Source organism: Tympanuchus pallidicinctus, unplaced genomic scaffold (genome assembly GCF_026119805.1).
Source record: "Tympanuchus pallidicinctus isolate F22 unplaced genomic scaffold, pur_lepc_1.0 scaffold6, whole genome shotgun sequence".
Lineage (NCBI taxonomy): Eukaryota > Metazoa > Chordata > Aves > Galliformes > Phasianidae > Tympanuchus > Tympanuchus pallidicinctus.
Genome location: NW_026294780.1, coordinates 17,642,585 through 17,786,763, shown reverse-complemented (window position 1 = coordinate 17,786,763; position 144,179 = coordinate 17,642,585).

Sequence of the window (144,179 nt, the reverse complement as noted above, 5' to 3'; positions counted from 1 at the left end):
TTGTAGATTTGTTTCTATTAGAATACAACAGAGGTATGACTTACATTTAGAGATCTTGTCAGACTGGTAAGAAAATCACACATTTTCCTTGTAAAGGATAATTCACAGTTTTAAAATGTTACTGAAGACAGCTGTCTGAAATGCTAACACTGATAACAGTATTACTGGTGCCCTTTCCAGGGCATAAAGCCAAATAATATTTAATAAACAATGAAATCCACTACAAAAAATAAAACACTCAATACATTGGATTCACTTAGGTTGTGTGTTTGTTATATAAATATAGTAAGACTAAAAACTGAATAACTGGGAATAAAAACGTAAATTGAAGAAATGGGACTGGATAGACAAAATTGTGAAAAAAATAATAAAAGAACAGAATGTTTAATGGCAAGTTATCTGTGTGTTCACCATCTAATCAGTCAGCTCTGGATAAAAGCTGTACAAATATTTCTTTTTTCTGATTAAATGAATAAAACCCTCTTTTTTAACTGGCAATGATTTGGCCTAAAAAAAAAGAAATTCAACAATCAGTTATACCCAAAATACTTAAATGAAGCAAAATAAGAAATATTCATTTTCAAATTTAACTATTTATTCATTTATTTTAATTAAGGTTAATATCAGAATAAAATTATAAATTTGCAAGAATTTTGATCAGTAAGAAGTAATAAGAATAATTCTTGCCTCTTTTATTCCTTTGCATCTCTTATTTCTTCCCTCCCTTAAAAAAAAAAAAAAAAATCTTTCTCAGGCTTGAATCTGTAAACATTTACTTTCACTGCAATACTAAATTTTCAAAAAATTGTATATATTTAGGAAGAGGTCAGAGGTAGAACCACCAAGCAATGAACATGGCCTGCCTAACTGCCATCAAATTATCACAACTTTCTAAAGTCAGACTAAAACACTAAAAAGTGATGACTTCATTGTTACGTTTTTCCTCAGATTAAATTTTGAACAAGATATGGAAGCATTTTTGATACTAAAAGGAATATAAGGGCAATAAACATGACGTAATTTGTAAAGAAAATCACAGTTGAAAGTGTAGAAGATTATGACTGCTACTTCCTGTTTGTTACAACAAAAATGATGGAACTGGACAGATATTTACATGAGTATGATTCAAGAACATTTAAATATGAGTAACATAGTAAAATGAATTAATCTCTATTTTTTAAGAGAAGAAAATACCCCTCTTTTGATATAATCAGATGACCTGAACGATACTGAGAGAACAAATCTGTAAGTCAAAGTGAGGGAAAAGTAGTATTGTTCATCTCTGAGGAGATTTCCTCTGTGTTAATTTTACATTTGCAATGAGATCATTTTTCTCTAATTTGCTTGCGCTGTAAGTGGAAATAATTTTGCTCCAAGAAACATTGAAACAGAAAATCGTTCTCTTTCTTTGTTTTCAGAGAGACAGTAATGAAAACCATGAATCTTTAGATAATATCTTTAGAAAGGTAGCTCAAGAAGAAGTATGTATGCTCAGAATTTTTTATTTTAAGCATTAGTTGATCAAAACATGACTAGACTGGTGACTTAGTTATAATTACATGATATTTAATACATGGTGTTTCATATTTTAATTTGTTATACAAATTTATTTTTCCTTATGAGCAGTAATTACCAATGAAGGAGTCCAATAAAAGAAATTTAGTTAAATGTTACAGAGCAGCATGTCTCTTAATGTCATTTGGTACTCTGTACAGCAGTAGTGCAAAAAGAAACCTCATTAAAAGTCACATAGGAGTACAAAGAAGAAAAAATCTTTTCTTAGTATTTTCACTGATTTAGAAAAGAAAAAGGTGGGAGATGTGCTGCTCTTGTTCAGTTTTATATCAGTGCCTAATAGGGATTGAAATGGAACTTGAGATAGTCATAGCTGATCAAAGCTAAATGTTGTAGCAGCACATGCTGTAGAAATTAGATGATGAATATAGAATCCATGAAAGGAGAGCCTTGTACAGCTATAACATAAGATGTAATAAGTTTAAATTATTTTACATTAGATAAATGTTTAAGAATCCTTCAGACTGTAAGATAGCAGCAAAAAAAATCAGAGTTGACAGTAAATTGGAGTTCTGTGTATCAGTCTTGGAGAGAGGCAGCTGGAAGATATTTTACCTCATCAGACACTACTCATGGGGAAGAATCAAAATACAGGTACAGAGAAATGTACTAGTCTTTTCTTAAATGACATTACAGATGCATACTGATTTCTTCACACTGCTTTTTCATCTGGTTTTCTTTGTTCTTCTCATGTGTGTCATTTTACATTTTACACACATTTTACACACATTTTACAAATGTGATATGGAGAAATAACAGACTTATTCGCCATTGGTTGAGAAATTAAAGTAGTTTGTGGATAGATTGTTTAAAAAAGTAACAGAACTATTGTTTTGCCCTTAATGGACAATAAAGCATGAACTGAAATAGAAATATAATCCACTTCACAATGTTCATTACATGGGAAAGATGCATATCCCAGTTTCTTTAATTATCCATTAAAAATCTCTCTTGTGAATCAAATAGAATGTTTGAAAATTGTTCCATGAGATAAAGGGTCCAAAGATGAACTGATGTAGAAATTGAAATGATCCTTCCTAAGACACAAATTGTATTAAAATTATTGGTCAACAATAAACTTCAGGTTGTTCTCAAATAATTATTGCTGAGATTAGAATTTATTGGCCTCCTTTTTAACCAGGGAATCAGTGAACAAATTAAGATGATGACGATAATAAATCAACCATGCCAGTTAAACCTATGCAATGAAAATTTATATTGGCTAAAGAACTAGAACTAGTAGTTCATACACAAACCAGTAATATTACTGTAGAGGAGAAACATGTGTGAAGAAAAGCAAAATGATACAAAAAAAATGAGATACAACCAATCAGCAGGAAATAAAGAAATAGTATTTCAAGCAAACAGAAGCTTTTTATGTTTTAGCATTTGAGAGAGGGCAAAAAGAAAAGAGCAGTCTGAGTAATGCAGCAAAGAATAACCTGGGGACTTCTTAAGAGCAGTAATTTCTCAAAGCGTGAGTAAGTTACATTTCAGATAAATCAAATGAAAATAAATATAATTGCATTTACCTTCTTGAACAGTAAAAAGAAATATAATTAAACTTGTCTGGTTATGATAAGCTAACTAAGTAAAGAACAACGGAGAATATGGAGAATACGCATAAGAGATGATGTGAAATGGGGAAATCTCTTAACAATTTAGATTGAATGAAAGTACTAAAATAGTACAACAAAGTACTTACCAGCCTGGTACCTTTTCAGATATATATATTATTCTAGAATTTCAAAATTTGATCATGTTTATCTAATTATTATGTGTTTAGATTTAAAAATATATTAATAATATTAATCTCAACTTCTGCACTTCACTATGGCTGTGATAAAATACAGTAAAAAGCAGAAAAATTATTTGGGTTTATTTCCCAGCATCGAAGAATCGTCTCCGTTGGAAGGGACCTTTAAGATTATCTGGTTTCAGCCCCCTTGCTATAGGCAGAGACACTACCAGACCAGATTGCTCAAAGCCCCATATACCCTTGTTTTGAATGCCTCCAAGATGGGGGCATCCACAACCTCAGTGAGCAACCTGTTCAGTGTCTCATCACCTTTATAGTAAACTTCTTCCTAATATTTAGTTCAGATCTACTATCTTCCAGTTTAAAGCCATTTCCTCTCATCCTGTCATTACTTGCCTTTATAAAAAATCCCTCCTCATCTTTTCTGTAGGCCCCCTTCAGGTACTGGGAGGCTGCAATGAAGTCTCCTCAGAGCCTTCTCTCCTTCAGGATTGCTCAGGACCTCTGATCATCTTCATGTCTCTCTCTCTGGACCCACTCCAACAGCTCCGTGTCCTTCTTGTGTTAAGGATTCCAGAACTTGGACTCTAGGCAGGGGTCATGCAAGAGCAGAGTAGATGGGTACAATCACCTCCCTCAACCTGCTGGCCATGCTTGTTTTGATGCAACTCAGTATAAGGTTGGCATTCTTGGCTGCAAGTGCACATTACCAGCTCATACTTAATCTTTCATCAACCAGCTTCCCCAAATACTTCTTCTTAGGACTCCTTTCAAGACATTCTCCACTCAACTTAAAGCTGTGCTTGAGATTGCCCTAACCCAGATGCAGGACTTTGCACTTGGCCTTGTTTAACTTCATGAGATTTGCATGGGCCCACATCTCAAGCCGTCCCTCTGGATGGCATCCCTTTTCCCTAATGTGTCAGTTGCAGCACTTGGCTTGGTGTCATCTGCAAACTTCTCAGATTCTCTAAAGAAAAAAATATATATGTAAAAGAAAAAACAAGAATTTTGTCTTCTTTTAATTGTAACTCCATAATCTATGTGCACTAGTCTTTAATTATTTAACAGTTTTTATTATTTAAGACTTTATATTAGTATATTAGTCTTTAAATTTCTACTACAGTAACAGAGAGTCATGAGGTAAATTCTCTAAACTTGCAATATAAAAATGTGACTTAGAATAAAGCTTTCGGTGGCCGACTGTGAAAATGGACTTAGAGATTGTTTCTGGAAAGTAAAAAAAAAAAAGAATATTTAAACTTGAAAAACAACAGTAAGTAAGATGTGAATGGATGCAAAATCCCTTTTGGTTACATGATTCTGTAGTTTTTTTAACAATATGAGTCTCTGCTATGAATGACATGTTAGAAACAGGAAAAAAAATGCAGTTAGGGACACAAAGAAAAGCTGATTTACCTGTTCTGTCTCTTGCTTTGTGCATCTGAGAAGTATCTGATTATTTCATTCTTAAACAGGGTGATTAAATTGCAAACAAAGACTGTTTTAAAAGGGAGGAGTAGGGCGTAGATACAGTTTACTGTAGCTGTTCATTTGAGCACCTTCTAAAAATATGTCTGAGTTAAAGCTGGTAAGAAGATATCATTTAATGTAATGATAATGTAATAATCTTAACAAGAGATTATGTTCTGTTTTTAGAATAGAGGAAGACAAAAAAAAAAAGCCTAGAATAGGAATTAGAAACAATCAGAAATTCCAACAGGTTTTTGTGAAAAAAACTACCTCTTTATTATTTTAGGTAACAAACACAAACTGTAAAAGACAGAAAGTGGAAAGAATAATAGAAGACTCATATTTTGAAGTGAAATTAATTAAAAATATTGATTCTGTTTCCATAACAAAATACTGAACCATTATATGATATTAACCCTACTACTATGAAAAAAATAGAAAGACTTCATACAATATAAATTGTCAGTAGTAGTTTAAATTTAATAATATAAAAGGTGTAATATAATATGAAAATATTGTATAAAAATAAAAACAAAAGATTCAAAATCAGCTTTAATCTTATTGAAATAAAACATTTTTATATTGTCAATGATAGAAGTCATATTTTATTAACTTTGGATGGATCAAGTTTTCACCCAACTTTTTTCATAATCTCAGCCAAAGTATTTAATTATACTAGATAATATAGTACCGGTACACCTGAGAATAAAACATAGTGTTGGTATTAAAGCACAGTATGTTGTGGACTCCCCTAACAGTTTATGAAGTGTGCATGGAATCTCATTGCCTTTCCTTTTGTTTAATTTTTACACCATCTTTAAAGGTAAGTTTAAGAGAGAAAGTTCAATATAATGACTAGGGGAAAGCATAGTATTGCAGTTTCCACTGCTGCTGACATTCAGTGATGAAGGTCAGTCTTTTTTTTTTTCCTAGCCTTCTACTTCGCATGTTTTAAGACAATCACTTCTTTCCACTGAACAATAACTGAGAGGGTAAGTAGCTCTTACAGTCAAACACTTCTAAAGTGCATGTTTAAAAGGTGACCAGCTCCAGCTTTGCTAGCTCTGAACACACTTTCATTAACAGATTCTCATCAGAAATCCTCTTGAAACAGAAAAAAATGTGAAGTTAGCTGGATAAATCCTTCCAAGAAGTTATGGCATTTTAAATCCATAAACATAATCTAAAGATCGTGAATGAAAGAACATTTGGAATTCTTCTTGTTCTGAATTTGGTTTTGTCTCTTTAGGAGGCATGAAACAGAGCACCTACCCATCTGTAGTCATTAAAATATAATGGCACATTCTGCAAGCATAGTACCATGAACGTGCAATTATATTCTACCTACATATAAAGTGTTTAGAAATGTTTGTTCATTTAATTACTTTTTATTCTTTAACTGCTAAGTAATGATAATGTGTAAGGCTTGAAGTATTTGTTTATCCTTGTTTTGATAAAGCCTAATGTTTTGTATAAAATTGCTTCTCTTTCGTTAAAGTTAGAAGGATTTTTATTTTTTTTTAACATAATCAATACTTTATAAGCTAATCATTTTCCAAAGTACTTAAGTGAATTTTTAAGGAAAAACTATAATACTTAGAACCTCCCAATAACCTTTCACTTTTGAGGGTAAAAGTTTGGCCTAAATTATAATAGTAAAAATGATTAATGGTGAGAAAAACATCTAAATCTTGAATGACACTTCCACATCTAACCACCAAGCCTCAAATTGTCACAACCACATCTCAGAGGTAACCTATGAGAGGAATAATACAGAAACTGCTGCCAAAACTGAAGAACTGGCCTAAAAACACCTGTCTAAAGCATGTTTCTAAGTGCACATAAATTGCTCTGAATACTAGTCTAAGTATTCAAAATGAACATGTGAAGTAATAAACCATTTCTAGAATCTGCCACTCTGAAAATACACATCTTTGGCTTTAAAATGCCATTCCTTACAAACCTCAAAAGCAACTCCACCTCAGCCTACAAATGGGTGCAATTTATCTCTCCTCTTTACTTTCCTTTGCAGGTTGAAACATGAATTGTGAGTACTCACTGCATTGTATTTGGGAAGGAAAAGTTGCTGCTTTATTGACAGAATAATTATGCAAATAGCTGGCAGCTTTAAAGCAAGAGTAATAGATGGAAATAGTTCATGGGACTATAATGTTACAGCCTTTAATGTTAAATTTCCCAGATTTCTGTAATATCATAAATGCAACAGGATATTAAAAATCAACAAAAACAAAAACAAAAACAATATTTCTAATACTGGGGAAAAAAATCTCTGCTAGCTTTCTAAAATCAAAATGCTGTCAACTTTATGTATGGTTTCAATTTAAAGAATACAAATATACTCCATTCCATTGATTTCAAATGAACAATAAGAATTTGCTCCAGCATTTCTGATTTCAACTTATTCTGTTCATGACACACAATCTAAATTCTGGAGCGAAATTATATTGAATATATTCTTGGAGAAAATGATTTCTGATATTTTGAAACTGCCTAGATTCACTGTTCTAATGTGACAAACAATCTTTTTTGTTAGAAATTGATTTCCCAGGCCTTTTTTCTTCTTTTCTCATATGAACAAGCAAATTCTATTCCTATATTTAAGAGAAAATTGCTGTATATATTACTAAGTAGTGGCCTAGAGCAAGTCATGCCAAGGAAAGAATGTATAGCAGCTTCACATGACCTGCTGGAGAGGAGCTCTGTGGAGAAGAACCTAGGCGTTCTGGTGGATGACCAGAACCTAGGCTGATGATGAGCCAGTGGTGTGCTCTGGTGGCCAAGAAGGCCAATGGAATCCTGGGATGCATTAAAAGGAGCATGGCCAGCAGATCAAGGCAGATTATTCTCCCTTTCTACTCTGCCTTGGTGAGGCCTCACCTGGAGTACTGTATCCAGTTCTGGACTCTCCAGTACAAAAAAAGACTGAAATCTCCTGGAGAAAGTCCAGAGGAGGTCACGAAGATGATAAAGGGCCTGGAGCATCTCCCCTATGAGGAAAGGCTAAGCCACCGAGTTTGTTCAGCTTTGAGAAAAGAAGACTGAAAGGTGATCATACTAATGCTCATAAATATCTTAAGTGTGAGAGTCAAAGGGACATGGCCGATCTCATTTCAGTGGTCTGTGGGGACAGGACAGGGAGACGCCCATAAAATGGAGCATAGGAAGTTCTGCACCAATATGCAAAGGAAATTCTTAGTTGTGAGGGTGATGGAGCACTGGAACAGGCTGCCCAGGGAGGTTGTGAATTCCCTTTCTCTGTTGATATCCAAGACCCATTTGGACACCTGCCTGTGCAGCCTGCTGTAGGGAGCCTGCCTTACAGGGGGTTTGGACTCGATGATGTCTAAAGGTCCCTTTCAGTCCCTACAATTCTGTGATTCTGTGATTCCAGGATGCCTTCTCCTGTTTTCTATCCTGAAAAGAGGCAGGATAAAATAATGAATATAATGAAGAATATCATACCCATTCCAAAGTTTGGATCATTTGGTTTGGAAGATGGTTAATAATATGATTTTAATGAATTATTATGATTATTTTATTAAGATATAATCTTATTTTTCATTAGCTGGGTAAAATAAAGCAAAAGACAGGAAAGTATCTGTTCATATTCAGGAATGTAAACTCTAATTGCTTTGCCTATCATTAGGATGTCCCCAAATTAAAAGGTAAGACATACCAAAACAATGAATTGAAGAAATGTTAAATATAATGATTTACAATGACTGGAGCAGATATAGAGATTATATTTGTTACATATTCTGTTTTGCCAATTTAGGATTTTCACCAAGGTTCCAACTGCAACATTTTAAATACTTAGTATTTACTGTGTGCTGGCCCAAAGGACTGACAATCCCTCACTGCTTGAAGTAGATGCACTCTTGGAAAGCATCTTCCGTATCTATTTCATAAAAATAAACCACATATACTCAAAGATTGCTTCTCTATGTAAGCCAAAGTCGGGGTATTCAGGATCCTTTGAAAAGGAATCCTTGATCTGAAGCAAAACACTGATAAACATACACTTAAAATCAACTGACTTTAGCAGTACCAAAAGAGAATTTCTGAGCAGCTATTTTACATGTGTACAGGTTTGTGTGTTTTGTTCTTAAATATTCTTACCCAGTGTTATGTACTGAAGTGCGGCATCCACATTGTAGATCTAATACTAAGTGGAAGAAAACACTTCCAAAGGCTGATTCAATCTTATACTGAATAGTCTTTCTGAGGTGCAACTCTGACTATAAATAATCATCAGAAGCAAAAACTACTGTAACCATCTTTTGAGCACATTTTTTTATTTTACATCTGGAGTTTAATGCTATTGCCAGTGCCAGCAGTGTGCAAGGCACTTGACAGGTAGATACTGCATAAGCTCCTTGGAGATATTCCCAGTGTATACACAGGCTTTGCTAGAAACAAACAAAATGGAAAAAGAAACAACAAATATTTTTCACTCCCTAGTTATTAATACTTTTGATCTACCTTTTTTATTTTATCTTAATGTTTCACTCAATGTTTTTGCTTTCTCAGTCTGCTGAGACATAACTTGTATTCTGTTCAAAGTGATTCAGAAATTAACATTTTCAGTACCGCACTTTCTGTAAACATCATTCTATTTTTTTCACCAATACATTTATTCACAATAAAAATTTGAGATTTTCACAAAAAGAACACACTCAGACTTAAGCTAGAACAAAGAATTCCCTTGCATTATCATAATCCAACAATGAAGATATAAGTAAGTACTTTGAGAAAAGCCCAAGGCTACTAAAATGATTGCCTGCAAAATTGAATGCTAATGCAGTAGCATAGCCTCCTGTCATAGCATATCAAATATAATCACATGACTATTAAGCATTCAAAGGATTATTGTAACTCCACTGGTTTGGTTTTTTTGTTTGTTTGTTTGGTTGGGTTTTCTTGTTTTTTTGTTTTTTGGGGTTTTTTTTTGGGGGGGGGGGAGGGGGAGAGAGGTTGGTTCTTTTTTTAATTCTAATTAAAAATCTCAAAGGTTTGGATCCATTCTTCAGGGTAACCAGCACTGACATTTTTCTTAAAAGGGTCAGCATAGCAAATTACCAGACATTATTTCTCCTATCCTGAAAATAACGAATTAACCATTCTTCTCCTGCATGCATTTTGTGCAAACAAATACTTGATAATTTTTTCTTCCTACTGTATCAAGCAAATACTGACTTTAGTTGGAGAACATTCTGCAGTTATGTCCTCAGAGATACTGCCTCTTATCCCTAACATGCATCATAAGGAAAAAGCAATAATTTCTTCTGTTAACCAAAGGCAAAGATAAAAAATAATCTTGAACTGATAAATGAAGATGCTTTTGAGGGGGAACATGAAGAGGCAGCAGTAGACTTCAGTGGTTGAAAGTTAGATTCTTATTCCTTCTGTTTCAGAAAAAGAATAAAAAACCATGGGCAGTAAGTCACGTTAATGCACTCAGTATAAAAGCATAATTTTGTCTTAAATATGCATACCTTCTCTGAAATATATAGCCACACTCGTTTACAGTGGGTGACTTCACCAATTAGACTCAGTGTTTAGTTGTCTTTTTCACCCATTGAGGAGTTTCAAACTGGAAGGGAAAACACTTCCTCATGCTTATTTACCTCCTTAGCAAACCTTCCTGAGAAGTTAAACAGTGTGAATCTGAAACTTTTTGTGTTCAAGAAGGGAAAACAAACAAGAAAGCTGAATCCTTGGGCAATTATCTGTCACCTTTCTCCTCTTCCAAAGAAACTGAACCCTCTGCTCTGCAGCTTCTGTAACTATCTTCACACAGATCTTTCAAACACATTCTACAGTAGGTCAAAATATGACCCAAAGGAGATTTCTGTCTAATTGCAGAGGTAGTACAAATAGCTACATAGATTAGACATTAATCCTCCATTTGCTAAAGCTAAGAAAGATGATTCTTAACCTAGAAATGCTGCTTCTAGGTGTATCTTAGTTTGGAATACTGGCAATTGCAGATGCCATTTTGAGCAGTTCTCTCTCTTTGGAATGAAGACGTCTAACAGAATTCAACTTCAATGGCAGATACTCCCATTGCAAAATATCTAAGTCATAGAATCATAGAATCATAGAATCACAAGGTTGGAAATGACCTATAAGATCATTTAGTCCAGCCGTCTCATCATCACCATTGCCACCACAAGCACTAAACCATATCTTGTAGCTCCTCATCCAGACGCCTCTTGAACACTGCCAGGAATGGTGACTCCACCACCTCCCTGGGCAGCCATTCCAGTGCCTGACCACTCTCTGAGAGAAAAAGTTCTTCCCTATGTCTAACCTAAACCTCCTCTGGTACAACTTGTGGCCATTTCCTCAGGTCCTGCTCATTGCCTGGGAGAAGAGGCCAAACCCCTCTTCACCACAACCTGCTTTCAGGAAGTTGTAGAGTGCAATAAGGTCTCCCCCGAGTGTCCTCTTCTCCAGACTGAACAATCCCAGCTCCCTCTGCTGCTCCTCATCAGACTTGTGCTCCAATCCCTCACCAGTTTTGTTGCTCTTCTCTCGACACACTCCAGGACCTCAACATCTTTCCTGTAGTGAGGGGCCCAAAACTGAGCACAGTACTTGAGGTGTGGCCTCACCAATGCTGAGTACAGGAGAATGATCACCTCCCTGCCCCTGCTGGCCACACTATTTCTAATGCAGGCCAGGATGCCGTTGGCCCTCTTGGCCACCTGGGCACACTGTCAGCTCATGTTCAACCATAACCCCAGGTCCCTTTCCTCTTCACACTCATCCAGCCACTCATCCCCAAGCCTATAACGCTGCATGGGGTTGTTGTGGCCAAAGTGCAGGACCCGACACTTGACCTTGTTGAACCTCATCCCATTCACTTCAGTCCAGTGATCCAGCTTCTCTAAATCCCTCTGAAGGGCCTCCCTACCCTCAGGCAGATCAACACCACCTCCCAGCTTGGTGTCATCTGCAAACTTACTGAGGGTACACTCAATCCCTTCATCTAGGTCATCAATAAAGATACTAAACAAGATGGGCCCCAGTACCAAGTCCTGGGGGACAGCACTTGAAACGGGTTGCCAGCTGCACTTAACTCCATTCACCACTACCTGCTAGACACGGCCCTGTAGCCAGTTCCTTACCCAAAGAAGTATATATCTGTTCAGAGTATGGGCAGCTAGTTTCCCCAGAAGAAGCCTGTGAGAGACCATTTCAAGGCTTTGCTGAAGTGTAGGTAGACTACATCAACAGCCCTTCCCTCATCTACCAGTCTGATCATCCAGTCATAGAAAAAGATGAGGCTGGTCAAGCACTACCTGCCTTTCATGAACCCATGCTGGCTGGGCCTGATACCCTGGATACCACACACATGCTGTGCATTCTCATCCAAGATGATTTGCTCCATAACTTTCCTTTGCACTGAGATCAGGGTAACAGGCCTAAAGTTCCCCGGATCTTCCTTATGACCCTTCTTGAAGTTGGGAATCACATCAGCAAGACTCCAATCCTCTGGGACCTCACCAGTTAACCAGGAGTGCTGGTAGATGGCTGAGAGGGGCTTGGCAATCATCCCCACCAGCTCCCTCAGCACCTGAGGGTGTAGCCCATCCGGTCTCATGGACTTGTGACAGTCCAGACAGAGGAGAAGCTCTCTGACTGTCTCCACCTGAATCGCAGCATCCCAGACTTCTGGAGCAGGGCATAAAAAGCCCAGAGGATAACTGATCTGGCTGTTAAAGGCAGATGTAAAGAAGACATTGAGGACCTCAGTCCTCTCCTTGTCCTCAGTGGCCACATTCCCTGCTGCATCAAGTATAGGATGAGAATTATCTTTGGTTCTTCTTTTACCATTGATATATTTATAAAAGGACTTTTTATTGCCTTTTACTGCAGTGGCCAACCTGAGTTCAAGTTGGGCGTTTGCCTTCCTAACTACCATCTATTTCCATCTTGAGCAGTGTCCAGGCTTCTTGGGCCCCTTTACCCTTGAGAAGCGACTCCCAAGGGACCCGTGATACAAGTGTCCTGAACAGGTCAAAGTCTGCCCTCTGGAAGTTCAAGCAGGTAGTTTTGCTGGCCACTCTTTTGACATCCCCAAGAATGGACAATTCTACAATTCTGTGGTCACTCCGCCCAAGACGGTCCCCAACCTTCACTTCTCCCACCAGTCCTTCCCTGTTAGCAAAGACCAGGTCCAGCAGGGCACTGCCCCTGGTAGGCTCTCCTACCAGATGTGTAAGGAAGCTATCTTCCACACAGTCTAGAAACCTTGTGGACTGCTTCCTCTAGGCTATATTATATTTCCCACATATATCAGGGAAGTTGAAGTCTCCCATGAGAACAAGTGATTGTGATCGCATGACTTCCGCGGGCTGCTCGTAGAATGCCTCATCCAACTCTTCGTCCTGATTTGGCGGTCTATAACAGACCCCCACCAAGATGGTGCCCTTACAGGCCTTCCTCCTGATCCTTACCCTCTATCATTCCCAACCCCAAGCTCTTCAATCTCGAAACAGTCTTTAGTATAAAGTGCCACATCACTGCCCTTCTTTCCCCGTCTATCCCTTCTGAAGAGCTTGTGGCCATCTATCACAGCACTCCAGTCATGGGAGTGGTCCCACCATGTTTCGGAAATAGCAACAAGGTCATAATTAGCTTGACTCACAATCACTTCCAACTCTTTCTGCTTGAAATCCTTTACCTTGGTCCTTTTTCCAACTTGTTACTACATGGTTGCTATTATTTTTTGGGGAAAAAAAAAATCCTTTAAGATAGATTGCAAGTATTTTACTACTTAATTGTCTTACCTATACCTTTTTCACATTAAAATGTTTTTATTGAAAACATTTTAATCAGAATCTAATATCTGCCTCACCATACCCATGTCAAGACTTTTTGATTCTTCTTCAGAATGTCCACATATATTCCTTGCATTATGAATAATTAATTGACAGAAACTGTATTGTTTTGTAAATATTTGAAGCTGATGTGCTGCTTTTTAAAGATCAGCAGCTTTGTGCTGATCTTTATATTCTAGCAAATTTGTTTTGTGAGGTTTACTCTTGCTGGAGGGCATGTTTAACTGAAACTGAGCAAATATTTCCTCAACTAATTTCCACAAAGATGGAAATTGGCTGGTATATATTTTTTGCTTCAGCTTTTTACCAAGTATCATGTTCTCACAATTTTCCTATTTTGTGCACTTTCACAGAATTCTGGGTAAACAGCTTGAGAGCCCTCTATTGTCAGATAGCATCTAAAACAGACATAATTTCCAAATACTGCTAAAATGCCTGGAGCCTGACCTTGAAGGAAATACTTCTTAGATAAGAGTTGATAGCTCAAAAGCTGTTTTCATGGTCCAGGCATGTTCAGAGAAGATATTTTTTAGGATTTATTTGTATTTGTGTATGAGCTTTAATCTTGCTGATGGCGACAAGAACCGTTTTAGCTGTCAGGTGAGATCAGGGCTACAACTATGCTTGTCAGTGCAGTAATTATGTTAAAAACAGTGAAAATAGTATGCTGTTACAAGAACAAAATATACCTGCTTGCACCATAGAGTACTACAGTGGCAGCCGCTTAGAAGAGATATCAAACCATCTTCTACACAAAATAACTATATTCATCATTTGTGTTAAATTAGTGGAGTTTTCTTTAGATCTTTGAAATGAAGTATACAAGTGACTATTAAGTAGCGCACATGCACATCTCTCTTGAGAATCACACTTTTTTCTAGTTTTCAAATCATGTAAATAATAATGAGAATTCGAGAGAAAAATAAAACAACAACAAAAAAAAGAGTCATGCAGAAGGAATTGTGATGTGGTGGAAGAGCAAAAAACTGCAGAAAAACAAGCAAACAAACAGCATTTTACCCTCTGAAAACCTGACCAGCAGTAATTTTTTTTTTAGTTTTTCATTATTTATCTCAAGTCTTCAACTCAATATTGATGACCATTAAATTAAAAGTATAGTTTAGCATTCAGAACAAAATTTCAGTGTACCCAAAATTCCTGTAACATTTTTCACATCTTTTTTAACTTTAAGTTCTTCTCTTCAAAGTAATCTTGTCTTCCACCTTGCCTTAGAAACCTCTAGTTATATACCGGTTGCTAAAAAGACAAATGAAAGAAATGCTAATATTAAATGAAATAATATTTTACATAAGAACTTAACTACATGGAAGGAAAAAAAAATGATGAAGATCACATAGCAATGTCAAAATTTTCATCACTGTGCTGAATTAATGCTAAAACAGAGGGAAAAATATCATAAGGCACAATCAAAACAGAAAGAGCCTATCATAACTTTCAGATCTGAACATGGAGCTGGTGAGACCCAAGTGGGGATTTCCCCAACAGATGTAGAGCACAGAAATAGTTGTAAATTCCTTTTCAAAATCTTTTTTTTTTCCAATGACCCTGACTGGAAAAGAGCTAGAACTGATATATACTTCTTTTTCTTATGATAAGAATGACAGATGTACATATTATTCTATTTATGTTTAACATCTGGTAAACTACTGGAGAATGTTTTAGTGCAATTTCATTTATAATTAATCACATGAAAAAAAAAAAAAAAAAAAAAAAAGAAAGAAAGAGACAGTAAATGAAACCTGATAAACCTTATTGAGCCAAAAATAATTTTGTCCTAGCACCATCTTTACATGAAAATAATGAAAATATTTTACATCAAAATAAAAACTAATGATATTCTAAGTGGTAGAATCAGGCCTTTCATTTATCTAATGAGAGATTAGGAAGCCTGACTGTTAGTGAAGACTGAGGCAAGGAACTCAGTGAATACCTCAACTTACGCCATGTCTGTTTAAGCCAGTTCTCCCTTCTGTTTTATCAAAGGGAGTAGACACTCCTTGGCCTGTCTCTTCTGACCAATGTACCAATCCCTTCTTGTTATTTTTCAAATCCCTCACCAAGTTCAGTTCCACATGCACCTTGACTTTCCTGATCCCATCTCTGCATGCCTGAGCAACATCTCTGCATTCTTGCCAGGCCACATATCCCTGCTTTTACTGCCTGTATATAGTCCTCTTTTCCCACAGTTTGATCAGCAAGTTTTTCCTCAGGTGTGCCAGTTTCCTTCCTCTTCCACTTTTTTTTTTTTTTTTTTTTCCCTGTACGGGGTGATAGAGAACTCTTGTTCACTTAGAAAGACATCCTTAAAGATTTAACAACTCTACTCTGCTCCTTTGTCCCTAAGCACATCTTCCCAGGCATCCTCATCTAATAATTACTTAAACAGAAAAAAAGTTTACTCTCCTAAAGTTCAGGGTCCTTACTTCGCTTTTTTGCTAGTCTCTTGTTCCTCGAGATCACAAACTCAATCAAGATGTGATCACTATAGTCTAGACTGACTCCAGTCTTAACCTCTTTAATGGTCTGCTCTGCACTGGTGAGCATCAGGTCCAGTAATGCTTCTGCTTTTGTTGGTTTGTCTAATACCTGGACCAGGAAGTTCTGATCCACACACTCCAAAAATCTTCTGTATTTCTTGCAGGCCCTCATGTTGTTTTCCCAGAAGACATCCAGGTGGTTGAAATTCCTCATCAGAATGAGAGCCTACAAGCGTGATGCTTCTTATAGCTGAAGCAAGAAGGCCTTATCAAAAGGCTCTCCTTGATCAGGCACATTAAACCCCAGACCACAAATGTTAGGGGAGTTTCAAGTTGGATATAAGGAAAAGGTTAGTCTTAAAAAGAATGGCAATGCATTGGAACAATCTTCCCAGGGAAGAGATGGGAGCACCATCCCTGGAGATGTTCAAGAAACATTTATATGTGGCAGTTGGGGACATGGTTTAGTGGAAATGGTGGTGATGGCAATGGGTTGACAGTTAGACCAGGTTGTCTTAGATCTTTTCCAATAGTAATGATTCTATTATTCAAAATACACCCAAGAAACAGTAAGGGATATAATACTGCATAGCAGCTTGTCAGAATTTCAAGGCCGATGTTTCAGTAATATCTGTTCAAGCTGCACTTAGATCAGTTTTGAAAATTACTGCCCTGGTTATGCCCTCTCGCAGGTCCTCTAGCCCTATCACTGGCAGAAAATTTTGAAATGTTGAAAAACTGCACATCCTTGGCTCTGTGCAGTGCTGCTCAGCAACAACTGGAACACTGGTCTGTTATCAGCATTGTTTTTCTCCTAAAGCCAAAACTTAGTATCATACCAGACACTATGAAGAAAATAAACTCTGTCTTAGCTTAAACAAGGACACCTGCACAGACTGGAAACACAATATTCAAGAAAGGAATTTCTCTACTTTCATTTCCTTAATTTTACATAAATTAAAAAATACTAAAATACTTTGCTGAAACATTGAAATGCACACATTTTACAAAACAGACAGTAGAGTTAAAATAAAAGTTAAAACAGTGAAGAAGGAAACAAAAGAAAAGGAGCAGTTCATGAATGAAAAGAGAAGTAGTAGGAATACGTGAGTTGAATTACCTTAGATTTAATCCTTTTTCTACTCATTTGAACACATTTGCTTTGTTGTTACCTCTTTAGCTTTCTATTTTGTACACTTTTTTTTTTCCTTGGTTGAAATACAGCATTGAGAAACAAATCTAAAATGAGCAAAGATATAATAGGCAGCATACTGTATGTATATGCAAAAGTTCCTCCAATTAAGAATATTATGAGTCTAAATGATTCATAATTTTAGCACTCAACTGTTATGTAGTAACGCTAAATCTGTGTGCAGCGGTCATAATCACTGTACATATGTTAAATGTCCTCTTTTTCTGCAGAATGCAGATATTGTTTTCTATCAGAGATTAACTGCCTTCTAAATGAGTACTTAGGCACGATTATGAATTCTATATAATATGATACAGCATGACATGCATTTTTGCTGTAATATAAGTCTGACGCCACTTTTTCTCATTTAAATTCATTGTTAGAAACTAGCTGTTTTTTATTTACACATAAATCTTAACACATTGTCACTATGTACTCGTTCCTTTTTAAGAATCTACCCAAAATAGTAATTACTAAAAACTAAAATGATCTAAAGTTTTCCTTGCTAACTTGGACACAGAATGTTTCCAAACTATCTTCTACCAAACACTTCATTTTTCCTCCAATATATTTGTCAATAGAGCATGAACTGTCTCACCACCATCATTGAACATGGGAATAAGAGCTAAATCATCAGTATAGTTACTGTAGATCCTCTCATAATCTTGAATTCTATACTTTTATATTAAATAAAATGATTTTGTGCTCTACTGAACTTGTCTATTGTTATCAGTTTAGATTTCCAACCAGTTCACACTACATAAAAAAATTCCATTCTAAAAGGAATCCTAAAATTTCTGCAGTTCCAAGCACAGAAGTCTTAAATCTTCAAAATATTAACTTCTAAAAACTAAAGAACTAGTGAAGTTTTAAAGTAAATGCTAAAATTTTTGCAACTAGTTTTCAAATGGATTTTACTAGAAATACTTTATATGCTAAATTGCAGTGAGAATTTTAAAGTGATACCTCATTATCTAGGGAGATTGAAAGCATTTAAAAAAATCAAAGTGGCATAATGACATCATAAGAATACTGTGTAATGGAACATCAGATATTCAACTTACTTGACTAGAACAGAGCAATAGAAATGTATTTCATCACTCTGAAGTGTCTTACAGATCAGATTTTCACAATTAAATCCCGCAGATAATGATTAGGATGGAAAAATACAGAACAAAAACACATACTGTCTTTTTGGTTAATAAGAAAAGAACATAAGTCTCTGCTCCCTCTTTTTTTTTTTTTTTTTTTTTTCTTTTTTCCCAGAATCCCTTCACATTTCAGAATTCTTGTAGGCTGTTGTCATAATTCAATTTCTTCCACTTCCACTGTCCACTGTCCACTGTCCACTTAATACTTTGTCCATATTATCTCTGGACTTTCCTAATTTCACTTTTATTAAGTAATATTTTGAATAATTTTTTGCTATCATTCATATTAAGTATAGAAAACCGTGACAAAATCATAGTATTCATGTCTTTAGTTGAAACAACAAAATACTTTATTTACTGTTCAAATGTCTACAGCCTTCTCAAAGTTCATGAGGGATTTGCAGCAGAAACACTTGTTGGTTTCTCTAAATGCAAAAATTCTATCCCCTTGTATGATACACCTTGCCCCTGTCATGTTACAGCATTTGTGTGCTGACAAGAGACATAATGTAGAAAGAATAATGCTATCATCAGAATAGTTGTAGGAAAGTCGTAACAGAGACAGCTGCATGATAACATTGATATAAATATTCTGCATATCTCTGAAGTAGAATGTGTAAATATAAGCTCTTTAACCACAAATTGAATTATACGCTCACAACTTCAGTTCTTTAAAATCTGGGGAAAAAAAAAAAAAAAAAAAAAAAAAAAAAGAAAATGGTGAAAATAATTATTTGAAAGTTATTAAAAACGTTTTTTATACATTTGGTCAAAATTAGTTAATGTACGTTATATTCCTTACAAATTTTACTCTCTTCTCTTTGTCCAGTTCACCATTTTTCATTTGGTTTTGCTCACATGTATGCATTAAGTGATAATCCGTCATGTCCTCTGACTGAAATAATGTAATTAATTTTCTATTATCTGCAAGACTTTTATTAAAAGCAATTTTTTTCTTACATTCTGCAAGACATTGACACCAAACACTTCTCTCAGTAAGTTCCCTCAGGTCTACGTCTTTACGAACAATATTCAAAGACTGTTTAAAGTTTCTCTTACAAAGGAGGAGACACTTAAGGAGACAGTTAAATAACTGGCTTGTTAATTAAAGAAACTGATATCTGTCAGAGAAAGAAGTGTCATATGTAAATATCAGTACAGAGCATTCTAAGTACCTGAAAGAAAGCCTCCTGGGCAATTTTTTTTACAAACAAATAATCCTAAAAAATAATCATAAGACAAGTGGACAAGCTATCCCATATACTAGAATTCCTAAAAAAAAAAGGCTTTAGACTGCAGAAACTGAATTCAAGCCACTGAATGAAAAGGTACCAGGTCCAGAAAATACTGAGTAGATTATCACATGTTAAATTCCACTGCAAGTGAAAGCATGAATATTCACATGTGAAGACAATTTAAAATTATCTTAAGACAATTAAGAAAAGTTCGGTCTTCTTCAAAAGTCAGCAAAACTGTAAAGAGTACTGTTGGAAACCTTCAAGATAGTAAACTACTGGATTTTCTTAACTGGTTTAAACAGCAAATTCCCAAGGACAGGAGGCTGGAAATCGTTGTTGATGCTTATACATTTATGTCATTATGTATTCATCAAAAATGGGACAAATATCTTTCTCTACTGAAATGTCAAACCTAATAGCTATGGTAGCCACTTCCTTAACAGTACTAAGCCCTGATCTGACCCTGTTCTCCTATATTAATGAAGAACAGCGAAATCTTCTGAAGAAGAAAAAAGCAACACTAAAAGATTAAGAAGGAAAAAAAAAATCCTGAATTACTTCTCTTCATTTACTAAACCTGTATTTTTTCTGGGATTAAAAAGGACATAATGTAAAACAAGCACACCTTATTGCCTAACAAACCAGAGGGAAGAAACTCACATAAAATATTTCTGTTCCTCATAAAAAACTTTTATGAATATATTTATGATTTTATTGGTACACAACCATGTGCAGGTTTAATATGGCTTATAGTTGTTTTCAAAAAAAGAGACATCATATATCCTTTGATGTATATTCCCTTGCCCACTTTTCCTCTAAATCTTCCTAAATCTCTACAATTGCAACATTTTTAATTTGATTGTCACAGAGAAAAGAAAGAAAAAATTGAAAAGTCTAAGATTATGGATGATTTTTTATAAGGTATGCCTCTTATAAATAGCTAATTTTATGTTACCAGGCCAGGTATTTCTACATATACCACTGTGAAACCAGAATTAAGAAAGATGTCTAGATGAATAAGAGAAATTAAAAGCACAGCAGAAGTTGACTTTACTCATTGCAATTCAATGCTCATTTTAAGATAGGTGCCTTTTCAAGAGGAAGCTGAGCAGACTAAATTAGTCAACATCAGCTTTACCTATTTAGGAGAGTTTGTTGTATAACAGGAATTAACAATGCGCAACTTCATTAACTGCTTGTGTAACCACAAATAAGCTTCCCAGTTGGGTGAAATTATTTCTCTGGTGATGCTCATTTCAGACCAATTCTCTTTGGACAAAGCCTGCCGACTGTTAAACTGTGCCAAAGCTTCAGTGTGTTTCTGTGAAGACTTCGGCATTCTAAGAAATTAAACTAAGCATGAATTACATCCCTTTGACTGGAACAACTGTTGTCGTTCTTACCCGTCATTGATTTGTGATCCCAGATGTTCAAAGTCAGTCTAGAAAATAATTATACTGAATTGCCATTTGAGTAGTTAGATTAAATGAATGTAACAAAATAAATTAATAATCTATTGAAAGAACTTTTTTTTTTTTACTAACTCAGGGTCAGGTTCAATTTCTATTCATATGACTTAAATGTGTCTTCCAAAGAATAATGTGTCCATAAAGGCACCACTGATGCAGACATCCAGAACTTAAACAAAAAAAATATTCATACTCATTTTTATATTCTTACTGAAAATTTAAACTTTCCCTAGAAAAACCACTAGAATTTCCCAATAATGCACTTTCAAACAGTAGAAATTCTTTAGAATCAGTTAATCTCTTTTCATCTTCTATCTTTTCTCTTTTTTTTTCTCTTTCAGGCCAAATGTCATCCACCTTTCTGAGATTCACTATTTTCTGCATGTTTGTAAATTTGAACCGCTAATCTGTACAGTTCAAAGCTGTGTAAGTGCATTAAGTGCATTTTGACTGAAATCTTAATCAGTTTATGTGGTACATTTTTTTCACCATCACCACAATGGTATTTTTTTAAGTGACAGAGGCATTTCAACCTATCTTGCGTATAGAAGTATCTTCATTTGGTCTATGACTCATGATTAGACTAAAAAGGCTTTGCTGATATCTTTGTTCAGGGTGACATGGAAAAATGAAGTGTTGAAATAAAGTTTCCTGGAGAAAAGAAATGAGATGTGAAGGGTTTCTGGATGCTTTAAACGATGTCAGTGAATAGAAGTCTCATGGTGGAGCCTTCTGTGTGTCTTAACATACTCAAGAATTATATGTTGTTCTATTTAAGGATCCAAATGTAGATCTCCCATGCTCGACAGAAGTGTTGTAGAATTCTGTAAAATCAAACAAGCATTTTTTATATTCTTTTTCTGAAAATACACTGTACAACTCTCCCAGTGTCAACTGGTTGGTAGTTCTCAGGATTGTAGTCATCTGTAGGCAGAACAAGAAAATATTCCACTTCTGGAATTAAGATCTGTCTTCACATCTGCAGGGAGAAAACAAGAGAAGCCTAAGCTCAAATTGTCACTAGCTAGTATTATGTCAGATAATTAATAAAGGGCTCCTATTAAGTATGACAACAGCATTTTACTTATACTGGAGCAAGTGATCACCTATCAAATAAGGAAGAGGAAAAAAAAGAGACATTTCATGCCTATTTTCCCTCAGCTTTTAATAGCAATGACAGATTTTGGCTGCCCAGTCCTCTGAGATGGAAGACCACTATTGAAGGAGTAGACTTCATGTGTGTAAATTGTACCTTGTCATTCACAGACTGCCTGTCCCATTCATCCAAACATGTTCCAGCTGCATGTATGTCCCTTTTTTTCTTTTTTTTTAAACATAAGAATACTACCCAGGAGTATAGTGAACTCACTGTCACAGCAGCTTCCTGGTAACTTATGAATTCATCTTTGCCGAGCTTGTGAAATGACAGCTGACAAACGAACCCTGTCAGCCATAGGTAATCTGGTTTGGAGTAGCAACTTCCTCTCTCTCCCCTGTCCTCGCTGACTTCTAAATTGTCTTCCTGATTCTTATTGAGTTCAAATGCACTTTCAGATGATTGTAACTCCTACTTGTGTTTTTTTCAGTGACCTGGCTTTCATGTAAAAATCATTACTCTTGATAAACGACTATGGTTGACTGCCATAACTACTGCACTACAGCTATATTGGATGCTCTGAAATGGAAAGGGAAGGGAAGGGAAGGGAAGGGAAGGGAAGGGAAGGGAAGGGAAGGGAAGGGAAGGGAAGGGAAGGGAAGGGAAGGGAAGGGAAGGGAAGGGAAGGGAAGGGAAGGGAAGGGAAGGGAAGGGAAGGGAAGGGAAGGGAAGGGAAGGGAAGGGAAGGGAAGGGAAGGGAAGGGAAGGGAAGGGAAGGGAAGGGAAGGGAAGGGAAGGGTGTGTTGTGGGACATATTTATTATAAATTTACTACAGACTTGTTTTAAATGTCATTTTAAATTTCAGATGTTTACTTATACTGGCCATCTGTTGTTATATAATGTCATTGGTTGTTTTGATTTTTTTTCCTTCTATCTTTGAAAAAAATAATTATATAAAAGGAATTCAGTTGTTGACTTTCTAAGCTCCTCAAAATATTCAGAATTGTTTATACTTTGCTTGATGAGGCTCAGAAAGCAAAATCTATGCAACTTGGCCACCTACCACCAAACACTAATCCTATTTTTAGAATATTTTAACTTTGCTAAGGAAAAAAAGATCAGTGCATTTTCTTAAAGTCCCCTAGTTTCCATGGTAAATGAGGTTACTATTTCTGTTGAAATTGGTGGTTTCTACTAATACTTTTGAAGTGCTTTCCACATAATGCCAAAAAAGGGAAGTTGATGCAAAAACAAATGTTTCAGTGGCCTATAGTTAATAGTTGTTAGTTTTTAAAGTGGAGATTACACAAGGTCAATATGATTTTGTGTTAAGGTCCATTGAAAACAGCAAATTATATATCAGAGTCAAATGACATTCTCAACTGGAAAACAGTACTCAATAACAAAAATAAATAATTTAATTTAATTTAATTTAATTAAAAGAAGAAATATGAATTTCACTCTGAAATGCCATCCAATGAATTAACAACTTTTATATTCAATGAATGAGTAACTAAGGAAAGCAAAAAGTGCTAATGTTTAATCAACTGGCTTACTCACAGTATTTACAGAAGGCCAGAATTTTAATTTTCTTAACATGCATTTTGCTCATTTCTCCATGATCTTTCCTTCTGCTATGGAAACACTGTACCATCCATCAATCTATGTTAATAGCTAAAATATTGCTATAATGACATTGTAATTACTACAGAAAACACTGAAGCGTCTGGAGGGCCAGAAATTTTGGCATTTTATAAATGTTCAACTAAAATCTACTTAACAGTTTTAACATGGCTTAACAGATAAAGTCTTTTCTATTGAAATCACTACTCCTCTGGAACTCCCCATTCCTCCCTTGAAAGTGAAGAAGAGCCAGATGGACATGTTTTAAAAATTATTATTTTCTGCACTACATGCTGATTTATTGTATTGAAAATATTCAAGACTTTTACCTTATAAAATCTTTTGTCTTTTTTTTTTTAATTTTTTTTGGCCACAAATATTCTTTCACAAAGAGGATGTCTTTCCTCAAAAATAACAAACAAACAAACAAACAAATAGATAAACAAAGAAAGAAAGAAAGAAAGAAATAAAGTCCTCCATCTCTAGACCAGACTTAGAGCAATCTGATCTAGCTGTGGATGTCACTGCTCATTGCAGGGAAGTTGGACTAGATAATCTTTAAAGGTCCCTTTCACCTTTAAGGATTCTGAGATTCTAGGATTTAGCATGACTTCTTAATGACACAGATTTACAAAATCTGATCCAAAAAATGCAATAATAGAGTCACACCTTCTGTAAGATCTTAAATGATTGTTTAAAAATACTACTAAAATGAACCATTGCTTTCTAAATTAGACACAACTTTCATGTGGGTGCTTTATTAGGCCATCTTTAACTGGTGTAAATTTATATGGTGACTCTACTCATGAAAATGGGGAGGCAATAACATTTATCAGCTCATTGCCATGCTCCTCCTTCAAGTACTGTATCATAAATATCACATATTAAATTATCTGGTAATACTTTCCACTGAGAGAATGTCAGTTGCCATTAACTGAATCATGCATTTCTCCTAAAACAAACAGAAAAGCTATCCTTTGCACTCTTTCTACTGCACCCCCCCCAAGGCTTAATTTAGAGAGATTTTTCAGTAGCAAGTGGGAAGCTTGCTGAATAGAAATGACTCCTTTCTCCACACATCCCACATCTCTATCCATTTTGCTACTGTTCAATCTGCACAAAAATTCTTCATCTGGCTCCTGAAAATGTCAGCACATAAAGTGAGCAGTGTTTGATATCACAAGAATAAGTTGTACTGGAATCAGTTCTATGTACGTTTGGATAGAATGTAGAAATTGAGTGCACGATAGAACATAGTTTACATGGAAACTGAGTACACGTACTCCTATTTGTTTTCCTACAGGGAAACCAGAGAATATAGCAGTAGAACAAATATTACTCTTTAACAAACAGAACTCTACGTTCGTAGTTTGGTGTTTAATAAGCCTATGATGAACAACATAGACACTTCAGAAAACAATTGCAGGTTATTTTTTTATAGTTGAACTCAAATGCTCAAAATTGCAACTGGATGCTGAGCCAAGGGAGGTCAAGAGAGGAAGTGCCTAATATTGCTTATACAGATAGTAGGGGCCAAGACCCATTTCTCATCTTTGCCCTGTTCTGAGTATCACATTTATTACAGAATATCTGACTGATTATTGACATTGCTTCCTAATGGAAAAGGTAACCGAGGCATGTCATGAACTTCAATCATAAGGTACCAAAGTCTAGCAATTAATCACAGAATCTGGACTAATCTTGGCCACTGGATAAGTGTTTGCTTGACATTCAAGCTGGGTGAATACTCCAGTTCTGAACAGATATCAGTAGCATTCTACCTTTGTATCAGAGACACAGAAAGAGGCCCAAATCTGAGATTAAAATTCACCCATGTTTAGTCTTGAAGGTCATATGCATGCTCCAACACTTGTTTACATTCATTACTGACCCTTTAGTCATGTTCTCCACTTGCTTCTACTCAAAGATGGTATATAGTTTTCCTAAAATCCCACCAAACATTATTCTTTTGGTTAACATTTAAACTATTTTGAAGCAAAATGCCAAAGAAGCTGAACTGAGCACATTACTACCATTTGCACAAAATTCAAAGCAAATAAAATACAATAAAACATGAAAACCAAAGACATTTGAATATGATTTGTGATGTCTCTTTTCTGTCTTTTATGGATCAACAGATCTTCCTTTCTTCATGCAGGGAGTATGTGTCCTTTCTGCTTCCAGTTCTTATTAAGAATCAGAATATCTTATTAAACCGTATTATTAATCTTCTCAGAGCATCTACCTTTATTGTCACCTGTGGCAAGATCTCTGTCTTAACTTAGACACTTCACTCTCTGTCTCCTCTCCCATTTCAGAGAAAAGGAAGAAATTTCACCTCCAGGGTTGAGCAAACCCAGCTCTCAAGGGAATTAAAGGGAATAGACGTCTGAACAAGTACAAAGCTTGCACTGATTCAAGCTTTACATTCAGAAATAATTTTTACCACAGTCCTCAAGAAGACATTGCATAGGCACAAAGTAAGTAAAAAAATTATGTTTAGACAGAAATTGAAGGCCATGCTGCTGCTCATTTTGATTAAAACTCTTAAACATAGTATCTTCCGAACACTGCAAACTACAGCACAGTTGATAAAGTGATTAATAATTCTACTTCAGATAAAGATTCCTATTAACATCAGTTGTACAGTTTTGCAGTAATTTTAAGTAGAAACCTACAAGGAATGAGAAGCAAACTGAAAACTTACTTACGCTACCTCAGTCTACACCACTTATGAATTTAGTCACAGCATACTTTACAATCTAAGAAGCCAATTAGAATAGCTGACATGAACAAAAATTAAATGAAGTTTTATGTATACATAACTTTGAACTTAATGATAAATTGTATCAATATTTTCGACTCGATAAACTAATAGAGTAAAAAAATAAACTCTCCTTAGTTAAAGATCATTTTATTTTTCTGTTATCAGCTAAAGCAGTTGCAATTCAGGTTTCCGCTTTCTAGTTTTTTTAACAATAGGAGGGAATTTCCTTCAAGGCCTTATCAGCTTGAACCACAACCCCTGCGCTGATTTCTGGTTCACTGACAAATTAGACTCCCTTAATCCCCATGCAGAAAAGATTTAATGAATGCACATTTTGAAATTATACCACACATAACAATTTTCACATGTATACAAAATGTGGGGCCCCAACCTTGTTAAACAGTAGACTGAACTATTCAATCCAAGCGAAAAGATGTCTTCTCTTCAAACATCAAAACTACCTTTCCTATCAATCAGACTAATGTGGCTCCCTAACTCTACTTATTCATTTGTTTAGAGAAAAGGAATCTAAAATCACTTTTAATAATATTCACACTATTCTCAGAGCATTATCAAAAAGGGTAAAAGAATTATTCTTAGCAAAATGCAAAATTCACTTAACACTGCAGAGGTGTGAATGATGATAGTCATTTTAGTAAGAAGTCTGAAGTTCTTGAAGGAAAAACTCAATGCAATGGCTGCTTAGTAAGTGGCTATATGTGTGGGAACATGATTGTGTGATTCCCCTGTCCATGTGCTGCCCCATTCCTGAGTCACAGAACTTCTACAGAGGGTCTTGCTCATGGAGAGTGCAGATGCACTCACAGAGAAAGTGGGTGAGGTTGAATATTCTAAATGAGAGTCGATTTCCAGTTACATCCTTCTATTTCTTATCTGAGTCATTTTCACGTTAGTTGTTGTAGTTGTTTGCCATTGCTTTTCATAGAATCATAGAATTGTTGAATAGGTTGGAAGGGACATTAAAAATCATCAAATTTTAACACCCTACCGTAGACAGGATCGCCACCCACTAGATCAGTATCCCCAAGACACCATCCAACCTGGCCTTGAATACATCCAGAAATGGAGCATCCACAATTTCTCTGGGCACCATGCTCCATTGCCTTACCATACTCTCAATAAAAAAAAAAAATAAAATACAAAAAATAATAATAAAAAAATCCTTAATATCTAATCTAAATCTTCCCTCTTTTAGTTGAAAAACATTCCTCCTTGCCCTGTCTTGATCAGATTGTACAAGAAGTCTGTCTCTTTCTTGTTTATAAACACCCTTAAGTATTGGAAAACCATAATGAGTTCTTCCCAGAGCTTTCTCTTCTCCAAGCTTACGAAGCCCAGTTCCCTCAATGTTTCTTTGGACCAGTTCCAGTATCTTCATGTCTTTCTTGTGCTGGTAAGCCAGACCTGGATGCTTCACTGCTGGATAGGGCCTCACAAAGGCAAAGCAGAAAAGGAAATCACCTCCCTCACCCTGCTGACCATCCTTCCTTTGATTCAGCTCAGGGTACTGTTGGACTTCTGGGCTGCAAATGCAGCCTGGTGGCTCACAACTAGCCTTTAGTTCACAAGAATCCTGAAGTCCTTCTCTGCAGGGCTGCTTTCAATGAGTTCTCCCAGGCTGCGCTTATATCTGGGATTGCCCCAGTTCAAGTGAAATATCTTGCATTTGTCCTTGTTGAATCTTATTAATTCCACCTGGGTCTCATTTTCAAGCCATTCCAGGTCCCTCTGTATAGCATCCATTCCTAGACTTGTGTCAGCTGCTATACTCAGCTGAGGATATCCCACTCAGTCTCATCCCAGGTCATTGATAAAGATATTAAAAAGCAGAAGTCCCAGGATGGACCCTTGATGGACACTGCTCATGATTAGCCTCTGCTTGGAGATAGAGCCATTGATAACAGCTCTACAACCATCCAGTCAATTCCTTATCCATTGGATAATCCTCCATTCAAATCCATCTTTCCAGTTTAGAGATAAGAATTAGGACCATATATCAAAATGGTGTGGGACAATATTAAAGACTTTGCATATGTCCAGATAGATGACATTAGTTGCTCTTACTTTGTCCTGATCTCACCACTCCATCACTGACGGCCAATGGATTAGTAAGACTCAATCTGCCGTTGCTGAAACTCATTTCAACAGTTGACTGTCTCATAACATCTTATCCTGTGTGTGCTTTAACTCAAATTGCAGGAGGATCTATTCCATGATCTTTCCAGTTACAGACATGAGGCTCACTGGCTTGTTGTTTCTTTTGTCTTCTTTTTTCTCTCTCTTAAAAATGGGAGTGAAGTTTTGATGTGCAGAATCAAACTCTGTAACCCAAGTAAGATTACAAAGCAGGTACGGTTTATTCAGTGCTGCACAGACAGCTGGTGCAAGGGGGATCCGCCTAACTTGCACACCTTCTAGAAAAACCTTGCAGGTTAGAGTAGTACATCCCTCCGACACACATGGCTGTTTCTAAGATTAAGAGTCATCACACCTCCCTTTCCCAGCCAGTACAATGGCCTCCATTTCCTTTCCTCTAGGCAGAATGCAATATTCAAATGACAGGCCAACAAATGAGGTGTACTGTCCATCACATAGAAATGCATGAGTTGCTTGGTAGTTTTCTCAATTTGAATGTCAGATATTGCACAAAGCATGTGTCTCCAGAAATAGCACATCACACATTCTTGTAAAGGATAGAATACAATGGAGCTTTTCACTACTGAGACAGTGGCACATGCCTACTGCTGTTCAGCATGCTTGTTGAAACATGTGTATATATAGTGGATTCATGGATACATTTTCTTCTCCTTTGCAGTGTTCTGTATTCTCATGTTCTTCAAAGTGAGTGCAGTTTTCAAGTAATAACATATTTAAGATTTGCTGAGAAAATTCTGTGAAATCAAATATTCCTAATTTTTAGACATATTGAATGAGTTTGTAATGAAGATGTTACTGAATAATTCTATATATTTACATAACAATTTTAAAATAAAAATAAATCATGTTCTTACAAAAAAAAAAAAAAAAAACATCTGCTTTACTTCACAAGGAGGAAAGTTGATCACACTGTAAAGGTCCAGTGAACTACAGAAAAGATTCAGTGTAAAGTAAAACTGTGACCTCTAATGAACCTCCGCAAAATAGTTTTCCATTACTACCTGTAGCTATTAGTCTGCCCAAAACTCTGCTTTCCAGACTTGTTTTCCAGCAACTAGAATGTACTGCCTTTCAACAAAAGCTGGTCAGTTATGTTACACACACCCCATTTATCTTTGCTGCATATTTATTGGAAGATCATCTTTTTAAATGCTGTCTCTCATTTTCATTCAGTTCCAAAGAGTTAGCAACATATCTGAGATAATTTTATATTGGGCTTATTTATTTATTAATCTCAAGCTACTTCTGAAGAAGGATTTAGGTATACAGAAGTTTGAAATTTTAATATCTATCTGCTTTTGATATTAGACAGAAAAACTAGCTAACCTTTTCATCAAAAATAGACATAATTTTTCAGATACATAATATATACATCAAAACTACCTCAATCCATTTCCTCGGGATAAAATATAAGCATATTTTATACAGAGTGATAATATATATGCATGAAGTAAAATAGGCTTTTAATTAGTCAATAATCTACTCTTCATGTGAAGTGGATGAATATCATATTTAAATTAATATGTTTACTAAAAACATTTTTATTACTATTATAGAATTATATTAAGTAGTTGATATATAGAAACTATTAAGTTACTTTTGGAAAAATGAGACAAAGGAGGGTTTCGGTCAGTGACTGGGAATATCATGACAACCAAGCCCAATGCTTATGTATCTTAATTCAAAATGTCTTTGTCCCTGGAATATTGAGCCTATTAAGCAGTTGCATTTTCACTTCTGCAGAGTGTGCAAAGGACATGGAAGGACATGGGGAGATTTTGGTCTCACAGTTTTCAAGTACTGCAGTCTGTACAACACTCAAAACCTCTCTGTGATTGGAAAGAAAGCATTAATATTACTGAGAGGATGCTCTTACTAGTTTGGTCGCTACACAATATTTGTGTAGTTGGAGGAAATAAGTAAGCAAATTATATATTGTAATTATATTATACATTATAACTATATTTATTTGGTTTCTTCTTTCTTTAGAAAAGAACTGCAATGGTTATTGGCTATAAAATTAATGGTCTCTTTCTTCTTAATTTTCTGTCTCTGTTGTACTGCATCAAGTAAGTTAAGAACTATAAGTAATTTATTTTTCTTGTATTTTAGTAAGTACTGCTAAAACAATTTTGAAAAATTTACTTCCTTTCTGTCTATGCTTCGCTATGAACATCCACAGTACATTTTGATTTTGCTTTCTACAAGACAGTTGCATGTGAATCATTACGTCATCAGTAATCATATCATCCCTATTACACAGCTGTACACATTCCTTTGTGGTAATCCATTTGTCTTTATTGCTAGACCAGTTCTGAGTGATAAAATAAAATAAATAGAGGACAGGGTATTGTTTGAGAGAGAATTTACTTGGCATCACTTTACAAATCAGTTTTCATATGTTGTTATTTCTGATGGTAGAGAGACCTGATATATAAGCTTGAACTGAAGTCTTCTTATGACTGAAACCAGCACTTCACACGGCAGAAACAGGGAGAAACTTTGGAAATGTGGAAGGGTTTTTTAACAACCATGATGACTATCAAATCCTTGGCAGTCTAAACTATAATATCTTTTCAGGTATCAGAAATCAAATTTGTCGGGTCTTCCATAAGTGATCTCTGACACATTTGTTGTTCCATTCTAACTTTTTTTTTTTTTCCTCATTATTCAGTCTATATATCCTTGATCAAGGCTAGTTTGTTTTTTTTTTTATTATTATCTCTTTTCATTTTAAGAGACAATGACATTGTTACATCCTTTTCACTGTTATTAAAATTAGAATCTGTGTTTCATTACTTTCTGTAATGAAGCATGTCAAATTCCTTTGTCAACTACAGATCAGGAAATATGAAATAAAGCACTTTTTGGTCCTCCATGTATTTCAGTTACAAAAGCAAATATCTTTTTCCACTGAAAGAATATTTATATTGCGATTCTGTAACCCTCATTCAGTAAAACTCTTAAAAATAATATTAAACAGAAAATTATATAAGTATTAAAAGCTACTTGAAGCAATTAGTGTTAAAAACTGTGTTTAAAGTTACAAAAATTCATATACATACTGCTGGGCAAATAAATAAATAAATGTAAGGTGCTTAAAGATCTGTTTTTTAAACATAAGTTCTATCATTTGAGTCAAGATCAGTTTTATTCTTAAGTGGCTTTAAATTTCCTTCCTTTTTTTACTAGAATATAATGTCAGTAAATACAAAAGCAAACACTCAATAAAAATAAACAAAAAATTTAAAAAGCTAGTATATGCTGTAATGCAACAGGTTTACTATGAAAACAGAAAAAAAAAAGTGATTTTTTTTTAAATTTATTTTGCAAGGGATACAAATTGTTAATGTCATTCATAACTTCATGCTAGTAGCTTTGCAAAACAAAGAGGCTTAATATAAAAGACCCCTGAGGCTTTCAAGATGCCAGCTTTAAAATTATGATAATCTTGTCTATATTTTGATATTTGTTCACTAGGAAAATCCCTTATGGTTGATGGCTTTGGCAGAACAATGACACAATAATTTGTAGTAAGCTACATATTTAGTATGAAACAAAATAATGCCTGCATAACAGGTAATGAGATTAAGCAAGAACATAGAGACTTCCTTAAAATGAAAAATCATAATGTCACCCTGAAGTGTCAGTGGAAATTCAGAGAGTACAGATTTACAGTGGATTCCATGTCAAAAGCAGCTTTTAAATTCAAATAGCTTGAAGATTAATAAGGCCTGGGACAACAAGTAGTTTGTTTACTGCCAGAATTTTAAGCTGACAGTAATGTCTTTGGGCTAGGGTGGGGAACTTTCAGCACATACATCTAAATCATATTTGTTAAATGAGTTTATAAATCACCCAACCAGCAAAACTGAGCTGAAGGTTTCTTTTATGCTTCAGCCTTTTTTGACATTCTGAAGGTGAGAAATAAAGAATAACTGATTATTTAACAATGTTGAATTCTGCCATTTAAAACCACTGATATTGCATCTGCATCTTCTTACACTGTAGCAGTGGCAGATAAAAGATATATAATTAAAATGCTCAGTATGATTTAAACAGTTGAGAAAATGACAGTAGTCAAAAGTCAGTAGAATCACATAATAGCAGAATTGTAGAAGTTGGAAGGGACCACTTCAGATCATCTAATCCAGCCCCCTGCTAAAGCAGGTTTCCTAGAGCAGGTTACACAGGAAAGTGCGTGGGTTTTGAAACAGACACAATCTCTCTGGGCAGCCTGCTCCAGTGCTCTGTAACCTTAAAAATAAAGGTTTTTTTTGTTGTTTTTTTTTCCTCATATTCGTATATAACTATGACTGTTCCATCTTCTGTCCATTGCCTCTTATCCTGTAGCTGGGCACTGCCAAAAAAAACCTGACCCCTTTCACTTGTCTTCCACCCATTAGATATCTGTAAGCATTGATAAGATCCCTCTCAGTTTTCTCTTCTCCAGGCTGAACAGTTCCAGGTCTCTCAGCCTTTCCTAACAAGGGAGATGCTACAGGCCTTTAATCATCTGGATGGACTCTTTCTAGAAGTTCTTCATATTTCTTGAAGCCCGGTACTCCAGATGTGGATTCATCAGGGCAAAGTACAGCTGGAGGTTCACTTCCCTCATCCTGCTGGTCATGCTTTTTTAACACACTCCAAGATACCTTATGTCTTCTTGTGTGACACATTGCTGGCTTATGGCCAACCTGTTCTCCACCAGAACACCTAAGTCCTTCTCTGCAGAGCTCTTTACCGTAAAGGCAGCCCCTAACCTGTACTTGTATATGTAGTTACTCCTTCCAAGGTGTAGAACTCCAAACTCAACCTTGTCATATGTATAGGCAACAGATACAACTTCATTTCCACACAAATGGAATCCAAGAACACAAAATATCATTGTGTGTGATAGAATAATGATTTTGCTGTGACAATATTTAAATCAATCAGTCGAAGTTAAAAGGAAACTAATTCATGTAAGCGCCCTCCTTTTCTTGCTGATTTATTTCAGAACCTTGTGAATAATGACTTATCAGAATCATCCTAAATTAAATTTCATGTGCATTAGGCTTTCTCCCCTAAAAGATCACAGGATTATATTGATTTTTATTTTCTTAAGAAAATGAATTCTTCAAGTTTATGCAGTGTTACCTAATATGTATAAAGGTAGTTATATTTACGTAGCTATAGAGAGCAATTAGATCTCTCCCAAACCTCATCTTCTTCAGACTGAACAATTCCAGCTCCTTCAGTCACTCCTTGTAAGTTTTGTGCTCCAGATCCCTCACCAGCTTTGTTACCCTTCTCTGAACACACTCCAGGGCCTCAGTGTCTTTCTTTTAGTGACGAGTTGATGAGCCTAAAACCGAACCCAGTATGTAAAGTGCAGCCTCATCAGGGCCAAGTGCAAAGAGGGATGATCACTTCTCTAACCCTACTAGCAACACTATTCCTGATGCAAGCTAGGTTGTCATTGGTCTTCTTCACCACCTGGGCACACTGCTTGCTCACGTTCAGCCAAGCACCAACCAATACCCCAGGTCCGTTTTCGCTACATAATCTTCCAGCCATTTTGCCCCAGGCCTGTAGCACTGCCTGAGGTTGCTGTGACCAAAGTGCAGGACCCGGCATTTGGTATTGTTGAACTTCATCCCATCGGCCTCAGACCAGCAATCCAGCCTGTCCAGATCCCTCTGTAGGGCCTTCCTACCCCTAGGCAGATCAATGCTTCGTGCCAACTTATTGTCATCTGCAAACTTGCTGAGGGTGCACTCAATGCCCTCATCCAGGTCATCAATAAAGATATTGAACAGGACAGTTCCCCAGCACTGACTGGGGAACATCACTTATGACTGGTCACCAGCTGGATTTAGCTCCATTCACCACCACTCTCTGGGCCTGGCCCTCCAGCCAGTCCCTTACCCAGCCAGGAGTGTACCTGTCCAGACCACGGGTTGCCAGATTCTGCAGGAGAATCGTGAGAGATTTTGCTTTGCTGAAGTCTAGGTTGACTACATCAATATCCTCTCCCTCATCCTGTAATCAGGCCACTCGATCATAGAAGGAGATCAGATTGGTCAAGCTGGACCATGTTGGCTTGGCCTGATACCTCGGCTGTCCTGCACATGCCATATTATCTCCCTTAAGATCGTCTGCTCTATAATCTTTCCTGGCACCAAGATCAGGCTGACTGTCCTGTAGTTCCCCAGATCCTCTTTACAACCCTTCTTGTAGATGGGAGTCACAATGGCAAGGCTTCAATACTCTTTGACCTCTCTGGTTAACCAGGAATGCTTATAGATATTGGAGAGCAGTTTGGTTAACACATATTTTTCCTGGTTATATGATATTTCCTTATCGGTATTCCACATGATAACATCATGTAGTAAACTGAGAATTAAAGAGTTAATGCTCCAGTTCTGAGTACCTGATCCAGAAGAGATCTTCTGGAGTACTGTTTGTTCTTCTGTTATCATTTCTGCCCAGAGGGAAATATAAAAACTGTTCGTAGAACACTTCACCTTCCCTTTTTTGATTGTCTGGCTCATATCTGTTGCAGGTGCCATCTCATCGCAGCATTACAGTAAGGCCTTTGATTTTTGAACACTCTCATTTTCTTTGATTTATTAGCTTTAATTCCAATTATATATATATACTTAATTCTAATTCTAATTATATTCTAATTATATTCTAATTATATTGTATTACAGTGTGTTATCTTGCATTCCAATATCTTACTTAGTAAATTAGTTTGTTTCTCCTCAGATTATTTCTGCTGCTTTGTTTTTAGGCCCATCTTCCTCCCCTTTTCCCCTTTTTCCCTTTTCTATTTCCCAGGTCCATGGGTCACCCCACTCCACTAGTCAGGGAACCAGGTTGAACCAGCCTGTAAACTGCTGACCTTCCTCCAGCTTCCTCAGTACCATCAGATGGATCCCATCTGGCCCCATGGAATTATGGCAGTCCAGATGGAGTAGTAGGTCTCTAACAGTTTCTACCTGAATCATGGGGAGTTTATTCTGCTCCTTATATATGACTTCCAGATCAGAGGGTAGAGTACCCTGAAGATAACTGGTCTGACATTTAAAGACAGATGTAAAGAAGGCATTGAGAATCTCAGCCTTTTCCTTAACTTCAGTAGTCACATTCTCTACTGTATCCAGTAAAGGATGGAGATTCTCCTTAGCCCTCCTATTACTGTTATTATATTTTTAAAAATGTTTTTTTTTCTTTTTTACCCCAACCGCCAAGTTGAGTTCAAGCAGGGCTTTTGCCTTTCTAATTTTCTCCCTGCACATCCTGACAAGTTCTTTGTACTCTCCTTAAGTTGCCCGTTCCTTCTTCTACTGAAAGAAGATTCTTTTTATCCTGGAGCCTCAGGAAAATCTTCCTGATCATCCACACCCACTTTCTTCCCTGCTTGATTATCTTGCAGCAGGCATAGATAGCATGTTCCTGTGTCCTTAAGACTTCCTACCTGAGGAGTCTCCAGTCTTCCCGGACCCATTTATCATTCAAGACTGAAATCCAAGGGCCTCTCCCTATCAGCAACCTGAACAGTTCAAAGTCTGCCCTACAGAAGTTCAAGGTAACAATTTTTATGCCCCCCTTCCAACCTCACCAAAAATCAAAAACTCTACCTTTTTTGGTCACTGTGCTTGAGACAGCTCAAGGCTTTCACATCTCCCACCAATCCTTCTCTGTTTGTGAGGAGCATGTCTAGTGGGGCACCTCCCCTGGTAGGCTCTCTTAACAGCTGCATCAGGATATTATCTTCTATACACTCTAGAAACCTCCTAAACGTCTTCTGTGCTGCACTGTACTTCCAACATATATCAGGGAAGTTAAAATTCCTCATGAGAGCATGAGATGGCAATCGTGCAACTCCTGCCATCTCTTTGTAGAATGCCCCATCCATCTCTTCATCTGGCTAGGCAGTCATACCCCACTAGGATGTCTGCCTTGTTGGCCCTCTGTTCCTTACCCAAACTCAACAACATCAAAGCACTCTCTAATTGCTCTTTCCTTGCCTGTCCCTTCTGAGGTGCTTATAGCCATCCATTGCAGCACTTCAGTCATGGGAGCCATCCCACTATGTTTCTGTAATGGCAACTAAGTTATAGTTTGTGTGCTACGCAAAGGACTCCAGCTCCCCATTTATTGCCCATGCTGATCGTATTGGTGTCATAAGGTGGTCATATTTTGTTTTATTTCAGGAATGATTAATTTCTTCGGTTCCTTTCAAAAAATCCCATCCTGTATTTCTAAAATATATTTCCTAAAATACTTTATTATGTTACTGCTCTTACAGGAGACCATTTCAAAAATATGTATGGAATATACTAATTATAGTTAGATATGATGGGCATTTCAAATTTTTTGTGGTAGTTATACACCATGGTCTCTTGAAGGTTTATCCTAGATCTGAGACATAGTGGAACATGTGGTGGTATCTGCTTTGTCTGCACACATGAGTTGCTTCCTATTGGAAAAAAAAAAAAAATGTACAGGAAGAGAGACAGAAGATCCCAAGCACCTAAGTGTCATTGTAATATGCAGTCGGAACTTGCCCAGTGCACACATACTCCAAATCAAGGCAGAGATATGTTTTCAGACACTTATAAGAGAGTCTAGAAAACTAGGAGTTTTCCTATAGGAAATAATCCAGATGCACGTTGTTGCTGTAGACTAAATTTTTGACCTTAAGAAACAAGAAAAGTTAATTATCTTTTAAAGCAGTTGTGCTTACTGATTTACTTTTTTTTTTTTTTCTTTCTCATTGATTGATCTGTGTAGAAATCTCTGTTCTCATTTCAGAAGTAAATCCGTAGGTGCTGTATTCTAATTTTTGAAAACTTGACTAATAACAAGATTGTTTTCCAGCTTGCTTGCATATTTCATTACTCATTTCAGCAGTTAGAAATAGTGCGTTTTTAGGACTTTTTATCAGGAAAGTAAGGATGACATATATGAAGAGGGAGCTGTTGTTTGTCTTCATCCTTTGCCATGAGAGAATGACAAGAAAAGGAGAGTTCACTACAAAGCCAGCGCTACTTAAAGCATTTTAAGATACATGGTAAATGGAATGTTAAGATTTTCAAGGTATCAGAGGAGCAGAAAGTAACAGGCATCTTGCAGGCTGCATTACACAAGCTAAACTTTGTAACAAAAAGTTGATTACCCAGCCAGGAAATACGCATGGCAGCCTAATTAATTTCCAGGGGTGATGGAAAATGCATGGCAGCCTAATTAATTTCCAGGGGTGATGGAAATCTGGGAATCTCTAGGAAAGTTCTAGTTTCCCTGCCATAACTGTATCTCTAGTTCTAAGCTTTGCTTGTTGCTTCAACTCCTTATGCTTGCTCAGTTTTAAAGCTAAAAACAGACACCTGGGAATATAGATTCCCAATACGTTTCTTTAAGCAACATCATGATAGAAGTGACCAAAATCTAGTCAGTTCTTCAGACAGCCGGCTGACTTGTGTAAGAACTCAGTTTACAAAAGAAAAGTCAGGAAGCAACAAGAACATTCAGGAAAAACAAAGCAGAAGGAGCTGGCAATTTTCCCTCTAAACTATTAAAAACAGGTGGGGATGCACTAAGACAAAGATGTTACCAAATTATTCTGTTGGTTAAGAGGTTTGAAACAAATCCAAAGAAATAGAAGGAGGAAAAACAATAGCCAATCTTTTAAAAAGAGTGATAGTATGGAACATAAATATAATTGTGGCATATTTTTCCTCATTATGGCCCATAAAATTCCAACTGTTATATCAGTTAATTCCTCAGCTTGAACAGTTGAGAAAAGAAAAAAAAATGCATACTGGATCAAGTACTTTCAATTTGGCATTCAGCCAAATATAATGCTAACATCATATCATAAATATCAGAAAATTTCTATGTGTAAGATATGTGGTTAGTTGATGGAAGACAGACTATATAAAAGGCCCTTGGAAGGCTGTTCTTATGAGTTTTAGCTTTGTGGCCAACTGGGAAAAATTGAAAGATTACACTGAGAAAGATCTAAGGGCTGTTACTATGAATGACCAGCAAAAAGGTCTAGGCAAAAGCAGCGATAAACTGTGAGAACAGCCACGGATGTCTGTGGTTGATAAAGCCATGGGACATGAAAAATATAAATACCAAGTAATATATGATGTGCATTTAGTCATCTTACCATTCTTGTTTATGGCATGGAACATACTCAAGACACATTTCAAGCTTATATGGATACCCAGTGCAAGCTTAGTAACCAGACTTCTCCTAAAATATAAAATCAAGATAACCTTACTTCCTGTGTTTCCTGTCTTGTAATCAGTGTTCCACTGCTTAATGTAATGAAAGCACCATCTAAAAGTTTCCCTTAGTTGTAGAACTTATTATAAGTCTTTCCAAAAGACTTCATCTTATAAAAGATGAACTAGCACAGAAACCTGCCATTACCTACTCAGTTGTTTTCAAGGAACTTAAGTGTTTGAGTTTTTGAGACACTGAAAAGTCAAATCTCCAAACCAATACAGATAGTTCAAGTTAAACGAGCAATGAAGTACCTTGAATATCACAATGATTTTAAAGAATGTTTGGCATGCATGGTAATGTTCCCTTAAACAAACAAAGCATGTGTGCTTAGCTCTCAGTATCTTGTTATGACATGCCATGTAAAAACATCTAGCTTGATGATTCTGTCGTAGTGGAGGTAACAATTTTAGAATACTTGAAAGTATAAAATACATCTGACATACAATTTTTGAAGTATACATCCAGGATGAGAAATGTCATTAGATGAGAATTATTATTGTTTCTGAATTTTATTATCTGTAATATTTTTCTTAAATACTGAAATTCAAATTTTCATCAATTTTATAAATCAGTTTGCAGCGTTACATATATCAGTAGGTCTATAAAACTTTGCATAAGTGGAGGTTGATATATTCCTAAACAAGACAATGAGATCTATTTCTTCTTGTTTAACATGAAATACATATTACCATCTAGATTACTTTCGTAGACATAAAACCAGGTAATATCCCACTGTAGACATCTAGCCTTCTTGGGTGTGGAAAAAAAAAAATTATGCAAATGGGCAGTTTAAGGACTGTTGATTGCTTTATTTGATTTATTGACTTTTAAGATTTTTAACATTTTTCTTCATTTGCAGTTGTTACTCAGGTGATTCTATAGACCAGCTGGAACTTGTAAAATACTCTTCTATAAGCCAAACTGGTTTTTTTTGTTGTTGTTGTTTGTTTGTTTTACTTCAAACATCAAACAAGAATAATTTTTATCTTCCATTGATTAAAGAAACTGCAATTACTACATTTACAGAAAAAAATATTTGTTCAAGTGCAAGTGTCAAGGGAAAATAGTTACAGAACTTTCAAATGAATCTTAGGTATGGACAAATAGCATCAATTTCCAGTAGGATTAGTTATACAAATTTGAAAGATAATTAAGTGTCTCCTTCAGCTATCTAAATCTGTCATACATTTCCTATGTTCCCAATTTAGTAGCTAATACAGTAACTCTTTTGTACTGTTATCTGGAAGCATATACTCTGGAAGGAAAATGAAGAAAAATGAGATTATTAGTAATTATTGACTTCTGCTGAGAGAGCTGAATAACATAACCAAGAAGCCATGCCTTATTTGGCATGGAACACTGCCATTTGTTTCTGTTGATACAGGCAAATATTACTTTTCTTCCTTTTCTAGATCTTGAAAAAGAGGATTTATTTTTTACTGGTCTGGAGCATCAGTCAGCCCTGCAATTTATATGTTATACTTCCCTCAGGATTGTTCTAAAAAGATTATATCCAGCTTCTAAGTAGGCTAACATGTCAAAAGGGTAGATATTCACTTACACACAATTATTTTTTGGACTTTCCACGTGTGTATTCTGTTCTCAGTTCCTTCACTATTTTTAAAAATACATATATTCACTTACATATTTCAGGAAAATAAAGAGCAAATCCAACCACGTCAGCCCTAGAAATAAACTAAGATGGAATCAAGGATCGCTGTATCATAAAGGAAAGAAATCCTATAACTTAAATTTTTTATCACTAGTTTAATCAAAGAATGATGCTTAACTCTCAACCATTAGATATGTGTGATCATTCATTTCCAGTGCCTTTCAACACAATTGTCTCTTTTTTCTCATTATTATTTGGAGAAAGACTTGTGCTCAGATGCTTGATGTTTCCAAAATAATGCCCTATTTATCCTTTTTATAGAATGCTTGTGTTCCAAATCCAGCCAATTTTCTGTACTCTCAGTCAACGCTAAAGCAGTCCATAGCATAAGTATACTGAACAAGTGAATATACACATATGTATATTCTTTGTTTCATCATTTTTTGAATTTTCCTGGTTTTGCTCAATTGAAGTGCTCACATAAAAACAAAGAAACACTGAACCATCTTTTCTATTATACTCTTTTAATACTAAATCATCCTGCTTCTCAAATGTGAATATCATTGAATATTTAGATCCTGTCATAATATATGTTCCTTGTCCTACATTCAGTCATACAATCATCAAAGTTGGAAAAGATCTCTTACATCATCTAGTCCAATCATCCAACTACTACCAGTGTCTTCCCACTTTACTATGTCCCTTAGTGTTATATCTAAATGTTTCCTGAACACCTCCAGAGACAGTGATTCAACCACTTCCCTGGGCAGCCCATTCCAGTGCCTGATCATTCTTTCAGAGACAATTTTTTTCCTAGAATCCAACCTGATCATCCTTGAGGTCAACTTGAGGACATTGTCTCCAGTTCTTTCATTAATCATGATGAGCTGAAAGTTTGCAGTAGGTGTTTTTACCTCTCTGATTGTTTCCTCTTCTTTTCTTGTGGAAAATATTTCTTTTGAAAACACCAATAGTATATCTAAATTGGATTTCCAATTCCATCTCATTTACTTAATCTCTTTTTTACAGCCCAAGTCCATGCTTGCTGTTGTCAATGCCATAGCTTGCCTAAATTTTTCAATCTCTTGTTCCCTGGAATGCACACACTGCCGAATTCCAATATCTTTACCATCAGTAGTGAAATAGTTTTTATTTCTAAGGAGAGAGTCCAGACTATGCCATCTCATTATCCTAGAGAATGCTACATACCATGCTGCAGTTTGGTCTATAGAGGTCCTCAATATTACTTTGTTTCTGTTTGTTTGTTGTTGTTTTTGTTGTTTTAAGTGGCATGCTGTGTGAGGGATATTTTTTGCTGATATTGAATGCTGATATTTGGAGCTCATCCAAACCTAAAGATTCAAAGCTTCATACAGTTCCAAGTCAAACCTGCATATCATGCTACTATTGGCTTTTTGCCTTACGTTTGACCAAATGGCAGACAAAACTCAATGATATCTTTTAAATATGATCCTAAGTATGTGTTTAAGTATTAGGCCAGGCAAATACCACATTATAAATTATGTGCTGGGCAGTTTGCAGAGCTTTAATCCTTCAATCATCTTTTTCCACATAATTGAGCCAATCCAAACTTCAGACTGCATTCCTTTAGTATTTTTCTTTGATTTTCGTAGCACCATAACCCAATATTTTCAAATATTTTTTAATGCTTGTAGCCAGAAGCATAAGTTTAATCTATATACCATAAACAGGACCTAGTACTAACTGATCAATTGTTACATATATATTAATATTTTCAAAATCACTTACGTCTGGACTTGCAGATTTTACAATTCCGGCCAAGCTAGCCTGCACATCTACATAATTCTTTACAATTTTCTCCAAATCAATGTTGGTTGTAAAACAGCATGTTGATTAACATCCTAAAGAGCTAACTCAAGTAATCTCCCAATCTGCTTTGTTGTAATGATTTTAACATAGTACAGACAAAATTAGGATTAATGGGAATATTTGGGAACTTTATATTTTTCCTCTCCTTTTCCTTTTCCTTTTCCTTTTCCTTTTCCTTTTCCTTTTCCTTTTCCTTTTCCTTTTCCTTTTCCTTTTCCTTTTCCTTTTCCTTTTCCTTTTCCTTTTCCTTTTCCTTTTCCTTTTCCTTTTCCTTTTCCTTTTCCTTTTCCTTTTCCTTTTCTTCCTTTTCCCCTTTCCCTAGTACTCCCCCCTCTTCTCCCCTTCCCCTCCCTCTTCCCTTAGAAAAAAACAAAAAAGAAAGCATTTTTGTAAGAGCTCTCATTATGCAAATAAGAATATTAAATATGACAATACCTACATTCTGTATAATCCTGCAGGAAACACTAGTTTCTCTACTTCTTCAATTCATTTTTCCCTCCCCACCCAGTGCAGGTTTAAAGTTACTTCAGATGTCACAAAGGCTTGTTTATTTTTTCAACTATGAAGCTCTATGTTTAAGCAGGAAGAAAACAGTGAATTAATGTTCCACATTTAAAAGGAAAACCTAGTTTTTCCCAATGTTACCTACCTGAATTCATATAAGATAAGAAAATAGTATGTCTGAATTTAGGCATATAACTCCAAATGCACGTATACAAGCAAATCAATTTCTAAGATTAGTGAATCATAGAATCACAGAATGGCCTGCATAGAAAAGGACTGCACTGATCAGCTAGTTTCAACCCCCCTGCTATGTGCAGGGTGAATATAAAGTTTTATTTAAAAATGAAAAATGAGTTTATTTTCAGCTATTCTATTTGATATTTATACTAAGAATACATGGCCTGATTTTTTATATTGTTTGAACTATAGTGACATTTTTAATATATTGTGCATATTAGAAGAGGGTAAAATAAAAATGGGAAAATGGGAAGTTTCATTGACATATTTGTTGTATCAGTACTGTGGAAAAAAAGCCTTCTGAGTTAAAGAATGCAAATGTTAAAACAATAATGTGCATGCACTGACAAAATGATCTTAATAATGATTGATTCAGCTGTACATAGAATTTTAAATGATATTAAATCAAATAGGTAGGAAAAAAAACATAGAGATGGGAAAAAGTATTTAATTTCAATCCATAAAATGGTCTAGCTATGTTGCCAGCTGGCATATATCGATGGAAATACATATAGGTGTCTTCAAAATCAATGCCTCCTATTTATTTCCATGGAAATTACAACAGATACAAAGAGCACGATGACCCTATCTGATAGAGTAAATGCTTAGCTCCAAGCTAACAGTGACACAACCTTTCGCTCATCACTCTTCCTTTCCAGTGGGATGGGAGAGTGAATCAAGTAGAACTTGAGTTGAGATAAAAAATATTTACCAAGACAGAAAAAGAAGAGAGAAATAACATTAATGGTGATAATTTTACACTTATTTGATAATTATCACCATTGTACATATATACATATATATCAAGTGATACACAAGCAATTGCTCACCTGCAGTGGCAGTCTTCCCTGGCCAATTCCCCCAGGCAACTACCCTCAATTTTATAGTATCTGTTCTTGATGTCATATGGTGTGGAATATCCCTTTAGCCAGTTTAGGGCAGCTGTCCTTGTTCTGTTTCCTCCCAGATCCTTGTGCCCACCCCCAGCCCCTCTTGCTGGCAGGGGAGTATGAAACTGATATGTCCTTGGCTCTGTACAGTGCTGCTCAGCAAGAATCATCGAATCATAAAATCACTGAGTTGGAAGGAACTTTTAAAGATCTTCTAGTCCAACTCCCCTGGAATGAACAGGGACATCAACATGCTCAGAGCCCAGTCCTGGCTGACCTTGAATTACAAAATGGGGCTTCCACCACATCTCTGGGCAACTTCTTCCAGTGCCTCACCATTATTGCAAAAATTTCTTCCTTATATCCAGTCTAAGTCTCCCCTCTTCTAGTCTGAGACTGTTTCCAGTTGCCCTATTACTACAGAACACTGGTGTGTTATCAATGCTTTTTTCTCCTAAACCCAAAATATAGAATCATACCAGACACTGTGATGAAAACCAGCTCTGTCTCATCCAAACCAGTTGCCAATGTCATGGTAACCACTGCTGAAACGCACCACCCATTACCTTGCTATGCTCACATCCACTCTTTGGTCTCCATAAACATTCAGCAAGCAACAATCAATGTCAGTAGGTGCAATTCTTTCCAAATGGAGAAATTTAGTTACACACCTTAGCTTCATATGCAGTTCCATGTCAGATGCCATTATGTCAGATTGCCCCTCTGTTGCCAACTATTGCATGGCAACAAAATTGAATAGAATACTGGTGGGAAGTTTCAGTCTCTACTGCCACACCACCAACATCTATCTCTGACGTAATGGATCATCCTAATAAAATAGGAGATACTACTTTAGGAGTAGCCCTCATGATTTTTTCTTTATTGTACCAGAATTTCTCTAATTTACCAAAAGGAAATATACCACAAAGAGAGAAAGTAAATAATCTTTTGGAAATAATGTATATGTATCCCTAACAGCAATTAAAGCCATTATATCTAAGGAGCAGTGTGTTGTACTTGCTAACGTCATTCAAGTGAGAGAGTCATTCAAGTGACTAACTAAAGTTTTGTTTGAGTAGAACAAGGACAACTAAATCCAAAAGCATTTGGATTTCATAACAAAATAGTGATGTCTTACTAAATCTTTCTTCTTCTACTACTTCTTTTATTTCTGCTTAGAATTATACTAGAATAGAATTCCCTTTTCCATGTAATTGTTACAGACAGATTTTAATTACTATTAAGTAACTTGTAATATACTGTGTTTCACATGAGAATGAATGTAAGATATGGTAACTTTACCACAGAATGTGAAAGCTGCAGCAATTGTTAATTGTTCAATTATTTAGACAGCAGGGTGTGCGCAGTCATAATTCTGAGTCATGCATTCTCCATCCTAAATCAAACAACCCGAGATAAGCAACAGTGTTTCTCTGGGCAATGATAAGCATGTGTGTTGTATTTAGAATAGTGGAGTAATTTTCTAAAAAACCTTCCTACAGTGCTAGTGCTCAAGCCAGCAATCTTGTTTACTGCATTGTGAAGTTCACAATGCAGTAGCCCTCTTGTTGAAATAAGTAAATTCCTCAAGGAGAGAAATGATCTGATGTTACAGACAGCACCACAATGGTCATATATATTATGTAGAGGGAAGAGGAATGACATTCCCCTTTCTCCCTGTTCCTCAAAAGAAGAATAAGAATACAAACTATGAGAAAATCTCTACATTGATGTGCTAGAATTTGTTTTTTAGGAGTAGGAAATGAGAATACAGGTTAGTCACCACATAAAATGTTTCTTGATACACTTTTTGGTTCATGTTTCATTCTATCTCAAATATTATTGACAAATATCCTGTGAAGAACTAATAAATGAATGTCTTGCTTTACTTATAGCTCTTCAACATAGTCTAGTTTATATGCAGCATTCTTGTAATTAATTCAATAGTTCATGATCTACTTTATATTATTGCATTGCATTCCAGTTATAGTTTTCACTGTTACAGCATCATCCTATGCACTGTGTACACTGATGTTCTGACATGCAAGCTGTACTTCATAAATCATGTGTAATCAGAACACTTATATTGCTTCTTCCGAGGTCATAAATGAAATGAAAATATTAAGTAAGACATACCCAGAGAACAATCCTTGGGTGATTTTCTCCAGCCTATTTGGTACCTATTATTATTTTTTCCCCATAGAATTTTTCTTAGATTCTTTTCTTCTTTTCACCTATCTCTATGACAGCATGAAAGCATATCCTTTGCAGAAGACCAGGAATAGTATTAATTTTGCCTAGAAATTGATTATCTGGGAAAAAAAAAAAAAAAAAAAAAAAAAAAAAAAAAAAAAAAAAAAAAAAAAAAAAGTATATTTAATTGCCACATTCTATCCCAGAAAATTTTATCCTGTATTTACTTTGTGCTTATTTCTCCTTTTCATCCACACTGGCTCAGGTGTGCTCTTAAATTTTCTCCTGTGTGATACCAGGAAGAAGAACCCTTGGCCTCTGAAGGGTATCTAAGATCCTGTTGGTCTGATCTCATGCATGACGGCACACTGCCTACTCACCTTCTTCCCCAACTCTTTCATTCAGTGGCTAAGCCCCTCAGCCACAGCTGAGGTTGCCGTTACTCCTAGGAGGCAGTTAGTTGGGCCTGGCAACCTTGGTTTGCTGTGTCCTCTTTCTAGAGGTCCATCTCAGTCTTCACTCTGCATTGTTTCCACCATCACTGCCAGACTTCTTTTGACTCAAAAAGTCCCAGACTATCATGGTCAGTGCCTGAAGGCCTCTTTGCAGCCCCTTCCCCACCAGCTGTAACAATAACTGCAATAACTGAATCAATCCCATTCACCATCCTTCTAAGAAATGTTGCTGCTGAACAAAAGGAATCCAGGGGGTTGCCAAAAGACATTCTCTAAATCTGGGACAGTTTTAGGCAGAAGCTTGTTTGTGAACAATAAATGTGGCATTAACTTCCAAGTCCAAAGGTGATTTGTAGCAATTTTTTATGCATCTGAATTTTTTCAGAGAAAATGAACAAAGGTCTTCTTAACTTTGGTTACGTTATCTTGCAGCATATTGAGGCTTCTCAGTCTCATGTCATTCAAAGGTTAAGGTTACACTTTTTTTTCACACAGAGGGTGGTGACACACTGGAACATGTTGTCTGAGGAGGTTGTGGATGCCCCATCCCTGGATGCATTCAAGGTCAGGCTGGATGTGACTCTGGGAAGCCTGGTCTGATGGTTGGCAACCCTACAAATAGCATTGGAGTTGAAACTAGACGATCATTATGGTCCTTTTTAACCCAGACCGTTCTATGATTCTATGATTAATTGTGTATTTCTCTTACAACTAAATTTTGATTATATTAATCTGAATCATGGATTTACCTATTTATTAAATGATGAATCATTTGTTATTCTACATTTGCCATTTTACTGTACCACTCTTCCATGTAAAAAAAAAAAAAAAAAAAAAAAAATCACAAGAGAAGGAACTTGAGAAACAATTAGTTATTTTTTCATTTCCAATTAACAGGAAATTAACATTCAAAAAGAAGAGCAGTAAGGTTAATTTTGACATGGAAAAAATAATTGCAGACAGCGGAATCTGCACTAACTTTTGTATCACTCCAAAATTTTGAGCAGTACAGAATAATTCATTGAAATATCACACCAACTAGAAGACATAGCAGAAACCACTCATATAATGTGACAGTCTCTGAGTAGTCAAGAGCAGAAGAAAAATTCCTAACAATCACAAGTGCTTTTGTTTGTTGTCAGCTTCTCAGAAGAATTCTTTCAGGTTCTTATTTCAGGTAATGTACAGAAACGTGTAGAATTCATTAAATTCTAATTAGAATGCAATAAAATTGTGAAAATTATAGTATATCTGAAGTTCTTTTATTTACACAATCATTTTTAACTAAAATTCATGCAAAAATAAAAAATAGGCAATTAAAATAATGTATATGTAAAATAATGGTAAACACAGATCTGCACATAAAAACGTACTAATGTTAAGAGTAGGAGAAACAAAGAAATGTGTGTATTAAAATATTCTCAAATTTTGAGCTAGTAATAGCTTTGTTTTGTATTTTAATTCCAGCAGAGATCAGCATTACACATCTGCTCACTCACTCATTCTCCCCAGGTGAGATGGGGAAGAAAATTGGAAAAGTAAACTTGAAAGAACTCAAGGGTTGAGATAATTTACAAAGTAAATCAAAAGCCATGCATGCAAGCAAAGCAATACAAGGAATTTATCCCTTGTTTTCCCTTGGCAGGCAGATGTTCAACTATTTCCAGGAAAGTAATGCTCAACACATTTAAGAGTTTCTTAGGAAGACAAATGCCATCACACCACCACTTCAGTGTTTCTCCCTTTCCTCCATTTTTCCCCAGTTTTTTTTCCAACAGTTTTATTGTTGATCATGATGTCATGTGGCACAGAATACTTCTTTAATCAGTTTGGGTTAACTGTTCTGCCTGTGTCCCCTCCCAGCTCATATTGACCTCCAGCCTCCTCACTGGCAAGGCAGCATGGAAAATAAAGAAGTCCTTGGTTCTGCTAAGCACTGCTCCATAATAACTAAACATTGGTCTGTTATCATCACTACTTTGATCAAAAAATCCAGAACACAGCTTCAAATAAGTCTCTACAAAAAATTAGTTGTATCCCAATGAAAACCTTGACATTATGAATAGTTAAGAATGCTCCGCACCTTTTTGACTTTTGCAGCTACATGAATTTATACTCTTGTTGTTTGTTTGTTTGTTTGTTGTTAAAACAGTGTTTGTGCCCAAAGATTCTTTCATAGGCTCTATGACCATGTTTGGGCACAAGCTTGTGGAAATGCACAGAAAATATGGCCAAGTCCCTCAAAGTTTTTCCATTCAAATTTCAACACATTCCTAGGAGAAAACAGGCATGAATTCTGTAAGCCCTTGCAATATTTTTTTAAACATTATTTTAGATCTAAGAAGTTGTTAGAAGTGAAGATGGTACCATCTTTGTTTCCTTGCTTAATAATAATAATAATAATAATAATAATAATAATAACAATGCAAAATGAAATTATAGTAGTGAAAATGATATTTCAGTGTCAGATAATCTTTATCATATTCCAGAACAGATGTGACTTCGTTGATGAAGAGAACCACAAAAATCTAATAATTTTATGACCAAGCAATAAGGGCTAGTGATATATCACCAAACTGAATTAAGTTACTTTGTTTGAAGGATTAGACACGGATGGAACAGTTGACCCAAACTAATTAACCAGGTATTCCATGCCATATGACATTATAATCAGCAAAAAAAAGCTGGGGAGAAAAGGGAGGAAAGGGGGTAACATCGAGGTGAGGAAGTGATTACATCTGTCTCCTTAAGAAACTGTTAAATATGGTGAGCCCTGCTTCCATCCACCATGTATTTTTACTACTGACATTTTCTTTTTGGACCTGTGTTTTGTGAAACAGGAACAATTTGTAAAATGTGTGTGAGAGAGCCGCAGAACACCACTTTTATGAAGCGCTGAGGTGCTGAGGGAAAAATGTATGTGTAAACATGTCAAAAACTACCCAAATCCCAGAATAAGGTACATAAATCACATTTCTTCAGTTAGTGTTTCTGGCATTGACTATGACTCATGTTTTGTTGATAGAATCGTTTATCCCAGTACGAACCTTTGTAAAACCACTTAGCTGTGATTTTTACTTCAGCCCATAGCAATCTGTAATGAACGAATAATAACTGACCAATCATTTCTCTATGAATCAGAGTTAGACAAGATGTGAAATTCAGCATACAGTGTTATGCCATTGGACATAACGAATGACAGAATGTCAATTAATCTACCTTTTCTACAAGCAAATCACCCCCAATTTCAATAAATAATAACTGAACGTTAGTGGAATAATTTGAAACTGGTGGAATTCTGTAAGTTATTTGCACTGAAATCAGGGATTTTAATGATTTCGTCATGTCAATGCATATAGACTACATGTAAATATGAGATCATTAAAAGAAACTACTAAATACAAAGAAGCAATTGGATATTGCAGTGCGAGACTGCAAACTACTTTTAGGCATAACAATCTGTCAAAAACCCTTGAAAGATTTAATTTTCTTTAGTTCTAGCATCAACATATGCAACTGATTTTCCAGTTGACTGTCATGGTTTTATGATTTTTGGTCATCAGTATTCCACAGCATAACATCATGTAATGCACTGGGGGTGGGGTTTGATATCTGCCGAATGTTCGTCCGTCGGAGAAGAACTACATTTCCCCAGGAGGCTTTGCGGTCAGCAAGGGGATATAACTCCATGCAAGGTCACCTGAGCTCTTCTTCTTCACCTGCTCTTCGCTGTCTGCACTTCGCTGTCTGCGCTTCGCCGCCTGCGTTTCGCCATCTGCACTTCGCCGTCTGTACTTCAGTCACTCAACTGGACTGCACTTCTCACCCCAGCATTGTGGTGAGGTCTATACAATTCAAACAGACTCTCTCTCTCTCTCTTTGTAGTTTACTAATACTATATTTAGTAAAATCATCTGTTCCACCTCAGATCAGTGCTGTTGTTTTTTCAAGTATTTTGGGGTCCCCTGCTTCCCCTTTCCCAGAGGCGCGGATCCACAGATCCCTCCGCCCTGCTGGTCACGGAACTGGGCCGGACCAGCCCATAAACCGTTGACATTGACAAATAGATATTTTTAATTCTCGAAGATTATATCCCTGTTTCATTAAGAATATATTTAGAACTGGAATAGTGAGTCACAGATCCTTAGTAAATAATTTTTTATATATGATAATATATATTTCGTGGAATCATAGAACCATGGAATAGTTTGGGTTGGAAAGGACCCTTAAGATCATCTAGTTGCAACTCCCCTGCTATAGGCAGGGATACCTCCCTTTAGACCCAGTTGCTCAAAGCCCCATCCAGCCTGGCCTTGAATGCTTCCAATAACTTAAATAAGTATAAGCCTTGTGAACAAAGTGTTTTAAAACAGGACTCAAGCACAAAATTATTTTGAATTCTTCAGAAGCAGAGAACAATAAAAAAAACCCATAATTTTAGCCTTAAATTATGTCTGAAGGAAACAGTGAAGGATATAAATATTGAAAGATTGTCACAGTTTAGTTGGTGTTATCATGAATGATAGGGGCATTTCTGGCCTCTTTTCCTCCTTCTCCCTCTTTTTGGGAAAAAGAAATGGAGACAACTCAATTGAGATAAGGAAACATAACTATTTTACTACCAATGTTAAAAGAATGTAAGATAGTACGATATAAAAGACAGCATGGATGATAAATCAAAAAAATGGGAGGGAAAGGATTTCTGACCATGCTGCTAGCCATGCTTCCCAGAAATGGAAGAAAGTTCTATCGCATCAGAAATCATGTGGGCAATAATGGAGATTTCTGGGAATTTCAGTCTGCCACTTCTCAGTGTACCTTCCTCTTGGAGAGCCAGAACCCAATTGACAATAGTCGAGACTGCCTGGAGCTAGGACCCAGGAAGTGCAGCTCCCTGGCACTGTGCTTTAGAACTAACAGCTGACTGCATGATGTCTTGATATAGAATACTAATAAAACAGGGACAAACATGAAATGAGTAAAATGTTTCATTTAAAGAACCAAAAAGCATTTGAAAAGACAAGGAAAAAAAATAGCGTGAATGCTGAGAAAAAAAGTTCAGGCTCTATATGATTGTATTTCCTGTTAATATTGATTATACTTTCAACTTTTCAAGGGTGAAAAATAGTGCAACTGCAATACTAGTATATTACATTCCTTTCATATCATGCAATAAACTGTCCATCTCCAGAATAATTTCATAAGTGAATAAACAGATATGGAGTAGAAAGAGTAGTAGAGAGAATAAACAGTAGAAAACAGAACGGTGTTTTTATCAGGAAAAAAAGCTTGGGAAGATCTAATTTTAAGGTAACTTTTATTTTGCCCCAAAACACACATTTGCAAATAAAGTTTTTCAAATTTTGCAACTATTATTGATTTTCACTATAACGAAATTGCAAGAACCAAAGATGCATATGAGAAGGTACAATATGAGTAGCTATTTCATAGTTTACGGAGAGTGCTGATTTCTTCTTTGTGTAAAGTTTTAGTAGGTGTGAAAACATCTCCAAAAGAAAAAAAATGGCTTTCTGAAACTAAGACAGAAAATGGCTTTTCATCTGTAGATTATAGACGAACTGAACTTTTTGATTTTCCCCAGGAAATCTAATGACTAGTCATTGCTCATCTTTGATATGGTATTAGTTAAATTTTAGTTCTAAGAGGAACTGAGGGCCTGATATGTTGGCCTGACCCCACCTGGAGGGAAGTGTGCTTCCTCTCCAGGGTATGGGTCAGGGACATCTCTAGAAAGCTTCCTGGGCTTATTCACCCATCTGACTACTATCCCTTATTGGTATTGTAGGTCAGCAGTGATGATGCTACTGAGAGAAGCCTGAGGGCTATCAAAAATGACTTAAAGGGACTGGGGAGCGTACTTGATGGAGCAGGTGTGCAGATGGTTTTCTCTTCTATCCCTTCAGAGGTGGGGAAGGACACTGAGAGGATCAAAAAAACCCTCCTCATCAATAAATGGCTTAGAGGCTGGTGCAGGCACAATAACTTTATTTTTTTTTTACAATGGGGCAATTTACTCTGCTCCTGGCATGACGGATGCAGATGGAACTCACCTGTCTGCAAGGGGTCAAAAGATCCTAGCCCAGGAATTGGCAGGACTCATTGAAAGGTCTTTAAACTAGGTAAGAAGGGGGAAGGGGACAAAATGTGGGCCACTGTTGTCATGGAGGGCTACGTGCTTTTTAGGAAAGATCGGCTGGCGAGACAGGGTGGTGGAGTTGCTCTTTATGTGAGAGAGAAGCTAGAATGTATTGAAATCCAATTGGGTGAGAGTGGTGTAGCAGTGGAGAACTTGTGGGTGAGAATCAAGGGGCGGGCTGGTATGGCTTGACACTTGTAGGGGTGTTCCTCCACTTGTGGTGGAGGAACTGATGAGGGGAGGGACGTTGCTGGACTTTATTCTCACTAATAGAGAAGGGCTTGTCAAGGAAGTAAAGGCTGGGGGCAGCTTGGATTGTAGCGACCACGAGATGGTGAAGTTCAAGATCTCGAGTGGAAGAAGCAAAACAAAAAGTAGGATTGCTACCCTGGACTTTAGGAGAGCCAACTTTGATCTCTTCTGGGACCTGCTTGGAGCTATCCCATGGCCTAGGTGTTAGAAGGCAAGGGAGCCTGTGAGAGCTGGTCAGTATTTAAACAGCTCTTCTTCCAACCTCAGGATCAGTGCATCCCTGTGAGCAACAAATCAGGAAAGGGTGGCAAGTGACCTGTGTGAATGAGTAAAGAGCTCATGCACAAACTCAAAGGGAAGAAGGACCATGAAATGTGGAAAAAGGGTCTCACCATTTGGGAAGAATATAGAATTGTTGTCAGGGTCTGCAGGGATGCAACGAGGAAGGGGTAAAGCCCACCTGGAATTGAATCTGGCAAAGGTGATAAAGGTTAATTATGTTAACAGTAAAAGGAAGACTAGGGAGAATGTGGCTACCCTACTAAGTGAGGGGGGTGTTCTGGTAATGGGGGATGCTGAGAAGGCGGAGACACTGAATGCCTTCTTTGCTTCTGTCTTCAGTGAAAAAGCTCCCCCTCAGGAATCCTGGACTCTGGAGGTTTGTGAGAGGGTCTGGGGAAGGGAAGAATTCCTTTTAGTCAGGGAAGAGGTGGTCTGAGAGCGCCTAGGCAACACCAATGTTCATAAATCCATGGGACCCGACGGGATGCATCCATGTGGGCTGAGGGAGCTGGCAGAGGTGATTGCTGAACCACTCTCTGTCATCTTTGAGAGGTCTTGGAGAATGGGGGAGGTGGCTGAAATCTGGAGGATAGCCAATGTCACTCCGGTTTTCAAAAAGGGCAAGAAGGAAGATCCAGATAATTACAGACCAGTCAGCCTCACCTCTGTCCCTGGAAAGGTGATGGAACAGCTTGTGCTGGATGCCATCTCCAGACAACTGGAAGAGAAGGAGGTTATCAGGAGTAGTCAGCACAGGTTCACCAGGGGGAGGTCGTGCTTAACCAACCTGGTAGCCTTCTATGATGTTGTCACTGGCTGGGTGGATGGGGGGAGAGCAGTGGATGTAGTTTACCTTGGTTTCAGCAAGGCGTTTGATACTGTCTCCCACGACATCCTTATAACAAAGCTGAGGAAGTGTGGGATAGATGAGTGGACAGTGAGGTGGGTTGAGAACTGGCTGACTGGCAGAGCACAGAGGGTCGTCGTTGGTGGTGCAGAGTCCGGTTGGAAGCCTGTAACCAGCGGTGTTCCTCAGGGGTCTGTGCTGGGTCCAGTCTTGTTCAACATCTTCATCAATGATCTTGATGAGGGGATAGTGGCCACCCTCAGCAAGTTTGCTGATGATACGAAGTTGGGAAGATTGGCTGACGTGCCTGAAGGCTGTGCTGTGTTTCAGCGAGACCTGGACAGGCTGGAGAGCTGGGCAGTAAGAAACCAGATGAGGTTTAACAAAAGCAAGTGTAGAGTCTTGCATCTGAGGAGGAATAATTGCATGCACCAGTACAGGTTGGGGGATGAGCTGCTGGAGAGGAGCTCTGCGGAAAGGGACCTGGGTGTCCTGATGGACGACAGGTTGGCCATGAGCCAGCAGTGTGCCCTTGTGGCCAAAAAGACCAATGGCATCCTGGGGTGCATTAAAAAGAGCGTGGTCAGCAGGTCGAGGGAGGTGATCCTCCCCCTCTACTCTGCCCTGGTAAGGCCTCATCTGGAGTACTGCATCCAGTTCTGCGCTCCCCAGTACAAAAAAGACATGGGTCTCTTGGAAAGAGTCCAGCGGAGGGCCACAAAGATGGTGAAGGGCCTGGAGCATCTCCTCTATGAAGAAAGGGTGAGTGAACTGGGTCTGTTCAGCCTTGAGAAAAGAAGACTGAGAGGGGACCTGACCCAGGTCTATAAATATCTAAGGTGTGGGGGGCAGAGTGGCAAGGCCAGACTTTTCAGTAGTGTGTGGAGACAGGACAAGGGGAAATGTCCAGAAACTGGAGCATAGGAAGTTCTGCACAAATGTGAGCAAGAACTTCTTTACGGTGAGGGTGATGGAGCACTGGAACAGGCTGCCCAGGGAGGTGGTGGAGTCTCCTTCTCTGGAGATGTTCAAGACCCATCTGGACACCTACTTGTGCAACCTGGTGTAGGGAACCTGCTTTGGCAGGGGGGTTGGACTTGATGATCTCTGGAGGTCCCTTCCAACCCCCACAATTCTATGATTCTTGATTCTGTGATTCATTGATTCCATTTTCATTTGTATAGTAGCATGATGAGTAAAAAATAGCATTTTCATCTGAATAATGTATGCAAATCTTTATTTTTCTGATCTGTTTCATAAAATGTATCTCACAGTGTTTTGTCATGCCTGTGTGTTCAGTAGTCATCTTCAGTAGTCAGAATGATTAACATATATATTCTTAATAACGTGTGTGTGTATGTGTCTGTGTATGCACACGTCTATATTTTGTTTTAGTATCAGTAGCACTGTACTGACAAGGATTGCTTGCAAGGATACTGACAAGAATTGCTTTTTTCTCCTTACTTCTGTAGTCTGTCATTACACTTTCACCTGTTTTTCTGCCTTGAGGAATTATTTACCATAAAGTCATTTTATACTACTTGTTATGAATAGTTTTTCTGTAACAAATGCCTGCTTTCACTGTGGTGTTCAATTACTCATATACACAGACAAAAAATCTGTGTATATAGTCCCCAGCCATGAGTATTATCCTTTAATTAAAACCAACAACATCCAAATATATTAGCTGGCATTTACCATAGATTTCACAAAAATAATTTTCTTTGAAATTTAAGTTTTCAGTGCCATCTAGAAGCATATTTATGTCATTGAAATTCTCTGTTGGTATTTTATGTTTTTGAGGAAAATTTCCATTTGATGTTCCTAATCATGGAATGGTTCCTTACATCCAGTGTGATTATTATAGCTCAGTCCTTCTGTGAGGGAAGTATCATTCTGTCTTTTCTTTAAAAGTGACTATGGAGTGTGTGGTGGAATGGGAAGCTAGTCACAATTGTCTTTTTAAAAGGATTTGCCATTTCATCTTGAAGTTATAAATCACAGAATTACCCCACTCTATTCTCTTCTGAAACACCAACGACCCTGCTCCTGAAATATTAGCTGATGATTTCAGGCTTTATAGTTTAGAAAAGCCCATATAGAAAACTGAACTGAATAATCATTTGAACAACTAAACAGATGTATTACAGTTTAAGGAAGAGTAGAGAGAAACAACTGTTAAAAAGGAACACTTCTTCCACACAAGCTGAATAGTGTTTCTACCTAGGAAAATTAATCTATATCTTTATTTTAAAGTAGCTGATATTATCATCTACTTAGTGAATATTACATATATAAATAAATGTATACATATATATAAAATAGCATCATGTTTTTTCCTTCTCAAAGTCCCACTGAAATATCTGTCCTCACTACAGTTAATAGTCAGGAAGACTACAACAGTGTTGAGAATTATGTCACAGTTGATTTCCTACAAGTTCTAGGGGCAGTCAACTATGAATTCAATATTTAGAGATAATGTGGACTTGCTTTCTGAAAAAAAATGGGTAATCATAACATAGTGATTGACTATTCAGATTATTTAAGGATTACCTTTTTTTTCCCCACTGTTGTTATCTTTTATTTTTAATTACAAACCAAATATTTATGTTTATCAATTTTCTGGTCCAGTGTGGAGCAAATTGTGTCATGGAGAATGATGCACTTCAAAAAAGAGGAGGAACTCTTCCATCTGTATTCTGCCAAGAGAACTCAGGACTTCAGATATTATCCAGTGAGTTACTGGGTGAGTCCCAGGCAGAAGGGTGTCCTCTGGGAATGCCAAAGCACACAAGAAAATCTCAGATTTGTAACAAGTATTCATCTACCTTGGGCCATTTCTTGACTGCTGAGTACTGTCTGCTGTCTAACATGGAACTAAACATGAGCAGAACAGTATTCAGGTTGTAATGGTACTCTACTGTTAAGCTTTTAATCTGAATACTGAGAGTAGGGTAACAAGTGGGTAAGTGTTGTAGGTTAAAACTACATATCAAAGAAGATATTCAGTGATGCTCATTCATTTAAATCCTCTTCTTCAGACCTAACTTCAGGTTTGAAGATTTCCTTAGGCCTCAGAACAGCAGTGTCCAGAATTTCTCCCTCATTCAGTAACAGTTTGCCTCCAATAGAGTACTCTCAGTTTAAAATGTGAGGTTTGAATTAATCCAGTTGCTGCAAACAGCATGACCTGCAGCTAGGAAGTTTTGGAATTAAAACTCTAGTGCTGATCTTCAGTCTGCTGATTTTCAAGTGCAGGTAGAGTACTCATCTGAGACTGAAACTAGACACATTCAAAGCTTAGGAATAGAAGTCATAACTTCAAAAAATTCACAAGAACAGTAGACATCATGCATTTTTCCATTATTCTGTATAGCACTACAGTATTTATATCAGTTCATTATATAGGTTGTACCAAATATTTTTCAGAACTAAACAAGAGATGGCAAAATGCCTCTGTATTTTTTCTTCTGATAAGCTCTGAATGATCGCTTTACACAGCCGTGTGCCTAGGGATACAATTGAAGCCTTTCTATTTACTGTGTAATAAGTATAAAATGAATTAGTACACAATTTAATTATATTAAAATCTTTATGTTATGCAAGTTCCCACAATGTACTTAATTTTGTACCCTCACAGCAAATTTTAATTTCATAATAAATTTTAAATTTGCTGGATTCTACTCAGATTCAAACATGCTTTTTAATTTTGATTGTATATCTAAATTAGATGGGATAATCTCTCTTAATATTCTTAATATTTATGCTAAAGTTAGAGATTTAAACTGCAATGTAATTTTAAACCTTAATTATTAATTTCAATTAATATTTTCATAGTAAAAAGAGTATGAAGTCATAAGAAGGTAACAGGAAAAAAAACAAACATGCAAAGAGTGGTTTTACCCAAACACATAATAATTTAAGCACTATTTTATTGATTCATCATGGAGTGTTTAAAAAGCATTGGTCTTGAAATAAAGAGAACAAGCAATTTTTCCAGCACCTTCAAGGAATGTTGTTTTCCATTTTTAAAAAGTAACTATTCACTTGAAGCACTATAAATTTTTGTCTGGAAATCATTGTTGAGTTTATTTCTATCTTTTGAATAAAGCATAAATGAATGGTACTACTAAACCTTAGTCTGTATAATAGATTAGTCAGCTTTACTTGTTTTGCATCCTTTTAATTTACTAAGAAGTTTCATAAGTATCTATCATAATACAAACTTAATGTCTCTCAAGACTACAAAATAATCTGAAATTTAAGAATACCTGACTAATCTTCAGGATTATGCCATTATGGTTCATATTTTCTTTAATTAGTCAAGAAATGTTAATAGATGACATCATGCCTGAGAAAATGTCACAGTAGGCAGGAAGTATTCTTTGTTCAGTCAAATTCACTGGGGTGAAACCACTATTTCTGGAATCAACAACAGAAAATTTAATTGTCTAAAATTATACTAAGAACATTTATTTTCCTTTGAAGTATATATATCTACATCTGCATATTATATGTATGTATATACATATGTATGTATATTTATGTGTTTTTTAAAAAAAAAAAAAAAAAAGTTTATTTAACAGAATAGTATAGGATTCTGTGATATGAAAGCTTACCTGTTCCAAAGGGCACATAGTATGTAGTAGCAGATTAAAAAGATCAGCTTTTTTTTTCTGATAAACTCCCTGTGGTGTACTGGTAGAAAAAGACTTGTGAAAAGCTAGTAGAGTATTACCAGTATCTATCATAGTGAGAATAAAATGTAACAAAAGCTTGCAAAAGCTGTCAGAAAGAACAAACTATTCTTGATCCATAGTAGTTAAAAGAGGTCTGTAAACAAAGCAGGTTTTATTTTCATTTCAAACAGTCCTGTGATCAGAGTGAAGTGAGATAGCAGCTGCTTCAATAGAGTTAACAAGCCAGATACTTCAAACTCAGCAAAATGCTACTGTACAGTATGTTGTGGCAGTCTGTTTTTAATAGAAGTCAGCTTTCTTGTGACAAACAATTTATGATATCAGAAGTTCCATAACAACACTTGAAATTCTACAAAGAAACAGTGTTAACACTGATGGTGTTGAAACAACAGATTTTAGTTTATAACTAAGGTGTTCTACAAATTTACTTTGCTTGGTGATTTTTCTGTTACCAGAATTTTTAGATAAGATTACTCATTTTTATTTGGAAGTTCCTAAATATGGATGCCTAATCACTGAATTTTCATGAAAAAAATACATGACAATTGTTATAAATTACAATAGTTTTCAGTTTATCTTAACTGTTAAGGTTTCCCATCTGTTACTGCTACACAGGAAAAATAAACATCTTCTGTTTTTCCTCTGGCCATGATGTTCCACTTGCCCAAGTCATACTGAGCAGTATATAATGAGAGGCTAAAGTCTGAACCTAATAAATATGAAAAATTTCACTTTTATTGATCTCCATTTTTAATGATTCAATTAGATTTATCACTATAGGAAATTCCATTTCCAAACTCACTGCATAACCCAATCTGGAAAGAATAATATCATTTTGGAGAAATACACAAACTCTGAAGAGATGTTCCAGCTTTCACCAGAACTCTACCTTTAGGTCCACCCCACTGTGGTATATCAAAAAGCTGTATTTAAGGAAGAAATATCTAGCATTTTTCTAACAAAAAGGCACATTGTCATAGAAATGTTTCCTACTTCTTCATGTGAAACATTTCCTTTCCTCTTCTATTTCTCACAGACATTTCAAAGACTTCCCCCAAAAGGCAATACTAAGGCCTTGGACCACTGAGACATTGACAGTTCATTACTCAACAATCATTTTCTCCACTGTGTAAACTATTTAAAGCTCCTCTTCATTTAAGTTACTATTTCTGATACAAGCCTGTGTTCCAGGTGGCCAAGAAGGCCAATGGCATCCTGACTTTTATCAGTAAACAGCAGGAGCACTACAGCAGTACATGAGGGTCATATTTGTGTATTCAGCACTGATGACTCTATGATTCTATGATTCTAAGTTTTAATTCATTAAAGTAGGTTTCAGCTGCAATATAATTCACTTTTCTTCATAGTGGATGGTATGGTATTGTGTTTTGTATTTAAGATGAGAATAATATTATTAACATATTATTAACAAACTGATGTTTTAGCTGTTGCTGAGTGTCTGCGCTAATAAAGGACTTTTCAAATTCTTACACAGTCCTACCAGTGAAGAAGCTGGGGGGTGCACAAAAATGCTGGGAGAAGACAGAACCAGAAGAGCTGACCCAAACTGGCCAAAGAGATATTCCATAACAAGATGATGAGGTTCAACAAGGCCAAGTGTCAGGTCCTGCACTTTGGGCACAACAACCGCATGCAGCGTTATAGACTTGGGGATGAGTGGCTGAATGAGTGTGAAGAAGAGAAGGACCTGGGGGTGTTGGTTGATGCTCAGCTGAACATGAGCTGACAGTGTGCCCAGGTGGCCAAGAGGGCCAACAGCATCCTGGCCTGCATTAGAAATAGTGTGGCCAGCAGGAGCAGGGAGGTGATCATCCCCCTCTACTCAGCACTGGTGAGGCCGCACCTCGAGTACTGTGTTCAGTTTTGGGCTCCTCACTACAGGAAAGATGTTGAGGTCCTGGAGCGTGTCCAGAGAAGGGCAACGAAACTGGTGAGGGGTCTGGAGCACAAGTCTGATGAGGAGCGGCTGAGGGAGCTGGGATTGTTCAGTCTGGAGAAGAGGAGGCTCAGGGGAGACTTCATTGTGCTCTACAACTTCCTGGGACTTGATGGGTATTTATAAGCAGGTGGTGAGAGATTGCATTGTGTATCACTTGTTCTGCATTTTTTATTTTTATTTTTTTTACACTTTTACTATTGTTTTCCCTTTCATTTTCCGTCTTAAATTGTCTTTACCTCAGCCAGTTTTAGTTCCAGTTCTTTTCCCCTGAGTGAACAGCTGTATGATGCTTAGCTGCCTGCTGGAGTACAAAATAACAATTACCCTCGTGGTCGTTCTTTGTGGCATTTTTCCTTTATGTTACATCAATCTATTTATAAGTCTGTCTCCATCATGATCATTTGCAAACTACTGTAAAATAGTCAGATGTTGTAGCTACAGGTACCATGGAGGAACTACGAGAAAAAATTTCAGTAGCGTGCAACAGATGCCACGTAGGTGAACAACTAAACTAAAAATGTGGAGCAAACTATCGGAGAATACTCATAAAAGTGAGAGAGAATCCTGTTCCAGGCACGGTGCAAAAATTCTTTTAAGTAAGGTAACTTTACTCTAGCATTCTCTAATTTTTGGTAGCTTAACTTCAAAACCCTCATGATGTGCTTCAATACTGTATTTTAAGTTGTGCATGTAATGTCTTTTGACATTTATAAACATCCTTATAATTAGAAGGCACAAAGTTTATTTATTGTTATGATTTATGTCCCTCCCGCTTTGGTTTCATATTGTCCTGTTCCCAAGTATCTTTCACTGTAAAGGGAATCCTGGAAATCTGTGAATGTTAGGGACTCAGCAGAAATAGCCTTCCTTGGCAAACTCACTGAAAATCACTGTCAAGCACAGTAAAAGCCTAGTAAAATGCTCCTCTGCTGTAGGTCATAGAATGAAGCTATAATAAACTCTGATCTATAAAAAGTCATGTAAACATCATAACCTGTTTTCACTAGCCTTTAATGTGATCTTACACAGATTCAGTCTTTTCAGCTCCCAAGTCTCCATGAGCATCTAGGATCCTACTTGGGTGTTCAAGTGCCTCTGGCCTTGGAAGCCTGAAATAGGAACAGATATAATGCTATCAGCTATTTAATTATTTTCCCCAGGCAAATGTTTTATATTTCCATCTGCATACATCTAAAAATAAAACACATATGGAAATCAGGTGAAAATTTCTGTATAGTTAATCAAAATAAAAGTCTATGCAGTCTTCTGCTGTTCCCTTAAACAGCTACATTTTTCATATAAAAAAATAAAGGAAAAGCAAAAACAACATACAGAAAATAAGCAAACAAACAGAGCCACCCTAACAACAAAAGGCTGAAATTTAGATTAACAGTGTCCTTGTCTCAAGACTCTATAGGCATGATATAGTCATGACACCTTCCCTTAGGTTCAATGCTCCTAATTTTTAAGGAAAATACTATAAAAATTTGTCCCCAGGGTAAACTGAAATTCACTTCAATGCACTTCAGTGGGAGTTTAGCTCACTGTTAATAAACAACAAAAATTTTACAGCTTTTGATTTCTGCTGAATACTTAATAAATTGGTGAGGGAAGTCAGCCATACAATTAAAAGATATTTTATGTCTTCAATAACCTTAATGAATCAACTTTGGCTTTCAGAAGCTTATATATGTGCTTGTGTATACATATTCCTTCTTTGCCATCACTGCGGCAATTGCTGCTGGACTCAAAAAACATCTCTCAAATACATAGACTTTGTCATGGAGGAGAAAAGCCGTTTGGAACATAAATACTTCTCAATCAGAAGGAATTCTCATATAGACAAAAAAATATTTAGAAAAGGAAATAAATTCTTATGCATTGCTGCTAAAATATGCGATGTCAGGGAAAGGTGTTCAAAATTCTGCTTTTGATTTTTGACAGGACACAGGCAAGATTTGATCAAAGATTTTGAGAAGCAGCTAAAACAGACAAAAATTTTGAATTCTGTTCTAGGATTCCTGTCTCTTTGCCCTGGAGATCTAACTTCAGAAAGAATGAACAAACTTTCAAAAGTGCTGAATATGCTTTTGTACTCAGAGCCAGAGTTTCAGTGACAACCTTGTGTCACAGACCAAAATTTTGGAGCATGTACATCTTCAGTGTTCAACCGTTTAAAAGAACACACAATCCTGAGTTGAGGCAAGGGCACGTGAAGAAAAGTGCAAAGACATCTGGACACCTGAGGTGAGAATCTGCAGAACATTTCTTTCTGAACAGAGAATTTCACAGAGTGAAAGAAAAATCTTGACTACAAGTATCTCAGATCTTATAAACAGGTAAATTAAGTACAAACTAGCTCTAATTCTGTTCATTTTTGTAAGAGTTAAACTTTCAAAACCACTGGTATTTCAGTTACTAGATTCATGACCTCTGGTAACTTAAACCATCAAAATTAATCACTGGAAATTTTGGAATGAGGGGGTCTATTTTAGAAATATAAAAATATTGGAAGAAAAAAACTCTAATTCATGCAAATCTGTCTCTCATGAATATAAACCCCAGTTTAAAAAAAAAAAATTCATTTTGCATTTATGAGCTCTGAACTCCATATTTCTATAATGTAAATGCTGTGGCATTCTCTCATTGCCTTTTAACAAAAGTTCAGTTCTTTAATACTGCTTACATTTGGGAACTATCAACACTGCAAAATAAATTATTGTTCATCTTTTTTTCCATCATTTTAGCAGCTCATGCCATATGTGCAAAGTCAGACTGAGCAACTTTCTTCTCACAGTAGCGAGTTTCTAAGTAGTTGCTGTTTTCAGTAGGAAGAATATACAAGTGCTCTTGGGCTCCTTTCCATTTTTAGCTGAGCCTGAAAAAAAGAAGCATTGACATTTAAATCCAAACAGTATGCTGGCAACTTGGGCTGGCTATTGTGAAATTTAATTTGTGCTGTTAAGCCTCAAGAGTGTAGGGAAAATGAGATGAACAATAGCCATTAAACTCCAGTTCTACAAGATCCTTCTGAAATGAAATAAAAAGCTAGAACACATGGACAAAACTAAGTAACTGTATGCCCTGTGTGCCCTTTCAGGACTACATATCTGTGCAATAGGTTTAAAAACTAGGTTTGACCTTTGGATTTTTGCTGCTGTCCCTTCAAAGTATTATTCTTTAGTCATAATGGTTAGAAAAATAATAGAGCAGGAATAGAACTCTCTGCTGGCCTCTACATTTCTACTTTGAGACTAACTTTTTTTCTCATCAACATCTCTTTTGCAACAACAAACAACCAAACAAAGAAATAAAAATAAGGTTAACTTTTTTATGCTTTAAACTTTTTCAAAAAAATATGTCCTGAATTTATATTCATAAAGTTGTCATAATCAAGCAGGTATCTTGCTCACAACAAACATTTGCAAAATGAAATACTTTCCCATACTTTCAAGCAAGTACCTATCAAGAGACATTAATAGCATCAAGTAACGATTTGAACGATTTAAAACTCAACTTCTAAACAGAAACCTGGCCAACTACCCTTGTGGAAATTAACAGCAGAGAGAAGAATGTCATTCCATTATTTTTTGCCAACAAATCTCACTTTCAAACAGATCAGTTGTTTGTTCTTTTGTGTTAGCTTAATGAAAATCTTCTACATGCCCTCAGTTCCATAACATAAGAGAAATTGTAGAGCCAAAATTTTTGGTGTCAACACACTGCACATTTCCCAAACAGTAGCATTACAGTAACTTTCTACTTATGAGATTCTGAATTCCTGTGTCAGTGAGCTGAAAAGTAAGTTCATCATATAAAGAAATAAACTTATTGTGGATATTGTTGTTAGGATTTTTTTTTTAATCTGCCTTCATATTTAGTTAACATTAATCACCCCCAGGTGTTTAATTTGAGCCAAGATTCCATAGTTTAAAAAAAAAAAAAAAAAAATTGTCACTCCCTATCTGCATTAACTGCATTTTATTCTTAAATTTGAATATGGGGATTTACCTTAAAAACCTTGAAATTTTTTTTAAAAAAGCAATGCAATGACTGAACAATGATTTCTATTACAAAATCATTTCAGATGCCAAAAAGAAGGTTGGAAGAATGATTGAGACAGAACAACAAGGTTATTGACAGTGTGATCAAAAAGAATTGCCAAGAGGTCAAAAAGTATCAGGCTTTTCCAGCTAAGAATGGAAATTTGTTAATGTGATGTAGCAATATAGATCTTTGTTTCTTAACCACTCTGAAGCACAGCACCTTATCTCATTTCAAAAAGACTGTTATCTTGATAGCTAATCAGCGTGTTCAAAATTACGTTTAGTCATTTTAGAAATATCACACTGTTTCAGGCTTCATTTCACAAATTAAACTAGTCAGATTTACAGATCACAGAATCACAGAATCTTTAAGGTTGGAAAAGACCTCTAGGATCATCTAGTCCAATCATCCACCTATCACTAATATTATCCAATAATCATGCTTCTTAGCACTACGCCTACCCTTTTCTTAAACAACTCCAGGGTTGGTGATTCTACCACTTCCCTGGGCAGCCTGTTCCAAAGCCTAGCCAATCTTTCCGAGGATAAATTCTTCTTAATATCCAACCTGAAATATTATTGTTTACATTTTTCTCTCTGTGTACTCTTCATCAAACTTCCCCTTGCAAAACAGCAGATAACTTTATCCTTCTCCTTTAAACCCCTGTATAAAATTTAACTTACTGGATTTATCTTCTGCAAAATTTTCCAAACTCCTTGAAAATTGAAATGCCTTAGGAAGAAACACTGTATTCACATGTTTCACGTTTATATACTCTTCACCACATTTTCCATATTTTCTGTTAAACCAAGTAAGAAACATTTTTCAAGAGCTCAGAATCTTAGTCAAGATTTCCACTGTAATCATCCTGCCTGTGACTCTGCTTGCTTCTGCAGCATAAATACGGTATAAGATTTTGTTTACATAAAATACTTACGTACAAATGCATACTGCAATATGTCTGTAGGACTTTCAGAACTCAGATTTTAATTATATTAGCATCTGTAATACAAATGTTTGATTATTATCAGAATCATTAAGAGATTTCAGTTATCACATTTAATTTCTGCTTTTTATCCTGATAGGATGCCATTAGTCATCTTTAGAAAGCTATTGCTAGTGACTTTGTGTAAGAAGTAAACATTTTTTTTTTAAATGTCAAGAAATAATCAGAGATTTCAGAACAGGATAAAATTCAATCTAGGAAGATTAATAAAACTTTCCTTGTAAGACTATGGAGATGAGTCAGCAGAAATAATATTTTATCTCTGGGAACATTCCCAGCATTTAATAACGCCTCAAAGACATGTTAGTCAGTGGTTAACTGTAGAAAGCTCATTGCTGGCAACATGTACATGGAGAAAGTATTTTTGCCTCTGACTACAGCTATACTACTTTCCGATACACTCCTAAGTAATAAAAGCCCTCAGGCAAGTCACTTGATTTGTGTTCCTGCTAATTTTCACCCACCCCCAGAAACATGAAAAATCTACATTAGTTTTAATTTGGAGTTGCGCTTTTCCAGGTAGAGAAGAATAGTTACCCTTAGGGCATGTGTATGATTACTATATATGGTAGCTATCAATATAGTAATAGAGGCATTGTATGCAATAAACTTCTCTAAGTGTAAAACTGATACCTGATGATCTTGTCAGATATCACACTCTACCCTCTGATTTTATCACTATTCTGAAATTTTCATTTGAAAACATCTCCTTATATCTATGATTGCTTACCAGAGATACCCTCAATAATTCTCCACTAAAGAGATGCTCTGCTCTGTAGTGTCTCTTCTTGAAGCTATCTTCATATTGTTAAATTCTGCTATTTCCTTTCAGTTTATTAAAAACAACAACAACAACAACAAAACACACAAAAATATTAGACTGACATCTTCTGGCAGAGGTATTTTGAGTTAACTGCAATAGATTTATATGGCAACCAAGACATAATATTGTCCTTGTCAGACAGTTTAAACATACCCCACATTTAAAAAAAATAACAGAGTACAGTTAGAAGTTGACCACTTAAAAAAATAATAATAATAATTAAAATGCTTCTTTGTATGTCTCCATTTCCATCTCATCTCATGGAATAACACAATGTAATTGTGTTACATTATCAAGAACTGTTATTGTGTGCATCTTGAATATGTGTTTATAATTGTTTTTTGTTTGTTTTTTTGCCAATTATTTTACCTTTATGCAAGCAAATCCTGCTTAAAAAAGCGATACAAAATATATTGTATTAATATTCAGTGTACTGCATTGTCAAACTAAATCTTTACCTGAGGATGGAATTTATTTCTGTTTGTACATATATACCTACATCTTCACCTTTTTATATTTATGTCTATACACCTGTCTATTCAGATTATGCGCCTATGTATATAGATAGATATATATACACATTCATAGAATATTTGGAAAAAAACTTCCTAATGCTGTGTAGGACAATAATATACTGAGTCCTTTCAAAAGTTCTGTAATACAACACAGCAGTTGTGTATCTCACGTAAATTTTAAAATAATTTAAATTACATTTCTTTTTGCATATGCTTTCACCTGAAGATAGTTGTAGCATACAGCCAGGCCATTTGAACTATTCTAGGTCATTTGTGCAATAAACAGAGCATAGAAATTCAGAGCCATTATTTATATCTAAAATACAATTGCTTCTCATGCAGATCACACTAAATAAATGTAAATAAATTAGATTTCGAACATTATTTTAAATTTGTTTTTCAACTAATTTGCCTTGCAATGCTTTTACCAAAATTGTATAGCTTCCTCAGGAAAAAGCCTTTTACAATTTGGCATAGACAATTACTTATTTTAGCAAGATTATTAGCCTCAAGCAGGCTAAAAATATGAAGAATGTTTAATTTCTGATTAATCTGTGTTGTTTTCTTTTTGGCAACCAATTCAACATTGTGTCATTGCTGAGTCTACTACAGTGCAAAAACATAGAACTTAGACCTCAGATTCTTGAATACCTTTTACTTTGCATGAAGCACAAGGAGCTGAGAACATGTAACTCATGGCAGAATTTTTCAGATGAAGTGAATGTGTAATGATAAACCTAAACATATGTCCAAGTGGACACACAAGTGGTGTATCTCAGTCCGTGTTGGGACTGGCACTCTTTAACATCATTATTAGTGACCTGGGGAGTGAGATCAAATGCAGCAAATTTACTGATGACACTAAGCTGTATTGTGTAGCTAAAACAAGAGAAGAAAAAGCCACCATCCAGAGGGATCCGGATAGGCTTGAATAGTGGGCCAAAGTGAGCCAATGTGGTTCAATAAGACCAAGTGCAAGGTCAGCTTTTCAGGTTTTTTTTTGGTCTCAGGAACTCTCCCTCTTCTATTTTGTTTGATTTGTTAGTCTCATTTTCAATTAGATTGTGTTATATTATGTTATCTTGCATTCCAATATCATAGTTAATATAATAAGTCTTCCTCCATAGATCACTGCCAACTGGTTGGTTTTTTTTCTGTCCCTGAGCCCAGCTCCCAGCTCCCTATCCCTTTTCCCTTTTCCTTCCCATTTTGTGGGGCTGAGGGGGCCCAGCAGCCTACTGCGCCCCTGTCCTGGGCACAGATTGATCTAGCTAACTCCATGACAGACTTATCTGTATATAGACTTTTACCATGATATTGATTCTCTCTGATGTTATCAAAGTCATAAGAATCTCTTTTACCTCCTAATCATATCATTGCAGGTATTTCTATCTAAGGCCCAACTACAGGCTCATTAAATAAGTTAAAAATAGTCATGACATGCTGCAACATTATTCCAACTTGCAGAACTGAGTTAAAAAAACTTAATTCAGAGTTGGCTTCAAAACTGTAGCCAATATTTCTGGAGCACTGCTCAGAAGCATGGGGTTCCTATTTCTGGAATGCAAGCTGTAGTCTTCCCAATTACTTTTTTTTTTTTCTTCTTCTTTTTTCCCTCATTCTCTTTTCCTCTCATCTCTATTCTTCTACCTCTATCTTCTTCTTGCCTTAATATAGCAGTGCAACTGATGCATTCTAAGGAGACAGTGGCTCAGAATTCATTGTTAGTATGTACTGTCTTCTTAATATTTTATCTGCTTTAGGCTTTTATTTTCATTTGTCTACTTTCATTCACAGCCTGCTGACAAATATTTGTGTTTGACTGAGAACTACAATCACTTCTTGGAATATTTCTAATTTGAGATTGTAATTGCTATCATAAACTAATTTAACAACTGATTAGCAGTCTAGATTTTCAACACTTAAAGACTTATGCCTAGCTTCTCCATTTCTCATGTCTGATGCTACTTTCCTGTACACATTATTACTGAATACTTCTAGTTTTGAACAGTGACTTAACTGGGAATCATCAGCTCAGTAATCATCGCTCATACAAGTGAATTAAGTATATCTATTGAAAAGTGGTGAATTAATTTGCAAGGATGCAGAATCTACAATTAAAAGATTTTTATTTAATCTGCTTTGAGTTAAAACCTGGAAAGCATGAAATGTAAAGTGATTAGAGGTATATTGCTCTTGTTCACTTAAGAATGCAAAGGACATTTAGCTGGTGTGTGGGCAACAGGCCCTCCTTCTTCCATTTAATTCAGTCCAGAGAGCTTCATAAGGATCCTTTCTATCTCAGATGAGATCTCTCATCTCGTGGCAGTTGTCAGGAAATCTCCCAATTCTTTGTGGCGTAATTATTTCACCAGAACATGCCTGTCTGATGGTCAGACAGAGTGTTCATTTTTGAAGTTGCTATAATAATTAAACCATGATTTGAATTAGCCACCAAAGCTGTGAAGAACTATGATTCTTCAGGCAAGCACCCTCCATGATGCTTCATACTATAGCGTATAGATGTTTATTTCACACCAAGAGATCTATTGTCAGAACTGGGAGCTTCATATGAAAATGCTCTTATCAATTCATTTTGGATTCTGTCTCTTTTCTTGTGTTTTATATATGTTTTAATAACCAAAGCCAAAAAATTGCATACTTAGCCATGAAGTGTGCAATTGGTTGTAACAATAGATGTTAATCTCATCTATGCATGTTGTTAGGGAAATATAAACACAAGTACCAGAGTTTCACTTTTACGACTCATCATACATGTGGCACCAGAAAGGTTAGTCTCAAGACTCTAGTATATAGACACTCAGGTACTGAATACTATTTTGTAATTAAAGAAAACACACAAATGTAGAGTCAACTCTGTCATTGAGTGTTTAAGTCTATGTGTTCCTTTCACTACAGTAGCAGAGGCTGCAATTTTGCTACAACTAATCCCTGCTTGATGACCCTTTGAGCCAGGTGTAAATAGCCATGATATGTTACAGGTAGCCTCTGACTAAAGGTGAAATTTTTGGAATGTCTAAAGAAAATCCCTTAAGCCATATTTTAACTACATTCATATGAAGTTGGAAAAAGTATACATATTAAAATTAAATATATATATATATCTGTGATCTGTCTTTAACTAGTGTTTTGAAAATACATTTTGAATATTACACTTCCTCCTGATCTCAGATGAATATCAGTGTATAACTTTTATGACAGAAGAAAACTGAAAATGCAAGTGTGAAAGTACTTAAAAAAGTATATGTGTTAATTGTATATTCCTAACATCTTATTCTTTAGTAACAAAAATTTTTAGGCCCGATCAGCCAGAGTCAAAAAAATAACTTGCTACAGAAGCTCCAGCACCAGCTGATCTAGAGCAACACATTATTCTAAAAATATTTTATTCCTTCTATTTGATAACAATAAAAATGAAGATCTTCATGTTTTTTCACTTAAAAAATAATAGTACAGAATTTCTAAGAATACTTCAATGATAAGACCCCTAGCTCAACCCTGAAGAGTTGAGATGAGATCCTTTATGTTTTACAAACACTTAGCGAATATGAAAAAAACCATAAAAGAATCAAGTGAATTCTATTAATTTGGATATCCTGCTTTTTTAGTTGCCCCTCTCTGGATACGTTCCAGCATCTCAATGTCTTTATTGTAGTGAGGTGCCCAAAACTGAACGCAGTACTTGAGGTGTGGCCTCACCAGTGCTGAATACAGGGGAATGACTGCCTCCTTGCTCTTGCTGGCAGCCCTATTTCTGCATATTAAATATGCAAGTGAAGTACCTTATGAGGACACTCTCATTAGATTTTTGTTTACGCGTTTGCATTTAGCACCCTATACCTGGGAGAAATTTTCCTGGTTCTTGTCGTTTCCTACTGATCGTATTACTGCAACATGAAATCTTGGGAAAATAGCCAGCTCACTAACTGAAAGTATCACTGTGTATGGCATGCCAAGGCACCTAATCCAATTCCAGAGGGAATCTTTGTATTTCCTTTCAGGTTTTTGTTTTGTATTTTTTTGTTTGTTTGTGTATTTTTCGTTCTTTCTTTCATTTTTTTCCTTACAAAATTTCCAGACATCTTCTGTACTTGTATCTTAGTAAACTGAGAATTCAGCTTTGAAGAGATAGAAAGAATTTGAGAGCTAATTCTTCTGAATAGATGGTACCCTTAAATTTTCATCAAGGGCTTCATTGGCACAAGATCCTTGTGGAGGTTAAATACGTGTATGTTTTCCTAGGGACATTGTAAATGCTCATGTAAGAAATATCAGTGAAAATTTAGTAACCACGAAATCTCTGACTTGAGGAATCACTGTGCAGAAAAGTTTTGGAAGCTAGGGCACTATTACAAGTCACTGAGTGCTTAGTTTGTTCTGTTAGTCACCAGTAACAGAACCAGTACTATGGTCCTTCTAATTCTCTATGTTAATTTGCACTTTTTTGTAGTACAGTTTCCCTGAACACCAAATTTCCATGTTTTACTAGTGTTGCTTTTGCAAAGACAATAATAACCATAACTTCTGTACTGTGTACTGTTCTGGTTGCAGACACAGTAGTCCTTAGGCCTCTCTAGACCTATCTTTTATGTTTTTCTGTAGTTTGGCAGCATAGTGCTATTTTATTCCTACTGTTAAAGAATTTTGATCTGCATTCTTACTTCTGAGAGGCTGCTTCTCAAAAAAAGCTATAAATCCCATTCATGGGTCCACAGATATTCTGCTTGTATGTTCTACTCATGGAAAAGCAGGAAATATTGTTTCTGAAAGGCAGAATAAAAACTGAAAGTAAAAAGACATCTAAACAGAAAATTCTAAATCTATGTATGAAGTATTTACCCCTTCCTTTTCCTGCAGCATCTCTGGCTTTCCTAAAGTTTAATGAAGACTTTTAGCTAAAAATGAGATTTCTATTTACAGGACTACCTAAGACAATTTAAATAAGTGATACTTAAAATAAATATGTGAAATTTCACATATTTCACTGCAACATATGTTAAGATACATCCTTTAAATGGTGAGAAATGGAATAAATTTAAAATTAATCCTAAATGAAAGAATTCCTTCATTTGACAGGTGTGGATTTTACAGGTTGAAGGTCTCAGCCAGCACCACTTGCATGTTTAAAGCTCTTCATGACCTCTAAGTATGCCACAACAATGATATAGTCAATTTTTCTTGGTTTCCTCAGGTTACTGAAGGATTTTCTAAATGTTGCCCTGAATTCTGGTAGGAAAATTGAGGCATGAGTGAGTTTGGCATGACTTAGGTTTCTCTATACAATCCTAACTCCTTTTCAGTAGGAAACCTCTACATAACTGAAGCACTAGATCTTTTGGAAGACATTTCACTTCATATAATCTGTTAACGCAATTAACATACTTGATATTTTCTAAATATATTATAAGTAATTTCTGAACTATATGTCCTTTTTGACTTGATAAGAGGCCTGTCTTCAGCTTAACAAAATCCCCACTATACATGTGCATTCTTTGGTATTAACTGCAGCTGTAACTTTACTGTAACTAACAAGCAAACATTTAATGTTGTCTTTCTAAAAATGCCTAGTTATTAATCCTAGCAATGCCTTTATTTATACTCCCATACTCTACACATGAGTGACTAACAGATTCAAATGAAACAGAATTTCAAATTCATTTGATGTTAGCATGGTGTTTTATAGGTAAGTCTCTATTATAAAATTATATGTGCTCAGTTTTGAGAAACACTGCAAAAATATTTGTGATTCCCCAAGTACAAGGAATGTGTAGGAGTGCTAATTGCATGACATGAAGGGAAAAATTACATACATTTGTTCAGTGTTCTGTTTTACCCAATATTCACTTTGAAGTCAGTCCAGATACACAAACAAGTCCAAGTCCAGCACTTGCTGGCAAAGTGCCAGCAGCCTGGTTCTCATGTGAGGAGCAGTTCATGTCTCAGGAGTGGCTGAAGCCATCTAAGGAAAGATTACTCTTACAACTTCATCTGACTGTGAAGGGTATTTTCACTGCAAAAGTAATACATTTACATTCACCTTGTACTTCACTGCGATGCCTAAAACTGAACAATGTTTAACATGGAAGGAGAAAAAGAGAGACCTATGAAGACCTGTTTAGGATTCAAGAAATTCTTCCATTTGTTCTGTCTTTACATTGAAAGTGTTTTCCGAAGACCAAGGCTGAAGATGAAGGTAGTTTTCTTAAGTCCAAATTACTATTTACCAAAATAAGAAACAAGAACAGAATCACAGAATCATAGGGGTTGGAAGGGACCTCCAGAGATCATCGAGTCCAACCCCCCTGCCAAAGCAGGTTCCCTACAGCAGGTCGCACAGGTAGGCATCCAGGCAGGTCTTGAACATCTCCAGAGAAGGAGACTCCACCACCTCCCTGGGCAGCCTGTTCCAGTGCTCCGTCACCTCACTGTAAAGAAGTTCTTGCTCACATTTGTGCAGAACTTCCTATGCTCCAGTTTCTGGCTGTTTCCCATGGTCCTGTCTCCACACACTGCTGAAAAGTCTGGCCTTGCCACTCTGCCCCCCACACCTTAGATACTTACAGACTTGGATCAGGTCCCCTCTCAGCCTTCTTTTCTCAAGGCTGAACAGACCCAGTTCACTCAGCCTTTCCTCATAGGAGAGATGCTCCAGGCCCTTCACCATCTTTGTGGCCCTCCACTGGACTCTTTCTAAGAGATCCCTGTCTTTTTTGTACTGGGGAGCCCAGAACTGGATGCAGTACTCCAGATGAGGCCTGCAGGGGCAAAGTAGAGGAGGTGGATCACCTCCCTCGACCTGCTCGCCACGCTCCTTTTAGTGCACCCAGAATGCCATTGGTCTTTTTAGCTGCAAGGGCACACCACTGGCTCATCACCAACCTGTTGTCCAAAATAACAAAAATAAACTATTTAAAAAAAAAAAATCTGATGTCTGGAAGAAGAGCATCAGAAGCATGATTTCAAACAATGCATACATTATATTTTATATAACAGATCCAATAAACACCCTGCACAGGACATGATATAGTCTAGGATAAGGCAAGCCAAGAGATCATAGTATAGGAGGAACACACTGAATGTTCTTACTTTGGGGGGGAATTTTCTGAAATTATAAGACAAGCTTATCTTATTTAAATCATATTTCAAGCAGTTTGCTCATGGTCTACTACTGTTAAGGATATAATGTACTTATTCACAGTTTTAAAGTCATGTAGTCTTTCAAATTCATAGACACAGCTTTAGTGTTTTGCTGTACTGCTTTCAGTGCCTGTATTTGATCAAGAAATTCTGTGATATTCATAGCATTAAAAAAGCCCTCACACTAAATACCCTTCTGTCTTGCCCATTCTCTTTCTTATCAGTGGTAACTCAACCTGTGTGCCCCTGCTAAACATTAACACAGCAATGTTAGACGAAGTCATGGTAGTGTAGCCATATGATTCCTTTTATCAAGGTGATACGACACAGCAAGTATTCACACTACTTATAACCTAAGTGCTGTGAAAGCTCTAAGTTTGGATATTTTTGTACAGGTAATATTTGTATCTGCATCTGGTTTCCCTTTTATTTTTACTGTAGTAATAAGCCCTCTAGTTAAGGAGAATAACTTTAGATTTGATGCAGGTGGAGTTAGGTGACCTAGTCATCCTTTTGAGTCAAAACAACACAAAGACAGGAAAAGGTTCTGCTAATGAAAACATTATCTATAGCTAAGGGTTATTTTAGCTGAGGTGGTTAATATCCTGAATTGTTTGTACAATGCTATTATTTCCTTTGTAGTATAGACTAGTATGTCTTCTGATTAACTGATATAGTTACAATAAAAATGAATGGCATTTCAATCCTGTGTTTTAAACTCTATAGTTGCTTGGACTTCTGAGTGTGGCTTTATATCTTTTACAAAAATAAATAAATAAATAGATAGATAGATAGATAGATAAATAAACAAAAGTTATGGAAGTTACATGCAGGGTCTGGTACTCTGGTACTCTGAGAATATTAAACTGCTTCAACTAAATCTGCTAACTTTCTTCATGTTGTTTTTTTTAATGATATTTTCTTTTTCATTTTCTTTATGATATTTTGATCCTGAACATCAATACTATTACATACCTCATTATGACAGTTTTAAATCTTTCTTTACAACAGGCATTCATAGAGACATCAAGAACCTTACTGTGATGAGATGTCTAAAACTTTGAGCAGTAACAGGAGACTTCGGAAAGGCTTTCAAAGATTTAAGAAGAGAATTTATTCCTACTGATAATAAACTACTTAATTATCAAGCTTATATTATCACAACAGTTGCTAACACTGTACTTTATTTCAAAACCCTAAGAATAAGTAGAATATTCACATGGATCCATAAATATCAAACGCATATGTACAAGAACTACTTTTAAATTATTAAGAAAACAATTCTTACATCCCAAACATATCACAAAATATGTTTGCTCCTCTGTTTCAGGAGAGAAAAATGAATTTAAAAAAAAAAAAGAGAGAGAGATTTCACCTTTTCTGGCAAAAGACTTGTTAGTGCCTTGTGGGCAGTGATAACTTACTGTCTGTACCCCAGATCCTCTAGCCTATCTGTAGTCAAAGACCCCATTTCAGTCCAGCCTGGGGCTTTTGTCCCATCTCTTGGGGCTTTTGTGTCCGCATTCCTGATGGGGCACAGAAGACAGGTTTCAGTCCTGGTTTCCCACTCACCAAATATATGAATGTTCTGCCTACTGTGCTCAAGTCCTACAGAATGACAACTGTTTAGAAGGGTATGGTGGGCCTTGCCTACTTCAGTCCCTGTCTCCCCAGTCAAAGGGAACAGCTGGCTCATATTGCTGCTTGATGAGATATGATTATGAATTTTGATGGAAGTGGTACACTTTTTTTATATTTAATCCATTCCAAGTTTCTCATGCAGTTTGTGTAATATTGGGAATCTTTCAGTGAGAATTTTAGACAGAGAGAATAAAGAATTAATGTATTTTTATGGGAACTGCACATTCTTTTCATCAAACAATTATAGTTACTAAACTATTCACTGGGTAAAAAAACGGGCTGAATAGGTGGGCCTAAAGAGTGGTGGTGAATAGAGATAAATCCAACTGGTGGCTACTGGTCACTGTGTTTCAAAGAGGTCAGTACTGGGGCCTGTCCTATTTAATATTATTACTGATCTGAACAAGGGAATTGAGTATATCTCAATAAGTTTGCAGAAGACACCAAATTGAGAGGAAGTATTGATCTGCCTGAGAGTAGAAAATCCTGCACAGGGATCTGGACAGACTGGATATGGTCTCAAGTTGTGCCAGGATAAGTTTAGTTTGGATATAAGGAAAATCTTCTTTACAGAAAGGGTTGTTAAGGACTGGAATAGGGTCTCCAAGGAGGTGGCTGAGTCACCATCCCTGGATGTGTTTAAAAACCGTTTGGATGTGGTGCTCAGGGATGTGATTTAGTGAAGCATTGTTAGTTAGAGTAGTATGGTTAGGACATGGTTGGACTCGATGATCTTTAAGGTCTTTTCCAACCTGAGTGATTCTATGATTCTGTGATTCTATGATTCTATGATAGCTGGGCTGAGGCCAACTGCATGAGCTTCAATAAGACCAAGTGCCATGTTCTGTAAATTGCTCACAATAACCCCATGCAATGCTACAAGCTTGGGACAGAGTGACAGGAAAATGCCTTGGAGGAAAAGTATCTGAGGATATAAGTCCACAGGCAGCTGGATATGAGCCAGTGACCACATGGCCAATGACATCCTGACTTGCATCAGAAATAGTTTAACCAGCAGGACCAATAAGATGCTCATCCCAATGTATTCAGCACTGGTGAGGCTGCATCTCAAGTACTGTACACAGTTCTGGGTCACTGACTACAAGACAGGCACTGAGGCACTGCAGGAAGTTCAAAGACAGGCAACAAAGCGGGTGAAGGATCTGGAGCACAAGGCTTATAGGGAGGGCTGAGGATGTTGGGGCTGTTTAGTATGGAGAAGAGGAAGCTAAGGAGAGACATTATCACTCTTTACAAACTACCTGAAAGGAGATTGTGGTCATGTGGGGATCAACTTCTCTCAGGTAACAGCGATAGAATGAGAAGAAATGACCTTAAGTTGCTCCAGGGGAGGTTCAGGTTGGATGTTAGGAAGACTTCCTTCTCATAAGGAGTGGTAATGAACTGGAATAGGCTCCCCAAGGAAGGAGCAGAGCCACCATCCCTTCGTGTTTTCAAGGAAAGCATAGATGTGTCATTTGGAGACATGGTTTATTGAGTGGTGATGGGCTGACAGTTGAATTAGATGGTCCTAGAGATCTTTTCCCTGGTAATTCTATGATTCTACAATGAACCAGTGCAACAAAGTGAAATGCAAGATAAACACACAAGTTCAACAAACCAAAGAATTGCTTAATTACTCTTTGTCTAAAAATGGGTTGCTAGCTTCTGCCACACAGCTGAGCTATTGCATAGTAAATATAAGAATATCAAATATATAGCTGTCCATATAGCTCAAAAGAAAGTAGGATATTACTTCATTTGCAAGAAAGGGTGTTGAAAGCACTGAAGCACCACAAAACAATTCAACAAAAACCTGATTCTATCACTGAAATATAGCATGATCTTTTGCAAAACAGAGCAGGTATGCCTAGCTATGACTGATTTTCACAACAGTTTATCAAATTTTTATAAAAATGATGAGAGGAGGCAAGACAAGGTGAGGCAAGGTGAGAACAGCTTTATTGGTTGGTATACAAATGCTGCCAGACTGAAACAGACCCTGCACATAACTTCTTATGTCTAGAGTTTTCTACAAAACTCTAAGGGGTGTAGGTCCTATAGATTTTACAGAAGAGTTCATTTTACCCAAAGTAGTTTCTCATAAATAATAGTACGTTATTCTCCACATTAGGAAACCAAAATTTCTTTTTTCTCTTAAAACAAGAAAAAGTCTCTCACTCTCTTAAAATGCCTAAAGCTTAGGTGTGCATAGCTTACTAAACTTACTGTAATATTCAGAAATTGGAGTTCAACAAACAATAGCTGCTTCAGAAATTTCTGTCTTCCTCAAATTTCTCTGAATTTTTCCCTCTTCTGTCTTTCCTATGATTAAAAAAATGTGACTTCAACAAGCCCTGCTAGTGGAGGATGTAGGATTAGACTTACTGTTTTCCTCATGGCTGACAGAATGATATTTTGCAAAAACTGTAACCAACACCAGAGCAAGGAGAGAAAGAACTCCAATGCATGTGTTTCTGAATTTTTAGAATGATGTTCTGCAAGATTTTGTGAAATTTTGGAATTTGCAGATGATACATAACATACTTATGATGAGTTTATGTAAATCTATAATGGCATGCAAGGAAATTGAAGAGATGGATATCATCCAGAGGGATCTGGGTATGGTCACAAAGTAGTTTCACAATAATCTAATGAGATTTAACAAGGACAAATGCAAGGTGTTGCAAATGGTTGAAGCAATCCCAGATATGAGTACAGACTGAGAGAAGAATTCACTGATAGCAGCCCTGCAGAGAAGGACCTTGGCGTATTCATGAATGGAAAGGAAAACATGAGCTAGCAGTGTGCTCTTGCAGCCTAAATGGCCAACAGTATCCTGGACTATATCAAAAAAGTGGTGGCCAGCTGGGAGAGGGAGGTGATTATCCTCCTCTACTCTGCCCTTCTGAGGCCCCCTTTGGAGTACTGCATCCAGGCCTGGGGACCCCAGTACAGGAAAGATGTGCAGCTGTTGGAGTGGGTCCAAAGAGAGCCACAAAGATGACCAAAGGACTAGAGCACTTCTTCTATGAACAAAGTTTGAGGGAGTTGGGCTTGGAGAAGGGAAGACTCGAGAGAGACCTGATTGTGGCCTTCCAGTACTTGAAGGGAACTTACAAGCAGGAAGAAGATCAACTTTTTACATGGTCTGATAGTGGTAAGATGAGAGGGAATATCTGTAAACTAAAAGAGGGGATATTTAAGTTACATGTTAAAAAAAAAACCAAATTTTTTACTCAGAGGGTTGTGAGATTCTGGGACAAGTTGTCCAGTGAGGTTGTGTATGCCTCATCACTGGATGCATTCAAGGCTGAATTGGATGGGATCCTGGGGAGCCTGATTTAGTGGCTGTCAACCCTGTCCATGGCAAGGGATCTTAAGCCATTCTATGATTCTATCATAAAATTTTCCAGTATAGTCAGATTTTACATTCTTTGATTTTTCCTGGTTTTACAGATTTCAGTAACAACTCTTGCCCTGATGTCAGAAAAGAAGATTTAGCAATTGAAAGAACTTTGAGGAGGTAAAGCAGTGCACTCAGCACTGCTGCTTTCAAATCACTGCTATCATATTCTGTTTTCAATGACTATAAAAATAATATAAATAAAAATACTAATAATACTAATAATAATACTAATAATAATTTAAATTATATAATAATAATAATAATAAATTAAAAATTAATTCACTTTGCAATCTTGGAACTCCTGGAACAAAAAAAAAAAAGGGTAAGAGTAAGTGTCAAGCTGCCAAAAAATTGAAAATTAGCTGCGCTGAATTCTGAAGTAGATTAGATATGCTGTTTTTCATTGACACTGGCCAACTCTCCCTATTTTCCATCAACTTTGTTAGCCTTCTGTGGTTTACAACATAAATATGAAAATTGGAAGAACAATTTTAGTTTCTCTTTTGCATTTTCTGTGATGTATCCACATTTCTTTATATTTGGAACACAGTTGTGTGCATGCAGAGTCTGTAGTTTGGTAGTCAGATCAAAGGTAGATAAGGAATTATAGAATCATAAGAATATAGAATAGCTGGGGATGGAAGGAACCTCAAAGATCACCTAGCTCCAATCCCCTAGATGTGAGCAGGGTTGCCACCCCTAGAACAGACTGCCCAAGGCCTCGTCCAACATGGCCTTGAATTTCCATGTTTGGGGCATCTCTACCACCTTCAGAGATCTGCAAATCCTGTTGTCAATCTATTGACATTTGTAAGCCCTTAAATATATATATTTATACATATATATGTGCACACCAGAATTTCCAAACAACATTCACAAGTTAGTCATTTTAAACAACCATTTGTTTATATACATATGTTTATAACATAAACTATCCATAATGTTTAGGATTTCTTTGTTCTAGGAATACCAAAGCCCACCAACAACACAGTCCAATATTTGTTTTGGCAACTTGTGATGAAACATAACCAGCTTTTGGCTGGCAATCAGAATGTCATTATGTCAGTGTCTTTTGATGCTCTAACCATCTTCACACATTCATGTAGACCATTAAAGTGGAATACACTTTCCTTTGTACATTACATTGCTACTTCCTCCACTGTATATTTATCCTGGCTCCTCCAATCAATAATATAAAAACAATGCAAAGTTATGGGTTTCTTAATTTGAGAGCCATTGAGCTTTGTTTTAAAGAGAAAAGACATAAGAAAAAGTATCTCTTTGTCCCAGTTTTATTTTTACATAATAATAGGAAAGGAAGTTAGCCAATTGCACTTGTGGAAAGTTTGGTTCTAACAGTGCTGTTAGGAGATATAAATAAGCAATGTGACTGTACAAAAATGTCTGCCTTACAATAATTACCATGAAAACTAGCAAAAAAAGTGCAATCCAGAAAAGCTCAGTGGAATGCTGGAAATTTGAGATAAAATGAGAAATACAGAAATTTACTTGAGGTACTAAAAGAGTGAGCATCAAATTAAGAGCTGTTCTTCCATCATATTTTTAATTCAATGAGCTTTTGTCAGGAAACAGTTAAACCTGAAATCATTAATTACTGTGTATATTGAATATTTATAATCTTCACTCTTCTACAGTATAATTCAACTGAATAACATGCTTTGAGCTAAACATATATATTCTTTTCAACTCCAAGTTATTGCATATGTATAGTTAATATAAGTATTTGTTCCATAGTCTGCTGCAAATAAAGGATAAAAAAAAATCTTTGTTTAAAGTTAGAGCAAATTTTAACATTGGAAGAATATCCATACAAGGAAAATCACTTTTTGAGTAGACGAAATCACAGATAAAGGTCAAAAAAGGCTGTGGAATTTTTTGCTTTAGTGTGAGCTGATGTAAACACAGACTAAAACATAAACACTACTGAAAAATGGAAAATGTTTTAGACTGTGTATTTAATGGTTCATAGAATCAAACACATCTGAATAAACAACATGTGCAACATTACCTGAAACCTTAAATGTTTTTAAGGTATTTAACCAAATGAGTTTTTTTTTTTTTTTTTTTTTTAATTTTAATGAATAATTAGTATAGCTTACACTTTCTTATTTTATTGTAAAGATAAACTGGAAAAATTTTCCAAAGAATTTGGAAATCTATCTGCTGAACTGAATTTGATACCTGGGTCCCTGATTACCAGTGTGAGGTCTTGATTAAGCAGGGGAAAAAATGTTCATAATATTTTAAAGAGTCATCCAGAGTTTATTTAAACCCTAGTTTTCACCTGTTCTCTAAACAATATTAACTCACGCCAAACTGTACTAAAAAAAAAATAACAGTTAAAAGCAAAAATTTTAACTGAAACTATTTAGAATTCCTGATTTTCAAAAATGAAAATATTTCATGGAAAGATAATTGGGTTTTAATAGTAAATTTACATTTTCAAAATTTACATTTTACTTTTAAATGCATTTCTAAATAGCTTCATATTTTAATATCAATATCTTCTAAGTGAAATGACAACAAAATTATTATATTCTTGCCCAAGATTACATTTGCTGTTAAATCAAGGTAAGTTATATTTTAAAATAAACTGTGGTAGATAGGAAAATATACGTAGAAGCATCTTTGCTTTTATGTATAAAGTACACATGTTTTCCAGGTGGAGAATTGCAGATAGCTTGACAAATTTTGTTAAACAGAAGGAAAAAAAGAAAAAGAACTTGTATAAATAAATCTATATTTAGGCTATTATGCTTATTCATAGCACTAATATAAGCATGTGAAATCACTGCCTCTAAGCTCCTCAGGTTTCCCTGAAACCTGCAGTTGTTACTGTATATTTAAGTCCCTAAAGTTAGATGCACTCCAGAAAAATTCAGAATTGCATAACAAAAATTTTTCTGTAAAAAAAAAAGATTCTGAAATCTAAAATTAAGGGAAGATTTTGACCTGAGTGCTTTCTTTTTCCTTTACTTTCATCCTCCTCCACTTTGCCAGCCACCTACCCTGGTTATTTCTTTCATTTTTTATTAAACGTTTTAAGTGACATATCTATCATTTATTTCTGAATTAATGTGCTAATTAAAGAAGTAGACTGAGCTTATCAAAGCAGCAAACTCACTCAGGTCCCATTAACTTTGCTAAGGACAATGAAAATTTAGGCTTTTAATTCAGACTATTAATAGGCAGGTCCTGGGTTGAGCTAAGCACGAAGATGTAGGAAATCTGCCCAACTGTTTATTTACAAAGCCAGTAGCAGCAGATGTGGTGTTCAGAGTCGTAGGCATTAGAGGGTCTAAAGACACTGAAGCAGAAGGGAAGGAAATACAAAATTAAAGACAAAGATCCTCACCTCCCACTCCAATAAATAGAGCCCTCTCCTGGCTTCCTGCTTGAGAGTGGAATTTCGTTGTTAGGCCTTGAAATGGAAACAAGTTAGTAAGTGAGCTCACTGCATGGGTAATAGGCTGACACAGTTTTCCTTTATATTGCATTTACAGAGCAGCTCTGGCAGCAGATCTAGAGGGAGATACTTACATTGCCCTCCCAGCTGGTGGCCATCTGCCTTAGTGACAACTGCCAGATGAAGGAAAAGTGCATGAAATCAGAGATCAAACACTAAATACAAGAAAATTACTTTGAAAGCAACTTTGTCATGTTATAAATAGACTGTTTTCAAGTGTCTGACATGTTTTAATTATAAGGGGAAAAGGGAGGTAATGAGGTAGATATAAACCTATGAGAGAAAGACAGTAAATAGTTTGTGGACTGTCTCATTCTCCTTCAAATGCGAATGATAATAAATTAAAGATACATTTAGATTCTTACATGAAAAGTACCCATTAGATGAACACAAGAAGTTTATTTTCCCCTTCTATTAGCACGGTGGAAGCCTCCCACCTGCATTTCCAACTGCTGACAGTGCTTCCCACAAATGGCCTGCTCTGACCCTGTGCACTGACTGACCTTCTGTTGAAACCAAACTCAGAGCTGAGCTGGTGATGACAAGCATTACCGGACAGAAGCTGCATCAACCCCCTATGATAAATCAGTTGCTGCAGCCTGAGGGAGGAAGGATAAAGAAACATGGTTGCCTCTTGCCCTTCTTACACAATCTTAATTATGTAAAGGATAAACAAATCCTCCGTAATTCACTGAGGGTTTAAGTGGATAAATATAAATGAATATATAAATCTTTAAAACCTCAAAGATCTTGCTTTTTTTTTGGATAGCCCATACATTTCTTGAAAAATAAGAGCACACTCCTAAATAAATTAGAAAATACTGTGCTATGCATTGTTTTAAAAGGCAATAAAAGACAAAAGTAGGGAGATTTGCTAGGATGGAAGATTATTAGCATTGCAGTACAAAAGGCAAATCTGGCATTACTGAATTCTAGGAAACTCGGCACCTTTATTTGCAAGCGTTAATGCCTCCCATGTTCTTCCTACTTAAAAAACAACCTTGAATGAAATAATTTTGGAATTGCTTGGCTATAATGGAATTAGAAAACTTATATATATATTGTTCTTATTTAAAAAAAAATATAGTGAGCAGACTTCTGAACATTTGCATAGCTGAAATTACTTGAAGAAAGTGTTTTAATGTGCCAAAATAATAGCTATTTGCTGTTGGCAAAGTGTTTTCTTCCCTAGATATTAGTTTGGATGTTGCTTATTTAGAAAACTCAGACAATCAGCATTTTCAGTGTACTGTTAGATGTACATGATGGTCACTATTTGGTTAACACTAATGCTATTAACTTCCAGCTGCAAAAATTTCATATCATCCTGAACTCTGTGTGGTGGGAAACACAACACCTAGAGAATAGTGAATACCATCAGTTAGTACAGATGCTGCAGTATGCTGATCAAATTATCAGAAGTACACAAAAAAAGTCTACTTTATGTCTTCTACGTTTCCTTAGGGAAATAATACACATTTTAAAAACCATGGAGAACACTAGCAAGGTGCTTTTCCTCAGCTTTACAGCATGCAAAAAGAAATTTTACTTTCCTTTAGGCATTTGAATCTAATTTGGTCTAATATTCCATGTAACAGCAGCATTGTCAAGGATGTTCTTACAGCTTTGTTTATTTTCTTGATGGATTAATACTGTCTTTTGGGAAAATAATAAAAGAATCAGACTGTTTTGTGTGTGTGTAAACACAAAAAAACATTATTGATTGTAGAAGATTTTAAGCAATGTCGGGAATACTGTTTCCTTCAAGAGCTAAAGCAGACTTTTTTGAGGATAACAAAGAAAGAAACAGAGAAATCCCTAACATGTTTTATGTACCTATAGGCTTAAACTGGAGTTCCTCAGAAGTAGTACTTTCAGCTGTGTAGTAAAAAGAAGGAACTGTGTACAACACAGTACCTTATTCAGCCTCAAAGCTAGCCATCAGAGCACTGCCAACAAGAAAAAAGCAAGTGACAACAAATCAGTCCTTCTTCCACTTGGAGTGGGATTCCTGAGTAATTGGAAATACACCAGGAGGAAAATACACTGGTCTTCCTCACCTCCCAACACCACAAAATATATTATCTGTCACACACAAACATGCACACACATAGTATTACCAGCACTTCCCTTAGCAAATTATTTCCTATGTCAAACTTCATTATTTCCGTATTATTCCATATTCTGTTCTTTTTCTGAATGTTCATAGATTTGACAATACATTGTATCAAAGACCATTTAACAAAAAAGATCTAATATAAAGCAATTGTTAGTTAGAAATGTTGATCCATTAGTAACACGAGAATGTTTGAATGATGCTGAGCAGTATTATTCCACTTTATTCCCTGTTATGAAGGAAGGTCCTGAATATTCCTCATAGGGATTGTACTATAACCCTTCTGACTACCTAAGTTGTGTGTATTACAGAGTAAGAAAGCAGCACAGCAGGACAATGAAGAGGAAGGAATATGAAGAGTTCTTGATGAGGTTGAAAAATAACTATTTTCTTGCCACCCAAGTGTGCAGTGTGCACAGGATATGGAATCTCAGGCTCTAACAGTGAGGGGAGGAATAAGTTACACAATGAGATAACATTTCTATTCAAACACAAACATGGAACAGATCTATTTTTATATATAAATGAAGATCTTTCTTTTTAATAGTGCTGCTAGACCACTATTTATTTAGAAGAGGAGGAAAGCATGATGATAAGAACCAATGGAGAATACATACAAAACCTGCAAAAAACATATTATTGATAGGCATTATTTCACGGGACTTTACAATATTCTCTGCTTCTCTTGAAAGTAATGGGATCATATAAATACAACTTTTAGCACAACCATATATTCCATAATATCTTTTGGATTGGTTTGGTTCTTGCTGCCAAGTCATAAAAGTTCACGTCCTTAGATGTCAAAAGAGAAGGATCTGCAAAGGTACAAATAAAGCTGGAGTCTTTTCTGTCCCCTTTGTTATGTTCATATTGTGCAGTTAAGTAAAAAGGGCCAAATAGAGTCCTGTTGAAATATGATGGCACAGTCTGGAGCACCACCTAGTTTGCCCTTTGCAAATTGAATCCTGGCACCACAACAATGTATGCTTTTTACACTATTTCTGACAGCAACTTTCACTATGAAATCTTGGTCCCATACATATAAGCTACCAAAAGAAACAATGAGAGGAATGCATACAGCCTCATAGCAGCCACTACAGGGCTCATTATGCAAGTCAGAGCTCAGAGCATGTGAACAAGGACTGCGAGCTTTAAGATGTGGAAGATAATTGAAATGAAATTCCTGTATTTTGAAACTGAACTTCTAATTTTCACATATTCTGGTCTTCCTTGACCATCTCTCTTCAACACCTTTCATTTTTAGAAAGTGTAAAATGGCCATAGCCATTGTCAAAAAGCGTAAGCACAGAAAAGATCTCTATCAAACCACCAAAAATGGCCCTTTCTCTGCCCTGGAAATCTGTACTGGTTAGCAAAGGGTAGTCTGGATATTTCAAAAATAAATTCACATAAAAGCATCTTTAGGACTATCTGAATCCTATACCGTACTTTGGCAGGAAAAAAAAAAAAAAAAAAAGAAAGTCTATTTTGGACAAAAACTTTAAGCCAGATCTAAGTTTTTTACATTTTCTCATGAACTATTTGAAAAGATACTTTCATTTTTTAACAGATAAACAACAAGTATATGCCTTTTTACTTAACAGAAGAAGTTTCTTCACTGTATTCCAGTACAGAATAAACATCTCACAAGAATAAACTGAGCAATCTCTTCCAAATTACCAAAGCTCCCTCAGCTTGCTCACTCGTGTCCTACAACTTCATTCTACAAAGTCTGATTACTCTACAAATCAGAGTAGATCTGATGATTGAATGTTGAAAGGGCATGGTGTATAACTTATTAGGCATTCTGCAGATTGGTTGAGAGGTTTTTCTTTCCTCTGAAAATTTAAATTAGATGCTAAAGAAAAGGAAGCTACTGAAACTTCCATGAGAAAGCAGCTAAGGTTGCAATTTTCAGTTAGTCTACAGGTAAGAGAGAATTTTCATCCTATTACGCTGTGTTCTGGAGGAGATAGATTGAGCTAATGTTCAAAAGAATGCTTTACCTTCAAAATTCACTCCAGAGAGCATTTTGTCTGAAAAGTTAAAGGATTTGAAGTTCATATAGTGAGGGTTGGTAGGAACTTTTCCACTGTTTGTTGCCTGCCCAAGTAAACAGATTAAAAATATGACCATGTTTTATAAAGGAAATAAATGATGTACATTTGTTAAGTCTTACAAATGAACTCCAAAAAAAGGTCATGCTCTTAATTGTTAAACTTGGAAGATTTCTGCTCTTTGTATAAATAGTAATGTCAGTCAAATCATATGACTTGGGTTTGAAGGGACCTCAAGATTTGTGAAGCTCCACTTGCTGTAAGCAGGGCCACCAATCTTCCCATTTAATACTAGACCAGGCTGCCCAGGGCCCCTCCAGTCTGGCCTTGAAGACTTCTAGAGGTGGGACACCTACAATCTCTCTGGGCAGCCTGTTCCAGCACCTCACTACTCTCTCTGTAAAGAACTTCCCTCTGACATCCAACCTAAATCTCCCTCAACTTAAAACCATTTCCCCCTGTCCTGCTGTTATCTGCCTTTTAAAGAATTGATTCCCCTTCTGTTTGTAGGCTCCCTTTAGGTACTGAAAGGCTGCAATGAGGCCACCCCACAGCTTTCTCTTTTGCAGGCTGAACAAGCCCAGCTCCCTCAGCTTGTCTTCATAGAGGAGGTGCTCCAGTCCCCTGATCATCTTTGGGACTCTCCTTTGAGATCTTCTCCAACAGCTCTCTGTCTTTCTTGTTCTGGGGGATCCAGACCTGGACACACTATTCCAGATGGGGCCTCATGAGAGCAGAGTAGAGGGGGACAATCACCTCCCTGTCCCTGCTGGCCACCCCTCTTCTGGTGGAGCCCAGGATACCATTTGCTTTCTGAGCTGCAAGAGCACATTGCTGACTCATGTTAAGTTTTTCATCCATCAGGACCCCCAGGTCCTTTTCTGCAGGGCTGCTCTCAAGGACCGCTCCTTCCAGTCTGTATGGAAGCCTGGGATTCCTCCAGCCCAAGTGCAAAACATTGCACTTTGCCGTGTTGAACCTCATTATATTCTCCCAGACCTACCTTTAGAATCTGTTAAAGTCCCTTTGAATGACATCCCTTCTTTTCTTTGTGTCAACTGCAACATTCAGCTTGGTCATCAAACTTGCTGAGGGTGCACTCAATTCCATCATTGATGTCATTGATAAAGATAGTAAAGAGCACTGGTCTCAAGACAGATCCCTGGGAGACACTGCTCATTACCAGCCAAGCCAAATATGACCTATGCAAATATGTAGGATAACATTCTGATCTAATAAGAATTCTTATGAATTCATCCTGTAAAATGAAGTACAGTTTCTGTCAAGAGCATCTTTCCCCATGCACATGTATATTTTACTATAGCTTTCATAGCTTGAAAAAAAAAAAAAGTTTATCATAATGAGTGTCAGATACTACACATCATAAAAATAACTTTGAAATTCTTTCTTTCACAGTCTACAGTCATCTAAATGTTTGTATTATCACTGTCATATACAGGAATTGATATATCTATTATTTTCATCTACATTCCTAAGTCTCACCTGTGTTTTTCATTCTGTAAATATTGGATGAAATTACTTTTAAAAGGAACATCAAGCTTTAAACACATGTATAAACAATCCACTTACATTTCTAAAGTGAAACAGACAATATTTGAGTGGTTTAGCACAAATAAGTGAGTTCATTGGACAGATCTGTTCTTGTAGTTTTGCAGGAGGTTACTAGGGCCACCTGTGTTCCAAATAAATTTGCTGACCTAAGTGAACCTCCTATCAACAAAATTCTCTCAGACTCCCATTATTTTTCTCCAGTAATTAATCAACAGCTGCTGAACTGTTATGAATGTGCTCATAATTTTCAGTTAAATTAATGGAACTCATATCTTCTGAAATGTAGAAGGAGGTTTTTCTTCCTAACCCTGGTGTGAATTTCCTGATTTATATTTTAAATCAATTAGCCTTCTGAACTCTTATATCTCCTGTCTTTGGAAGAAAGGATCCAATGCTCTACAGTGACAGGCACAGATAGCATTAGCTGATTCCTATAAATTCAGTTTTTCGAAGTAGTGACCTCTAGTGTAGGCAAATATTATAGTAGTTAGAATTTTTTCATGCATAAGTACAATGCAGTTAATCCTTTTGAATTACCATAAACATTTAAATTTTCTGTTGGGAATCAGTACTACTCAGTACCTGTACTTGTAGCAGTCAGGAAGTGGGTTCTGCTTGTGTGGATTCCCCATCCTCAAATCATTGCTTTAAGAATCTTGGTTCTGCTGTGAGGATGCACCAGGCTGAGCTCAGCGACCAGCACACAGTCCTTCCTGGACTTTCTGGACTGTAATACTACCTTTGAGAACCGGAGTGGTAGATGCAGTTCTACTGCTGTTCTCTTCCTGCACACATAGATAGAATGGTAGATATTTTTTATTCCTTGAGAGCCAAACTTATTGCACTTACATCTAAAAAATAATACCATATTAAAATATGCTTAACACCTGACATTAATTAAACTGAAACTCTTTTAAATATAAGCTTTAGAGTATTAGTGTCCAGGATTTTACACCTGCCTTTAGTGAGATCAGAGTTCTAACTCTTAGACAATTGAAGCAGGAAATAAAATATATGGCAAGGAAATCACTGAGACACTTGACAGACTTTGAATAAACACTACTAGATCTTTTATTTGGTTTGGTTTATGGAGGAAGAGAACGTTATTCTAGAGTTTCATTTGTGGAATTAAAAAAAAAAAAGCAGTTCCATTATGCCATTGTGATTTCACCTGCAAACAATATCTCATTTGCACAAACATTTGCAGGATCAGGCTCTGTTCATTGCTCTCAGTGCCTGAAGAATTACATCATGTTCTTTTGACTTTCCTTCTGTTCAAATAACCTACAACACAATGCATTCTTTTATGACCCAGGTCACCTTTTGTTTTCCCATGGAACACAAAAACAACATTCAACAAATTTGACTGATAAAAGATTTTTATCTTACATGAGAAAGCAATGTTGGTTCTCTAAGTTACACGTAATACATTAGTAATAACAGTACTCCACTTCAAACAAATTGCAAACTAATGTTAGTGGTCTTAACAATGTTATACTAAATAATAACTCCCTCCAGACCAATTTGCATACAGAATGTAACATTTAAAGCCAAGTTACAATTAGCACTTTATTATGGAAGTCTGTGGATTATAATTTACAGAAACAAAGTTATACTTGCTGCAAGGAATTTTAATTTATGAAAAATTACCCATTTAGAATTTCTGTCACAGTGAGCAAACTTGTATTAAAATGTTGGGTACCTAATAATTACATCAATTATTAATGTAATAAATTACAAAAATGAAACAAAGTAAATTTAGGGTCAATTATTTTTCTTCTTGCTGAATAAGTGATGCAAGCCAACTTTACTGATGGTAGCAAATAGAGCAATACATATGTGAGCATAGTAGGGAAGAAAAGTAAGAGAGAAGAGGAAATGAAGATAATGAAGGCATAGAAGAAAAGTAAGGAAGTATACTTATAGTAGAAAGATCAGAGAAACATACAGGATATTAATAAACTGAGGTTTAATAACATTAAACATGAAAAATCTAGCTCAGCAAAGATGAGTCACACTATACTTTATTTCACTTGGGTAAATGCCATAAATCACCTGAAAATGATAATGATAATAAATATTTTTAATCCTGCAAACTTTATTTGAAGGGAAAGAACATTATCTGATGTAAGTACTTAAAAAGAAACTACATGTAAATACATTTTGTTGTTAAAAACTTCATTCACTTTCCTGAATTCATTCTTAAAAACCTGAGGTTAGCCATTAATTTTGATTTGGGATGGTTTGGATCTTAGGGTTGTCGGGTGTATCTCTCATTTTGAAATCAAAGGCTGTAGGAGTGACCAAAATTTCCAACTGTTTGGCAAATACTGTCAAATGTGGTCTGCAAATATCAGATGAAATTTTTTTAGGATTTTTTTTTTAATGCTACTTTGTACTCCCTTCATACATATTATGTCATCTTGCTTCAGCAGAGTTCAGATCCCTATGTATTGTGTCACCTCACCAGAGAAGTCAGTTGGTCCCTCTCTCAGCCAGATATGAGGCAAAGGTGACATGTGTCTGTGAGCTTGGGGTCATGAGTGCTATCATCACCACATATAGTAAGTATGAACAGTATTTCAATTTGTGTGGTAGGAAATGGACATTTCAAGCCCATGGCTCCCTCTCCACTCCAGGTCTCCACACCCTCTGCAATGCCAGCACTGAGGAAAGAGATATTGGGGGGTTAAACATGCAAGTCTCATATGGGTAATAAGAGGTCATTACAGGTCTGGAATGTTCATGTGGCAGATTTTTCCACTGTAAACATTTCAAAACCATTTGAATAATTTGTACTCTTCAGAAAACAGAGACATTCCCACATAATTTATCTCATTAACCAAACTACATGAGTTCAGCCTTTTCACATCTGAAGGAACCTCTGGGAACTCTGCATATGACAGTACAGCAAGTTAAAAATAATGTGGAAAATTATGTCACCATGGATATCCTATGAGAAAAAGAAAAGAAAAAAGAAAAAAAAATAGTCTAAATTTAAGCTAAATCATTCTTAGAGAATCATTTACTCGCCTCTAGTTAAATCTGATGGATGTCTTCATCTTAAAAAAAATAATGATCTTGACGTTATAAACTCAATTTAGGTCACAATTTGGCTTTGGTAGGAGGAAATTTAGGCAACACTGGCTGTTTTAGGAATGAAGTGGTGAATGTGGTTATCACCCAACAAATAATATACATTCAGTCACCCACCTCAAACACACATAAACATTTCACACAGTTGTCACCTACTCATTTTGGAGAGATCAGGGTGAATGGTGCCTACAAGACTGCCTCTTATTACCAGGAAAGATCAGAGAACCACATTGAGCACTGTTTCAAGTACTAACCACTCCACTGTTCCTTGTAAATTTCACAGAATTAGAATCACGGAATTGTAGGAGAAGTGACCTCTGGAAATCATCTAGTCCAATCTCATTGCTATAGCGTGTTCCCTGGAGCAGGTTGCACAGGAAAGTGTGTAGGCAGGTCTTGAATATCTCCAGAGAAGGAGATTCCACATCCTCTCTAGGCAGCCTGTTTCAGTGTTCTGTAACCCCCAAAGTAAAAAAGTTTTTCTTCTTGTTCATATGAAACTTCCTGTGTTCCAGGCCCTTAATCATCTTTGTGGCCCTCTGATAGACCGTCTCAAGTCCCCTGCCTTCTGAGCTGGGGAGTCCAGAACTGGATACAGTTCTCCAGATGTGATCTCACCAGGGCAAGATAGAGGGGGAGATTCATCTCCCTTGACCCAATGGCCATAGTCTGTTTTATACAACCCAGATTACCACTGGTCTTCTTGGCCACAAGGGCACACTGTTGGCTTATTACCATCTTATCCATCAGGATACCCAGGTCCTTCTCTGCAGAGCTCCTTTCCAGCAGGTCAGCTTCTAAGCTACACTGATGAATGTGGTTATTCCTCTTCAGGTTCAGGACTCTGCATTTGCCCTTGTTGAATCTTGTAAGTTTCTGCTCTCTGCCTAAATCTCCATCTGTCCAGGCCTCATTGAATAATAGCATAGCCTTTTGGTGCATCAACCACTCCTCATACCTTTGTATCATTACCAAACTTGCTGTAAGCACATTTTGTTCCTTCAGTTAGATCGCTGAAGATGTTGAACAAGTCTGGACCAGTATTGACACTTACAGAACACTGTTAGTTACGGGCCTCCAACTAGACTCCGTGCTGCAGATAACAACACTCCAATCTCTGCCAGCCAACCACTTCTCAGTCCACCTCACTGTCCATATTTTTACCCCACACTTCAAAACTTACCTATGAGGAAGTTATGGAAGAGGGTGTCAAAAGCCTTGCTGAAGTCAAGATACACAACATCCTCTGCTCTTCCCTTCTCTACTCAACCTGTCACAACATCACAGATGGCTATCACATTGGTCAAGAATGATTTCCTCTTGATGAAACCATATTGACCACTTCTGATAACCTCCTTTTCTTTCTCTTGCTTGGAGATGAATCCAGAATAATACACTGTATCACCTTCCCAGGACTGAAGATGAGGCTAACTAACCTGTAGCTTCCTGGCTCCTCCTTCTTTCCCTTTTTGAAGATTGGAGTGGCATTGTCTTTCCTTCAGTCCTTAGACACCTCTCCTGTTCTCCATGACCTTTCAAAGATGATGGAGAGAGCTCCATGATCCTCCCCCAGCATAGAATTGAGGTTAACAGGTTGGTAGTTCCCTGGGTCATCTTTTTCTACCCTTCTTAAAAATGGATGTGATATTGCCTTTTTTCCAGTCACCAATGACTTCACCCTACCACCATGACTTTTCAAGTATTATTGAGAGTGATTTGCTAACTACATCAGCCAAGTTCCTCAGAACTGTGGGATGTATCTCATTGGGGCACATAGACTTATGGATGTTCAGGTTCCTCAGGTGGTCGCAAATGTGATCTTCACTTAAGCAGGAGAGACACTGCTATTCCAGTTCCCACCTTCATAATGTTCATATTCCCAACCAGTCCTTCCCTATTCTCCCTGGAGACAGGTGACAGGACAAGGGGAAATAGCCTCAGGTTGAGCCAGGGTAAATTTAGTTTGGATATAAGGAAAAACTTCTTTACAGAAAGGGTTGTTAAGCACTGGAATAGGCTCCCCAGGGAGGTGGTTGAGTCAGCATCCCTGAATATGTTTAAAAGCCATTTGGATGTGGTGCTCAGGGACATGATTTAGCAGAGGGTTGTTAGAGTTAGGGTAGTATGGCTAGGTTGAAGTTGAACTTGATGATCTTTAAGGTCTTTTCCAACCTGAGCAATTCTATGATTGTATATTCTATCTGTAAAGACAAGATCTAGCAGCACACCTCCCCTCAGTGGCTCCTCCACCACCCACACCAGAGAATTATCTTCTGCATTCTTCAGGAAATTCCTGTTTGGCCATGTTGCTTTTCCAGCAAATATCAGGGTTGTTGAAGTCCACTATGAGAACCAGTGCTTGTGACTGTGAGGCTACTTTAGGTTGTCTGTAGAACACTTCATAACATTCTTCTCTTGATCAGTAGTAAACACCCACAGTGGTGTCAGTCAGATTGGCCTGCCTCAATTCTCACTCAGAAACTCTCCACTTATTCATCATTCATCCCTAGGCAGTGCTCTTTAGGCTCCTGCTGTTCTTTTACATAAAGAGCAAGTTCATCACCTTGCCTTGCTGGTCTGTCTTTCCTAAGAATTACATAGCTATTCATGACAGCCTTCTTGTTCATTCAAGCTCCCCCACCATGTCTCTATGATCACACAGAAATCACAGCTCTGCTACCACACACAGATCTCTAATATTTCCCATTTGTTCCCCATGCGATGTGCATTTGTATTTAAGTGCTTCAGAGTAGAAAAGGGATGTGGGATGTAGGTTTCCCAAGGGGAATGCAAGAGGATCCCCCATAGTAATATATACTCTTGAAGTGGCTCGTCTTCTGGTTCATATAATGAGAGGCAGCAAAGGAACGTTTGTCTCTGTTCTAGTTGGCCTGGCTTATTAAACATTTGTTTTTAGTGGTATATTGCCATTTTGGATCCCACACCACAAATCCTGCATTTTAAAGCCTGGCTCTTTGGGTTGGCCATCTACTGGCAAAGATTGCTCTGCCTTTTCTAGACAGGTGGATCTCATCCTTCCCTAATAAATTATAATCTTTACAGAAAGTCCCATTGTTATAAAAACCAAAACCCTTGCAATGACACCAACCATGCTATCAGGAATTCGTATACATTATGGCTTCTATTTCTGGCTTCCCTCTTTCTTCTAAGTGCAAAACTGAGAGACACTGGACATCAGTGTTTTTCACTTGCATGCCCAAATGAAGACCAATAGCATCAGCATGGAGTTTTGCTTTGATTTGATGAAGATATTTTTACTGAGAAATTTTCTTTCTTTTCAATGACATCATTTCATGTTTTTAAAAACGTCACATTTCTATGATCAAGATTATTGTATAAAGTCTTCTAAAATTCTAACAATAGAACAAAACATTTTAAAAATAACAATGAGGGACATGAGAAAAATGACAAAATGACAATACATATCACATCTGCTATATGCTTCTTTTTCTCTTTAGCTTCCTTTTTTTGCTTCTTTATAAACAGTCTCACTGCTTTATAAAAATGTGTTCAACTGATATAATTCAAATTCCAAAGCCAGATTGGTCTGACTTTCCACTTGACTTTACGCATCGTGAATATTCTCCTGGAATTGACTGAAACTAAACACTAGAATTTAAACATTGATATATGTAATTACGAAAAATGAAAAAAAGATTACAATAGGAAAGGCAAAATCTCAGAAGTACACATTAATTCAGTATTTAGCTAACAGAAGACAATTCATAAAAAACAAATGTCTGTATTTTTTTTTACTTTTCCTCATATTTTTAATTTAAAGAATTGTCAGCATGCTCAAAACTGCCAGTGGTGATAGTCAGATATAGGTACTGAGTTCCAGGGGATTTATTTGTTAGATTGTTTTGTTCTGTTATTTTGTTTCCTGATTTAGAAGATAAGCTTGACAAGCAAAGTCTCTGCACTCTCAGTCCAGAACCTGACTGACAACTTCAGTTTCTTCTGGTCTGAATGAAAAACATCAACATTACATCTTCCACTGGCTAAATGCTTTATCTTCACCTGAGCAACTGCCATCATTCTCAGTCTTCATTTCTCTTTAAATACATTATATGACATTCCCCTGGTTTGAAGTCTCATAATAAGTAGTATTCTACTGCATTCTATTTCAGCGTACTTTCCAAGACATTTTAAATCCTGGAATTGAGATAAACAAAAGAAAGCAAACAAATGGAAATAATTAACTGCTTAATAGAACTTAAAGAAGAATCTTATCTTTCTTTCCTATTAATTCCTTATTTTTTACTTTTCTATTATGTTAAAAGCTTTAAAATGAGTTGAAATCTCCTTTTATAACTAAAAACATTTTATCAGTTCACCATTATAACCAATCATTGAGAGAGTGAGTATTAAGAGCTACCAAGAAATGACAATGGCATATCTCCTTCTTAGGGGGATAGTGGTTCTTAGTCAGGTATTTTTATTGAAATACAGTGCTGCATCATTGAGTGTAGCTACAAATGGTCAGGAGCATTCTCCACACTGCCTGAATCACTTTTCTCCAGCTTCACCTCTGAAATCAATGTGAAACTAATTGTCGAATCTTCTTGGCAATTTCTGGTAAATAAAGTTGTGGTTCAGATCCCTACTGGAATGAATGAAAGACAAAGGTGATTATCATGCTACATGAGGCTGCCTGGCAATTTTAAACTGGTATTATTCAATAAATGCATGCTGTCCCTCTATCTAGCAACGATTTTAGACTGATTCTTTTTTTCTTTTTATCTCATTCTCCAAAAGCTGGGCAGATTAAAAAAAAACGAATAAAGTCTCATCTGAGTATTTCATCCGATGTGAATCAACGTGACTCAGCTCTATAAACCTTTGCCCATTTATCCCAGCTGTGTATATGACAGTTTTATTAAATGAAAGGCTGTGATGCAATTTAGTCAAACACATTGAAATAAGACATTTTAACAGAATGCAAACAGCAATAAACCCTTTTAATTCAAAATCACAAAAAGGTTCACTTAACAACAGGGTTAAAATAAACACCACTTTGGAGCAGTATTTACCTGAGTGCCTAATTTTAAATCCAAAAATAATCATTATGTCTACATTGGAGCTGAAAGGAGATGACAGTGCTAATGGGGAGGTAGAATGAGTAGAATGGATGGAGGATATTATTTTACCCAAAATTCTTTCAGTGGCATGTGTTAAAATCCAAATTACTGAACAGTAATGCATTACAGATAAAAATGACAATTTTTTAGCTTGCTTCAAACAAGTAAAACTTAAAAACTATAGGTTTCCTTGTCAACACAGTGATGTTACCAGAGGTAATATGATGTTGAAATGTATACATTCTAAGTCTTCATGTGATAGCAACACTGAAAAATAACAGGAAACTTTTAAGGCTATGCATAACATTAATATATGCCATACAGAACACTGATGTTTCCTTAACAAATTTTTGCTGCTTTAAAAGTATGTATTTTTATCTTTCAATAGTTTTAGTAGGTATATATTTCAACTACATTTATAAACAAAAAAGGAGGGTTGGAAAAAAAAGGAGGCTAATGGTTATACATATACCATTATACATATACATATATCCATCCAGAGTATGGATCAAGGGTTACTTTTTTGCACCTTTGATTTATGGTTTCCTTCTCTGTAATATTTCTTAATTATTATTTTTGCAACCACAGATATTATAAACAGAGAATTATATTTCCTATAATTGTTCAGATGTAAAGAAAAATTACAGTGAGAAAATTCATAATTAACTTTGAAGAGAAACAAATATGTAAAAAGAAAAAGAGGAAATGATTAATGTAAGAAAAAAAAAAAAAAAAAGAATTCTTTCTTAAACTTCAAAACATAGAGGTTCATTGTAGAGGAAGAGTTTAAAAAGCAAATAAATAAATAAATAATGGTACAAGAAAGGAGGGATTTTTATTCTACTATTTAGATTTTGAGACTCCCTGGAGCAGTTTTAAATTAAATTCCTTAAGACTACATAGGAAAATATATGTAATTAATATTTGATGCACACAACAATGCATCGAGTGATATAATTTCTTTGATAACCACAGAAAGCCCTGCTCACACAAAGCCTGCACAGCACCTTTTCAGCTCTAGCATTATCTTTTGGTTGTTACTCCTTCTGGGAGTAAACAAAATTTTATGCATTTAATTTGTAGGCTTTTGAATTTACTTCCTTGCTCAGTCCATATTATGTTATGTATGTTATGTTATATGTAATATGCATATATGTTATATGTAATATGTTATGTTATATTATGTATATTAGGAAGGGATGAGTTCTCTTTTTCTTGCTGATATTCCACATGAGATGACTGATGCAAATCTGTGGAAAGTCAGCAGTTAACTTTGGTGAGTTATACCAGAGACTCATATCAATATTTTTCTGTTTTCCTTTTTCTTTTTAACTGTACATTTTAAAATATTTGATAGCAAATATTTATGCTACTTCATATGAATTAGTGGGTAGATTAGGAATATTATACAAAATGGCATTTTCTATTTATTTTATTTTATGCTTATAGGTGGACTAGCTATAAGACAAGTTAGTATATACATGGGAGTTTCACACCTCATTAAGACTTAAATTGAACTAGATATCTGTCTACAAAGCCATTCCAAAAACAGAAACTGGAAAAATAATGACTGCAATAAATGTACACATCAACTTTTAAAAGCTTGTTGCAAAAACAGCTGAAGAAATTGAATTTTCATTACCTTCTTTGCTAGTAACTACACTTTACATACCAAGTCTGAGCTGCTCATAAATGTACAAATAAAGAAGGCCTGTTTCAGCAGCTAAAATATGTTATGTCCTTTTGTTCATATTTCACTAGTTAATGAATTTTCTAATAGAAGGCAACAAACTGCTAAAGATGCTAGACAGGGAAAAAATCCACAGAAATTGTAAAAAAGGTGTTTTAATGCCACCCTCATTCCCAAATTGAACTTCCATATGAAGTGCTATCTCACAGAAACATTTTCAGCAAATGAAGGAGTGGTTATTATGTTCCACCTCTACATGAGAATAAACTTATAATGATTTCTCATTACAAAAGCGCGGAGCCAGCAGGTATTGATCTCAGTGTTTGCCATTGATAATACAGACTGGATGAAAAAAGTCTTAATATTTCTTAAATAAAACCTTATGTAGGGTGTCACTGGCATACAAGCTTCTGTTTCTGTTGGGAAAAAGAAAAAAAAAAAAACAAAAACAGAAAAAAACGGTAATTGTTATAATAAATGTAACAAAATTAATATCAGTTTAAGAGATTTCTTACAGTAGAATACCCAAATCTCATACTATAAAGAATTTTTTGAGGAATGGTCATGTAGCACAAATACTATGAGAGAATATTCTTCAACAAATGATATGTATCATTACTATTGTATAAGATAAAGAGTCTAAAATTCTAATGCAGCAAGGTAAGTTTTACATTAGCAGATGTGTGACTAAAGTTAAGTTTCCACAGAATATTCTATGCATTCACAAGCTGTAGAAACTGACAAGGGAGTACTTTACACAATTGAACTAAATTATATGCAGATAGACATTTCCCACAGCCAGACATATATAATCATGATATTATCTTTTTTCTCTTGGTATAGTGTACAGCTCCACAAGGAACAAGGAATAAAACTATTTAAAGTAGGTAGTGCCTGAGAAAAAATATTCAGTTAGACTAAGAAAAACTGAAAGTACTTTTACCCTACCTGTTCTGCTTCCAACAAGCCCTTGGGTACAATAAACCGATTGGGAAACTGCTCTTAAGTCTTAGTTCTCAAAAAGAAAATCAGAAAAGATAGTTGCATTGGACAAAGTATTGATCAACTGCTGTAATAAAAATTAATATATAAACTATATTAGTATGTTATTACATTTAAAAGTACCATATTTACATAGTGAATGTTTACCTATATTTACATTCTTATTTACTCTCTATATGTTTAATATTGTGATGTATTACAACTATATGTTGTAATATAATGAATCATTTGTAGATAATGTTAGTATGTAATATAATAAAGAAAGAATATCCACTGCAACAGAACTTGTTTGAAAAGGCTGAAAGAGCTACTCCCATTTTTTCATGCATTGCATTGGTCCACAGCAGTGGTCGAAGAGGCATCTTTACAATCTCCCACAGAAAATTTGGAGGAATGCTATTATCCTCAAGAAGTCTTAATAGAAATTGACCTGTATTACACTGATGAGAAAGGCACAGCCTCAAGTTTGACAATACTTCAGCACACTTCTTCTACTTGTATTCTGGAAACAAAAATGTATAATTTCAGCAGCATTTACTGGGCTCAGAGATATTTGGTGTACTTCTACCCATGTTTTCTTTTTTCCTTTATTTTATTTGATGTGATTTTATCTCAGTGTTGACTGTGCTTTTGTGAAAATAACCTGATCTCCAGACAGTATCTATTATGAATTTACCAGCATAAAAAAAAGTTGTATGGAAAGATCTTAAAGTCCAAAGAAGTTTTCTCCTGGCATTGTTCCCAGCATCTGCCAGCCCTCTTCACCATATTATAAACAAACACGTAAAGAAGAGTTACTGCCAGATAACCATTTGGTTCTTCCAAAGAAAGTGGAGCAGAGGAAGTTGTTTTACACCAGGAATGCCAGCATACTGACAGTACCCTAATGGCCTGCTTCTAAAAATTATCTTCAGTCCTCTGATGCTTCAAAAAAATGCTGTTGTGGGAATTCCACAAGTGACTCCAGTCCCAAAACAATAAAAGCATAGTCTTCAAAAAACACTACTCATCCTGCATAAACTATACAAACTGATCTTTCCTAATTGTATTTTACTGAAATACAAATGCAATTTAAATAACTTAAATGGAAATTTAGATTAGACTTGGCAAATATTTTGCAATTATGCTGCTTATCTCATTAACTCACAAATTTTATTTTATTTTCAAATACTTGACTCTACGTATAAGCCCAGAAGTATCATAAAACATTTAAAAGATATTTTAATATACTTAGAGATTTAAATTATATTGTAAGTTTCATTTATGAGCTTTCCTTATATTTGAATTACCATTCAAATTTTAAATATATTATCAATTCATATTTTCGATTGGTGCTTAGAATTATACGCATGAATAAAATTCAACAGTTTACATACAAAATTGTAAAGACTCTTTTGCTCTGTTTTATTTATTTATTTTGTGGTTGAAGTGCCAAATGATGGGCTTTATTTTTCTATTAGAGAAATAAGTATATGTACTGAAGAGCAATAATGTGTCTCAGGAAAGAGATAATCCAGTGCACAAACATGACTGGAGAGACTTTTTCTCTTATCTTTACTTACTTTTTACATGGTTTGATAGTGATAGGAAAAAGGGAATGGTTTAAAACTAAAAGAGAGGAGATTTAGATTAGATATTAGGAGGACATTGTTTACTCATAGGTTGGTGAGGCTGCCCAGAGAAGCTGTGGATGCCCTATCTCTGGAGGTGTTTAAGGTCAGGTTGGACTGGGCTCTGGGCAGCCTTATTTAGCAGTTGGCAAACCTGTCACTGGAGAGGATTGAAACTATACAACTTTTAAGATTCATTCCAACTCAAACCATTTTATGATTCTATGATTCTGTGATTCTATGATTCTGTGATTCTATGACAAGCTAATGAAATGGCATCTAACTATGTAGTATCTACATATGTCTTACTATGTAGTATGTACATGTATTGTAATAGCATCTTGAATATGTGGACAAATGACCAGACTTTGAACTTTCACTTGCCTTTTCCAAGTACGTGTATATTTTAGCGAACAAACTCAAAACTGTTTTCAAAATGTTTTCTCAAACTGCTAGAGATGAGTCACACGTAGCTGCAGCATGCTGCCACTGTTCTTCATCCAGTATAAACTGTCAAAGGTTTTCAAAGAGCAGATTAAAAGAAAGGCCATTGGCTCCACAATGCCTCTTCAAAGTGAACTGCAACAGCTCATGCATTTTTGTAGTTGGGAAGAGTGATCTGAAGGAGTGCAGACTTCTTCAGCACTCAGTCTTTTCCAGCAAGGACTGATTGTGATTTTCACTGTCAGATTAGATGTCAGTGTAAGAGAAGAACTGGTTACAGCACTGGTAGTTACAGTTTCGTACTTTTTTTTTTTTCAGACCTTTATTGAAATAAAGAAATATTCATTCTTTGCCATGCATTTGCTGAGGAAAAAAATAGATACAAAGATATTTAAGAACAATGAGAATTTTGCAGAAAAATCACCAAGCTCTTGGCTTCCATACTGAAAATTGCTATGACTCCAGGTAGATGAGCGCTACCTCCCTGAAAAGAGAAAAAAAGTAGAACAATAGAAAGAAATGTTCTTCCAACCCTCTTCCAAATGCAGAAAACTTTAATAAGATGGATGACTTAGTTTACCACTAACACCACACCTGCCAGTCACCCTATGAACAGCAACAGTTGAGGTCTTAGAAGCAGAAAGTTAAACTGCCCTTTTGTATTGTATAAGTATTTGAAAATTATATGCTGAACTGAGTTGTCTATCAGCTGATCAACCCATTAAGCAGTGAGCCCAAGCTTTTATAAGCAAAGGATGAAAACGTATTAGCAATGGAGCATCTTGGGTGGTCTGAAGATGGTGACAGCTGTGTGAGAGATGGACAGAGTGAGTAGAAACACCAGGTGAATAGAGGACACAGTGAAAGACTGGCACAGACAGCATAATCAAAGAGGTTTATGAAGCATTCAAGCATGAAAAAGAAAAAAACAAATAAGGAAATGGCAGCTATTTATACTGTCTTAGAGAGATGGAGACCAGGAAGCAGAGTTTGATTTAATTGTAATGATCTACACAGTAGAATGCTCTAACAATATTTTTTTACAACTTCAAATGCAATATTCACTCAACAAGTAAGCCAACAATTTTTATGGAGTGGACCTCCTACTAACTGTAACATAAAATGTCTTTCTCTCCTTTTGCCTGAAAAATTCCCTCCTGAGCAGTGGACTCTTTAGGAACATGGAAAGTTGGTCACCTCTGAAGATGCTGTGCAACCTTGCAATGTGGCTGTTTAGAGAAATGCATTAATAATTCTTAGACTTCCACTGAAATAGTTATTAATAGCTATTGCTACTCATAGATCACCACTGCATATAGTAATTTGAGTTTGCTGCACTTAATTTCAGTTTTTGTTCTTTTCTTCTTAACCCTCTTTCTTATGCTGTGAACAAGGCACTGGAAGTATGTTTATAAATTCAGAAAATTCCCTTCCTTTCTTCTAGCTATCTAGGTCACATTGTACACTGGATCTGTGGTATTCCTGGTGCTACATAGATAAGGAAATAAAGGGAGAGTTGTAAGAGTAGTCCTCACTTCAACATTTTGAATTGTTGCAATATTCCTAACCAAAAAATACAGAAAACTGCTCACAATAGGAGAAAAACCAGAACACTGCTTTGTTGCTTTGAATTGACAGATATTTCATAAACCCTTATTGTTCTACCCTTTCTCCCTTTCTATCTAGAAAGGGAGATCCACTGGTCTTTTCCATGAAGACTTCAGAAGAGTACTGCATAGTGCTAAGGTTAGGGCTAGGCAAACATTGCCAAATGATTTTATGAGTCCTCAATCCCTCTAGCCCCTTCACCAAAGAAGAGAGACCACAGCTTCTTTGGAAGTAAGTGGAAGGCACTAGTGAATGTGAAGGGAGGGAGTGCAGGGGGAGAGAGAAGGAAAAGGAAAAAAAAAAAGAGTACAGAGGCAACAGAAGTGATAAAAGTGTCTCACTATTGCTCTGAGTAGTTTTCAATTTTTTTCTAATTTCTGTTTCACCGGCCTTAAAATTAGCATTGCACATACACATACGCGAGTCTCTCTGAAAGTAATGTCTCCTACTTATTTTCAAGGACACTACAACAGTTACAAAGAGCACAGTAACACTATATGGCAATAGAACAAATTCTCAGCTACAAGATACTATTTTTTATTAGCTACAAGTTTTCACAAGTGATCGACAAGACCTTGCCATTCTCATAACAATCTGCACCAGCAGAGCTGAACCACAGTTTCACAGCTGCTATGAGGGTATTGTTGCTAGGAAATGCCCATGCAGTAAATCTTTCATTGGTTCAAACAGATGAAAGTCTGAAGGAGTCAAATTCAGGCTGTATGGTGGATGTGGTAGTACAGTCCAGCCAAGACTAGCAGTTTGCTCCACAGCCTTGCACAAGGTATGAGGGCTTGAGATGCTGAGTTGTAAAAGAAGGGCTTTTCCTCTGGCATGGTTCTAGAATTTTAAGCCTTCAACTTAGTCAGCATCATGATGCAGTGGTTAGAGTTGATGGATTTTCTGAGTTCTGGGAAATCTAGAATGATCACTCCTTTACCATCCCAAAAGACAATGTGCATCACTTTATCAGCTGAGGGCTGTGTCTTGAAATGTTCTTCGATGAGGAATTCACGTCACTACCCTAAGTAATTGCTATTTTAATCCTGGTGTGTAGTGGTGACACCACGTCTTATTACTGGTAACGGTGTGATCCAGGAACTGTCACTTTCAGACTCATATTTGTTGAATAGTTCATGACAAACTTCCCTACAACATTCCTTCTGTTCCTCTGTAAGCATTCACGGGATCCACTTGGCACAAACTTAGAGATATTCTAACACCGACAACACTATCTCCAACACAGTGAAGCCAATATTCATGTCTGTATGCAGTTCCCTGGTCATAATCCACCGATTCAAGTGGATGCACTGAACAAATGCTCTTCATTTCAATGACTGCTGGGTATGCCCATACAGAGTGTGGTATGTCTTTAACATCATAGTTGCAAATGTTGAAACCCACCCACCCCCTCACATCCACTGTGTGGTCTCCATCAACATTTAGCAAGCATCAATAAATGTCAGTGGGTACCACTTCTCCACATGGAGGGATTCAGTGACATCCCTTTGCTTCATACGTGTTTCCATGTCAGATGCTATTTTTGTCCAGCTGCCTCTCTGCTGCCATCTGTAACATGGCAATGAAATGTAACAGAAAATTGGTGTACAGGTTCAGCCTCTACTGCCATACTGACAACATCCACTTCTAAAGTCATGAGCTAATATAAAAAAATAGAGAGCATTATTTTCAAACCAAACCTTGTATTTATGAAAAATCTAAATATATGCATTAAAGATATATTTTTGTATGTAGTTATATAACTATCACTATATTTATGCATATTTATATGGTCATTTGAATTGTTTATACTAGCTTTTCTTTCCTTTTGTCTTCATCCTTTTTATGAGGCAGAAATTTCTTTATTTGTTTTCTGTTCAGTGTTTTGATGAACTTAAGAGAAAAGGGTTGGTTTTTTTTTTTTTTTTTTTTTTTTTCCAGTTTATTTATTATATACAGAAATAATTAAAAGAAAACATCCTAATCCCCCAAATCCTCAGTGTTTATGTTACTTTAAGGGTCAAGCTAAATCTTGGCTATATAAATTAAAAAGAAGAATGAACCTGGACCATCTATTTCAGGAAAACAAAAAGGAAAAAAAAAAAAAGAAGAAAAGGAGGGGAAAGGAAAGGAAATGAGAGGAAATGAGAGGGAAAGGGTAAAGAAAGATAAGGAAATGTGAGGAAAGAAAGAGAGGAGAAGAGAGGAGAGGAGAGGAGAGGAGAGGAGAGGAGAGGAGAGGAGAGGAGAGGAGAGGAGAGGAGAGGAGAGGAGAGGAGAGGAGAGGAGAGGAGAGGAGAGGAGAGGAGAGGAGAGGAGAGGAGAGGAGAGGAGAAGGAAGTGAAAAGGGGAAAAGGTGAAAAGGAGTTACAAAAAAAATAAAAGCTTAAAACTTTGTGTTACTTAAGGGGAAAAGGGATGTCATTTCAAAAATGTAGTTTGTCAGCATGTTATCATATTGCTGAAAGATGTCTTTAACAGCAGTCTTTGAGTTTTTTGTTTTATTTGTTTTTAGAAAAGATTCTCTGCTTTCGTGAAAGGCTATGCTTTTAATTAACTGCCATATCTAGAATGAAAGAAAAATAAAAGAAAAATTCCAGTCTGCTCAGGTCTAGCTGAAAGCCAATCAAATAAAGACTTGGAGATCAGATTTTTAGGGTCTTTAACTGAGCCACTGAGCCTCTGGGCTTCTTAAGACATAATTGTAATGGGTGAAAGAGTCACTACTTAAAAAGAAACAAAATCAATTTTAAAAAATAAAAGGAAAAACATGCTTGCTTTCTCACAGGGAACCTTTTTTTCCCTAATCTGATATTCATTTATATCGTATATTAAATTTTTAGTAAAAAAGATAATATTCCAAAAAATGGAAAGTTTCCCTTTTTCCTTTCTACTATTCTTTAACATGAACACATTCATTTAGCAACATTTTAGATTTGATAAGAGTATGGAAGTCTAATTTCTTTTCAAATTATGTGTTTAAAGTTTATAACTAACAGATGCTAGATAAGACTAAATATATAGATAAGGAAAGGACTGGGGTTCAATTTATTTATTAAAGCTACAAAAAAACCCTGTGCCTTGGACATAACATGAAACCAAGGCTTATGTTCACTGAAAGGAAGCTATTCAGGAAAGTTAAAGAATTTTCTGCTGAGCACTTACCTAATTTAATTCAGTAGAAAAACTCCAATTAACCTCAAGGCAGCGTGATTTGACCTCTTGGCTGGCCACTATGCTGAGCTTGTTTGTTTATTAGTAGGGCAGATTTAAAATATTTCTGAATCCATTATATAAAGATAATTGTAATTGTCACTTATATTAGAGAAAGACAATTATATTTTATTTGATGGATGACACCATTCTTTCAGGCATCAATAAGGAAGATTAAGCTTCTTCCTGTACAGCTATTTGCATGACTACCTGAACACGGTACTTCTATTGTGTGCATATCACACTTCTTAAGCTATCCATCACTTTTTCTGAGTACCAATTCATTTAAAATGTACCTATCAGTATCAATAAATGAAAGGAGGCAGATGTTTGATGTGTCTCTCATTGCATTGACAAGCGCAACACACATTTCTAAGACCCCTACTGATTTCTCTAGGATCCCAGCTTTTGGGTGTCCATAATTACAGTTTGATGGAAGGCATTACAAAAGAGATGCATGGCCTTTGGCCTTTTTATAACATGGCAGTTTTGGAAGTCTTTGTCTGGGATAAGCCATTGTACAGCAGTCTCTTGAGTTAACTGGCACAAGCCTAATTCCCCTGACATGAATATAGGCTGCAGATAAATCTTTTCCAGTTTGGTTAAATTATATAGAATATTATTAAGAAGGTCATTTCTTTAAATTATTACTATTTTTATTATACAGATAGCCATCAAAACAAACTATCTCAAATAGATTGTACAATTATTTAGAGAATGACTAGGAATATATATGGAAATGTTCCCCACAGATGTAACTATCAAGAATTCCTTCAAAATATAGTTTTAAAATATATATTCCTAAAAATGTTATATCCTAAATATTAACTTCTTAATGCTTCCTGTACTCCTTTTTTCTTTCCCAACAAAAAGACATGCTGTGTCAGAATGATTTATGTCAGATTCTTGCTCTTCTAGCAATGGCCATAAGCAAATAGCTATGAAGAAATATGAACAAACTATGCATACACAATACTTCCAGAATTCCCTCAGCCTCCAAATATTTTCAGTTTTTCAATATTTTCAGCAGATTTGCTGAACTGCCTCTGGTTTCTATATAATTAGTAGCTTTAAATGGCATTATCTGTATAGGCTTCTAATTTCAAGGACACCATCTGACAACAAATTTCATAAGTCTTCTATATTTTTCTTTCAGAACATAAGAGCTACTAACTTGATTGAAGCTCAGTTCTTCCTCTTGGAAGTGGAGAAAAAATAATTAATTTTGTTGTTAACATTTATAGACTTCTTTCATATGTCCTGTAAGTCATTTATTCTCCAGGCATGACATGCACTAATTTGCTCACTCATTTTTCACATGGAAGTTAATCCATATGCCAGTTAGTATTTCCTCCTCTTTCAAAATCTTTCTTCAACTGTTGTCTCTAAATCTTCCTGTTCAATCCCTGTTTTCCTGTGATGACTCATGGCTCTATAATACTTCTCAATATACCTCACCCATATCCTTTCAGCTTCCATTCTAATTTAAGCATACATTTTTCTGCTCCAGTTTTTGTGCACCTCTCTTTTTTTTTTGGTTGTTTTGCAGAGACTCCCACTTTTCAGAATTTTTTCCCATTACACTTCTGGCACACCCCTTCATCACATACTCATCTCTCACTCCTACAAGCTGTCAGTACTTTTCTTTCTACCTGCTACTTCTAGCATTTCTCCACTGTCCAGAGAAGGAGGGGTATGAAATACAAAACTGTGAATCTCAGAAACTTCTTAATGGAAGCCATAGGAGCTGCAGCAGCTGATACTTTTCCCTTCCCTAAACTTGACGAGAGCTGAGAAGATGAAAGCAGTAGGTATAGGATTAATTTCATCAAACATTGCTCATTTATATTTATGCATTGAATGTCTACATCTGAAGTAGTTATCTGGACTGTTTCTGATCACTACAGAGAAAATATAAATTGTCTACTTAAACATCTCCCATAAAGACTGTTATTTGTAATGCCTATCCTGTATTATTTTAAAGGAAGAAGATGTTAATTTTCCTGGGTTTCGATATCACATTAGCAAAACTGATGGGATTTAACAGACAAAATCAAAATTTTAGCTTGTCCTCTTAGATTCCTACCTGTAGAAAATAGCTTCTCATTCATGATTGTCTCTCCCTGACTGCACATGGGCTATAGATGCTTCTCTAGAAGTAATGCCTCCTATTTCATAATGGTGGCCACCAACATCAGTGGTGGATGTTGGTGGTATGGCAGTAGAGGTTGAATCTTCCCAACGACATTCCATTATGTTTTGTTGCCATGAAATAGATGGCAGAAGAGGGGCAATCTGAAAGAGTGGTGTCTGACATGGCAGAATGTATGAAGCAAAGGGCTGTCACTGAATTCCTCCATGTGGAAAGATGGAACTCATCAACATTCACCAATATTTGCTGAATGTTGATGGAGACCAAGTAGCAGATGTGAGCACAGTGAGTGGTGCATTTCAGTAGTGATGACAGCAATGTGAAAGACAAACCATGTCTTGTATGTTTGTCTTGATAGTTATTATCTCAAGACACTATGAATAAACAGAAGATGACACAGTGAAAAACATTAAGTAGTTTCCAAAGAATTAGACTTACTGTTTTTTTTTTTTACTTTCTTCCTTTTTTTTTTTTCCTTTATACAATAACAGACTTGTGTTTTGTCTTTGAAAGTTCAGAATTTTTAAGTACGTAGTAGAAGTATGTAGAATAAGACAGGTAATTCTCTAGGTGGGCTGAAATGACACTTTTCCTCCTATATCATTAACATAATTAGTAGGTAATTGTAATATTTCTTTCCAGTGGAGCAAATGAAGTGATAGTTCATGTAGAGCAAAGTGATTCTGCTGTTCAAAAGATTTTGCAGTGTATTTCTGTACTAAAAATTCATTATCTGTTCTTTCTAAAAAGTTATTGCTTCATTAGCAGAAAAATCTTTAAATTTACAAGTAATGTTTGCTTTTTGAAATATGCATGGTCAATAACAATTGCAATTAACTGGAACATGCAATCTGTACAGTTACAAGATTACTGCTGAGTATCTATTTAATTTTATGTACATACTTAAAAATAATACAACATAAATATTAATTTTATGAATTTATATCCATATTTTTTGAGGAAAGTGACTGTGTAGTTATAGCACCAAGGCAGCCATGGAGGCATTACTGACAAAGGTTTTCATATTTCCACGTTTTCTAACTGTACCTGTTAATCTATTAGAAGCTATTCTCTTGCCCCTAAAAAATTCTTTCACTGTGACTGCCAATAGTGTAATGACTGCAAGAACAGAATTAACCTGACATCAGTTACTATCACAGTAATATAATATCAAGGGGGGGTGCAATCCATCCAATAGTATCATACCCTGCTTAGATTCTAAATTAGCATCTTTTTACATCAGTTTCAGCAGAACTAGAAGGCAAGCCTGATAGCTGTCACATTGAACATATTCCTCTCCAAAAAAACAGCTTCTTAAAAAGCATTTGTTAGGTTTTAGAAGCCTCCACGGCTATGAATTGTTTCTCCTCAGCAGTTGCTGACAGCTCTGCTGAGATACTCAGAGGAAAGCTGTATCTTTTTCTTGTGCACTTATGATACAAGATACTACTGTGTTCATGGGAAGGAAGGTGGAGTGAAAGAAAATAAAAATGCCTCTGAGAAGATAAGGTGGAAACCCCCTGTTGAGAAGCATGGCATGACAAACAAATGGAGGCAGACTGCAGGGAGAAAAGAAGAGAAGGAAAAAAAGAATACACTCTGAATTGCTTGAACGATCTTTGTTTCAGAAAATCTCAGAGCTATAACTGCCTTTTCACCTAACAAAATCTATTTCTGAAAGGCTAAGTAATTTATTTTACTTCTGGCCTCTCCTACTCTTTCCTGAAGAAGGAGCAGTCAGAAGAACTTAAAAAGCTGTGGGACTCCTCGTGTTACTCTACAGAGGCAGCATTAACCACAACAAAACCAGTAATTCTTTTTACTTCACAAGCCTACATCACATTAGTGCTGCTTTCCCAGAACAAAAATTAACAAAAGCAGGCTCTGACAATTTTTCTCACTCTCCCCTCTCTTGTGCAAACTCCAAACTAGCATTCAAACACATACCATAAAGCAATAGCTAATAAGCGGAAGCTGTCTAAGCCAGGTAATGAAAAATCCAGTCCACAATCAATTGAAAAGAAGGCATAAATCCAAGTTAATCACACTTCATTACTATTTTAAGTTATATATTCATTTCATTCTCTGCTTCTTTTCCCCCTTGAATTCATCTATTATACTGTAGGCTTATATGGATTCCGTGTTTCTCTTCCACACGATGTTTTTTTTTTTAATCTAAATCACCCAGAATATTATGACTATGCCTATAATTGTCTGCAAATGAGTGAACTATCAATGGATCAACATCATGACGCCACATAAATGTGTCAATAACCTAATATCTGCAATGCACACAAGTTCAGAGCTCAAAATATTCATGTTGTTGTACATAGATGTATTGTACATATAGTGCAGACTCTGATATTTAATCTAGGTGTCTTGTTACCTTTCATTGTAAGTGGGTAGAAATGGAAGTCTCTAAGGTACTGATTATTTGACCTGCTTAGAGATACCTCATGCTGTAGAAGGACTACATTACTTTGCATTAACCGAAAGTACGCCTTGGATGTTGTCATCTATATCACAGACTTTTAAAATTAGGTAGTTTAAACTCTACTTTTTATGCCTGCTCATATCACAGGAATTTGAATATGTGACGTCCTCCAGTGACAGACAGCAGTCATGGCGTTAGGGGACAACCAGGAGTATTCATTTAGTCAGAATTGCTCTGAAGGTGGTGCCACACCTCCTGGCCACAGATAACAAGGTCTGTGTAATTGCATCTGGTATGTGGTGAGTGAGTCACACAGAGGAGTTCCACCTGCCACAAGCATCTAGAAAATATCTCAACAATTTTCCAGACTGAACTCTTTGGATGGCATATGAACTTAAAATAGGACTAAGTAAACATCTTGTCATTTTAAATTAATTAATATGCTTCTCCTAAATTCGGTTAGGACAGAATTTCATTTCTGTCTCTTATCTTCTTGTGATTCTTTCACAACTTTCAATGACTGATGTTTCATTTTACCAATTTTCATTTTACCAATATTCTGAAATTGTCAACAATGAGAATAACCTCTGAGTATCAAAATGAGGAATGTATTTTAGTAGAGTATGGCATTTAATTACTGTTTGAAATCCATACATCTGTTTTCTTGCAGTTGTTTTATTATGCCATGTGGAAACAAAAACCACAGGATGGAAATTACTTACACAAAGTGGCAGGTAAAGCTGCAGAATAAGGAGGCATGTCAAATACTTTTCTTTTAAGTAGAAGTAGGTCACAGTCATGGATTCAAATGTAAGAAAAGATCTGGGGATCAAATTCCATGGCTGGTTGTATTTTCATGGCCCCATGAATCCAGACAGATTGCGCTGTGGAAGCAGGGTCTGAGGTCGTGTAAAAACACCACTTTTACATGAAAAACAATTCAAAACATTACACAATTATGCAACATTTCTAAGGAAAAAAAAAAAAAAAAAAGTTTGAAAGATGAGACTTCAGGGATGCCCAAACACCAGCAATAAATTGCTGAAATAGCTACCATTAGATTGAGCATGGATTAAGAATAGCTTCCATTCTGTTAACAGCATCTGAATCATTTGATGCTGGATAGATTCAAACAGCTTTCAATTTACATAATGCCTTTTCAAGGAATGTCAAAGCTTCTTACTGCCTTTATTTTTCCTAACAAATAACAGTAAATGTAGTCTGCCAGTAGCTTTATTTATGCCACCTAAATATAGAGGATAAAATAGTCTGCAGCAATCCAGGATGGAGTATCCCTTAAATGAATCTAGTGGAAGCATATTTTCAAGAACAAGGAAGAATGGATATTTCTCCCATTTAGCCAGAACATATTTCCTTAAAGCAAGAAAACATAGAAGTGTGATTATGATTTTGAGTATGTTTTTACATTAGTCATGGGGAACAGATATATGTTAAAGAATATATGTGTTTATTCTTTTTAAAATTTACCTATAAAAGATATACTGATTTTTGAGATGTACAGTAATTAACCTACAAGACCTATAGTAGATTCATCAGATCATGGCAGTAAGAATTCTCAACGCTGGAAGAATATTCACTCTTAAATCACAAAATCTATTTTGAACAATCTCATGCCACTCTATGTCAACATGGATCCACTCCTTTTGAGAACTTGCTGTAAAAGCATGGTAAGGAAGACAATTGGGGAAAAACAATTACTTATAAAAATGGTTTGCTTTGGAATTCAGAGGCTCTTCTCTTACATTCTACAACCGATAGAAAATCTCTGCATACTCTCCCTTTGCAAGGTGGCAAGCACACTGGCAATGCAGTATCAAATAATATCCTCACCGTAAAGGACCGTATTGCAGTACTTCACTAAAAGTAATAGGAAAAAATAGTAGTACAGCACAGTGCACTGCACTGTAGTACTTACTGTACTGTTCCAGTGCCACTTCTAAATATGAAGAAATGATGAAATTAAATTGAACTTTGACTGACTTAAAAGTTAACATATTTTTATATAATAGAAATCACTTTATCCTGTCTGTGTTGGATCTCCCTAACTTATTTCAAGCTTTATTGTATTCTAAATAAAGTTAATATATGGTGGGGTTAATAAGCCTTGAACAAATCACCCCATGTCAGAACCTCACCCTGCACATTCTGATGATTCTGTCAGAACCACAGAAGGGGGGAAAAAAATACATCTCAGAGCATTAGCTGTGTGCAGTCCAGCATTCATCTTAACTGAACTGAAGGAAAATAAGGAGTTTGTTGGGAGCAGTGTGCCAATAATCCTAATTAACAAAACCACATAGTAAGTTCTAACTTCTGTGTTTGTCTTTTCTTTTGCTTCATTCTTTGTTTTAGATTTAGATAGTCAGTTTGTTCTTTTTAAATAAGAACCAAACATCATTATTGAATAGTCAAAACCTCTAGACCTTAAAGCACATCTAAACAAAAGAAGCTTAACCTCACAGTAGTTACTCTTTACTCCTGAAATTCCTCAAACAGTCAGTTCTCTAAATCCAGTGGAGAAAGCAAACAACTATCTTTTGGACAGATGGAAGGAACCACTGGATGCAATGACATTATTTTTCTTGTTTGTTTTATATCTAATCTGAGTTATCCCTTGTTCAGTGGAAAAAGATTAATTACCTCAGGAATTAACTGTATTTTCCCACTTATTTTTTAAAATACCTCTTTGATTAACTTAGATTCAACACCAAAACATTTTAGATGCCAAGTTAGAAGGTTAGTTGATCTGTATATTGATCTGTTATTCTTTGCTTTACAAAGTCATTCAGCTGGCTATTTGGGCTCTTAATATATAATTGGCATCATATGCCAGAGCCTCAGGGAAAAGGGTATGGTAATGGGAACAGCACATAGTAAGAAAGGTATTTGGAAACTGGCAGGGAGAAAAAGAGCTTTTAAAAAGTAAACAGCAGGAGTGGAGCAAAAGGAAAGCTTTTAGGCAAGAAGTGTGTTTTGTGTATTAGAAATGGGTAGAAAACAACAAGGTGCATGAAGATTTCCTTCTGCACATTAATTTATGCTGAGTAATGGTAATATCCTAAATCAACATTTCCCTGGCTTTCAGTTAAAATATCTGTGTGGCAATCTTTGATGATTTTGGCCATTTCCTGGGTTCCTCCATTGGATTTTAACTGCAAATTCCACAGGAGCTTAAGAGTGTTTCCTCTGTGAAGCTTCTGTAAGTGTTGATTAAAGAGCTTAAAATTTGCCTGATGACATCATGCAGTTGTTATCCACTTGAAAGGAAAGAAATTCTTATTCAATAATAATAATAATTTTTTAAAAATAAAAATAAAAAAGGGTACTATTTCCTTGTGGACTTTCAACAACTTTTTTCAAAATCTTCTTGTTAAGTTGCTTTCATACAAAGATCTCAGTGAATAATAAATATTTTATGTGAACAAAAATAGGGAAGATGAGAGAAGCATGGAATAAATGTCTTTTCTCAACTTATTAGTGGCAGAGAAGCATGCTTTCCAGCTTTATTCTCCTCTTTCAGACATAATCCCACTTTGACTTCTGAGAGAGAATCCTCTCTCCTTAGAGAGATTTTTAGAAAAGACAGAATCAGCTATGCTAATGATGATGGGATTTCATATGCATACAACAGTAGATGGTGAGTTGCAGTTTGGCTAGAACTGCATAAAATTTAAATTCAATTCAGGGGAGAATTACATTATACCCCAATTTTTTTCCCTGTATCTGACAATTATATTTTGTATACATCTGAAACACAAAGATCACTGAGTTTTTAAACAACCTCTCAATCTTAGGGAAAAAACCCACAAGTGTTTCCCTTTTCCATTCCTCACTTTCTTTATGTTCTAGAAGGGCAGTTTGGCTAGGGTTACCCTTGAGTCTGTATATGAAACTGGAATGCAAGTGCATTATTTCAAAAGAAGTGTGGCCAGCAGGCTGAGAGAGGTGATCCTGCCCCTCTGCTCTGTACTGGTGAGGTCTCACCTGGAGTAATGCATCCAGATGTGGAGTTTTCAATAAAGGAGAGACATAGACCTGTTGGAGTGCATCCAGAGGAGGGCCGCAAAAATGATCGAATGAATGGAACACCTCTCTTACAAAGACAGGCTAAAAGAGCTAGGGCTGTTCAGTCTGGAGAGGAGAAGACTGCAAGGTGAACTGACAGTGGCCTTCCAATATCTAAAGGGGGATACAGAAAAGAAAGGAACAGGGTCTTTAGCAGGTTCTGTCGTGACAGAATAAGGGAAAATGGTTTCAAGCTCAAAGAGGGTAGATTTAGGTTGGATATAAGGAAAAAGTCTTTTACAGTGTGGGTGGTGAGGCATCGGAACAGGTTGACCGGACATTTGGTGGAAGCCCCGTCCCTGGAGACATTCAAGATGAGGCTGGACCAGGCTCTGGGCAATATAGCTGTGCACATCCCTGTTCATTGCAGGGGAGTTGGACTAGATTATCTTTAAAGGTTCCTTCCAACTATAAGGATTCTAAGATTCTATGATATTTCACTGTTTCTGATGTCAGATTTTTTGATATCAGAGAAGGATTGGGGATGAAAGCTGAGTTCTAGGAAAACTGTGACTGTTACAGAAGAGGAAAAATCAAAGCAAGACTACTGATAACAGTGGTAGTACTGGCAAGAATATTTTAGACATCTGAAAGACTCGCCCTACTGGAAGGTAAAAGTGAACTTGGTAGATGGAGCTTTGGTAAAATTAGGCACCTTGGATGAGATTTTTCTAGGTAATGCCTATGGCCAGTCAATCTATGTAAATGGATTAGCAGTGCTACTGCTATTTCCACATGCACTGTTGTGCACACATGCACACAGACTGTTGAAACAAGGCATGGAGCATACTCCAAATAAGCTACATGGACATTTAGGACTGCCTATGTTTCTGGCTTATTTTCTCCTATTATGTACTTTACATCTACCATTACATCAATACCTGCTTCAGATATAATCTGATATTTTGAAATTTTGAAAGGAAAAGTAGATTAATAAATTGCAGTAAAAGCAAAAATAATAATAATAATTCCTCTGACATCAATTTGCAGAGTGAGGTTACCCACAAATGTACTTATTGCCACTACTGTTCATGTGCATTTATGCTAATTACAGAGCTACCAACAAGAATCTAACTCACCATTAATTCCTCCTGGGAGACTACAGGCTGCATTGTAAAAAGAAAAGCATGCAAAATGATATAGACGTAAAATATCAATAGAGCATACATGTAAAAGAGCGCAGTTCTGTGCAGCATGAAGGCTTTACCTGGAAGGATTTATCCAGTTTTCTGAAGATTTCTCCAACATTTGTTTACACATTTTATACCTCTCAAAACAGACTGTCAGTATTTTGAAAATGTCCTGTATTCCATCTATCTACACTGCTAAGTTGTTCCTGCTTCTAATTAGGTATATGCAATCAATCACTAGAATGAATAAATAACCCTTTTTTAACTCACTGTAATAATACACAAAGCTTCTGATTTCTGTCCTACTGATCTGGATTTGATGCCTGTTTGGTATTGCACAGCTCAGAAAAAGGTTTCTTTCTCTCATTTAGTCAGTCTTATAAAACTTTTGAGATATGAATCCAGTGCTATTCTGACATGGATTTGAGAAAAATGTCAAACTTCTCCACACTTTTCTACCATAAAGGAAGAGATGACTGCACTTGTACATCATTTCCATAAAAATGGGCTTTAATAATATGAACTGATTTAGTAGTTGTTTAGTGGTTGATCACTTGCACCAATAAGCCATTATAGTATTTTTGAAAGCCAGTTGCAGAGAGGAGGCTCAGGCTTAGTAAGTTGACTTAAATATTGTTAAATATAGGTAAAAAAATTCTTTAAGAGAGTTCTTTTGGTATCAGATTTGCTTCATAAATACAGCATAATACAAAAAGTCTTTAGAGAGACAAAATGTGAATGACATAAAAACGAGTAATTTAATAACATGTTAACTCACTCTATATGATCCCAGTTAATTCTGCATCATGACAAAGACATGGTGTAAAGTATTCCCATATGATTTTATGACCATTAATACAAGAATTCCATATTTTACAACATCAACAAACCAGATGAACTTCATCCACTCAAAGAATGGAGCAGTAAAAAGAACAAATGTCTTGCGAGGAATGGAAATAAGAACAGTGTGTCTGAGTTTAAGCAGTGGAAATAATCTGTGGATGTCGTGCATGAAGTAATTATTTCTACAGTGGGGTTCTGCTGTTCCTGCACTTACTCTATAGTCATGTCAGGGCACACAATCCAGACATTTATTTAAAAATCCCAATTTCTCAAGATGTAGAGAAAGTCAGATTTGGACACAAATAATCTTTTTTTTTTTTTTTTTTTTTTTTTTTAAAAAAAAAAAGGCCTTTTGAAAATTGAGGATTTATTGGGAGAATAAAAAAGAAATTTATTTCATTTAAAGTATACAGTGTTTCTGATCTTAGAGTATTCTATCTATGAAGCTCAGCTGGCTTTCTCAAAACAGCCTGATATTTGCAACATTATCAAGGGCATACTAAACATTTTGAGAACAAATAATTGTGCCAATATTCCAAATATTCTCCATATGTCACTGAAGTTTTTTTTTTCCACATAAATATCTATCTAAAACTGGCTCTTGAAGAGAAAGCCAAGAGAGCTCAGAAAGCATTGGGATGGAAATTAAAATAAAAAAAAAACCTCATACTACATAACAACACAACTAGAGATTACCAGGGAAATCATCCCTGTATCAAAGGCAGAAGTCATGTCCTGACAGAAGCATCAAGAATGTTGCCATCAGCATTCAGAAAGCCAGGGCTTCACATTCTGTGTCAAAATTTTACTGAAATTCAGAGAAAAATGTATCGTAGACTACATACCTTGGGGCTGAATGTAAACCAGAAAATATATATATATTTTTAATAAACTTATATATTAAATTAATGTTTTCTCATATTTGATGAGATTTAAAATTTTGTAATCTCTCATCAATTCCATTCTCTTTAACACACCTTGTTTTGTGTCTTGCTTTAAGTTTTGAATCAGCCAAAAGGACTTGGCTCTCTGACAGGACACAGGCAAGCTGTTACTAGCTTCCCACCCTCATTCCTCTCGGCACTATCTCTAGTCAGAAAATATGTCTCCTCAGATATACTGCAGAACACTGCGCTGTTTCATTTCAGAATTTCTGAGTTATCTCAAGTCTTATTTCAACCTCTGTGAATCAGCCCATACCTCCTGTCAGAGACTGATTAAATCAAGGTAGGAATCACAGAATGGCTGAAGTTCTCAGGGACAATCTGAGAAGGGCCACCCAGAGCAGGTTGCCCAGGCCCATTACAATGTGGCTCTTTATAGTCTTCCAGGAGGAGCCCTCTCTGGGAAATTTGTGAAAATGCTTCATCAACTGCAACGTAAAGTATTTCCTATTGTTAGATAGGACATTCTGTCTTCCAGTTCGTACTGGAGTTGGCACTGGCACTGGGCACCACTGAAAAGAATCTCTGTCCTCATCGTATCCTTCCATCAGGTATTCACATACATTGAGGAGGTCAAGCAGACATTGGATAAAACAGAGCAGCCTTTGGATGAAACAGTAAACAGTTTAATACAGAAGTAACCAGCATATGTTATGTTGCAGAGAGATTATTTTTTCCGTTATAATCCTATGATTATAACACTATATTGATGTCCCTGAGCAGATCAGCTTCACCAGAAAAGATAGAATGCTTCCCTCTTGCAAGCCACCCAGGCATATATTTAAACATTGGGTAAACAGCTAGACTTGAGAGTATAGCTCTCTATTTCTGAATGGCTACACTACTAACATGGAATGATCTGTCTCTTTGACTCTGTGGGGAAAGAATGGAAATTTCCTGGAAGGTTAGAACTACAAGATATTGAGTTACTAAATATTCTCAAATCCTCTCTACCTTTGTGACAGCCACAGAGGGCCTGATGCAGGGATAGAATAGGCAGAAAAATTCTCTGCTTCACTTTTGGCCACCATTAAATGCAGTATATCATGTCACCTGTATGATTGTTTTGGTCTTTCTTTTAGTATGATGCAACATAGGTAAAGGAGATGAGAAGTTTTCCCAAAATATAACTCACAAGTGAGAGACAACAAATCCTGATCACTCAGCTGCTCTCTCTGTGGTGCTGGGATTTTCACAAAACTGCATTCAAGTAATCTAGTTATATTTGCTATGTTATTTATTGTAACTGTTTTATCTCTAGAGGTATACCCAGGCCTGCTATTGTGCTGCATGGAAACCACATAGTAAGCCCTGTGTTGATCATTACACACAGTTGATGGCAGCACTAGAACTGAATCTGCCTTAAGAGTGAGTCCTAACTACTCCTTGGAAAATATAAATGGAATTGTGAACCTTGGAAGAAAGTGCTGCAAAATCTGAAATGCCTCACCTGTGCATGGAATAAATTTTCAGACATGTTTTACATGCAACACCACTGAGACTCCTGTGTTCCACCTTTTGGTTGTTAGGAGCATCAATAACTATCTGTACTTCACTCCTAATTCCACCTGAGTGAATAAGGTATACAGAGAGGAATTTTTGCACCCTAAATTTTAAGTGATAATGTTCCATGCAAAAATATCTCTCTTGGCAAAACTGGGACATGTTAAGTTGAGAATTCAATAAAATTTGGTGTCTTGATATCATCAGGCACAGTTCAATATTAAGGATTTTAAAAGGGCAGAAACATGAGATAACTAGGCAGTCTCACAGCAGTTAAATGACACTGGATTCACTATAACTTGATGTGCACACAGTCAACTAATATTAACAAGAGTCTCTTCTTACTGAATCCAGATTTTAGCTGGATTTCCACACACTGTTCTCCTGTTCCCTGAGAATATATCAGTGACATTTTGGTGTCTTGCATCTACAAGAACAGCAGGGAATGGCTATGTCTTTTGCTAATAGACCTGTCTGGAAACTTTTTTTTTGTACTGAAACCACTGGTATGGCTCATCCTCATATTACTGAATTCTCTTTTCTTTTTTAATCTTTACTACAGCTACTCCGAAAATGCACATAAATTGCACTTCTCATCATGCCATGTTGATGTTGTTTCTATAACCACAAATATGTTGTAGCTGAGAAAATATCTTTCAAATATTGACAAGAAAACATAAATACATCATCTTGCTACACAGAGAAGCTCCAAATGAGACGGAAGAACCTTAAATACTTCAGTGAAATTTTATTTGAGAGGCACCATGTATAGCATTAGTCTTCTTGAATATGTCAATTTTCTTGGAACATCGCTTGCTGGAGATTCTTACTTTGGATCATCACATAGCTGTGACTCTTTCTCACCATGAACCATAGGTCTTATTAGTTACTTTAACAAATACTAATAAATTTTTGCAGCTGTTTAGAAGTTCATTCACTTCTGACTTACCTCCTGTTCCTCCAGCAAGCACTTTTATTCTCAAAAACATTCATTCCTATTATATCCCCCCCTTCCTAGCTACAAACAATGGCAACCAGCCCCAGCTACTTGACCTGAGTACAAGTGAATTGCCCTCCTCCTATTACACTAGAACCAGGCTTTATGCTATCACTGGTTATATACATCTGGATTTTTGATGAAGCTTTCCCACAATAAAGAAAATTCTCACCAGTCAGGCAAAACTAGTTGATGACTAGCCATATCAAATTACTGACCTGACCTAATGTTAACCTTCAGGAAAAAAAAAAAAAAAAAAAAAAACACTTTTCCTCTCCATCTCAGAAATCTCATTAAGGGTGTATGTTGTTTACTTAAGGGATAATTAAATATATGAGTTAACTTTATCCAGCTTTTATTCATTTTTTACAATCTTCTTGTAAACTGTTAAGAAAGTAGAAATAAAACAGCTTTCACACTGGAAAGAAGCAGTAATATAATGTCTTCTACACAAACAAATAAATGCTAGAAACTGCTTGTTAAAGCTGACACTTAGCCCTTTAGCTGTGATAGTAAAGGAGAAACAAATATAACACTGAGTTCATAATAAAATGCCAATCTTAATCAGGAACGCTGTAACTTTCTTTTGTTTAATGTGTGTCTTCTAACAAGACTGTGAATTGCTTGCGACCATATATAGACCCAGTGGAATTCAGATTTAAATATATTTAAATATATTTCATAACCAATATGAAAGTAAATGAATATACTTAGTTAAAAAGGAGAACTCTCTGTATAAGAAGGTGAAAGGATTTTTCCATCTGAGTTCGGACATAAACATACAGTAGTATGTGTCATTTTTTCTGTAGACGACATTGGATCCATCAGCAACACATATTTTAAAAGGAAAGACACAGATATGTTCCTCAGTTGGTTGTATGCTATATTTAAACTGTAATCATTTTCTATTACAGATAAAATACAAACTTGGAATAGAACATTAATCAATTATTTATGAACATCATAATTGTGGACAAAACTTTATTTTATGTTTATCACAAATCAATAGCCTTTTTCTAGTATTTCCCACAATGAGGACTGAGGGATTGCTTTCCAAGACAACCATTACAGAGAAATTTTGGTTTTTTAACCTGAAGTACAATATACAGCTTTGTTTTCATAAGACTAGACAAGTTAACATGCTCCTTAAAAGAAAATAAAGCACATGACACAACAAGCTTCAATCTTTCCTTTTTGGAAATAAACTCTTCCATTGTACCATTCTGTAATGATTAGAATAAGAAGCAGATAGTTGATGGTACAAAATGCCATTTTCCACTGTTCATACCAGATATTTGAGATATGATATGAGAGTGAACATGCGCTCTCTCTCTTATTTTGGGTGTAGAATTTCAGGCCTGAGATTTTTGATCCAGAAACATCTTGAATTAAGTCTTCATCTTGCTAGTACAGATGGGTTATGTTCATTAGTTTTATTCTGATCATTTTCTTATTTTAAAACAAAATATTTTGCCTTCTCATGCCACCTGCAGAGTTTTTTGCATTTATCTAAATGCCTGAGTGCCGTTTTCAAGAACAGAACAAGCTGTATCAATTTTCCTACAGGATGGATATATATTAGTGAGAATTTTTTCCACCTTTTCTGCAGAAGGAGGAAATACCTACAAAGGGGAGAATTTGGTTATCACGTTCTGACCACTCCCCCCATCCAAATGAGCACTAGCTCAGCTGAAGTTTTCCAATGCAGTAACAGAAGCAGTCTCGTCAGAATATAAGTTCTGCTGTGTGAAAATAGACCTTTTACACAATTTCTAATAGTTTAATTTTATCAGTCTTGCTGTAACCTCTTTGTCCTTTATGGATTCTGTAAGACTAATATATAATAACTATAATCCAAATGGTATCTGAATTTTGTTTCTTTTTTCAAGATATTGGGAATTAATTTATAAAATTTAGTTTTAATGTAAGAATGTTTTCAATGTAATAATAAATTAGCTACTAATAAAAGGATTCATGAACTTCATGCTTTTTCTCTTTCATTTGCCTCTGTTACTATAGAATACAGAGCTGAGATTTTGTAAGGTCAAAAAAAAAATAAAAATTGTGCATTACTATATACAAATGTTTCAGAAGTTGGTTTTTTTTTTTTTTTTGGTTTTTTGGAATTTTGATTTGCTCTTCATTTCTCAGATGACTGTAGAGACTAGACTAGAAAAAAATCCTGTTGAAACCTTGAGAATGTCAGTGAGACATGTTTCTTTTCCTGATTTAGTTAGTGATTGTAGATATAAGACCATTTATTTGAGATCTTTAAGATAATATTCTTATTCTGTTCATGTCTAACAATAATGATGTTTGACAGTGACTTTTCCCACTTTAAGCTGTGCACTAGAAATAATTAATCTGCCATAAAATTAAATTTGCCAAATGTAGAACTATTTCTTATTATCCAAATCACACATAATATCACACGTATTTTGTATCATGAAACTAAAAAGCAAGAATGATGTAGAATTGTAGTTTGCATATTTTCTTCGGGAGGGTTAAGAAGAAAGCAAGCTCTTTTTCATGCAGTTCTCAATCAGGCAAGAATCGGATTCTACATCAGTTGGAGAGTTGCCAGCATAAGACTTGTAGGATGTGATCCAAAGAGTTTTTCCAGAGCAGTATGCAATACGTTGGATTAATCTGGCTTCAGTCTTGCCAACAGTTACTCCTGTGACTACTTTCATGCACTTGATTTCAGTAGGAGTCTCCACAGGTGTTAAGTTAAGCGTGTGTAACACAGTTTGCAGGGTCAGTGACCATATAGTTCTGGAAAATTCATAGCTCTGCTGCCATATATAGCTTGAAGAAAATGTAACAATATATTTAAAAGTAAGATTATACTGCAAAATACATTGAAATATATTCTGTGTATTGCTTCGTTTCTTTTCTTTTTTGGTTAAATAAAAAGCAGTTATTTTAAGATTTTATCTAAAGTCTGTATTATTTATTATATGAATGAACATTAAGTATATATAAATACAATTGTAACAACTATATTTTCCTTAATCTGATTGATATTGAAATGAACGATTTTTAAGTCTGTGTTATTAGTCTTGGGCTCTCTGCCTTCTAAACTGCCAAGAGTGTAAGGGTTGCAACTTAAGAAACATAGACGTATTCTTCATACACTTACATAAAATAAATAGCTTATGAAATAAATGCAGATAACATTTTTCTTTCCTCCGTATTTATCCTTCTGTCAGCAGGAATTGCAGGCACTTCAGTAAATGTAGTAAGAACAAATGTCTGAACTCACTGTTTTCTAAATGTTTCATTTTCCTTTCTTGAACTGTAGTGTTGTAGCTGCTCACTGTGAGCTTTAAAAATCAATAACAGCCCAGCAAATAAGCTCTCTATCCCTTTGCCTTTCAAGCAGAAATATCCTTCTGTTGTCAGAACTACATTCACTGAAAGCACTAGGCTTTTTCTTTAAAAAATGTATATAACATATGGGAAAATACTGAGTGCAATAAACGTTTTGCCAGAACATCATGTGAGTGAGGATGTATCTTCACTCCTGCTCTGAAAACTTCCATAGCCTGCCCCAAATTCCTTCTCTCTTGATTGCACAGATCAGGGCTTATTTGGATGATATGGCTATTCCTTCCCTGACCCGTATATCTAGATTTCCTTGCCGTGAAATCCACAAAGCCCTGGTAATCACCCAGTATGAGACTGGGATGCAGCCAGAAGGTGCATCTGGACCCAGCCCTCCTGTGTTCTGTCATCAAGACGTGACTAAGTCATTTAGTGTGGTCTGTGCCGGATAGACTACCATATGTTTCAGTTCTCCTGAACATATCTTTTTTTTTTTTTTTTTCTGCCTGGAACATATATCCAAAGGGAAATCAAAAATTTTTGACATTTGTTCAGGATTTCTTGATGTCTGGCATCCTAATCAGAGCAGTAGTGGAGAAAATCTGGACATATCCACTCCACATGCGCGTATCAACTTTGCAGTGCATTTGCAATGAGGCCAACGGATGCACTATGCATGTGTTTCACAGATGGCCTGTGTGTGCACTGTAAATATGATGTAAAAATTACTGAGAAACACATGCACAGTTAGTCTGCAGCTTCCTGGAAGCCTCAGGCTCATTGCATTTACACATAATATTTAAATGCATTGCAAACCTGTCTGGGAAATCCTCCTCAGCGTTACAAACAGACATCCAGAAGTGTATGAATTACAGAAGTGAACAGCAGGGTCACATTTTTACACTGGCTCCTGGAAATAGTATAGGTCTTTGTGCAGGTAAGTGACCTCAAGCACACCCACGTACATACACTCCTCTGAAAACAAGTTCTCACACATTTCAGAGGAATTTAAGAGAAGCCTATGTGATGTGTGTCTCATTATGCTAAAATAGGTGATGGAAGCAATGAACAAGCATGACAATGCTTATGCTACCTCATAGTTTCATCCAGCAGGTTCTGCAAGTCACATAGAGTAACTCCCTCATCAGTAAGTTGCACTTTCCCTCATGAGACAGAATACAAATGCCAACAAATGTTAAAAATACTTCAAAATCAAGAAAGGGAAAACCACCATCTGGAAGAGATCAGAGGCAAAATTTTCACATGCTACGACTCAAAGGGAAGAGTTCAGGGAAAACAGGTAGTGTCAAAAAGAGGCACCATTAGGGTATGGACTTGCAGATCAAGGCTGAGAGAGTTGGAAATTAGTATAAAGGGAAACAGGGAAGAAGGAAAAATGTAAACTAGGCTGAAAACTTGAGAGATCCCTGTTCAGTAAATAAATTGAAAACATAAAATGTATCAAAAATATTCTATGATACTATTATAAAAAATATTCTTTGATATTCAGTAATACTGTTTAATTGTTTAATGGTCAGTGGGGAATAATGTCATAGCTCTGGAGGAAAAGAAGCTGTTTTTATCACAGGCTATAACCTAGACAGTAATGGGGTGTAAAATAAGCCTGAAAGTCAGGAATGCCCAGGTTACTAAATATTATTTAGCACTTCAAGCGTGTAAGGAAAAAAATGTACATCTTTCCCAAAACCAAGCTGAGGCTTATTAGTGTACAAGTCTTAACCTGTAAATTCTGAAATATCAGATTTGTTTGTTTGTTTATTCTGTGGAATCAACAAATATATTGAAAAAAGTTAAAAAAAAAATTTTGTTGAAGACATTTTAGAAGACATTTTAGCTATGTTTTGTAGTTGTTTAAAGACACTTATCAGGATTGTCAAGACTGCAAACCACAGGGAGCATTAAAAAGATAGTTAGGATTGTGTTTACTGAAGGTACACAAGGACAAAATGCTTCCCAAAGACTACACTGAAATGTAAGATTAGATCAAGCAAAGGTTCTGGTTTCTCATACTTGAGTGTTTTCATCTGTAGTGTTCTTTGAGGCTAAGTCACGCTGTGAAATTAATATAAAAATCTAGAATTTGACCAAGAATAATCAGATTATATGACTTTTCTTTTTTAAGCTTGGGACAACTTACAAAACATAGGAGACAAAACAGTGTACACAGATATAACTTCAAAAGAGGGGCTGGAAAAACTCTTATTACAGTGACTTCCTTGTAATCAAAGCGAAAATACAATTAGCAAAGGATTTTAAAATAAAATATGTCATAGCTCATTACAGAAATCAAGTATGTTGGTCTACAAATACATTATGTATTAATTCATGTATGTAGATTCAGAAGCCACTGTGCCCTAAATTATTTGTTATTTATGTACACTACCTGAAACATAAATTGAGTAGGATGTCATGATCTTGTTAATACTCATACTTAATGTTGCCTTTGTTATTTATTTTCTGGCTAAAATCCAGTGCATAGATTACGACAACTAAATGCTTTTGAAGTTCGATTTTTGGGATGTTTTTTTGTTTGTTTGTTTGAGCTCTTTTCTCTTTATATTTAATTTTACACAGCTTAAATAGTGTCTTATAATAATTGCCATAACTAGAGGAGATACATGACAGGATTTTGATCTTACTTTGACAAAATAACATTGGAACTCAAGGAGCAGGTAACTGCCAGTGCAAACTAATTATTATCAGTTTAATTATCTCTCTTCATATTTTCACAGATACATCACAACGAAGCAGCATTACATTATTTTTAGGAACTGCAGATTATATTAAAGAATCTCTTGGGTTTAGATCCATATGGGTTCAGGCTTCTCTGATATTTCCCATGTTCCAGTCTTTCTATTTTCTTTTTCCGCTTCTGCCATAAGCCAAAATACCCTTGGATCTATAGTGATATCCCAAGACATAGTGTGATATGGCTAAACATGAAAGGTTCAGCAGTTGTTTTTAATTATAATTCTCGTACTTCTGCTGCTTTTCCAAACATGATGGGAACATAATCAAAGATCTTTTCTTCTAGTACACGTATAGTAGCAGGTCTTTTGCAAGATCTCCAGTGTTTTTAGTGCTTAGTGCTTTTTAGTCCCAATATAAGTCACTGAAATCTAATGTCCGTTTTTCACATATTCTTACATTCTCATTCTGCCCAAGATAAAATATATATATATTATAATTTTAAAAATTAAGTTTATACTTGTGATCATAGATCTACATTTTATATCATTCTTTAAAAAGAGTAATAAAATGAAGAATTACTAATAATGAAATCTATTTTCATTTGTTTTGAAAAGGGAGGGAATTAAATTTTGCTCTTAAGTTTTCACCAAAAACAGAACAAAAAAAAACCATAAAAGAGTGAGTGTCCAATTAATAGTGTGGGTTCAACCTGAGCTAATACAAACAAGGAGACTTGCAACTGAAGATGATTTCCAATATCTATGCCCAACAGGATGCCTCCTGAACAACTTCCTTAGAGTGCCTCTGATGTGACTTGAAGGGAAGCTGGCCTGTGTATTTTTTTTATTAGTTTATGTCCCACTGTTAATTCTCTTATTGTATTATTATGATTTAAGCTATTAAATTTAATTTCCTATTCTCGTGTGGCAGATATGACCACATAAGTATACACCACCCCCCACCATGGACGGGGAGGGCTGACACTGAGACTCAGTTATCTTCTGACAATCAAATGTGGTTAGTTAACATGGAAAAGACAAATTCATTACAACTCTGCTTTTATTTACTGTCTCTTTTAGAACTATTGAAGAAAAAGATCTAAAAGATCTGAAATTTTTCACCCGCGGCAATGTAGTTGTAGAAAAAAAATCATTTGATCTTCTTTTTTCAAGAGATATCTGAAAGAGGTATTCATTAGCTCCAAAAATATTTAGTCAAGTACTTTTAAAAAATATATATTCCATTCAAATCCTAGTCCCACTACATTTGCTCTAAAAATATCAAACACAGTAATTCTTTAGTTTATGATCACTAAATAAATTAATGATCAACTATGCCTTATTTGAATTTGGCTAGACCACTAAGACATCAGGTACTTGGTGGTGTCCTTAAGTCAGCATTTATGCTAAAGCCTGACTGATTTGGTCTAGGTGGTGACACAAGAACTTATGAAATATTTAAAATTATTAGATACTGAAATTAAAAATGATTATTGCTGATGTTATACAATTAGCATGGATTCATGTTAGTAATTATTTTGATTAAGCTTTGCTTCCAGTTTAAGATGGCTTGCCCAACTCACTCTTCTATTACATGAAATACCATAAGGTTTTGAGTCTAGCAATCCTCCCTCACAGACAAAGTGGATTGATTTTGGCATGCTTTGCTATTCTATTTCAATAATTATTTAAATATACAGTGCAAAGAGACAATGCTGGAGAATGAATTTATAGCCTTCTAGTTGTTTTTTTAGACTGGATTTTCCAAATAATTTATTTTCTGCAAAAAAAGCTTTTAGCAGAAAAGTATGAAAAAGACCTTCTCAATAGATGCATTATCTTAAGGAGGATTAGAGGTTTTAACTGTCAAATGAAATGCCTAACTATAAATCCTCACGCAGGCAAAGAAATAGAAATTTCAGCGTAAATATCTCATCTTGTATATCACGACTGCGGAAAAACTAGAAGACTTTTCTATCAGTATGTCCATTTTTCTTTCACAAAACATAAATAAATAGATAGATAGATAGATAGATAGATAGATAGATAGATAGATAGATAGATAGATAGATAGATAGATAAATAAAGGCCCACTAAATTATGCAACAATTCTGGACAAAAATACATCTATTAATATTGAGAATAATATCCAGTTTTAGCCCAAGTCTTCTATATTTCCTATTTTAAAGTATACTCAAGGTTGTTCTGTATTTCACTATACATTTTTGATTCAGGTTCTCAGATCTGTAACATACTCTGTGCATAAAGCAAAGTAGAATTCCAATAGGTAATAAGGCTTTAAGGAATTAGTCATTTAAATATCTGAATCCTTTTATGAGTTTATCCCAAAGGATTATTCTTATATTTAAGAGCTACAGCCATTAAAGACAGATCCATCTGAATATCTTAAAGAAGCTAATTAAAAACTGTTCATAACAGTGGACAAAATGAATCCAAATTTTATGAATTTTGCAAACATCTCATTGTACCAAGGAAGTATATTTTTGTGATACGCAAATGTCAAAGCCAAGATCTTTTTCTGGAATCTGTGTTTGCTTGCAGCTTAATATAGCACACACAAAAAGTAATGCTGTGATGAGGCACTTCATGTCAGGGGAAGATATACAATTTTAGTAGAATACTTAAGATAGCATGATATTTCTAGTAAAGGAATGCTCCATACAAAAATTCAATGCTATAATGAATTTAAATCTCAGTGAGATAAATATAGTATTTTTTCTCCAATATTTGATAGCATATTGCTCACCTTAAACCTATAAGTGGTCTAAACTCTTTTTTTAGCCCAACTTGAGTATGCAATTTGTTAGTTAACATTCTCTTGTAGTGTTTTTCTAGCTACATTACAATATCTTGGAAAGTATTCCTACATCCTGGCTTTCTTCCAGATGGAAAGCTGTCATTTCTCCTTTATAAACTGTTTAATATGCACTGTGCCATTAACCCAGTGATACCAATAATGTCTCTGAGAGTGAACATAACACTTTTCTATAACTATAGTTTAACATTACACTGAGGTATTTTCTAGACCTATAGAAAATTAATCTTCTCTGCATTTGTAAGTTTCAAAGAAAATTCAAGAAAAGAGAACTATGTAGGCCGGAATTACATGATATAAACATGCATATGCATGTGTATATGCATGATAAATGTAAATAATTCATTATAGGAAGAACAGGGATTCTATTTACCTGACATTAAACAGTAGCTCCAAGACTAAGTACACAGTGGTGTAAAAGATTAGTGAGCAGACTACAGGTTTTAGAACTTTTATGGTCTTTCCAGTAAATTAATAATAACGAGAAAAGAAGAGAGAATGAACACAATTAACCATTACATAATTTACCCAAAAGGCTGTAATACACCTTAAGAAATTAGATTGCACACCATATATGTGTATCTCCTAGTATATGTATACACATATATACATATATTAAAAACTAATTATTAATAATTGAAATAGAAAAGGAGATGCCAGATAACTGTATGATTAATTCTCATTAGCTTTGTTTTTTCTCTTACAAGTAGGAAAATTTAATTCTAAGTATGGAGTACTAACTACCTCATTGTAAAGTAAACATGGGCCTGACAATAAATGAATATATAGCTCAAATTGATCATTTAAGAGTGATTCATCACATCTTGATAATTTGTCATAAAAATTCTCAGTGCCAGCATTTTGACACACCATGAAGAGAAACCATTTCACTAGTAATAGCTACAAATAGAGTGATACATATGTAATCAAACTAAATTCATTTTAAAATACTGTGCCTTTTTTGGACAAATTAAGGTCACAGAAAGAAAATTATAATATTTTTTCCAGGATTATAATTATAATTATAATAATTATTTCCAGGACAATGCTCACTCAGTGTGCTTGTAGATTTATCTGGATGGCTTTTAAACCACTGAGGAAAGTCCACTCGTTTCTGTTTTGACAGCTTTACCTGAAAATGGAAAATTGCTTTACTGTACCTTAAAGTGCAGCTTGAAACATGGGGACAGGTTTCACTGCAGATGCATCCACAGAGAGTTAATCTCTACTGTCCGCCTGCGCAGAGGATCAGAATTCACTCAACTGAATAAAAATGTAGTACCATTTCCTGATGTGCTTTGGTCCTTGATCTTCCCACTTCCTTTTATTTTTTTATTTCATATATCTGATGTTTCAGAGCGGCATATGAATAAAAGTTTGTGCAGATCTACTCTCTTCCTTCCAATGCATGCTGTGTAATATTCTTCCATGATATGATCATGAAAAGCTTGCAAAGCACCAACTCTGTAATACTTCGAAGAGCCAGAACTTATGTCCCTCGTTTCTACGTTTCCTCACACTGTTGGCTTTGAGAGTGAGTACTAACAAAAAGAACTTGGTCTAAAATCTTTAGAGAAAATCCTTATGTCAAATCTTCAGTACTGTTTTAGTATTTAATTTGTATTGTGGCATGGGCCTGTAAGTGTTAATGAGACAGCCACAGGGAAGAGCATTTCAAGATCCTCAGGAGAGGTTACTCTGAGATTCATGCTTCTGTTGATTTGAGGGTGAATGAATGTATTAGCAAAATGAAAAGAAAAAGAAAAGTAACCAAAATTTTCCCCAATCTTTCCTCATCTGCACAAGGTAGGAAGCAAGGCATAAAGAAAATCTTGAGCAGCAATTATCATGAAATTTTATATTTACGCATCAAGTCAAAAATTTTACTTGTTAATTCAAATAAATCTTGACAGCTCACTGAAAACCTGAAGATGAATAAATATTCCAAGATCAATACCGAAATCCATTACAGAGAGTTCACATAGCTGCAGCTCAGCAGAAAGCTTTCTGTGTTCCCACTCTTGCACAGCTTCTCATCTCATGGATCATGCCAGATTCATGATTGGCTGCCTGTTCCTTCTGCTCCTCTTCAAGAAACACCCTCTCTTTCACTAAAAGACATTGCAGGAATATTGCAATATCTAGTTTCCACCTGCTTCAAAAATATGGGGTCTATCTTCTTAAAACGCCTGCTTCTTTCACCACAAATCACAGCATTCTTCAGATGGTACTTTGAATAGTACAAAAAGGATTTTACTCATGTGCAAGTTATAGCAAATTTCTAAAGTGGAGAAAACTTCATAAATCGAGAATCTTATATTAGGAAAGCCCTGACAAAAGAAGGTCCTGAAAAAATATCTACAGAACAGTGCAGGAAAATGCATGTTTGTACCTGCAGCTTGTCACACACTGCTATGCTATGAGACACTGGAGAAAGTGAATCACAGAAAGAATCATAGAATGGCTTGGATTGGACAGGACCCCAAGGATCATCAAATTCCAACCCCCTGCCACATGCAGGGCCACCAATCTCCAGATCTGGTACTAGACCAGGTCTTGAACACCTCCAGACAGAGCATCCACAGCCTCTCTGTACATTCATTTCCAGCACGTCACCACTCTCTTCATAAAGAACTTTTCTCTGACATCCAATATAAACCCTTCCTCCTTGAACTTAAAACCATTCCCCCTTGTCTTATCACTTTCTACTCTTATAAAAAGTTGATTCCCTTCCTTCTTAAAATCCCCTTTTAAACAGTGAAAGGCTACAATGAGGTTTCCTCATGGCCTTCTCTTCTCCAGGCTGAACCAGCACAGGTCCCTCAGCTTTTCTTCATTCAGGAGGTGCTGGAACCAGTACAGAAAGGATATTGAGGTGCTAGAGCAGGTCCAAAGAAGGGCAACAAGGCTTGTGAAGGGCTTGGAGAATATGCCCTGTGAGGAGAGACGGAAGGAACTGGGGCTGTTCAGTCTGGGGAAAAGGAGGCTGAGGGGAGACTTTATTGCTCTCTTTCAACTTCTGAAAGGTGCTTACAGCGAGAGCGGGGTTGGTCTCTTCTCACTGGACAAGTGACAGAACAAGGGGAAATGGCCTTAAGTTGCAACAAAGTAAGTTTAGGTTGGATATCAGGAAATACTTTACAGAAAGGGTTGTCAAGCGCTGGAATTAGTTTCTCATGGAAGTGGTTGGATCACCATCCCTGGATAAGTTTAAAAACCATTTGGATGTGGTGCTTAAGGACGTGATTTAGCAGAGGGTTGTTAGTTAGGGTAGTAGGGTCATGGTTGGACTCGATGATCTTTAGGGTCTTTTTCAACCTGAGTGATTCTATGATTCTATGATGTTATGATTCTCTAGTACAAAGCATGGGAAAAAAAAAAAACAAAGCAAGGGGAAAAAAATAGGCTGTTTAATACTTCACTACCCAAAAAATTAGTTTAGACATGTAGATATCAGGCTTAAGTTGCACATCCAGCACAACAGAAAAAATGAATGTAAGGATGGCCCATAGTGTAACAAGCAGGTGCCACACCCTCACAAAGAAACCTAAAAGGAAATCAGCTTTTAAGTAACCTGATGTAGTACATAATGCACTTTTCATACACTTCCCATAACTGGAAGACACTTCTTTCCATACCTACCAAAAATAAATAAATAAATAAATAAATCATATTTATCTTCTGAATGCTAAATGACAAATTTTTATGATGCTTCTAGATTTTTGTTTTCAGTTCCTCAGTCATACTCATAATCACAGAAAATAATGCCACGATGTAATGCAAGTTGATGGTTTGACTTTCAGGATTCATATGTTAAGGTTTGCCTGATTATTTTTTTTCCAAATAGAATCTGGACTCAGTTTTTTATGCACATTACATTCTAGTGACCAGATGCAGTGTGCTAAAAATACATGAACTCAGTAGTTAATGTGGACTTCATTCTTAGGGGAGAGTAACGGATGTTTCCATAATGTTTCTCAGTACCTTCCATGGCCTTAAACAGACCTCAGACATACCATACATGCAGATGAAAAGGAGAATGGGAAAACACTATATGATATGGGGCGTCAGGGGGAAAATCTTTACAGAGAGAGTGGTGAGGTGCTGGAACAGGCTGCCCAGAGAGGCTGTGGATGCCCTGTCCCTGGAGGTGTTCAAGGCCAGGTTGGATGGGGCCCTGGGCAGCCTGCTCTAGTATTAAATGCTAGGTTGGTGGCCTTGCCTGTGGCAGGGGGGTTGGAGATTCATGATACTTGAGGTCCCTTCCAACCCTGACCATTCAATGATTCTGTGATTCTGTGATATGATATTTGTGTGCACATTTCAAAGAACTCTTAGTCATCAAATAGATACTCAAGTAAAAGGGGTAACATAAAGATTTAGTGATGTGGTAAATATCTGAAGTAGTGAAAAGAAAAACCCTAAATCTCAACTTTTGCCATTCAGAGTCTCATCATTTTATCTGGAGCACAAGAATTTTTGACTGTTCCCCTTCCCCTGTGCATCCTGCGGCACCAGTGGAAATAACCTATAAAACTTAGTATATGTACACAAATTCCACATGTGTTAAAGGTTCATAAAAGGCCCAGCAGCATCTAGCATATGTGGTCCTGGAATCACAGCTATAGGCCTTGTCACGCTATATTGTGATAACATTGCCATCTGGCTGATTTCCAACTGGATTGGTTGCTTTTGCAATGAATGCTCCAGTTGCCAGGACATGCAAAGATAATGAAAGCATGTTCAGCAAGCACCTGTTTTAAAGTGGTTGGTTAGTTATTTGGGATATCAAAGGTAGTAGTGTTAATTGGAGCTAGAAATATAACATGCGTAAAAGAGTTCAGTAAAATTATTTGTACATTTTCATAGAGAAATTTGCTATTCCTTTCCTGTATTCTGAATTCAGGCTCCAGGAGAAAGGCAATAAAGTTACAACTGTGTAGGTCTGCCTAAATCAATGGTTACCTTGCTTTAGACAGGGTTCCAGTTCTTTTTCTTTTGCTGACTTCAACAAGAATAGAAAAAAGGTCATGGCTTCCTTGTTGTCTATTTCCTCATTTTTTACATTTGAAATCATTTGAGATAAACTTTGTCTTCTGGGGGAGCTATTACAGATAATGCTAAAATCAACATATATAGAAACATTACTATGTTTACAGTATCACTCATCTGTGAATTATGCTTCCCATGTGAAAAGCTTTTTCCACTTAGTTCTAAAAAGGTCATTGCTTTGTATGTGTTTATATGTATAAATAGAAATACTAATAAATCAAACAGAATCATTCTTTGCAGAGTGTTGTTTTGGGTTTATTTTGGTTTTGGTTTTGTGTTTTTTTTTTTCTGTTTGCTTGTTTGTTTGTTTGTTTTCTTAGCAGTCAATTTCCCATAGACTTAGGATCCATTAGTGAAAAGTTACTATATTTATCTTGGATTTTTTATTTTTAAAAGAAAGTACAAAAACATTTTATACCAATAATTATGCTTTAGAATAAATCTGTCATGCAAGACGAAAGGAAAAAACAGAATTTCAGAATTATCATTTCATTATTTGAAGACATTAACACTTGGGGCAAATAACATCTTTGCATGGAAGAATTACGTTTCCTAAAATGAACAAAAGATATTTAAAAAATAAAAATTAAAAAAAAAAATGTAGAAGTACTTTAAAAAAAGTTTGCATGTGCTTAACCAACTAAACTGGGACAGTGAACATGGGAAATCAATGAGTAGTAGAAAGTAGATGTAGAAAAGATCTGGAGGTAATTTTTAGCTATTCAGAAGGCTAGATAATTCCCTGCACTATGTTCCTGAAAGTTTGGTCCAGTTTGATTTTAAATGAGTCATCTGATGCCATTTTTATACACTCTCTAAGGACACCATTTCACTGTCAAGTAAGTGCCCTTGTGAGTTTCAGACACAGAAGTGATTCAGACATTGGTATTAAAATTGGATTCAAAGGAAAAATAAACTGAATAAAACGTTAAATCTAGTTTTGCCTTGCTATCTGGTTTTGATGAGAGTTAACCAAACCTAATGAATGTATGTGTAAGCTCTCAGCAGAAGAGCTGGAAAGATCTAATTCAGGATCTAGGGAAAAGTCTTCAAGCACACCCAACCCATAGACCACAGACTGCTATGTGACCACTCTCTGCCCCATGCTCTGCCCTTGAGCAGCCCAGAGCCACTTAGGGAATGCACCCATTGCTCAGCACCAGCCTAACTTCAGTGTACTGTTAACTCTATCTGAGTTGAAACAACAGTACAGGAAGGGCACAGTGCACTGTCAGCTTAAATTATGGCAAATAATTGCGTATATTTTGATACATTGGCTGAACGCAGTTCTATGCACAGCAAAAAATATACATTCTTGCTTTTCATTGTTGAAAGAATTTGAGAGCAAGTTTCAAATTTGCTAAATAAGTATCAAATTTTTGGTATATTTTTGACTCCAACTACAATCAACAGAAATATATGACCTGAAAATTTTCAAATGGAATGCATAGAGTTATAATCAGATATTCAACTTGAAAATCTGATCATGTTTCTTTACCAGACTTCTATAAACCCTCTTTTACCAGAGAGAAATGTCTCTCGCTTCCCAGTCACACCTTATTCATGTCAGCACTTTTCAGCGGCACATACTTTTGTGAGCAACTGTTTTCAAGGATGTAGCACAGGGAAAATAAAATTTCATGTAAAAATGTCTTACAAACACTCTGAGAGTTCAATGTGAATTGAAATCCCTACCACTGAACCAGACATTGATGCATTAGTTTCACAAAAACAAGGTCAAATATCCCACTAATTTTGTGTTTTAGTTACTCTTCTTCTTTATGTTTTAATAAAAGTTTGTTTGTTTGTTTGTTTGTTTTTTGTAATACACACTCACTATATTATACATAGGGCTTGTCCGGAAGTAATGCCTCCTGTTTTATTTTAGCCCTCAAAGGGGAATGCTGGTGGTATAGAAGTAGAAGTAGAGGTTGAACCTTTGTGAGAAACACTCTCAAGATCAAAAATTTCTAATCAGGCAAAGATCTCTGGGAAGATTTCATTCATTATTGCAATAATGGGTGCACACCCCCTACTGACAAGGGAGAAATTGTGCAACTAGTCAGTGAAATCCATTCCATTATACACCCTGCGTCTGACACAGCTAATGCCTCTCCTGGTACTCCCTGGTTGAGGGTCTCAGGTTCACAATCTTCCAATGCTGTTTCTTCCTTACATTTCCATACAATGTCTGTTTACGACCCATTATTTTTAGGTATGTTCTGCATTTTTAATGGTGACAAAAGGACAATATTCTCAAGAATTAGCACATTCGTTCTGTTCTGTACCAGACTCTACTGTACCCTATATAATTACCTTGCCCTAGTGCCTATGCCAATTCTACCTACGTTGGAACACCCCAGTCTTAACCTTACTCTGTTCAAGAGCTTTCTTTGTGAAAGGCAACTTATCCTATGCTACACACAGAAATACTGGACATTTCTGCAAAAACACTATCTACCTCTCACACTTTCATCTCAATATTCCGTTTCACTTTGTTGCTATGTGACAGATAGCAGCAGAGAAGCAGTCTGATAAAGGAGCATCTGACATGGATGGAAGTGCATATGAAGCAAATGGGTGACACTGAATTCCTCCATGTGGAAAGATGGCGCTCATTGACATTCATCGATGCTGAACATTGGTGGTGACCAAACAGGAGATGTGAACACAGTGAGGTGGTGGGTGGTGCATTTTAGCAATGGAAACCTGGTGACTTGTCACCTCCACTGGTGCACATTTTTAGAGTACAGCAAGAAGGATCCTGTTCATTGTTGATAAAAAAAATACAGAACTAATGGGGATTATTATGTTGAAAAATAGTGATTTATAAATGAGAATTTGTACTGCCAACCAATGTGATTGTAGTCTTTATATCTGTTGCAGTATCCATTGAAACAAATAGCAGGCATTACTTTCAGAATGACCTTTGTGTATGTGGCTCAAGAAAATTCCTCTTCACTCAATGCAGCCCAGGCAAGCCAGAAGGTTGGACATCATGATCTAAATGAAAATAATCTTTCAAAGAGTGTAGGTTTTGAAAAGGTGAGAGTTTATACACAAAATTTTCTGAAAACCTTTCAGATTCATGGTTTAGAAAAGAATGAAGTTCATCTTTCCTACAACATTTCTGAGAAACAGAAAAATAAAGGTTGGCCTTTCCCTTGGGTTAGGTAAAACATAATAATTAAGATGTGAAATTAAATGCTAGTTTAATTGGTTGGTAGCTTCAACATAAATTTATTGATAAATTCAGGCTTCCGTACTAGCTCTCAGCGATACCTTGCATAAAATATATAAACTGCTTCTCCCAGTGTTTTCTGCAGGTTTCCCCACAAGAATACACCCATTATTCCATTGAATTAAATCCTAAAGTTGATGACAAATTTGGGGAATTTAGAAACTCAGCAATAAGTGAGTGCCTACTATATCATTTACCTCAGCGTGGATAGGGATGGAGCCTTGGAGTGTTCTTTGGCAGTTCTTCTCAGTTCTTTGGCAGAGAAAAACAAAGGAGTATCCTGGTCACAGCAAATATCATACTCTTGTAACTGGAGGTAGTTAAGGGATGACACAGGAAATCACAAGCATGACTGTGGGTAAACAAAGTCTGACTCCAAGAGGGCAAGGGTCTGGGAAGATTGTCCATGGAGGATGGACTCATTTTGCTGTGCATACTGACTGCCTGTGTGAAAGGTGGCTTTAATCTCACCCTAATGGCAGCGGGTACCACCCCTTCCCCTCCCCACTCCAAACCAGAACACCCTCCTCTCAAACTGGTAAGTAACAAGGAGGCTACAGAGCAATAATATGGTATCTCAAAGTTGTTTTCTCTCATTCTGGAGGAATCTTCTGTCAGCTGCTTAGAAAAATGTAATAATTGTCTGCAAGTGCAGTTGTAAGCCTGACAATCTGGCCCAAAATATCAGTTTATTTTGTCTTTAGCACGTTTCTAATTTGTCAGTGCAGACTGGTCTTACTCACAAGGGGGGAAAGCTATTTATGTGCTGTTGCCAAGATACTACTGGCACTCACAGACTGATCAGATAGCAGCTGTCAATAGCTGTGACAAACGAACATGATGATTCAAAGAATGGAATTTAAATGAAGTCTAAGTCTGGTAGAAAGCCTGCCTGACATATCTCCCACATGCAAATCTTTTGCTCCTACCTAGAAAGTTGTGAAGTCAGTCTCATTCATTCATTTACAAAGCTTTCCATGTCACTGAACATCAGGAGAGGTGGCTGGTGCAGAAAGCAGCTTAGGTTTATGGTTCATAAACTCCACTGCAATACCTTGTGCTTCATATGTAGCTGAGTTACACTTCAAAGCGTATAAATATAACTTAAAGGCTACTATGCAGATGGATTTGAGGAGCTGCATACCACAAAAAGGAATGGTAGCATTGAAGTTGGCATTGAAGGACTTTGAAAGAGCAAATGAACGCAGAAATACAGAAAGAATAGTCACACCTAATACAGATAAAATGCTTTTAGGGAAAACTTAAAACAAGTCAGAAGTGCTTCACAGAAGTAAGATTCTTTACTTTTGTGCTATTTTTCAACAGCAAAAACAAATAATGCCTTGTGCTTTCTTCAGAATTTAGTCCAATGTAGCAATTTTCAGTACAAAATACTGCATTTCAAATTTATCCAATATTAAAGATACTTGGAGGGGAAAGGAATCTGGATTTTCTTGATCTTTGTAGAAAAATGGAGAATAAGCATCAAGAAAATAATGTAATTTACATTCAGTAATGAAAATGTTTTAACAGAATGTGTACACTTTCTGTATTTATATGTGTGTAGTTTGACATATACAGCATTAAAAAAATGCTTCACCAATGATACTAGCTGTTACATTATGGATTCTGTTTCCACATAAAATTTAAAATGTGTCTCCTGATTATGAGGTGCATGCACTTAAAATGTAAAATCTCTGTTAAATAAAAGTGCTTCAAAATCACCTTGCATAATAGAATGTATGGAATAACACTAAAAGCTACATAGAAAACTTTTAATTTAGATATAATCAATGCAGTGTTTTTAAACATCACAATGAAGATCATTTTTTTCTTTGTAGTTAACTGTATGCATATGTGCCTGTATGCATATATAAATACATAAGTGTGTCAGACCTAAGAGTCTTGGTAGACACCAAGCTGAGCATGATTTAACAATGTGCCCTTGCCACTAAGATAGCTAACAGTATTCTTGGCTGCATCAGGCAAAATGTCAATAACAGGACAAGACAAGTGATACTTCCTATCTATTCAGCACTGGTGAGTCTGCATGTGGAGTACTGTGTTTAGTTCTGGACTCCACAGTGCAATAACGACATGGATGTACTAAAAAAAGTTCTATGGAGGATCATCAATATGATCAAGAAACTGGATCCCCTTTCCTATATTCATATAGGCACAAAAGATAATCTTATCAATATATGTATATTCAAAGTGGTACAAAGTAGATGGATTCAGGGCCTTTTCTGTGGTGCACAGGGCCAGAACCAGAAGCAAGGAACACAAACTGGAATACAAGAGGTTCCATTAAAACAACAGGAAACACTTCTGTGCTGTGCAGGCGATGGAGCACTGGTGCAGGCTGCCCAACAAGTTTTCAGAGTCTCCCTCCTTAGAAATGTTCAAAACCTGCATGATATTGTCCTGGGCAACCTGTTCTGGATGAGCCAGGTAGGGCAGCAGTTGGAACACCTGGACACAGATGTCCCTTCCAATTTCTATCATACTGATATGTGGTGATTCTCTATGCACACATAAACAGACACACAAATGTATAGAATCATATGATAGACAACTTCAGAATCAATATGATATTATTTCTGAAATTTGTAAGTTTTCCTGTGTGGCTATAATACAATAATAAACAAACTATAATTCTTATATGCCACATATTTTCCACATCAAGGGAAATCTTAAAGTGTAAATGAGAATACATAGCATTTTGCTGGCAAAATATCAATGTAAAGTTGTGTCACATGACTTGGATGAAGTAGTACAGTTGAAAATTTTCTTTCTACCAAGCATAGATCCCATTTATCTAGATTTAGAAGATTATAAAATTACCAAGGAGTTCAAAACTCTTGAACTAACACTTAATTTCTGGCAAAACAAAATTTCTGGTTTTTATCCCCATCTGTCCTAAAGACAGGCTGGAACCTCAAGTAGTAATAATGAATATTTGAATAGTACAGAATATTTCTAGATACAATTTTTCAACTGTATCATCCTTTCGATGTGATAAAAACAAGGAGAAGTATTATTAAACTAGCCAAAATTTCACAATTTTCAAAATATAAGGACAACCTTTGCATGTATTTTAGACAGCAAGTTGAACTAAAAACAAAACAAAACAAAACAAATGAAACAAATACTGATTCATACAATTCCTGGATCATTTTGTTTTGTTTAACTTGTAAATGGTACCCTGGGCTCCATCAGAAGATGGGTGGCCAGCAGGGACAGGGAAGTGATTGTCTCTATTCTGCTCCTGTGAGGCCCCATCTGGAGTGCTGCATCCAGGTCTGGATCCTCCAGTACAAGAAAGACAGGCAGCTGTTGGAGAGGGTCCAGGGGAGAGCCACAAAGATGATCAGGGGACTGGAGCACCTCCCGTACAAAGACAGGCTGAGGGAGCTGGGCTTGTTCAGCCTGGAGAAAAGAAGGCAGCGGGGTGACCTCATTGCAGCCTTTCAGTACCTAAAGGGAGTCTACAAACAGGAGGGGAATCAATTGTTTAAAAGTGTAGATAACAGCAGGAGAAGGGGAAATGGTTTTATGTTGACGAGGGAAGATTTAGGTTGGATGTCAGAGGGAAATTCTTTACAGAGAGAGTGATGAGGTGCTGGAACAGGCTGCCCAGAGAGGTTGTGGATGTCCCATCCCTAGAGATCTTGAAGGCCAGACTGGAGGGACTAGCGGGGCCCTGGGCAGCCAGGTCTAGTACTAAATGGGGAGGTTGGTGGCCCTGCATGTGGCAGGGGATTTGGAGATTCATGATCCCTGAGGTCCCTTCCAACACTGGACATTCTGTGATTCTGTGATCCTGTAACTTTGTTGTTTTACCAGTCTATGCTGATACCTAGAATGGAAAAGCAAAATGCAAAGAAATTGTTGAAATTAAAATGTAATATGGTGAAAATTTTTACACTTGGATTCATTCCTAAGCAAATAGGAAACTTCTAGTGATGACTCCTCATAGAGCTTATCAAAGAGACAGGAAAAGGAAAAAAAGTGATTATTTAGGCAACCTTTGGATCAGAAGTGACAGATTTGCTCTTCTAATATTTTTATTTACCAGGGGTTTTTTTTGCACTCATTTTCAAACATGATAAATGTCTTTTGTGATCACCTACCATCTTAAATCAACAATAAACTTATACTATTACTATAAATGTATATAAGCACCAACTAACAACGAACACTAGCAATTTACTGGCATTGAAAATAGTTGATAGGCATTAAAAATAAGAAGGATAAGAAGCATTTTAAAAAAAAGTCATAAAATTGAACAGAGAAAAAGTTCTTATCTTCATTTAAAATTTTGGAGCATGACATTCATAAAGTCTAATCCAGGCTTATGTATTTCAAGTATAGCAGAAATCATCCTTACCTTCAAGTTCCCAATGGGAAAAGCAAACAGTGTTTCCTTGTCTGACATGGCTGACACAAGGAAATCTCATATATTAAGTGTGAAGAACTGAGACAAATGTTATACTTTTCAACATCTGATATTGGCCCAGAGATAAATTCACAGCACAGACAGACTAAGGATTTATAAGCATAAGCAACATTGGAAGAAATGAGACTTTGAGTCCAAAATAACTATATGTGAAGAATAGAAAACAAAAGTAATATTGCAACCTAAATGCATAAAGAAATTCTCTCTGGATCAAGTATACCTGAATATTAAGCCTGAACTCTGCAGAATTTTCTTGCTACAAGGAAGAATTTCATTTAGGAACCATTGTAGTCAATCTAGCTGCTGCTGGATCAAATTCAGGAATAGACATAAAGAAAAAATAAGGGAGAGAATAAGCACTATTCTGTGGAATGATCAAAGCCATGGCTAGATCATGAACCTGTGACTGTAGGCAACTCAAGCAAAGTAGCTGCTCTTTGTTGTAGATAACAGAATCTGCATTTTAACCCCATGTATCTGAGAGTTCCCAGTAGTTCACTGTTCTATATCTCCTTTCTCACTGCATTGTCTAATTTTGAGTAAACACTATATGCTGAACAACTCCAAGATACATATACTTTGGTCACGATAAACTAAACTTTTTATGATCATGACTAAAACTTGAAAATATTATATATATTTGGGGACAGGTTTTCTGCACAGAGTTATATAATTCCCTGGCCTTTACTTTGAGATTATGTTCTTCCCATCCTGCTGTTTCCTCTACCTGTTGTTCTAATTCTCTGTTATTTTGCCATATCTCTCACTGGAATTAAAGCCCTCTAAGTACAGAATATATCTGCTTACATGCCCAGCATAGTTTGGGTGATACGCAGTAAGTAAATAGTGATAATAACTTCATCATATCTGTATTGTAAACTTTTGCAAGCTGGGCGTTTGCATAGGAGTATTTGGTTGATTCACAATAGTTGAAGTCATTGTTTTCACAAGCATAGGTTGCTAATGTTCTTGCCAAAATTTCTTAGCCTTTGATGGTGCCATAAAATTCTCTAATCTTATTCTTGTATCACACCCTATAATGACTTATTGTTTTGAAGGGCAAGGGTTTATTTCCACTGAGAAAAAGAGTTATCCTCTGATGTCAACAGAGTGAAGTTTGAGATAACAATCCATTGCCTTGTGGTGGCAGGTGAACAAAAAAAAAAAAAAAAAAAAGGAAAAAAAAAGAGCGAGAGAGAGACTTATGTGTGATATCTTCCTACAAAAGAGGAAAACATAGATACCTGAAATAATAATAACCAGATGACTACCCATTAACTGTCCTGTCAGCAGTTTAAGACTTTCCAAATCTTTCTGTCAACAGTTGAACAATTACACTGGTTGTTTTGCTCCATACATACTTTGAAGTTCTGTTTAACTCCTTGTGTATACTTTAATGTGTTATTTTCTTTTATTGGCTGGGTAATTCCTGTAAAAATTTTTTTACCAAATTATGCCATAAACTTCACATCTGACCTGTTCTATTTTACCTGTGAGAGGAGAACATACATGAGAGCATAGACCAGATGATCTTTAAGGTCCATTCCAACCCAAGCCATTCTGTGAATCACTTACAGGATGATAGTATTTGAGAAGATGTCTGGGAGAGTTTTAGAGAAAACATAGTTTTTCAGTATTATGAGATAAACATACCTTTGCCATTTCCATCACCACATACACCACTGTTTATAGAACCTCATACAATTGAACACCTTCCTCTTTCCATAAGTCTTTCCATAAGTTTATAAGTT